Source organism: Thermobia domestica, chromosome 12 (genome assembly GCF_964235325.1).
Source record: "Thermobia domestica chromosome 12, izTheDome1.hap1.1, whole genome shotgun sequence".
NCBI lineage: Eukaryota > Metazoa > Arthropoda > Insecta > Zygentoma > Lepismatidae > Thermobia > Thermobia domestica.
The window spans coordinates 231,593,047-231,725,457 of record NC_137465.1 but is presented as its reverse complement, the minus strand read 5'-3'; the positions used below and the strand labels follow the sequence as shown (position 1 = coordinate 231,725,457).

The 132,411-nt window shown below is 36.4% G+C and overlaps 1 protein-coding gene across 3 annotated transcripts; it reads left to right on the top strand.

The window, feature by feature from the left end:
* The first annotated feature begins 36,671 nt into the window (after positions 1 to 36,671).
* Positions 36,672 to 109,101, top strand: Dip-B (Dipeptidase B). 3 transcript variants are annotated; one of them, XM_081734860.1, is made up of 12 exons: positions 36,672 to 36,827; positions 48,334 to 48,469; positions 53,936 to 54,081; positions 64,619 to 64,727; positions 67,622 to 67,746; positions 68,828 to 69,003; positions 75,963 to 76,153; positions 81,198 to 81,380; positions 83,080 to 83,175; positions 88,594 to 88,720; positions 91,004 to 91,116; positions 108,670 to 109,101. In XM_081734860.1, exons 1-12 carry the CDS (start codon positions 36,706 to 36,708, stop codon positions 108,868 to 108,870), a joined length of 1,725 nt encoding a protein of 574 aa, XP_081590986.1. In that variant the 5' UTR covers positions 36,672 to 36,705; the 3' UTR covers positions 108,871 to 109,101. The 3 variants fall into 3 exon arrangements, with proteins under 3 accessions (XP_081590986.1, XP_081590984.1, XP_081590985.1); XM_081734858.1 differs by lacking the exon at positions 36,672 to 36,827 and adding an exon at positions 37,384 to 38,006; XM_081734859.1 differs by lacking the exons at positions 36,672 to 36,827; positions 108,670 to 109,101 and adding exons at positions 37,384 to 38,006; positions 96,231 to 102,205.
* The last annotated feature ends 23,310 nt before the right edge of the window (positions 109,102 to 132,411 follow it).

Sequence of the window (132,411 nt, the reverse complement as noted above, 5' to 3'; positions counted from 1 at the left end):
GCGCTGCCTACCACAAGATACTGCTGACAATGAACACTGTTTGTTAACGCCTTTTTTACAGGCTGTGTTCAAAAAAACACGTATGAGAAGATGAATAAACGTGAAATTATATATATTTGAAATATTCAAGACACGCTGACTTGATTAACAAATCTCACCCCGAGAATCAAACAAATGATTGTTCGAGCTCAAGCAGTGTACTATAATATTTTCGATGCTTCTGAGTCACAGGGTCTCTTCTGGTCGAGTCTGTCTGGGTGTCTAGGTCTATTCAGGTCACCGAGTATGTCTGGGTGTCCAGGTCTGTTCGGGTCACCGAGACTGTCTGGATGTCCGGGCCTGTTCGAGTCATCGAGACTGTCTGGATGACTGGTCTGTTCGACTCACCGAGTCTGTCTGGGTGTCCAGGTCTGTTCGAGTCACCGAGACTATCTGAGTAATGGACCTGTTCAAGACACCGAGTCTATTTGGGTGTCCGGGTCTGTCCAGGTCGCCGAATGGATGACTCGGACCAAAAACGTGACCCAAGACCCACTTTATCGTTGCATCATAATAGACAGTTTTTACCCTGATATTTGTCCACATACGGACGGACTTTGCCATTCTACAAGACTTCCCGTAGTAATGCATAGAATAATTTGGAAGTCTAATAAACAAAAAGAATAAATCAACATTAATACCTGTTAAACACTAGTCTTTGCCCCGCTGAACGCTATAGATGAAAATCGTGCTTAACTAAAAATCTCCAATTGTTTAAAGCTAACAAAATTTTAATTTATTTTTTTCCTTATTTTAGCTCCCGGCGTAACCATACGGGAGCTTACAGGTTCACTCCAGATTGTCTCTGTATGTTCCTGTATGTGTATGTGGCAGTGGTGCACCCATGGCGGGGTCCACCGGTTCCGGACTCATGCACAAAAAGCTTCCTAACTCTACTAACATTTGTACAGTTTCTTAACATAACTATACTTATTTAACAGAGCAATGATTGATGTAGCCTAAAAATTTGATTTTACATCTCATCTGTATTCTTCCTTTCTTTACAAAAAATAAACTAGTTCTGAAATGAAATCCGATTATGCCTGCTAGGCTAAGGGAGACACATGGTTACGGCAAATAAATAATGATGGAAGAATTATTTGGATTAAGAATATGGAAGGAATCGGGAGTAACCCGTGAAAATCCACGGACACGACGTTGTCTTCCACAAATTTACTGGGACGGGTGACCTTACCAGGGGCCCCAAACACCAGAGATAAGCGCTCTAACGCTGAGTCATCGTGTCCCACCTAATGTGGTTCTATCAAATTTTCTGGGAATATAGATGACAGTAATTAACAGTTACTTATCGTCTTTTCAGATGCAGAATAGCACAGGTTTAATACTACGTAGACACATTGGTACTCCCCAGCCAGAAAAAAAAGTTTGAGTCCTCCCAACAAAAAGTTCTGGTTGCGCGCCTACTATGTTACTTTATTTCTCGGCAACTGCTGGCCGGATCTTAACGAACTGTGATGGGAAAGTAGCTCAAAGTGTAACGAATAAAGACCGCTATGTTTGGTGGCCGAGCTCGGCCAAGGAAGGTTCAGTTTGGCAACAGAGGTTGTGTTCGACTAACAGCTTTGCTTCTCGGGACCTTCTGAGTTCAGTTCACAAATTCTGTTCCCCTTGTTTGTTTTATTTATTTACTGATTTCAGCGACCGCGAAAACTATGAATTCGACACTAATATCGGTCATTTTCTACTACTTTTACATGTCCCGGTAAACGCTCCCCTAAGACCCCCTGGTTCGAATTTTGAAAGAAAAAAAACGTTTAACTCTGGTCTTGAGCCTGGACCAAGGTATTCATGACTAAAATTTGGTAACTCTCGGTCAATTTGTCTGATTCCCAAGCCGGTTCCGGTAAACGCCCCCCCCCCCTGAGACCCCTGATTCGAAATTTGAAAACAGGACTTCGTCTTGATCTGGGACCTGGGCCAAGGTACCCCTGACCAAAATTTGGTAACTCTTGGTCCACTCGTCTGTTCCCAGGCCGCACACAGACAGACAGGCAGACAAACACACAAACAAACTCTTTATTTTATTTATATTATATTAGATTAGATTTATTTATGAATTTGCCTTGTAACCACCGCAAACTCCAGTACTATATTTACGCAATCATTCTCAGATTTCGTTACAGAGCCAAGCGACAGTGCAGATTGTGAGATCTCCTAGCGCCACGCAGCTATTCGATAGCACAACTAGCGACATCTATTATCATGACTTTTGATAACCGGGATTTGCGTGACACAAAAACTGAGATTTTGCCGTTTACTGTTAGAATTTGTAATTATAATTATTTTAATGCATGTCATTATTATCTTTTAAACTACATATCGTAAACGATCGTCTACCATTCGATTCAACGTACATTTCTGCATCTCTCTCCATCCGTCCGTCTGTCTATGCCTGTTTCACAGAATATTCGTCCAACTTATCCGATTTTAACGAAATTATATATGTGCAATGTTAAAAAAAACGGACTTTTTCGGTAAAATATCTGGCAATCGGATACGCCACATTTATACCGGAAATTTTCCAGTAATTTCAAATTGAATAGTTGGCGCGAAAAAAAAAAGGTGTTTCTTATACACAACTTAGCGAGACATTTGCAGTGTCCACCATCATGGCGACCAGATATAAGAATTCCTAACATGTGACTAATTTAAATTTTCTTTTCAAAAATCCTCCTTGTGAGGTATACATAAAACAATTTTATATTTGTAGCCCATTGGAATGTATGTCCGAGGCACCTCTGAGGTCCATAAGTCATGTGAATTTGTGGTACACATCATGATATCTGTGAGGTTCCGCGTGGTTCTCCTACATTATCTTTCACCAATTATTTCATAATCATTTGTTTTAATTAAGCATTCGTTTCTTTTAGTCTAAAGGGCATAACCGTGAAACATTGAATTAAAAATTTCACTTTTATTCCCGTGCTTTGAGGTTGAAATCGATCAAGAAAGCGGAATTAATTTACACCATCTTAAATAAATAAGGCATAATTGCGGATCCATCTTGTCTAACCCACAAACGCTCCTTGTGCCACCAGTGACCCACTTTATGTTTCACTACGTTACATGGGCTATATCATTCATTTAGTCAAAACCCCGTTGTTCCACTTCAGACACACTACCCATTCTCTTGTTGTAAGAGTTTCGTTCAGTTTTCTTCTCAGGTTTTCGATGTAGCACGGTATTGTTCAGGCAGTTGCTAGTGTATGCAAATTTTTGTGACCTAACTGGTCTTGGGCGTTTGTGGGCTAAACTACATGTACAACTTTTAAGGTGTGTAAATGTTTAATTTGTTACATGATACAATAAAAGGTAATATCTTGATGCAGTGTATGAAATGGTTTTTGATGAATCAGTAGCCTTGTAATTGATATATAAATTTATATGAACTGTGGGATTTTGTCGTTTTATAAATTGGTGATTTCCGCCAAGGATTACATTTACCTTATAAAGTCGTTAAACCATGTAGTGTGCAGAACGTGATCTTCTTTCACTAACTACGAAGCAAGCTGTCCTCTGACGTTACTTTATGAATACCTGTCAATTTGTAGGGGAACAAGCGAAGATCCCTCGGATTGACCTCCGACATATTTCTAAGTCGTCAATCATCCTCTTTGTTGATATGATGGTTCTTCGTGTCAAAGCCTGCACGAACTGCTTCAATGTTTCCAAGTGTGCGGACACATGATGGATGCATCGATTTTATTCCAACATAGGGTCAGTAGCTTCAAATCGCTAACACAATGTGTGAATAATCTGTTTGAAAGAAGCTCATCTTGTATCAAAATTTGCACGAAAACATCTTTGTATCGCCACCACTCTCTTCATTTCAGAAAAAAAATACAACTTTCACCTTTTGATCAGCGCTCAACCGACCGTATCTGCCATCTTGTAAAATGCTTTTTTACGCAAGGATGTCCTTGATTTTGCGGCAAATTAAAATTCAATATTGACTTTTCCAGATATCTACCAAATTTTCCATAAAGAAGAGCATGCGAGTACAGGCTTCAACATTCAATACTTAATATTAGAAATTATAGGTATGTGAGGTGATTAAATAGTATGACGTTTATCATGCATCATTCCGTATATATTTCTCAAGGTAAGTTTTACAATTTTCATGAACATTTTTCTGTCCTAAGGATTACACCTTGTTATGTCAGGTTAAAATCAATCAGAAACAATGGTGCATTTACATGTTAGAAAAACATTTCTCACATTTAGACGCTTGTCCACCTGATTGGCATCGATAGTGGCAAGACTAACCTAGGGGCCATACTCTTCATTGGATCAGGATCAGATTTTAAACTTAAGGTCTTCGTAAGATTATCCTAGGAATTTCGAATGTCCTTTCTAACCCCCAAAACAAAGGTAGATTAGTGGATGTGAAAACTTAAAAAAATGTCAACAAAACTTCCAAGGATTCTTTTATCCATGTATAAAAAAATGAAAGTCACTGTGTTTGTGACTTAATAAGTCTTGAAACTCCCAACTGATCTCGATCAAATTTTCAACATAGATGAGGTTCGGGCCTGAGATAGATTTTATCATTTCACTTTGACGGCGCAACTTAGGGAGAGGGAAGATAAAAATGATCGCAAATGACCTATATTAGTGCTGAATATATAGTTTTCGGAGTCGCTGATATGAATAGTGACACTTGCGATGCGATTTAAATCCAAATTCAGCCTCGCATTTTGAGGGAGGGGGAAGGAGGATATATAAATGATTGAAAATGGTCAGCATCAGGGAGCGCTTCAGTTATAGTACAAAGTGACTGATTAACGGAACATATTACTATTTTTTCTTGTTTTGACCCAGCAAAGTGGGTAATTAATGCTAGTATTTTATAAATCAATATTTCATTAAGAACCGTATAATATAGTTTAGGTAATTTTTCTAGAGAAATCCACAGCAGGTAATGGTTCGGTATTAAGTTCTTTAGGGATAATTTTCTCAAAAATGACGCAAATGATTTTGTTCATATTTCATAAATAAATGTTTCATTAATAACTCTACCATCTGGAATACGTCATTTTTCCTGAAAAAGTCCCAAAGGGGTAGTTTCCTCTTGAGTTACTTTTTTTTTTTTTTTTTTTTGAAAATTTTCTAAAAAAAAAACATTAAATTTTGTTCATGTTTCGTAAACAAGTAGTTTATTAATGTAATCGCCCTCCAATAATAATTAATTTCATTAATTAATAACCCTTAATTAGTAATAATATAACATAAAAAATTTCTCATGAAAAATCTACAAAGGGTAGTTTTCATTTGAGGGTGTTTTTTTTTGTTTTTCAGACGAAATTTTTCCAAAACGTCTATTGTAGTTTTGTTTATATTTTATAAATGTTATATTCCACGAATAACTACAGCCAGATTGATTTAATTTTGAAAAAGAAAGATAAGAAAGAGAAAACTTAGTGTGGTGACCCGTACCTTTTAAAGGTGTTAATAATATACAGAGATTTTGTAGAAAACATAAATATTCTGTTTGTTTTACATCATTTACTTAACCTTACCGAGCTAACGTATTAAATAACAGCAATGGTTTTCTCGCCTTATATTGATTAGAAAATTTGCGTGTGATTTCCAGTTGTTCGACTTGGAGAGATTCTTCCCATATTTTTTTTTACACGCGAAATATCAGTTACCACTTCTACTGTCTGTCATGCAAGAAATCAATACTCGTTCCCCCTTTCATTTTTCTTCTTTTATTTCGCATTGGCATATTTCCTCTATTTCACGACGAGTTTCTCTTCTTATCATGAGTTCGATCCCCTTTCAAATCCTCCTGCATTTTCTTCCATTTTTTTTTATTTTTATTTTCAGCACGGAAATACCACAAGGCTAAAAGTCTGTATCGCTTCTTTCATTTCTTCTTATTTGCTACTTCATTTCTTTCTACATTCTTCACGGTTTTCACTTCCTTCCGTTCTTGTTTCCTTTTCTTTTCATTTCCCCTTCTGATCCCTTGCCCAATGGGGTTCTGGCAAAGTCCCATATCCCAAGTACGTGTTGCCAACTCAGGAAGATATCTCTAAAGTTAAGAAGGGAGGAAATCTTGACAGAATCATTAATCGAAGCCGGTACAAAGTTATGAATGAGGTAATGCCCTCTTCGATACATCCTGCAGGAGCAGCTTCAAGCGTGACTTTGGTGGGCCCTGGTCAGTGGCGGATCCAGCTCTGGGCCAGGAGCGCCTAGACGCCCCCCCAAAGCTTCAAGGGTGACTTTGGTGGGCCCTGGTCAGTGGCTGATCTAGTTCGGGGCCAGGAGCGCCTAGACGCCCCCCTTCCAGTTTCTTGACTGATATGATAAAAATAATTGAAGTTATTATTTATATATTTTTGAAAGTTTATAGGAAACTCATGATATACTTATCATACGCTAGGTTCTGACTGCCCCCTTAGTTTTTATCTTTTAAATCCGCCGCTGGCAATGGTTCAGCCAGAAAGTCATAATCAGAGATATGCATTTTCCTTTTAGTCATACTCACTCTCGTCCAACTCCTTCACACTCATTTGAATCCATCCTCAAATATTATTGATGCCCTACCCTCAATCATACTCACCAAATCACCATTTCTTTATCGCTTTCACTCGACTCCATAACACTTATTCGCTCTCATCCTCAACCAAGTCCTCCACACTCATCCAGCTTTCCCCTCAAATGTGATAATACCGGTCACCTTACTCACATGCACCTTCGATAGCCACAATCACATGCCCTCACACTCAAATATTATTCATATTAGTGACACCCTCATCCTTATTCATATTCACCCTTAATTGACTTATTGGCATTCACATTCAAATATTATTGAAGTTCTCACTCTAACTCACACTTGTAAATAATAAAATATCATAACTTAAGAAGAGGTGTCGCCATATAAAACTGTAATTGTGCACTCATGATTACTAAGAAGTATTGTTAATAGTTAAATGTTGTGTACTATGCTTTTTACTTTTATGTGATATCGGACTTCCGAAGATTTCTTTTGATATGAATTAATTGACACACAACGACAACGACTCCGAGTTATGATGTCTTCCAGTTATATTAAAGTAGAAAGACGAAGAAAGGAAAAACCTGAAATTAAGAGGAGGGTAGAGGAGGGAGAGGAAGAAGAAGGGGGAAGGTGAGAGAGAAGAAGAAAGAGTTAAAATGACCTTATCCAAGAAATAATTCGTCTCAAAACAGTAGTAGGTAAAAGGAAGACAATACAGATAAAGGAAGTCGGATAATCTATGGTAAAGATGGAAGAAAGTAAAAGAGGAAGAAGAAGGGGTATACGGGATAATCGCTAAAACATAGTTAAGAACATAAATAACTGTTGTGTGTATATGTTGTATTCCTGTTAAATTTCATGAGAATCAAAGTTAAACCCGTTGCTGCTTAACACATGTGAATCCATACCACTCCGACCTGGACCCAAATAAATACACAAGTCCGAGTTACTCGAATCCAGCCCAGACGGTGAGAAACGATAAATTTAATTACTGTAATTATTTTTTCAATCAAGGTCTATTCATTTATCAAGTGATGCTTTTCACCCAACAGTAAAGTTATTCTTAGAGATTGCAAAAGAAAAAAAAATCAAACTGAAAAGTTGCATTATTTATATTTGAAGTTCTCGAAAATTCTCAAACTAGATGACTACTATCACTAGTTTCATTCCATTGTCCTTGTTTACGCTGTTGAGCCATAGTTGTTTGAACAGAAGATTTACACTCTTCATAACCTAGGTCATGCATCAGTGACAACCACAATTTGTATGAATGTTCATGCAACGCAATAGTTACAAATCTTTTACATTACTGTGTATGTTTCTATACTTACAAGTAGAATCATCCACTCATTCACACACTCAAACCTCATTAAGATGAAATAAGAACATATAAGTTAGGTTAATCATTCGTTTCAAAAAAGCAAATCCGCTAAGTACATTTTATACGATTTATTACGACCAGTAATGAATACGAAGAAAGAAAATACAAGAAAACTAAATCCATTTATAAAATTACAAGGTTATAATTATACATCGAATGATATTAACAAATAGTTATCAATTAAGTTATTTAAATATATTTTGTTCTCCAAAAACGACTCATCAGAATTTCTTATTAAACACAAGTTGAGATTATATTCAACACAACCTTATTATAATGTCAGGCTACTGAGGGTAGCTGGAAATTTAATATTTGACGTTTACATGGAGAAGGCAAATTGTCGTTGTTGTTTACATAAAATGTTAATAAAAGAATTAAATCGAGTCTACCTGGGGTGTGTGTGGTCTATCAATATTTCTTATTTGGGAGAAACAGAAAATCTCCCTAATAACGAGTACAACTCTCTCTCGATCGAAAACGAGTACAACTCTCTCGAAGATTCTGTTACTGTATTTATATAGCATATCTTGTCCACATTTTCACTGGTTTGGTGTCAATGCAAGATTTGAAATTCAATCAATTAGGCATATATTTATTATTTCAACTCTACGAAAATTAACACTTGTACTCGTCCATACTAATAGATAGATAGATAGATAGATAGATAGATAGATAGATAGATAGATAGATAGATAGATAGATAGATAGATAGATAGATAGATAGATACATACATACATACATACATACATACATACATACATACATATATACATACATACATACATACATACATACATACATATATACATATATATAGATAGCACAATAGTCAAACTAGTCATACGACGGATAAACAAATTATCACTGTCACCTTTTGTGATTCTGTTTCAAAATCTGTTAAATATTCAATTAGTTCACGAATAATGGTTAATCTAAACGTAGGTTACCTCTTGACATAATCACTGAAAGCTTTAATCATAATTCCATATAATTTTAAGGAACGAACAGTTGCGTGGTAAGATATGATTCAGCAAGGAAAATGTCACCAATAAAAATGACTCAAGTAGATTTTTAAAATTTTGCAACTGCGTTATTAACTTTGATTCACTACTATGTCATTATCCACTGTTAGCTTCAGCTTGCACACACAAAAAATTGTCACATTGTGGAGATTCCGTGATCACAAAGGAGATGGGGGTTAAATACTTTCGACGAATACAGGTTTTACAGTATAACATTTCGAGTCCATTACAATTAGTGAGTACCTCGCTGTAACCTGCTGACCTACTTTATTTCAAGCATAATTCTGGTAAACTCTATTAGCACAAAATGTAAAGAGAAAACATACGTATAAGTGTATTATCACAAAACTAAAGAAAGAACAACACAAGATTTTCCTTCGTTAATCAGAAAATCTTTAACGGAAATTTTTGCGAGTCCTGTTCAATTTCGCTAGAGGTTTTACTATATGCTTGTACAAGAAATACTTATTTACTTCTCTCAGTATATTTATTCTTTATTTCCGGATACTTAGGGCACCTTAATATATATGCTGTCTGCTCGCGTTGCCTTCTGGCCCGAAATCAAATCATGTGGGACCCATCGACCCAACTTGTAGTGCTTCCCAAGTTGATGGAGGTGCTGCCGAATGGTTTCTCTATTCACACTGAATTGTAGTCCCAGTTCCTCACATATCTGGCCACTGTTCGCCTCAATTGCTGCCTGAAGATCTTCAGCTTGTACATGGTTAGTCTTCCGGCACGTGCGTCTTGGAGTGTTTCATCACCGTCTTTAAACTTGTTAAACAACCACTGCACTGTTCGCGTAGTCACGACTCCCTCACCAAAGGCGTGCTATATCTTCCACCCCACTGCAGCAGCGTTTGACCCCAGTTTGAACTCGTACAGCATACATGCCCTTGTGACTCTCTGTGGAAATCCCATGTTCACTCTGTCCTTACGCAAGCTCACGGTGTAACTGAACTGCCACAACCAGGTAGTATGTTGGATATACCTACACCAACAACTGATCTTCGTCTTATCTCCGTTCGCATTTAACTCACAGTGTGAAGCCCGGTGAAACACATACCTTCACAAAAAGCGACAGAACTTCATTGGTTACCTTTATATACCGTCCGATTATCACCTGTTCCATTCCTTTGACAATTACCTTAGAGTACGCTAGTTCGAACCCCTAGTAGAGTTGCAAAATGCACTTGATACCTTCCTTGCTTCACGCCCCACTACGTTCTACCGCGATTTAATCCATGGCCTTCCAGAACGTTGGCAGAAGGTTGTCGATGCTGATGGGGACTGTTTTTGATATTCCAGGTACGTCCTAGGTGACATATCGATGTTCGAAGATGGTGGGTGAAAAAGCGACAGAACTTTCTTGGTTACGTTTATAGGAGAGGGCTACTAGTATTGTGCAGTCGCCCCTTGTCAGACTGAGAGCTCAGATAATGCACTTATAGATAGCATAATTGGGGATTGGGGATAGCATAATTGGGGGCAGAACTGACAAGTTGCGCCCAGGATTTTGTAACCATTGAATTTGGCAGAACGTAAGGTACGGGATCTGATCTGGGTTGCATGCAAATCAAATCAAACATATGCAAAAAGAGACAGATCGTGATGTCAAAAGGGTTGAAAGGGGTTAGAAGGGAGCAACTTTTAGGACTGGTTAACCTACTTGCACTTACTTGTAAATTTTGGTGTTGCTTTCTTGATGATCCTTCCAGTGGATTGATATCCAACCATCCTTCTGTCTGGTCGGCTGGTCGTTCAAGTAGTTGAGAATTGGGAGTTAGCGAAACCCGGGCAGGACAACCAACGTTGCGAACACAGTAAATCTAATCAAAGTAGAAATTACTCTTTAAAGGACTATTCATCGCAACTGGAAGTTACAACGCTAACTAAAGCGAAGTACTCTCTAAGTTAGAGCAAGGTAAATTTCTTGTAAAAACGAAATCGTGGTTCGTGCTACTACATGTTGATCCGTTTCTCTTGCGATCCGGACTACCTCTCCACAAGTGTCCCAAAGGTTTTTTTGTTCGATGTTCCTTCCGGGTTGATCTCCTCGGTCGTTGACTATGTCTTCTGTCTTGATGAAAAAGTGCGTACTCATAGGTTAACCAAGGTGGGGTGCGTGCTCATAGAAATGCTGACAGGAAAACAATCTGTTGTTTTTATTGATTGAGAAATTACAAGTGTAAGAAAGAAATGACGGACAGCAAGAAAACTTCCTAGTAGGAAAAGAAAATAAACTTAGAAAAAATCGAAAAGTGATTCACAATTAAATGAACGATTATGCTTTTCAGTGTAATGAGTTTTAAAATAAAATGTCCCGTAGTTCGAAACAAAGTGTTTCGTTCTGTGTCCAAATACACATATTTTCACATCCCCCCTGAAATCAAAGTCCCAAATGAAAACATTTCGAACACAAGAAAATACTTTTTAGTTTTTCTATTTAAAAAAAACATGAGCATCTTTGTAGTTCCATTCAGTCTTCATAATAAAAGACACAGCAGCAATTATAGTCTGGAAAGAAATCATATGGAGAGAAATGATGAGTACAGCATAAATTTTCACAACACTAACACAGTTGATAGCAGAACAGTCAGGCCAAATGACGTAAACACAACAACGTCGATGTTGTAAACACAGCATCACTAAGCACAAAATGTAGGTCTGGAAATCACACGTACAATGTCCTTACACATCACATAACTTGAAAAGTTAATTCAGTACAAGTAGATCATAGGAATAGGGTAGACAGGTTTAATAATAGTAACATCACAAAAATTAGGGGATACAGTCAATGACTGCCTAAAACACGTAAGATATGAGAGTAGGGACAATAATTGGATAAAATAATGGAATAAATAAAAATCGACGAAAAATCAGGGAGAAAAACAAAAGAAATAACTAAACCGTAATCCATACCTATATACCTATAAATAAAAACTCCAATTCCAATAAAATTTTAACTCTATAATCAAAATAATCATTACGCGGTAGAAGAAAAATTAATCTAGCTGCCCATAGAAAGAACAGATAAAACAACACAAGAGAATGTTGATTTCAGAATTTTGATTGTAGAAATACGAATTGTGGAGAATTTAGTTACACAATGACCGACGTATTGGCATAGTTATAGCCCTCTGCACTGGCTATTAAAACCTTAAAGAAATCAACATGACAGACTATCACCAAACACATTGCTAAATCCCTAACTAAAATATGCGATAAAAGAGAAAAAATCTTCTTTCTTCTTGTATGAAAGTAAAAGTACGTATACCCACAGGGAAATATTGAATCAAGTCAATTCTTCAAATATACAGAAATACATATCATATAAGCACAAATCTTCTTCATACATAAATTCCAAGTCATCTTCATGATGAAATACACAAATTCACTATATACACTGCAGACAATGAAAAATTGATCAATCAAAAAGTCACTAAAATCACACAACAGGTTATAACAGTGTATATTCCTTTTAAAAGAATACATTGACTGAGTATGTTCCCAATAACTAATAAAAAATCGTAGGATCAAATCAAAATAATCCAGGAAAAGAAAACTATTCTTCTTTTCATCCACATTTGGGTCATAAAATGCATCTTGAAAAATACAAAACAAAAACATAGGAATTGCTTCTTCATTACTATCATAACATAGCATACAAATATCAATTCACAGTTGCGTCTGGCTCCTTTGTTTTCTTCTGCTAAGCATAGTGTATCAATGATATGTTGATTTGGCGCCAAAATACTAACTATTCAGTTTATAAGATGTTGATAAAATAACCAAGAAAAAGAACGTGTTCTACAAAGCTAATCAACAGTTCTAAGTGACTGAAGAAACAATGATGTCTATGAGTACTCCTTTTTCTCCTTCTCTTCGTTGTATTTTTTTATTGCCGGCAAGACTTAGAAACACAAACAAACTAAAACAAATTCCATAATGATATGGCTAGTGTGAAAACAAAATTCGTCACCAACTTCACAGATGTTCCTAATACATCAAATCTTCCTTTGAGAACCGTCTTCTTTTTTCCTTTTTTTTTTTAAAAAAAACTTCATTGCAGAGAAACAGCTTCCGCTTCTTTTCCTTCTTCAAGGGGAAAATACACTGGTAAAAGACGCTGATAAAGATCCCAATTCTCCTTGTCGAAAATACACAATACAATACGGTCTACGTTGTCCAAATGATCCTCTAAAAATTTTCGTGTATTTAACAATGCAATCCTCGCAGCATGTTCCTTATGGAAATGAAATGCACCAGCAGCGATGCAAGGAAAAGTCACAGTTGAAAACTGATTTTTCAACACAAAATCAAAACAATTGTTATAACAATTCTCCAAAGTCTTCTTGTTCGCATCTCTGGGACCACACGTCAACAATACATGATCAGCGGGGAGATTATAGCCTGGAGCAATCTTCACTTGTCCTGGTTTTAAAGAACGTATTTTCTCACAGTCTTTGCGAAATTCTTCTCCTGCAGCTTCTTGGATACTTTTAATGGATACTGCTCCTCCTAGTGGAATAAGTAATTCATTCGTGAGGTTGACAACAGCGTCAGCTTTAATCATAGCGATATCTCCACGAAAAACACTGATTTTCTTGTTGATTGCAGAATTGGCACCAAACTTCGGTTTCAAATCGGAACAATTCTTCCCTATTTCAGCCCAAGTGGGTAATTGGTTGGCAATCACAACTTCACGAAGATTCACAGATTTAATATTTTCTTCTTTTTCTATCATGTTCACCGCAGGGTTAATAACAATTTCACAATGTTCTTCTTCATCCTTTCTCTTCTGTTTCTTTTCCTGTACTTCGGCACAGCAGGCATTCGTAGTGGCATTCTCAACAACGTCTTGTATATCCAAGTCAACGTCATCTTCTTCTCTCTCTTCCTCGTTTTCCTTCTCCTGTCTCTCGTAGTACTTCTTCAATCTCTGTACTGCAATCGAATCAACCTTGAATCTTCCTCGTGCAGTCTTGAACTTAACAAAATAGGAATTTGGGTGGTCAATATCCTGAATGATTCCTGGACCAAAATAACATCCACTAAAAGCTCTGGTGGATCCTTTCTTCATGGTGCTGTCCAAAATCCATACCTTTTCTCCGTCTTTGAAATTGGGTTTCGAATGACGTTTGTCATAAAATTTCGTTGCTGTCTTATGTCTCTGGAACCATTTATCATGGGCTTTGTCTCGTATTTCTCCAAGTTGCTGTAAGCGTTCAGCATTGTCCTGAAATTGACAAGGGGTGTCCAAAATTGCTTCATGTAGCATCCTACATCTGAATCCATGCAAAAGTTCAAAAGGGCTGTATCCAGAGGATAAGTTAACAGTTAAATTGTGGGCTAACACAACCGATGGCAGCAGTTCGACCCATTTTCCTTGATCCTTATTACACAACGCAGATTTCAATCTCTGTTCAATATTTCGGATGGCTATCTCAGCAGTCCCGTTAGCGTAATGTGCTTGAACATTTACAAATCAAATCTTAGCTCCAATCATTGCACACAACTCCTTGAATAGGTTGCTTGTAAAAACATGGACCTTTGTCTGTGACTAATTCTTTAAAAATACCGTATTTCAAAATTACATTTTCATAAAGAAAACTACTTACAGAAGACGCTGTTATATCTGCTAATGAACCACAAATAGTATAACGAGTAGCAGCATCGACAACGACAATCAAATATTTGTGTCTTAAAATATTACTCGGGGAGTATACCCCTCCAATATCTACGAAAATGCAATAGAAGGGTGGCACTTGGGGATACGTTTGCAATGTACCATAAGTGAACCAGGTTTATTTTTGCTTGTCTAACAAATTAAACATTCCTTACATTTCTGATAGATATATTGTTTCATATTAGGGAAATACACAGATTTCACTAAAAGGTCATATGTCTTAGTATGAGCAGCATCAAAAACTTTATAGCGTAATGAAACAGGTACAGCAACTAAAAATTTCATACCACTAGATGTTTTTTGTTTTCTATACAAAATTCCTTCTTTAACCGTGAAATAAAATGCTTGTCTTTCAATTTTAGGATTTTTCTTTTCCTTGTTTTCTAACCAATCAAAAATATCCTTATAAAACGGGTCCTTCATTTGTTCATCTCTGAGAGAAGGCTCGTCACTTAGCATATTGTTACACTCAGTAACAGTGGAACAAAATACTCGAGGATCTTCCTCATTCTGTTGCTCGTCAGAAATGTCCCTGGGGGCACGAGAAAAACGTGAAAGATCGTCAGCCTCTACGTTAGACAACCCAGATACATATGTTCCAGTAAAGTTGTATTGTTCAATAAAACTAAGCCACCTTGCAAATTTACCTAAATTTTTTGTCTGTTTCAGAAACAATAAACTCTTACAATCGGTTTTAAAGAAAAAGTGACATCCTAGTAAAAAAATAACGAAAGGATCGAAATTCATATATAATGCTCAAAAGTTCAAGTTCATGAGGATGTCTAGATTTTTCACTTTTACTTAAGCTACGACTACAATAAGCAATGGGTGCTAACTCTGGGTCATCTGGAGAACATATAGGTTGTTTGAGCACGGCAGCTAGACCGCGAGTTGATGTATCACAGAACAAGTATACAGGGTGTTTCGGATTAAAATGCATTAAATATGGCGATTTTATGATAAGGTCTTTAATTTTCTCAAAAGCATCTTGTTGTTTTTGTGTCCACTTAAACGGTACATATTTTCTGAGAAGCGAGTTCAAAGGCTCCGCGATTTCAGAAAGATTAGGTAAGAATCGTCTTGCAAAGCTAGCTAATCCTAGAAAACTTTTCACATGTTTTTCGTCTTCGGGCGTTCATAATTACTAATGGAGTCAGTTAATTTCTTGGAAATTCGCAAGCCATCGTACGAAATATCGTGTCCCAAAATCGTTAATGAAAAATAAGCCAATTTCGTTTTTTCTGGTGCAAGTTTAAAACCACGTTCTCTAATTCGTTGAAATAACTTCTTGGTGAGATTGATAACATCCTCAAAAGTGTTTCCATCCCAGAAAAAAATCATCAAGGTACCCAAAAATTTGTTCAGATTCTAATCCTTCCAGTGTCATTTTCACTAATCTGTTTAAACCAGCGGAACTAGTGATAAGACCCTGTGGGAGGGCTGTAAAACAAAAAGAGCCAATTCCTGGGATTGAAAAGGCAGTAACATGTTGATATTCCTCAGCGATCTTCACCTGGAAGAAACCGCTGAGTAAATCGGAGCAGCACAGGTAGTGACACTTACTAAGACGGGAAATAATGTCTTCTATCGACGGTACTGGAAAACCGTCTGGTGCAATATGGAGGTTAAGGCCCCTGGCATCCAGAATAAATCTGAAAGATCCAGGCTTCTTTTTCACTAGAAGAATAGGTGAATTATAACTAGATATACACCTCCTAATGACCTTTTGTTTGAGCAAAGTATCAACCTGTTTTTTTTAACTTCTTCTCTTAAGTGGAAGGGAATTGGAAACTGATTGGTGTGAACTGGGACGTCATGTAGCATTTTAATTTCATGTACGTAACCCTTGGCCACTCCGAAATCATCCTCTCACCAAGGAAAAGAATCCCTATACTCCTCTATAATAGAATAAAGCATTTGCTTCTGATCGTCAGGAAGTTGAGGGTTAATGTCCACACGCTTGACGTCAAAACCAGCATTAAAATTAGTGTTGTCTTGTTTACTGGCTAAACCATTATTTTGAACACTATCTGTATCAATTGGGTAATGTGCACCCGGCCTAATGTCAATAGCTGCACCTAAATGAAGGTTTTCCTCTAAGTTTTTGTTGGTTGGGTTGACTACTCTAATGACAGGGTTAACATAATCCATTCTAGACTCATTGACAAAAATTTTAGCTTTAGAACGACTTTCTCATTGGGTTGCAAAATATTCTTAACTCCCACTAAATCATTAATTTTACGAACAGGTACTGAAATGCTGGAATTTGGTGGTAAAGTAACAGATTTCGCCGTTATAAATACGCTTGCATTAAATTCGCTGTTTGTTCGGAAACTGTGCCTATAGCATGACTCTCAGGTAGCGCGTAATCAGTGGGTTTCCCAAACTTAACTATGTGAACTAAATTAATGTCCTGGTTAATAGTAACATGTTGAGGAAGTAACCAATCATTCCCCAATAAAGCAGAAGATGCAAATTTGTCTACAACTCTAAAAGTATGCGTAAATGAATAGCCGTCAATTTTGAACTTCAGCACAGCTAACGTGTTAGTTTCTAGTCCTTTACCCGAGATGCCACGGATGATAGTACGTCTTTTAACAAGTCTAGTGTTAGGAGGAAGAAGCTCCCTAGTGCAAATAGAAATTTGACTACCAGAGTCCAACAACGCTTTATACTCTTTATTTCCAATAGTCATTTTGATACAAGGTAGAATCCTATCCCTAACAATAGGCGTAGTTATCGTGTGGGTCTTAAAAGCAGGTCTCCTACTATTCCCTGAACTATTTCTGCTATTTAAAACATTACAATTATCACTTCCCTTGAATTGTGCCATATTGCACAATAATGTTTTAGCTGAACAATGTATATTATTATTCGCGTAAGACGTACTATGATTCTGTTTGCGCCTGTTCTGTTTGCTCGTAGCAATAACAGAAGCATTCGTTGTAGAGCTCATTCTATTGTGCATATTATTCTTATTCTTGGCACTCTTACATTCAAAGGAACAAAAAGAAGAAAAAGAGTTATATTTCTGTTGATGAAGCGGAATAGAATCTACAGACTGTTGATTACCGCATTCTTTCCCAGCAGATAAGATATCATGATGCAAACCTGCAAGCATTTCTTTTCTCTCCTGTTGTTCTTCGAGATGAAATGAAACATGAGAATTATCGCGCAACGAAACATCAGCTATCTTAGCGATAAATTCCGGTGTACTATACTGCAAGATTAGTTCTTTCGAATTAGCTTTAATAAGCGTCTTATAATTTACAATTAACTCTGCTGACTGTTCTTGTACTAAAAATTCACATAACGCATCAACGGATGAAAACTACTTATTGCATGTGAGCTTAAAGTACTGAGACAATAATCCTTCAACTAGGAAATTGATTTGTTCCTGTATATGCATAGCTTTATCGAAACTAAGTATGAGATCCAGCTTCTCATAAATATATGTCATAATAGGTTCCCCTTTTGATCTCTAGAACGAATGGTGTGTTCCGTAACCTTCTTAACTACAAAACCTCCAAATAATGTAATCATACGTCTCTTTATGTCTACATACGACAAGTTCACAAATTCGTCTGTCCTAGTTAATGCTAAAAACTACGCAAAGGCCCCGTCCCGTAATAGATATGGAAGCAAATGACGCTTCTTCACTGCATTGAACTCATAAATGACGCAGTAAGATTCAAAATACTCAAAAAAACGAATAACGTTTTTCCCATACTTGCCGTGAAAAAATGAGGGGCGCACAATCGAATCTAGAGACGTAAGTCGAGCTTGTGCCATAATACTAGTATTCACCATTTTCTCTAAATATATCTAAATAGTATGGCTAAAAATGTGCATGAAACAAAATAACACAACAAATTGAGAGGGTGGAGGGAGGGTGGTAAAACAAATAGAATTTAAGCAAATTCTAATGGTGGGCTGCGAACAAACTAACGCAAAATAAATTTTAATTATGTTCAGCTAGATGCGAAAAATCGAGGGTTACATATATGTGTGTATTCACACAAGTTAAAACCACATCTCTGCCATATGCAGCACAGAAGATTAAGGGTTATAAATAAGGCGTAAGCCCCACAGAATTCCACCATGGGTAGGTGGGCACATGTAAAATATTTGAAAATATTAGGGTCTTAAAGCATCTACCACCATGTGCACTCGCCCCTTGTCAGTCTGAGAGCTCAGATAATGCACTTATAGATAGCATAATTGGGGATGTCAGAACTGACAAGTTGCGCTCAGGATTTTGTAACCATTGAATTTGGCAGAACGTAAGGTACGGGATCTGACCTGGGTTGCAAGTAAATAAAATCAAACATATGCAAAAAGAGACAGATCGTGTTGTCAAAGGGGTTGAAAGGGGGTGGGAAGGGAGCAACTTTTAGGACTGGTTAACCTACTTGCACTTACTTGTAAATTTTGGTGTTGCTTTCTTTATGATCCTTCCAGTGGATTGATATCCGTCCATCCTTCTGTCTGGTCGGCTAGTCGTTCAAGTAGTTGAGAATTAAGAGTTAGCGAAACCCGGGCAGGAAAACCAACGTTGCGAACACAGTAAATCTAAACAAGGTCGAAATTACTCTTTAACGGACTATTCATCGCAACTGGTAGTTACAACGCTAACTAAAGCGAAGTACTCTCTAAGTTAGAGTAAGGTAAACTTCTTGTAAAAACGAAATCGTGGTTCGTGCTACTACATATTGATCCGTTTCTCTTGCGATCCGGACTACCTCTCCACAAGTGTCCCAAAGGTTTTTTTGTTCGATGTTCCTTCCGGGTTGATCTCCTCGGTCGTTGACTATGTCTTCTGTCTTGATGAAAAAGTGCGTGCTCATAGGTTAACCAAGGTGGGGTGCGTGCTCATAGAAATGCTGACAGGAAAACAATCTGTTATTTTTTTTGATTGAGAAATTACAAGTGTAAGAAAGAAATGAAAAAGGAGATACACACCGCAGAACCGTATATTCCGGAACCCAACCGAATAGAAGTAGAAATCGGTATAAAGAAATTAAAGAAACACAAATCACCGGGTGTAGATGAAATTCCGGCTGAGTTAATTTTAGCTGGAGGCGAAAAATTGTGGAACAAGATACACAAACTCATTCTCCTTATCTGGAACAAGGAAGAATTGCCACAAGAGTGGAAAGAATCAATCATTGTTTCAATTCACAAGAAAGGCAACAAAACTGACTGTAATAATTATCAAGGCATTTTCTTCTGTCAACATCCTATAAAATCCTTTCAAATATGCTACTAACAAGATTGACCCCATACGCAAATGAAATTATTGGAGATTATCAGTGCGGATTTAGACGAAATCGATCAACTATCACCAAATTTTTACCATTCGCCAAATACTCGAAAACAAGTGGGAATTCAATACCGCGGTACATCAATTATTTATTTATTTTATAAAGGCGTACGACTCGGTTAGGAGAGAAACATTATACAATGTTCTTACATAACTTGGAATACCGAGAAAGCTAATTATATTAATTAAGATATGTTTAAATGAATCCCAAAGTAAAGTCCGGGTAGGAAAATTTTAGTTCACGAGCTTTCACATGGAAAATGGCATGAAACAAAGAGATGCATTGTCGTTATTATTATTATTTAACTTTGTGCTGGAATTCGCCATAAGGAAATCAAAGATAGCAACCAGGGCCTAGAGTTGAACGGTATTTACCAGGTTATGGCATATGCTGATGATGAAAATTTAATAGGGGATGATAGGAGAACAATAGAAAGAAATGCAGAGATCTTATTAAACGCTTGCAGGGACATGGGTTTAGAAGTAAATGCAGAGAAAACTAATGCATGGAAGTGCGTCGGGACCGTAATACGGCAAATTGTGAATACGTTAAAATATTAAATAATACTTTTGATAAAGTGGATATTTTCAAATATTTAGGATCGATATTAACAGACGAAAACAATATTCAGGAAGAAATTAAATGTCGACTAAAAGCAGGGAATTCGTGTTACTATTCGGTACAAAATCTCTTGTCGTCGCGAATTCTGTCGAAGAATTTGAAGCTTAAAATATATAAAACGATAATCATGCCTGTTGTTCTGTATGGTTGCGAAACATGGTCGCTTACTCTGATAGAAGAACATAGACTGAAAGTATTTGAGAACAAGATCCTGAGAAGAATATTCGGACCCAAGAGGAACGGGAATGGGGAATGGCGGAAATTTCATAACGACGAACTACATAATTTATACGGTTTACCCAACATTTTTAGAGTCGTCAAATCTAGGAGGTTTAGGTGGGCAGGTCATGTAGCTAGAATGGAAGAAAGTAGAAACGCTTTCAAAGTCTTGACTGGAAGAGCAATCGGAAAACGACCATTAGGAAGACCTGGGCGGAGATGGGAAGACAATATTAAGATGGATCTCGCAGAGATAAAAATACAAAGTAGAAACTGGATCCAATTAGCTAAGGATAGAAGTCAGTGGAGAGGTTTTGTGAACATGGCATTGAACCTCCGGGTTCCATAGGCCATAGAGTTAGTTAAGAAAGAAATGACGGACAGCAAGAAAACTTCCTGGTAGGAAAAGCAAATGAACTTAGAAAAAAAATCGAAAAGTGTTTCAACATTAAATGAACGATTATGCTTTTCACTGTAATGAGTTTTAAAATAAAATGTCCCATAGTTCGAAATAAAACGTTTCGTTATGTGTCCAAATACACATATTTTCACAGTATTTTTTTTAATCGATTCAACATCCCAAGAATAGATTTTATCTGGTAAGTAGCCCTCTATTCAAATCAGAAGTGGTAGAAATTAAGTATTTCCGGTTTTAACGTTGATCTCTTATACCAGATAAACTGTAAAAGATAGTGACAAGCGTTTTTTGGAGGGGGATCGATTCAGGAGCTCAAAAAATGATGTATGTTATTTCCACTCGAACCCCTCTACTAACACTGGAAGTGGTAGATATTTACCAATACTTCCGGTTTCAATATGAATTTCCATAGAGAGCAAAAACAGTAAGAGAGAGCAAGAAACAGTTTTCTGCAATGATTAAGCGTCCAAGGAATGTGTATGATCTCGTCTTTACTTCCCTAATGGAACCGGAAGTTGTGGAAATCTGCAACCACTTCCGGTTTCAATATTAACCTGAACATATCAAAAACTTAATAATTACCAAGAAATGACTTTCTGATGTGTTTTCAGCGCCGTAGTCTAGTGCTTACAGCGTTGGACTAGCGGCGTCCACTCAGTGTCGTGAGGCAAACTGGGGAATCGGCCAATGTGACGGTCACTAGGTGTAAAAGACTGATGATATACCTGTTAAGAGATAGGGCGATGCAGCACATTGACCACGTGTTCGTCGCTAAGCTAGACGTAATTCAGCCTAGAGCTAACAGATGGCGTTGGAGCGGCTTAGGCCGATAAAAAGGCTTGTTAGGTCAAGTGGTTTGGTCTGGATGTGGCTTCAGCGTCCTGGGAATAAACTCTGTCTCTGGACTTATTACCGGTACTGTATCACAAGGGCGCCGATTTCTCTGTAAATTTCGGAAGGGGGGGGCATTCAGATGCAGAAGGTATATATATGTATATATATATATATATATATATATATATATATATATATATATATATATATATATATATATATATATATATACTAGCAGCGTTCACCCCGCTTCGCTGCGGTCACCCCGGAACGCAATAAACTTTGTTACTTAGATAATTTTTACTTTTTCGCTTTCAAATTGCAGTAAATGTTAACATTATAGCGCCTGTCATTTATGTTAACCCGCCGAGTGACACGGTCATGCGGGTTGCATATAAATACGTTTATTTTTACCTATGATGAACTAATAACAAAGGATTTGTACGTATGGACACCTGAATGGTCAATTATCTCAAGACACTGGTAATTGAAAATTAAAGTGATATGATAAAAACCATCTAGGGTCCAAATCCTAACAACCCCCCAAAAATGAAAGAAATTGGTTCAGCCGTATTAGCGTGATGAGGGAACAAAGGATTTGTACGTTCTCTTTTATATATATATATATATATATATATATATATATATATACATATATATATATATATATATATATATATGAAGATTTTAAGACAAATTGCACTCAAAATATGCCAAATATTGAATATTCATAAATACAATAGGGGGGCCACATGAGTTTTGTGAAGGACCGGGCTCCCTCGGCCCCCCAGCATCGGCGCCTTTCCTGTATCACACAGTTTTGGTGTTGATTTCGCATAGTTTCGAAGTCCAGCGTAGATTCATCAGTTTTCAAGACCTCACTTTTGTTCGAAATCAAAAATCATTTTACTCTTAAATATTGAACTAAATTCTTTTGTGCATGGTTGTGAGCAGTGGCGTATTTAAGGGGGAGGCTTCCGGGCTTAAGCCCTCCCCGAAATTGTATGTGCTGTTTGAAAGTAAATGAAATATCTTGCAGAATTTTCACATTTCCAGGAATAAAGTTAGCAAAACCTCCCCCGAAACCAAATCGAAAAATACGCCACTGGTTGTGAGAGTTTGAAGAGGAGCTCAGTCTTTGAAAAAATAAGGGTGTACTTGAAAACTGAAAAAATATTTTCTTTTTCGATCTACAAAATTAGCTTTATAATGTCTAGCTCATTAATCTACTGAAAAAAAATATGGCCTGATACAAAGTATCTCAAAATGGCAAGTCATCTTTGTTTTCTTGATAATATACGTATTTGCATTGTCTTTGATGTATTGTATAAATATACTTCGTTTTCTAGATTACAATGTTGGAATGTTGTAACTAAACAGAACAAAGGTTTCATGTGATAACAGTTTCTGTTTTCTTTCAACTTGTGTCTGATGTATACAAGCCAGAGATTGCCGTCTCGCATGACTCGTCTTCCTATTACAGAGCTGGTATCTTTTGCTACTGATTTAACACACGTGCTCTGTTAAAAAGTTCAGAACCATTTTTTTTTTTTTTTAAGTTTTTGGTTTACCAAAACTCCTCTATACATTTACCCTGTCCGTCCGAGAACAAAATAATCTCAAAAAATACTTCATCAATCCCATCAAAATTGCTCAGTATTTAAAGAGTCAAAAATTAGAAATCGAGTTCGATTTAGAGCCAGTATTCAAACCTGAAGTGATAGAAATTAACCATTTTTTTTTATTTTAATATTGATCGTTATAAAGAGAAACCTTCAAAAGGCAAAAGCAGTCATCTGCAATGGGTTAAACGTCTGAAGAATACATTACATCTCCTTCCTTAATGTTCTACTAAACCAGAAAGTGGTAGAAATTCGTTATAACTTCCGGTTTCAACAGTGATCTACGTAAATCAAAAACGATAACAGATAACGAGAAGTGATATTTTTGGATTCAATTCAGCGTTCTAAGAATATATATTATATCTCCACTTTAGTCTCTCTACTAAAACCCGAAGAGAAATAAATCTACTATCACTTCCGGTTTCAATAATAATTGATAAAATATCACTCTATAGGCTATAAACCAAACTTCTTCACGTGGTGTACACGTGACATTGCTGCTTGTTTATTTATGGACTTTTGAAACAAAGATACAAATTAAAACTCTCTTATTTTTGTTTGCAGTGGTCATAACGATACATGGTTTGATTTAGACAAGTCGTGTATAGTTTATTTCTTTATAGTTATGAAACTAGAGCCAACATCATGGCAGCACGAAGTACATCTGGAGCAATAACTTAAGAGTCTTCATCCCGGCGAAATTAAAATACCGCTAATTTTACAGTAATTATGTGATATCTTCAAATAGATAAAAGATAATAATCCAAATGTGGAACAAGAGCGCCCTAGACAATATTATTTTACATGAGAAACCGTTATCACGACTTACTTATCTGCTTTCGATTTCGAGCCATTTTGAAAATAGGCATTTATTTTCGCGTTTCTAAACAGCTGAAAACCGAAAGCCACTAGGTGACTTGTGATAACGGTTCCTCACGCAAAATAATATTGTCTAGGGCGCTCTTCTTCCATATTTCAATTATCTTTTATCTATTTGAAGATATCACATAATTACTGTAAAATTAGCGGTATTTTAATTTCGCCGGAATGAAGACTCTTAAGACACAGTGATATAATTTATTATTATTAAGTATTCTGCCTTTCGGCAATTCCTGGGACTCAAGAAGCTTTTCTATTGATTGATTTATTTAGGTTTAGGCATGGAAATATTTCTTCCACATTTCTCGATCTTCAGCTTTCTCTTTTACCTCCCAATCAGACTCCCAATACTTTTCTTCTATTTTTTAAATCATCGGTCGGTTTTGTTCTTCTTTCTATTCCTCGCTTTTCTTCCATCGTTCCTTCTATAGTGGTATGAAGAAGACAATTTCTTCCCAAAATGTGCCCAATCCAATTGGTCTTCCTACGAAGAAAGATGTCTAAAAGCGTTCTCTTCTCACCTATCTGTTTTCAAACATCTTCGTTTGTTGCTCTGTCTGTCCATTTTATCTTCTCCAACACTACATCTCGAAGCTCTCTAAATATTTACTCTCTAACTTCCGTAATGTCAAAGTCTCTGATATTTATGTCTGGGGCAATAACTTCATAATTTATGTATATTGTGCGTTCGAAAGGTGGCAGACTGAACTGTAGAGAATACCAAAAGATGTCAAGATTCCTATTCAACGTTCATGGGGTCCCCAAACGATTCAGAAAAAAAAAATCCGGTTTTTCCCGACTTTTCCGGTTCAGGTGTATGACACGGACATGTTAGTGATACCATTGGAAAGGTCCCGTTATACTGAAGAAAATTGTGTTTGAACCATGACTCTAGATCAGATAGTAATGACGCAGAACATTTTTGCAGTATATATGTATATACCCTGATGAAAATGTTTTTGCCTGTACAGGCATTTTGAGCCTGTTGTACCCGTTTAATGCCTGTCTTCCCCTTGTAAATTGGTACAGGTATAAAACAGGAGGTCACAGGGGCCCTGTGCAATAGGGTGGGCCGAAAAAAATTTCAGATATTCAGGATTGAGTAGTTATCAAAAGTTGTGCATTGGTACGAAATGAAGCCATGTCAAATATGTTGATTTTAAAACAATATTTAACCGGGCCCCCGTGGCCCTAAAGTGCCTAATTTTTTGTTCAAATAAAATGATTTTAGGTAATAAGAACATTTTACCAGACAATACTATTAATACATAAAACATGAAATATATGGTTTTAATATACGCAAGTAACTATTGAGACCTTAACTAACTTTCATAACTACCATATTAACACACGAAAAATCTTCGTGTTGAGCCCAGCTCAGAACTCTCAAACTTTAAGAGAATATCACTTTTTTGCATCTGGATGCAAAATGCACAACACTGGCTTTCCGAAGGCGGCGCTTACATTGCTGAATTCAAATAAACTAGAAACGATATGGCTGCGAGCCTCTCTTCCTGTATTGTCTTGCCTTCCAATTAAGGATATGATTTTGAATTATAGCTCAAAATGGAAAACGATCATTAACCCCAATAAGAAACGAGATACCCTCCATTAAGAGCCAAATTAAAGAAATTTAAGAACGGTGCTCAGAAGTTATTTGATATTTTCTCTTGCAAATGCTGCGATAGATTAACCTGTAAGTGAGTTAAATCAAATTAAATACCGCTTTTGGAGCGGGAGCTCATATTAGATCAGAAAAATCAGAGACAAATGACGAGTTGGAGCGTAGTTAAAGCAGAAACCCATAGGCTCAAAAGAAAGCATGACACACAGATCGATTATGATGCTGCGGTACCAATTACAAGAGGGCAGGATTTGAAATACCCGGGCTTTTTTATAAAAGCCCAACCCACCTGGGCCCATATGGGTTTTTTCGGGTATTTTCGGGTTTAATTGTTGTTGTTGTTTTTTTTTTTTTTTTTTTTTTTGTTTAATCGGGTTTTTTCGAAATATTTCAATATCTTTGGGCTAAAAGTGTTAAAATGTGATATATATTTCAAGATTGTCATTGTCACAACTTGCAACAATTTTCTACTCACTGCTGTTTTGAAAAAATTGCCGCCATTTTGAAATTTTACATTCGATTGCCGACAAAATCTGTACAGCAAATTTAGCGTAACTCGTGCTTTTCAAAATTTCAACCCGTCAAAATTTCAACTTAAAAGACTGAAAATTGCGCTTCGTAGCGTGGATATACGCTGTTTTGAAAAAATGGCCGCCAAAATCTATACAGGAAATTTCGAGTGTCTCGTGCTTGTACTGTGAAAATTTTAACTTAAAAGGCCGCAAGTTGTACCCTGTAGTGTGTGTGGTAGAGGCAGACAAACGAGTTGAGTTGGTTTTGTGTTTAACGTTCCTTTCAGCAGCGAGGCTATATGAGACGGGACCTACTGATTAACATGGAACCCGAACCACATGAGCTCCCTCCGGGAAGCACACCTGGGTCTCCCACGCCGAAGACGCGTACACTAACCGCTTAGCCATGAAGGAGCTCGGCAGACAAACGAACAAATGTAGATCAAGTCATCCAGAACCCTGACTGACGTTCGCCAAATATGAATACCAAAAGGGGTCTATTAATTTAAAACAAAGATACAATTCATGTTATATGAAATAAATAAATGTTTCAAAATGTCTTATATGAAATTAACATCTTCCAGCGTAAATAAACTTCCCATATTTTCTCCATGAGAATACGGACACCTCAGACCCCCCCTCAACTTTCCAACAATGCAATGACCTGTAGTCTGGTTATGAACAAAATTATAATAGGCCGCGGTGGCTCAGTGGTAGAGCGTTCACCTCTGGTGCATGGGGTCCCTAGTTCGATCCCAGCTCGCGCCAAGTGAGCTTTGTGGTGGACAAACACCTTGTGCGTGAGTTTTCTAGGAATCTTACGTTTCCTCCCACTTTCTTCATTCCGTCATTTCATTCATTTCTCATCATCACCGTCACCGTGAGCATATCAGGCATAACCGTGAGACTAAAAGATTTCTTTTTTTTTTTTTTTTTTCAAGAATATAATAGGCGAAAGTTCACTAAGCACCAGCTGTTTTTCTCTCTTCGTACCCTGCAATTAATTGTACGGACTGAAGATGCCTAAAAACTTAAGATGTGCTATAAAAATGCTTTACAGGAAAACAAGATGCAAATTACAAGTATTTAAATCAGTGGTAAAATCTACCTACAATATTCTTCGCGCGTTTAGCAATATTTATTTACATGGCTGTATTTGCCAAAATTACGTTCGTCAGTTTAATCTGATGAAAAGCTGATTTTTCTCCTTGTGTCGTGTGTAATTGTCAGGACCATATTTACATTTTTCTAAGACCTGGACCAAAGCACAATTCTGTGCCCTAGCCTCTGAAAAAGATTATAATTCTTGTTAACTTATCTAATGTGTTGCTGGAGAAAAGGTCAGTCACCTTCCCTGTGTTTGTAAATGTAGAAACACTCAAAGCCATCATTTTTTTTTTTTTTTTTTTTTAATGTTCCTGAAAGTATCCGAGTTTCCATAAAGTGCAATGGATAAAGTAGCATTGCAAATTTCGCTCGCTATCAAGTCGAACAGGGTGGTCTAATAACTTCCTCGAAACTGTTACCTGCAACAGCGTACTGTTCATTTACTAATTACAGGATTTCCAGCCAATGTCAGAATTTTTTGTTGTTGTTGTTTCTTTGTTTGTTTTTCACTTTTCGAATAAGCTGATATTGATAGCAGAAATGAAACGGAGTTAAAATACGGGACATTTCCCTGTCACGAGTAAATTTACGGGGACGTGGGACACTCGGGCCAAAAAACGGGACATGTTTTTTTGCGGGACGTATGGCAGGCTTAAGAGTAAAATATATAGTTTTATTGTTGAAGTATTCATTTCCGATCCTTCTGCGTTTAATTTCCCGAGCACTTCTTTTACGGCGAGTACATCAAAACTTCCACTAGTACGGAAATTTGAACTCAGCACTTGAAATAGTAAGCGGTGCATAGTCTTCGGAACCCCGAGCATTAAGCTTCTTAAATTTGACAAGAATTTTTACGCTATTGCTGGTGTTGATTCTACAGAATAATTATTTGAAGAGTAGCAACAAATAACTGAACTAAACTGTTATTGTTAGAGAACCAAATTTTAGTTGAAGAAACTTGTGTTTTACATCAAAGGTAAGAAATAATACTAATAGTTTTACTAATGTATTTACATATGTACTATTAGTACCGGCACCTATGACCTTAAACCCATCAAACGTATAACGTTTCTCGGTGTCACCCAGTCGACGAGCACACCATTCACGGAAAATATTTTCTAAAGTACAAATTGCTTATTTTACTTCAAATAGGCTATCAGCATAATCCATACATTAATTTGTTCTATAACTATCTCAAGCTAAGGTATTTTTTTAATTCATTCAGTGCATTCAGAACTTTACAAAGGTTGTATGTTGAATGTTGTTGTCTACCTTAACATGAAAGCCTCTAATTCGCCCAAGGAAAGTCTAAAATTCTGATGAAAATCACTTACAATGTGATCACCTTAGTTGTACCAATAATATACTAACAAATAGATCAAAAACCCTGGTGGGTTTTAAAGTGTTTTTTTTCAGGTGGGTCCAACCCGAAACAACCCACCGGGTTTTATCGGGCTGGGCCCACTTGGGCAAACCCTGCAAGAGGGTTATAATTGTTAGCCTCAATCCCCCACTTGGAACATACAGTAAGCGCTTCCACCCCGAATTCAGACGATGAAGAGTTTGCATGGAGCTATCATTTAGAGAATAAAATATAAAGTAAACCTAAATAAACAATAGTGAGCTCTAAACAAATGAGTACCGCAAAAGACTTAACAGGTGTCTCGAATAGATCGGCTGCTAAAATTGTATTCGCTGTTTTAGAAGATATGAATTTACTGAACAAAACTAACCAAGACAAGGTAGTAGATAAAAACAAAATCCGTAGGAAACTAGCAAAAAAGAAAAAGAAAAAAGAAACCGTCTACAGTGTACAGCTACTATTTTTAAGGGTCTCTATTTTGATGGCCGAAAATACCAAACTATAGTTCTAATTGACAATTGCAGTAGGCAAAGCACTGAAGAATATGCGGATTATATCGATTTGATCGATTGGTCAGAAATAATAGCAATGAAACGTCCAATTTCGGCTAAGTATCAACAGAAGAAGTAACCGAAATGATTGTGGAAAAGAGGAGGTTCCACAGTTTGTCAAGTTCCCCTTCCACACACAGGTTTTGGAGAGGTGTGTAAAGGTAGTAACAGAATCTTCTTCAGAAGCGTGCGGTAGTGTTGCACGAGACGGTTATATTCGTGCAAAACTGGAAGCACGAAAGTATCTACCAAGCTTGACATAAATCTCAATATTTTGTTCCAAGATTCAACTAAGGAGCTTTAAGTAAGAGGAGGGTGGGTGGGAGGAACTCGCTGTGTAGCCACCTCCACGTGGTGAGTTCTGGGCTGGTTTCGTATTTGTTGGTCAAATTTTTCAACCTTACCTTATATATTTGTGTCCGTACTAATATATCTACTAAACACCAATCAGACGAAGAGCTGCACATCAAATCAGAACATTTAAAATCCTGGGGTCAAGTTAAAGTATTAGGAATCTTAACCAATTGTCTATACATACTTAAAATATATATTTTTAAAAAAACAAAATAACACTTTTCGGACCCGCAGGGCCTGGTGAAATATCTTTATCTGCCTCTGTTTTGGGGAAGAAACATAGCATTACACAACTTTTACACGGTACTCAAACTTAATTTTCTGAAAAATATATTTCAATAATATTTTCACTATTCACAACCATATTTTTTTCAGCATTAACGTTCTTTCGGACTTCCGGGGCCCGGTTAAATATCTTTTTATCCGGCTCTGTTTTGGTGAGGAAACATGACATTATAAATTTTGCACTCAAACTTAACTTTCTAAAAAAATATATTTCAATAATATTTTCACTATTCACAACTATCTTTTTTTCTAAAAAAAATAAATAAATAAACGTTCTTTCGGGCCCCCGAGGCCAGGATAAATAACTTTTATTCCGGCTCTGTTTCTGTGAAGAAACGTAACAATATACAATTTTTGCACGGTACTGAAACTTAACTTTCTAAAAATATATTTTAATAATATTTTCATTGCTGGCTACTTTTTTTAAAAAAAATTAGCGTTCTTTCGGGCTCCCGGGGCCCAGTTAAATATCTGTTTATCCGGCTCTATTTTGGTGAAGAAACATAACATAAAATTATACAACTTTTGCATGGTACTCAAACTTAACTTTCTATATATATATATATATATATATATATATATATATATATATATATATATATATATATATATATATATATATATATATATATATACAGGGATTTATTTGTAGCCAGGGAAGCCTGGGAATTTCCCCCCTTCTAAGTTTTGGTTTCCCTGTCTCTAGCTTTAATTCTATCTTCCCAGCCTGGGAAGATATTTTCCACCTCTCTTAGGCTATACAATTTGTTCTAAGTGCAATAATTCAACTCCATGTTTTAGTAACAATTCTTTACTTTTTAAGTATGTTTGTTGTCGCGAGCTGGTATTGTTTATAGAATTGTTTCCCGAAGAAAAATGTTGCAGCTGATACTACTGATTATCGTACTTCATCTGAGTAGCAGAGTAATAATAATAATAATAATAATAATAATAATAATAATAATAATAATAATAATAATAATAATAATAATAATAATAATAATAATAATAATATTTTTAGTTATTAGTGAGCAGTCACTGCAGTTGTGAATTGGTATTTTCTTCGTTGACAAGCACCTTAAAAAGAGCATAAGGAAATGGATATTAGACTATATTTTAATAAAGGAAAAGCTCCTGACGATTAAAATGCAAGTAATTCCGGTAACAAAGTAAGAAAGTAAGATGCTTTCGTGTTAATTGTGAATGAAATTCGTGTTAAAAAGACAACTGTGATATTTAGAACTACCTATGTTAATGCGCAAAATCATCTGTCGTTTACCGTGCATCTTATTAAATTGTAAGAAATAAATGGAATGAACCTCGAACAAATTCTCCACTCTAATGTTACGTGTTTAAATATTATTGACTTTGTAGCTACAGAAATGAACGAAAACAGTATCTTGCGAATTCCGATGAACCCTTCGCGCTAATGATGGACGAATCCTCCACAGTGTCTCACAAATCTGTTCTCATTGTGTATATCCGTACTGTAGTTAATCAGGTGTGTATCAATATATTTTTAGGTTTATTTGAGTTATAGGTAACAATAGGCAGAAAGGTATGTGATTCCATAGTTAAAATATGTGAAAGTATGAATCTTTCCAAAATGATATTACGGGGAAGACTTATAACAGTTTGTATTGATGGCGCAAATAACATGCAAGGCGAAATAAATGGTGCTGTTTCTTTACTGCAGCAAGAATTAGACACGAATTTGTTGTGTTTCACTGCATGAGTCATAAGCTGGAACTGGCTGTTCACAACGTTGCAAATACGATTTCAGATATGGTTCATTTTCAATACCTTGTAGAGCGATTGCACGGTGTTTACTCAATGTCCCCGAAAACAGAAGAGAAATCAAATTAATATCACGAGAACTAAGTATTCGCTTCTATAATATTACTAAAGTTTTTGATGTACGGTGGTTAGGCTGTTCATACCGTTCAGCAGAATCATTGCGGAAATCCTACCCTGCGCTAGTGGAACACTTTTGACAAGCTTCTACAAATTTGCAGAGAAGCTTTCAGCAGCGTGTAATATTTTCAGCTCTGTACGTAAAACTTACTAAGTGGGACTTTGTTTATGAAATGTCCATGATCCGAGATGCGCTGGAACCTCTACATATCCTTAGCCTGTTTCTACAAGAAAGGTCTGCATCCCTCGTACAGGTAATAAGCAAGATTGAAACACTGTAAATGTTCTGGAAGCGCTGAAAGAAAAAGGGGCATGTCCATGAAACAATTACGTTAGTTTGAAGAAACTGGTCAGTTTTGTGGAGTCTCACTGGCAAAACTCTTAGTCAATTCTCTTAAGAAGTACCAGAAAATAAGATTGCAAGGGTCTAGCAGATAAGATACGCTCGAAACGTTCAGTGGGGCCGAGGTTTTGCTACAATCCAATTGGCGAGAAGAATTGTCTGCAAGAAAGTTAAACGGCGACAAAGAAGTAATGCAAATTTCAAAAATAAAATAAAATAAAATATAAAAATAAAAGAATCAAAATTTTCCTCTGATGATTCAGCCAAAATTCTGCAGGAATTTCGAGAGCATAAGGTGAAACCTAATATTGGACCAAATCTACAAAATCTTAACATGGAAATCAGTGTTCTTTCAGTTTATTCTGCAGAGTGTGAGAGAGGCTTTTCCAGCTTAAACTTCCAACATACTGATACTAGAAACCATTTATCTGTAAAAACCCTAGAATTTTCATAAACGTTAATGGACCAGATATTACCTCGTTCAATGCAGAAAAGTATGCCATCAGCTGGATAAAAAATGGACATCATGGCATCATGCTACTATCAACAAACTAACTGGGAAAAAGATGGTATTCGATGTAAAAGAACCTCGTATTGCTACACTATTCTACGTATTGCTAAAGTGAGGTACGGTGTGAAAGTATTGTTAATTTCTAAAGACGTGTTAGATAATGCCGTAAATCATGCTTCAGCTTAACCCTGTCTTTGTTCAATTCTGGATCCATTTTAATGCCAGCATATTTTGTTGGCCAAAAGTTTACTTTCAGCAGAACATTGATAGGTGCACACACCCCTGAATCTAATTTTATTAAGTACAAGGAGCAAAATGGCATTAAAACTTATTTATGGTAATGAGGAATGTCATTTAGTAGAGTCTTTCCCCTTCTATTTAATAAAATTAGGCTCAAGTATATATATGCACCTTTCACTGTTCTGCCCAAAATAAACTCTTACCTTTTGTTGTATTTATTGTTCGGGCGGGGAATTTGGTCTTTAAGGACCAAATTAGAACAGACTAAAGAATTACTTGTCATAGCAAAACCCTTTTACGTAGGACTGTGACACTTGTTATGACAAGGTGTGCAGATTGCAATGCAACTTTGTCCTCAGCAGTAGGACAAAAAGTAATAAGGTAACTAACGCATGCAATCTAATCTACCTAACCAAATCTTATCTAACGTACCTATTCGTATTTATCATAAAATTGTTTTTCAAAAAGTTTAAAAAATGATGAACTTGGGGGTCTCCTATCATATCCAGTACCATAATTTCAAAGTAGGTAGGTTTAAAAATAACGTTGTCCCAACTCCACTTTAAAGTTGTTATGTTATACGGAACACAATCTTGCATAAATATTCCCCCCTTCTACAAAATCCACAAATAAATCACTGTATATATATATATATTTCAATAATATTTTCACTACTTGCAACTATTTTTTCAAAATTAACGTTCTTTAGGGCCCCCGGGGCCCGGTTAAATATCTTTTAATCCGGCTCTGTTTTGGTAAGGAAACATAATATAACATTTTACAACTTTTGCACGATACTCAATCTTAATTTTCTTTAAAAAAAAATCGGCCGTTTTCGGCTTACCCTACTGTGCTACCATGTTTGGTGCCTGTATCGGCCTGTGCCTCGCCTGTAATGTAAGTGAAAACATTACAGGTAAGGCCCAGGTCTTGTAGCGAGAAACTGTACGCGCTGTGTAATGTGGGAAAGTACACGACATGGCATGTTCATTGGATGTAAGAAGCGTATAGAAGGCACGTATCTGCGCAAACTGGTGACAGACAAAGTACATGGCACGTGTGAAGCACAAACATGGGCTGTGCAGGGAGCATGCTAGTAAATAGTATACATGCGCTGTTACCTTATTGTGTACAGGTTCTGTATAAGGAATGTATTTCGAAAAGAACAGGTAATGTAGGGAGAATCTGTGCACAATCATCTTCAACAAAAGTCAATTCTTGTTATGCTTCAGTACAGTAGCGTACGCAGGAATTTATTTCGGGGGAGTCCAAACTCAATATGTGGGTATTTTATATTAAAATTCCTAAAATTGCCCCTAAAATTAGGCTAAATTTACACAAAAGTCGAAATTTCGGGGGGTAGGACCCCCAGGACCCATCCCCTGCGTACGTCCCTGCTTCAGTATAACATAACTTCTGGAATTAAACTGGTACACAACTTTACATTATTCTTTAATTTTCCTAATCGGAGTTGGTAGTTTACGAATCTCGTCATGAAAATTAATTATAGTTCCAAATTTCCACGTAATTCGAATTTCTTTTCGCATCAAGATTTTAAGAACATAACTCTAATATCATTACTTTCGTCCATAAGTCCTTAACAGATTCCAAGTTGACAGTCTTCGTTACTTGTTACTTTTTCATCTTTCACTGGCACCAAGACAAACATTTCAACAAAAACATCTTTCCGCAGAGGGCTTATCACAACTTCATTCTAAAGTGTATTTTATCTGTATACGTCATTGTAATGTAGGGTTTTTCTGTTTTCTTGATGGTAAGTAACTATTTACAGATGTACTGCTTGAAATGTTTGCTATTTTGCCACTTTCTTCTGTTTCGGAAATGTCCGAAGTATCATTTCTATCACTTATATTCTCTGATTATTGTATCTTCAATGAGGAAACAGTGCTCTTCTTTAATTGATTGAAACGGACAACAAAATAAATGCTCTAATTGAAATGGAACTAATATTTTGAGCATTCTGTCTTTGGGGTTAATATGCTTTCCTGAAAAATGCTGAGTATGTCATTTCGCCTGGAACTGAGCCACATATGAACTACTCTTCTACATATGCCATCTAAATTAAATTGTGGGTTGTTTGATGCACCTATACCGAAATGTGGCCAGTTTTGCAATTGTACTACATAGCACGCCTACCATCTAGATGATACTGAACGAATAAGGGCTGATCCTGTTTAGTCAATTTGCTCCCACTTTTGAAAGTCTGTCGCCCTACAACCCCTAAAGTTTGCTAAAGACTTCCAATAGCAGAGTATTGGGCGTCTGATGAAGAAGTAGACTTCTGGAATGTAATGAGCACTCAATTGAAATACGCCAATTTTATACTATTTAATCACTACCCTGAGTGTGAGACTTAACGGGGGTATGAAAGGAAGTCTCCCATCCCACGATATCTCCTAGATGTTATTTTCTCTGGAGTGCACTTCATCACCTCCGGTACAATGTCCCTTAGTTCGCATTGCTCACCCTTACCATAATTCATTGGTTCTGGCCAGGCCCGTATCAGGTGAGATAGGGGGCCGGGTTTCCCTAAATTTTTACTGGTCCCTCCTGGAAATTTTCGCGGTAGGTTTAAAAGTGAACTATAATATGGTGATGAATTATAATGTGGCCCCCTCTAAATTTTTGGGCTGGCTACGGGCCTGGTTCTGACTGAAGTTTTTGTTTGTTCTTCAGAAATAAACCAATGCAATAGCAATAGTTTGTGTAAGTTTGTATGTGTTCAAAGTAGCATAATTTGCACACATTGTTGGCTGGGTGTATTTGTCTTTTTTGTTGTTGTTATTGTTGTTAAAAATAAAAATCTTCCAGTTTTACAAAATCTTTCAGTTTATGCCGGTTCGGCTAAACGAGACGGTGATGATGATAAATGAATGTAATGGTGGAATTAAGAAATTGGGAGGAAATAAGAGAACACCTTGAAAGGCCACGAACACTGTGTTTCTCCACCACAAAGTTCACTTGGTGCTAGTTGGGATGGAACCAGGTACGGTACCTCACGCACCACCACTAACCACCGCGGCCCGTTGTTAAAAATAAGTGAACGAAAAAGCCTCCCTACAACAGCAGTTAGGATTTCTGATTGAATTCTTTTCTTCTTTTTTTTTTAGGTTGTTTTAAAAACCTTGAAGTTCAATAAGATCTTTCGTTTTCTTCTATTTGCAGATTGTAGAGCACAACAATGCTCTTTGCACAGAGAACTATTATGAATTAACTTTGCCTGCACCATGCTGGATGGCCTGCACTACGCACGCGCAATGCGGAAAGCGCTGCTTTGATGTTCTTCCATGGAGTGATGCTCAATGCGGTTTGCATTTTCGCTCCGCGTTTGTTTGTGGGCAGCGAGAGGACGTGGAACCTTGGTGTTTTGTGGATATAATAATAGTAAGCGTTACATACAGAGCTTAAAGATGCTATCTGATCAGTAAGTATCTATCTATATATATTATCGTACTAAAAATGTCAGCATTCCTACCCTGGGTATCTTTCGATGTATCTTGGGCTAACTGTTAGCGTTGTCCCCTTGGATACGAGAAGATACGAGTTCGTTTCCTGTCAGGGGTATATGTTCGTTTATGTCGTTTTTCACGGAAAACTGGAGCATCGTATCATGTAATATCGGTAGTAGAAAGGAACGTTCAACTCCAACACTTCAGAGCTCCTCCGTGGCTAAGCGGTTAGCGTACGCGCCTTTGGCGTGGGAGACCCGGGTTCGATTCCCGGCGGGAGCTCATGTGGTTCGGATTCCACGTTAATCAGTAGGTCCACGTCTCATATAGCCTCGCTGCTGAAAGGGACGCTAAACTAAAATCAACTCAACTCAACTCCAACACTTCAGTCCATACTGAAGTGAAGTAACATACGCTATTTTTAATGCAGAAAATGCGTTGTGAACAGCATGGCAACAGTTACTCTGTTAATAATTCCCAACCCTGAATCAACCATAAACAAGCTAGAAACCGTGTGCTACGATAGAACTAGCAAGAATTGTCGAAATGGTTCTAACGTCAAATTCTGATTCTGATAACGATTATGGTCCTCCTGCTCCTAAGAAACGTAAAAGTAAGATAAAACCCACCAGAAGGAAACAAAAATATAGACGAGCCTGGGAGACAAAGTCAGAATTTAAAAATTGGTTGTGTTGTGACCCAATCAGTAACTTACGAGCAAAATGTAAAGTGTGTAATATAAGTTTTGTGTCTGATATAAGTACTGTAAAAAAACATGGCTTAAGCATAAATCACATACAAAACATGTTACTTGTAGCGAGAGGTAGTCAACCTAATTTAAATCCATTATTTGAACAAAACATTAGGAGTTTCAGAAAAAATTCACATTCAATCGACAAGAACTTGCAAACTGATACAAGTCTCAAAAAAAGTTCACATCTTGTCAGTAAGATTTCACAAACTGATTTAAGTAACATGGAGACTTCGCATTTAATCAACAAGAATTTACTAAATGATATAAGTGTTAAGAAAACTCCACAATTGATCAGCAAGAACTTGCAAATTACACCAATTGTTAGTCAGTGTAATTTAAGGTCGGTGCTTAAGAAAGAAGACTGTGTCACGAAAACTTCACATTTGATATGTGAGAACAAGTGAGTACCAAGTTCTCTCAGGAATCACATACGTCCTAGTGGATTAAGTTCCGCAAGTGGTTCCCAAAATATCAAAATTTACGGGGAAATTGATAGGATTATACGAAACGTAAACAGATGAACGAGAAGGGTAGTAAAGGTCGTCACTGTACAGTAACTAATTACGGTGAAAAATTGTTTAATCTTGGACTATATGAAGGCGCGTAGCGAGACCATATTAGCTAAACTAACAATAGAGCATAATGTCAGTGTTCCAAACTTACATACCCAACGTAGATAATATGTATGATCATAGAAATATCACAACAGTACGTCACACACAAGGCTGCAAGGGTATTATTTAGTTTTTCCCTCAGATCATTTGGTAGTGACTCTGCTCACTTGGTAGTTATTACGGTTGCTTGTTTGTACCTGAGATTTAGTTATGAGTATAAATACAGAGTGGACGTGTGGCATAAAAACTAACTAACTAACTAACTCTATGGCCTATGGAACCCGGAGGTTCAGTGCCGCGTTCACAAAAGCTCTCCACTGTCTTCTATCCTTAGCTAATTGGATCCAGTTTCTACTTTGTATTCCTATCTCTGCGAGATCCATCTTAATATTATCCTCCCATCTGCGCCTAGGTCTTCCCAATGGTCGTTTTCCTATGGGTCTACCAGTCAAGACTTTGAAAGCGTTTCTACTTTCTTCCATTCTAGCTACATGACCTGCCCACCTAAGCCTCCTAGACTTGACGACCCTAACAATGTTGGGTAAACCGTATAAACTATGTAGTTCCTCGTTATGAAGCTTCCGCCATTCCCCATTCTCGTTCCTCTTGGGTCCGAATATTCTTCTCAGGATCCTGTTCTCAAATAAAAACTGCAGTGCATAAAACACAACCCAACTTGTGGTAGATGGCCACTAAAAAACGCGAATACAATCAGGACAGGAGTGCTAGCGATGGAGTGCTTCTGTAGGAACCGGATGCGTCAGCGATAGTGGGTATTCCTATAAACAAAGTCGTTTACAACGGCTCACTTTACGTTACAGTACAGATTCCGGAGCCGTCGATGGATTTGGGGGAGAGGCTGATATTTAGTATCTCCCCCAATCTCACACATATAAGATTTACAGTGTGTTACTTACTTTACAAAATATAGCTTAGCTAGGGGCAGCTAGCGAAGGAGTTAGAAGCCTCCAGGGCCCTTGTACTTATACCTTTATCACAATTTAGACAAAAACAAGGTACTCTGTTCTGGAACCATAAAACTAGTTGGGGGAGATACTAAATGCCATCCAGCTGCTATATTCTTTAGGCAAGAGCTTAAAAGCCTTAGTGAGTAGTAATCGAAACTGTCTGAACAATCGTATCCTCTTACTAGTGACATTGTAACTTAATGTGTGTCCAGTGACGCTGCCATGATTTTGGTCTGCGTTACGCTTTGATTAATGACATACATGTGAATTCTTTCTATATAGAGAAGGAAGAAATGAACATTGACAAACTTGCCTGCATATATGGGTCGTTCTTCTCAACGGAATATTCTGTTAAAAGAAGGTTGAAAGTGGCAAATAATAAAGCAACACCAGGCACTCGGAGTTTCCAGACTACTTTTGTTTACCAAACATTTAAGGCATTCCATTCCTTACTCATGTGACGGAGAAGATCAGGTTTTACTCACCTTCCCATTCTCGTCAAGAGCTGCCGTCCAGTTCGAATTTTGTTGGCAACACAGAATTTCGGAGAAAATATCTGTTTCACTGCCATGTAGTGGGAGAAGAAGGATGATAGGCAGGGCTTGAAAAATCCACTCGCCTTTGGCGAGTAAAGTCCGATCAATCAAAAACGTGAATTCCAGAATAAAATATAATAATAATAAAGAATTTTATTGTCGTTAAGCTATACATAGCAATAGACAACGTCAAAATTTGATACAACATTGATACGTAAGTATAAATAAATAATGATCTATAACTAAATTAATGATGAAATGACATTACAAAATAAATTACAATAACAATATACATTTTAAATACAAGCTCAACACGAGATTACAAAATACGTTACACTTCTATTGAACAATTAAAATACTCCTGTAAAGAATAAAAGGGCGTTGCAACTAACCAATTGTATAACTTACTTTTAAATCTATCTATATGTTCATCTTTTAGTGATGCAGGCAACTTGTTATACAATTTTATTCCAATTGTCTCATAACTATTTAATGATTTGGACAGTCGTTGATATGGGACATTTATGAATTTACTACTTCTAGTATTATACGAGTGGATGTCTTCCCTGAGTTGTAAATTTTGGTGATTACTTTTTATATAGAGGAGTACTGTGTAAATGTATAGATTGATTATTGTCATAATTTTAAGATTGATAAACAAAGGTCTGCAATGAGCTAATTTGTCTACGTTTGAAATAATTCTGATGGCCTTTTTCTGTATTAAAAGAATGCTATTTACATGATAATTGTTACCCCAAAATAATATATGGTTATACTTGTAAGAGACATGACAATAACCGAAATTAAAAAATGTATTGATATGTTTACTGTGTCGCAAAGTGACTAGTATTTATTTGTATAAACACTGTGACTGCAAAGTGATCTGGCTAATTGATTTTTGGCTGGCGAGTACTTGCAAGCACTATTTTTTTAAGGCTTGCTAATAGGTAAATTTTCTATATGACCCACTAAGACTTTTAATTTCTTGCCTAAAGAGTATCATGTGTTTTTTTAATATCATTCATTTGAGCTATATCACCAGACCACACGAAAAGCGGAAAAAGCGCCAAAATGTATGGCCTATGTTTAGTTAAACGGGTTAAGCCTTATTTTGCAAAGAATGATAGAATTTCGTTTATTTCTGTTAATATTAGATTTGGTTACGTTAGTTTACTTGCATATTTATATATGGGTGATTCCACGAAAAAGGGAAATTTTCTGTCACAGGCATTTCTTCAAACTACTACTAGAAAGAATCACCTCATTTTTATTTTGTTTGGTAGTAACCGTCACAAAGTAGGTATGCCATGTATAACAGTTTGCAAATATAACACGAAACATACGTAAAAAATTAATTATTACCCAATTTCTCAACACCGTGGGCTGTCACAGACTACAGTTGACTGATTTTAATCAATAAATTACAACTGAAGTCGCAAATCAAACATCATTTAATGGTAATTAAATGGAAGAGGACACTTCAATGTTTCGGTTTTGTGGAAAGTAAACCTTTATAACGATTATTTTCGAAAGCTTGACTATGCTTCGTTTCTGTCACCTCTATTTCGTCTCAATTCCATGGCAATAGAAAAAATTATCATTGCTCTCAACAGATAGCATGGTCGTCCACATTGCCAACACCCACAAGAAAAGGCAAACATGTTTGACTGAAGAACAGAAAAAGTTGTGTGCATATGTTAAAAGCTATAGGAAAAGTATTTTTGTGTGTGGAAAGCAGGTGCGTATATTAATTGACACTCAACACCATGGTATTTATTACTGAATGTATTTATATGGTATATACCTTCTTTCCCTTGAGGAACCTACGCCTTAACGTAGAAAATTCGTACACAATTACTCACATGTACTGGTTAAAAAGTAGGCCGGTAAAGATAAATTATATTCGATTTTCTCAACTCCATGTCCATCTGAAAACTAAGGAATCCAGGGTGTTGAGACAAGTTCACGGAGTTGATAATCCTATAGTGTTTGTTATGCTCATGCTCTTCCAAATATTGGTTCTTTCAATATATTGATAAAAATAAAGCTCGTTTATGGTCTAGTGACTTGTACGCTTGCCTTTCGTGCGTGGTTCTGGGTTTGTTTCCCGGTGGAAGCTCAAAAATTAATGGTGTTTACTTCGCACAGTGAGGCAATTGAAAAACTCATTTGAGTAGAGATGTACTGAAACCTGATCGCGCAAACCATCACAACGGCCGTAGGAGCCGACACGCTGACCACGTGTCATTCACACTCAAAGGCCGGCTGGTGGGTTCTAGCCCATTTAAGGAGTGTTTCGCGGAAGTTCAGATTTGGGGCTGTCAGGTAGCCGGAGATAAAACTTCAGTCAAGTCAAGATGGATGGTATCTGTTTTTAACCTATTGACGTCTCAATCTTACGATCAGCTAATTCTTTTCTTTTTAGGGATTGTCGAAGAGTCTGATGGCAATGTACGGACAGTCAATTTTATGACGCGGATCGGGAGGAATTTCTCCTGGCCTACTAAACCTGACGTTTAAAAAGCGTTGGCAGTTGTCATTCTGTGTAGACTAGAACAGCCCTTCCCTGTTTCCTCAAGACATTTCCTTCATTGGAGTGGAAAATGAGGGCTACTTAACAATGAACATCGAATTATTTAAAGAAAACAGAAATGATGAGTGCCTTACACTGTTATTTAGTATGCATTATACAGGGCGTTTCAAAACAATACCGACAACGTTTGGGAGGTGATTCCTAACACCAAGATAAGATAAAAAGTATAGACCATTCTGGGTGTACAAATGCTTCCTTTCGCAGCTATAGGCTGCCGAAAACATGAAAAAAATGAACTTTAAAGGTCCATAGCATAAAACTATGGGACCTACCGTAGTCGGATCAGACTTCACTTAGGAACTAGTATGTGCGCTATCCAAATATCCATGTTTCAGAATCTTGCGGTACTTCCACAACAACTTTTATAGAAGTAGTTGGTGAGTACTTTTGATTATACGCCCGTAGCCAAACTCCCTCTATAAAAATTGCTTCGTTAGTACCTCAGGATTCTGAAACATATTTTTGGATAGTGCACATATTAGTTCCTAAGTGAAGTCGTGACCCGACTACGGCAGGTCTCATAGTTTTGGAGCTATGAACCTTTAAAGTTCATTTTTTTCATGTTTTCGGCAGCATTTGTGCCGAAAGGAAGCATTTGTGCACCCAGGTTGTCTATACTTTTCGTCTTATCTTGGTGTCAGGAATCAGCTCCCAAACGATGTGTGTATTGTTTTGAAACACCTTGTATATATACCAAACATACAAATACCTTACCAAATGTTGAAAAAGTATTGCACTTTTGACGTGTTGACTTGATCACACAGAGAAAACAGACGGTTTACATAAGCTCAGAAAACAAATGAAGTAGACAATAGACAAGTTTAGTGATTACTTCCTTTGTTTCGTAAGCTTACGTGAAACGTCTGTCCTCTCCATATGATAGTCAACATATTGAAAGCGCAGTAATTTTTCAATATTCGATAAGTGTATGTGTATTTCTTTTTTTCTTATTTACGTCACATATTCATATATGTATGTATATATATATGTACGTATATATATATGTACTCAATTTTGGAACCTTCATTTGATATATTTTCATATGTTTGCAGTATTTTCTGGAGTATTTTTGTGTAACGAATTACGTGTCATCTAGTTTGTTAGAATTTTATTCAACATAAGGAGAATAATTCTAACTTACAAAAATTATTGGAAAATTATTTCAATTTTTATGTAAATTATAAGCTTAATCACTTATAAACCAAAACTTATCACCAAGATGTATCACGTTTCTCAACTCCACAGCAATTTTCAACTCCGTGTTAACTAATCTCAACTCCGTGACCTATGGTCTCAACTCCGTGGGTGCTGAAAAGTTTATTATTTTTTATTTACTACACCAATAACGATTCAGCTCTGCTGAACACCTAATTAACATGTACTTAGTAGTAGTAAGTGCATCTGATATTTTTTTCGAAATAGGCGACCATCAACGGAACAAAAATTTTCCAAGTGAAAATTTCCCTTTTTCGTGGAATCACCCATATATATTTCCTTATGTCTGCTTCCGGTAAGTACATATACTCTCACTTCGCATTTTAATTTCTACATGTCGTACGATTCCATTCTTAAATGCAACAGATATCAATTATAATTCCGTTACTGAAAATGATTTACCAGCTCAAGATGAACATTGACCAACTTGCCTCCATATATATAGGTCCAAAGTGTAAGATGGAAGCTGAAAATAATAGGTTGGTGACGGACGATACTAATAAGAATAGTGAAGCATCTCCCCTGAAAATTATTGGGATATTAGAAAACGACATAAGAGTTCTGAAAAATGAGAATGAAGAGTTAAGGAAGAATACAATATGTATATCTCAAGAAAGGAGTGAAAACATGACTGCAGACCAAAAGTCAGTAAACCCTAGACGATAGGAAAGTGCCCCTTACAAAGCCAATAATAATAATAATAATAATAATAATAATAATAATAAACTAAATTTAAGGTTAATAGTGTCATGTTCCCACCCTTAAAAAATATATTTGACCCATTATCAGATTTGCCTCTTAAAGCAGAAGATGATGGAAATATAGTACGACGGCCATCTAGTGAGATAAAGAAGACAAAGTCAAACTGCAAAACTCGACCTATGAAAATCTGTTTATAATCTGATAGCCAGGGAAGAGGTGTTTACTCCGTTATCTTAAAACTAGGTTTTGTTCTATGTATTTATATTACATATGGACAGAAATAAGTTTGTTTCATTTTGGTGTTACTATGCAACAAGCGGGTTATGCTGGAAGGGGTCACATAAGCTTAAAGCGGAGTCTAAACTGTTTCTCGACTTCATCCGAAACAAATTGTGCTCCATTTGAACTCAAAACCGGGACTAATTGGCCACAAATGCGATACGTCTGCCGACTCACACACGAAGGACTCTTGATACGTTATACTGATCTTTACATACTTTTAATATAATTGTCTAATTGTCAAGAGTCGTTTGAGAAGAACAAAAAGATAAACAGTTGCATAAGTAACCATTATACAAAATTACATATGGACAGTTTCAAAATACTGCAGAGTACAGAAGAACTAATTAAGTCCAAGTTAGTTCACTACGACTTATATTAGTCCAAGTTAAAGAAGTATAACGACTTAATTTGCGTATCAGTAAGAAAAGTGAATAAAGATACGAATTATTTGAGTCCACTTTGGCTCTGACCCATTTATATATAAATAGATCAAAGATACTTCTGATTTCAGTAAATGCCTTTCATGGGGTTTGTATGATCCCCCAAAAAGTACGGTATTTCGATGTAGTTTATCAATAGTAAATATTATTAAAACGAAACAATATTTAGAATTTTTCTTTGATTGAAATTGTATAACAATAATGACAAACTATTAAAAAAATCACGAAAGAAACATTCATAAACTTATATAAAAAAGTTGCTTTTGTAGTATAATCTCTGTGAGTAATGAATGGGAAATTTAGGTCTGAATGTAATACGAATAATATGCGGGAGTGACACGCGATAACCCACAAATGTGTGTTCATCAAGATTGTACGAACACTTACATTTTTACGAACATTTTTCGTGTTTTGGTGTAAACTTTTTTTTTTTTTTTTTTTTAACGACTTTGGTTTAAACCAGCCAACCCTGCTTAAAACACAGTCATCATAAAATTGCAAGTATGGTTAAACCTGGTTCTAATTTCTCCGATGTGACAGCAGATGTGTTGGTACAGAATGTAGATATTCCAGTTCTACTTGCAGGAACCAACGATGTTGCTAAAAATGAAACTAAAGGTCTTTGAGAAGGAAATTGTACTGTATGAACTTAGAAATGCCAGGCTAGTGTGTGTCTTTTATGTGCCTCGATGGCACGATTTGCCGTCGTGGTCCATAATCAATAAAGAGGTAGACAAAGCAAATAATGAAATGTGGGGAGAAAATTTCATACTGTCCACGGATTTTATCTTAATAGATTCGGTAAAAGATTTGTTAGTGATAAGATCATAGAGGCGATTAGCAAAATTGCCAAATGTGAATTTGGCCCTATTCCTCTGAATGTTGAAACCAATTCTTTTTAGGATAAATCTAGATCACATTGTAAATTCATTCAGTATGTCTGTACATGTAGAGAGTAGTAATATTAGTAATCAAACTAGGCCTAATGAAGTAGTAACTTTTTCATGGATTATCTAATAAATTCGCTATAGTTGAAGGTTATGTTTCTAATCTGAATGTTGATTTTCTATGTCTTGAGCATTGGCTTCATCCTAATAAAATTAATTTTTACGTCCTCAAGGGATATAAATTGAGTAACAGCTACTGTAGATCCATAAGGAAACATGGGGGATGTGCTATCTTTATTAAAAATACATATGCTTATAGGCCTATCCTTAGTGTAAATACCATGTCTATTGAAATGGTCTTTGAGGTTACAGCATCATACTTGCCTGATATTAACACTATTGTTGTAGCTGTATACAGACCAAATGTTGAATGTAAAGATTTTAAGTTATTTATTGATAGAATGAACAATCTTCTAGAACATTTAAATACTTTTAACTCCAATATTATTGTATGTAGGGATTTTAAGTTAGAGAACAACGGAGAACAACATAGAAAGTATTACGTTAAATAATGTGTTCTCTTCATTCAATCTAGCTATTGTTACTACTGATATTACCAAGCCTAAAATTGGTTAGGTTAGGCTACTTACATTAGGTTGGGTTAGCTCGAGTTACAAGTCCGTTCCTTCAAAACAGAGTCGTGTAAAGTTTTTCAATTTGAAATAGACAGTTACTGTTTGCGTATAAATACGTCGTCCGTATGTATCGCATTAAAATTACAGTGCAAAAACACGAACCAACGTGTGCTAGGTGGCCACTAAACGGCACGATCGCTATCTAAGCGAGTCGAAGTAGGCTGGGCTCACATAGGGTGCGTCTGAAGTGAGCAGGCACGTCAGGTATGGTGGGTAGGTGCGTAAGCGAGGATAGTGAAAAGGGATGGTTTTTGGCAATAATACGAGTTTCAGTAGCACTTGTCGTGGTTTCATGCTAGTAACACTTCACTTGTAAACTTAGAACACAGCTTCTGTACACTGTGCAGAAATACACCGCCGTAGTGACCGCCTAGCAGGTTAGTTTGATTAAGTTACATGCTTGTTATTTTTATATAATTCAATAAAACTCAAACACGATATGTCTTAGTCTTGGCATATATGCGCCATTTCTACACTGCCTTTTCCGTCACTAAATCATAACAACTGTACCTCTCTGCCAAATAGTCCCTTCCGCCTCCACATACAGTGCCGCTTACAGCATCAAAATCACCCTACAACAACCACCTTCAACTATTCTCCTCACCTGACTTTCACTCACTCTTCCGCACAAACCAAAATAAATTCTCTAATTCACCCGGTAAATTTCCTAAAATTGGTCCAGCAATACAGCAATGAACTTTTTTTTTTTCGTTACTACCGTTTATACATACACGTACCATCGCTGATTTGTTAACCCTCCCCCCCCCCATCCCTTCGCTGCGCTTCTGCCTTGAGTCGGTTAGCTTTCGGGCTTTTTAGTGGTCACGTAGACAAGTTGGTTTGTGTTTTTAAGTTGGTTCGTGTTTTATGGGTTTTATTTTTTGACACTTATTCCGAAGTTGGTCACCCGCTTGGTTTTCGGCAAAATCCGTAATAACAGCTACGGAAATTTCAAAATCATCAATTTTTTGGATCACTTTAAAAGGATATAATAGAGTAGGTTAGGGTAGAGTGGAGGAAGGTAGGTATAAGTAGGGTAGAATAAGGTTGGGTTAGTTTTTAGGGAAGTTTGGACCCATTTTGGTAAAATTAATAGAGTATAAGTTCTCGTCTCTGAGTAAGGATACCAGCTGGAATGTTTCTGTACACTTGCAGCAATATTCAGAATACAAATGCTCGTTATTTTCCCACAATGCAAACCTTGCGCAAAGTACAGTAGTTCCCTCCGCTTCCGTAATAATTCCATGATTATATTCGCTAAAAAAAAAAAAAAAAGTTCCGCTCTCTTTTCATATAATCAAACGAGCAAATTACCCATTTCTTCCCGGTAAGTTTTCAAAATTTTGCTAGAAATGAACAACCAACTTCGGAATTTAACTCTATTTTCTAATGTCATATAGCCACTGTTTTCGATATCTTCGAATATGACAGAGTTTGAAACACTGAACATTTGAAAGGTGCTATTTTTGCACTGTAATGCAATATGGGAGCATACGTAGTGAAGGATAAAAGTATTAGGAAATTAACAAATATTTGCGAAGTGCAATTACAACTGAAGTAGGGAAATGAAACTGTAGTAGTAATACTTCAAAAGGAGAACTACCACAGCCCAAATACCTGTAAAATTTCAAAAGAGAACTACCACAGACCAAATTTCAGTCTATATTTCTTTCTTTCTGCAGTCTGTTTTGACAGATTCGGCTGACAAGCTCTCCAATAGCAACTATGAAGTAATTGCTTTTGTTCGTAATTTTTCCATCTGTATAGATCATGTATTTTTTTCTTTCTTTTTCAGGTTACCTTGCATAGTATCGCCAGTGAAAGATCTTAACACTTCAGAACATGACTCAATCATACTTGTATCTACCTCTTACAAAGACTTATTTGGTGCTCCTCAAAGTTTGGCTGAAGCTGTAGCTAGTATAGCTAAGGTAAGATTTACTATTCAACCGGAAAATTTAAGTATGTAACTAGATATTTGTACGTCAAAGCGTATTTCAGTCGCTAATTATTCACAAGATAACTTATAAATGGAACCCCCCAATTTGCCTTAAATTGCTTTGAGTGATTTAAGACGGCCTGCACGCAATTCCATTTTACACACTGAGAGCAAATTGTAAAAATAACTTACGTTAGTGCTCACACTGTTGACAAATAGTCACAACAGAAGTCGAATATATCAATATGAGGTAGGACTGAGATCAATATGAGGATCTATACTGTGTTTATTGTACATCAATAATTTAATGGATAATTCAATTCAGTATATTACATCCTTGGATCTTATACATTGTATTGGATTTGTCAATTAGTAAGCGTAAGTACATGCTCCTACATTCATAATTATAAACTTATAACGAGTTGAAAAACATTAGGAGATATCTTTTAAGTAATTTCTTGAATTTAACTGTATTTTCCTCCTCCTTTATTACAGCAGGTAACATGTATAATCTTTTACCAGTATATTTCTCTTTTATATATACACACTAGCTGAACCTGCGCTCTCTACACAGCGCATCATTCACATATGAGCATGAATGTCCTTGTCATTCCTCACATCATCTGTACACGTCCCTTCACAGACACAAGTGAAAGACGTCTTGATAAAAGAAGGCAAGGGGTACCACCATGAAGGGGAGATTATTTTCAATATTTCGCACCGTTTACAAGATTGAGCGTACTTCCGGTTGGAGTTTCTAATTCATGTATGATCAGTGTTTTCTTTCTTCTTGCATACACTATGTTATAACCAAATACATTACATACACAACTAATTATAATGTCAGTGATATATGGTGTTCATTGGACAAAATATGCCAAGCAATAAAGATTCATCTTAGCCAGGAGAAATGTGGTTATCCTTAGTTTTGCATTATCATTTGGCCATGAAACAAACACCTGAAAGATATACAACCCCTTTACACAATGATGTGGTTTTGGAATGTATAACTCGTAGGATGTTTTACTTTAAAATTTCAGTACTTCCAATGTACCTTTAAAAATGTTAAAGAAATAACGGCCATGCTTTCTAAATATTCAGTTAGAACTGGACAATCTACACAAAGTTTGGAATCGACCAGTGAAAACGGCACGTTTCTAGCACTTATGGTTTTCGAGATCTCATTGTCGAAATGATTGGGGACAAACATATAAACCTAGCATTTTAATATATAGATGTTACTTCTATGGTGATCACTGTAAAAATCATTTCTTCCTGCGCGTATTACGTATAAGTATGTACATTTTTTATTTCATTCGAAATCTTCACAGTTGAGTTTTGTATACACTGTTAAATGATATATAAACTTTGTAGTGGTAAAATACCAAGATCTTTAAACTTTTATTTTTTTCGGCATTAAATCCTGACTTATATTTAACAAAAAAAAAGTAAAAGACTGTAGCGTAATATAAGGCTGTAGCTTAGAGTTGCTAACTGACGGCTTTTTCGCCGGCCTGGCCGCAAATATTGCTGTTATTTGGATTAAAGTTGGTGACGGGTACAAATTTCTTATCAGCCCCTTTTGACCGGTTTTTTCAAATTTGTATCTAGTTCGAAGCAATTTTATCTAGTTCAAAGTATAGATTTTAAAAAGTAACTTTCATTCTGTAAATCCAGAACTATCACCTTTTACCATCTATCAACGATAAAAGTCTGTGTCACCCGAATTGGTGTGTGGCATCAGCCAATAAGCTCGCAGTGCCCTGTTACTAAACCTTCAGAGAGAGATCTAATCATTCATAATTCATTTTCTTCGTATTTGTGGACAATTATGAATGGTTAGATTCCTCCCTGAAGGTTTAGTAACAGCTGACTGCGAGGTTATTGGCTGATGCCACACACCAATTCGGATGACGCGGACTATAATGTATTTTGTCCATCTGTTTAGATAATTTTAAAGAGATGGCAGGGACTGTATCAGGGAAAATTTGAAATTTTCGTGTAAGGAATTTTATACATTTATTGAGACTGTAAAAGGACTTTTTAAAGCAATTTTCTGTAGTTGGAAGTATAAGTTTAAAGAATACATTTCATTTTTCAAATCCAAAATTGTCACGTACAAATTAATATACTTTTATTCATTTGTTTCGATAATTTTAAAGAAGTGGCAGTTAGTGTAAATACAATAAAACGATCAAAGCCGATTTCAATTTCTCATTTATAGCACAATGTATCTATTAAGCTTATTAGTGAATGTACTAAGGATATGCAGAATACAGGAGGTGGTTAACGTTAGTACATTTCCTTCCCATGAATGGGTCCGAACAGAGATACTTCACACTTACTAGGGATGATTCCATACCGGGACCAAGTACCTGGATTAAACCTATATATTATCTGAAAGCTCTTGCCATAAGAAGTGCGAAGACGTTTTCAAATCACGGGCAAACCCTCAACCTGACCCTATGTATGATATATTCGACAGAAGTAAAAATGAATGTTACGATGCATCATGCGTAAGCGCCTGATCCCAACATATTCTTTTTTGGCTCATTGCTAGAATGTGACTCGGGCAAGGGTTTGATAATATCACATTGCACCCAGACATACCCATTTGATCAGTGTTGCCAACGAATTGTAAATGCAGTGTGGCAGATGCTTTCCGTACCATTGGATGTATATCCATGAAACGTGGTATAAACATCATTCGTCACTAGAGAAAATATACTGTTGATGTATTCCTCTCCTAAGGACCCTAGTTTGTCAGTGTTGCCAACCAACTGTAAAAATGAAAAGTTGTAAAACTGGTTCCGTACGTTTATACACCAAGCTCGGCAGAAACATCACACGACACTATAGCAAAATGACGTTGAATGTGACCGTCTCCCATCCATTCTAGGTTATCAGTGTTGCCAACCAAGTGTAAACATTACAGTGTTGCAAATAGCGTGATGAGCAAACTCTAATGACAAATCTTGGTTAGTCCACATTTGCTTTCTATATGTCACAATGGAGCTCCTATGACTCGATGCATGCATATGACTCATCCACCCCTTTACATATGTTCAGCAGCATGTGCATATCATTAGACAATATAAAAATATTACCAAGCTAGAATATTGCTATTAGAACAACTTCCAGGCTAAAGAATAAACGTTACGAATACTGACACACTGGGATGCTTGGGGAATGGTAACAACCACAGTATGTTTACTGTTATGACGAATTATGTGTGTGCCAAGTTTTGTATCTATGGATGCAATAATCAGGCATTTTTTCGAGAAAATGTATTTTAGAATAGTTGGAAAAACAGACAACATGGGTGCTTGTGGGTTCACACTGACATACTAGAAATCTAATGTGGATTACAGTCTAATTATATCCGCCAATGCTGTAGACTTCATGAGAAAATCTTGAAGGTTCGCATTGGTTGGTAACACTGCCAAACTGCAGTGCTAGGGAGACAGGGACACTCTCACTATGTTTTCCATTGTCCAGTTCTGCTTATGTCTTATTTGTTATATATTTGGTCAATGACACGCACGCCATTTGCACCATTATAGTTTACAGTTGTTGCTTGATAACACTGACAACCTAGAACGGTTGGGAGACGGTCACACTCAACTTCTTTCTGTTATAGTGCCGTGTGATGTTACTGCCGAGCTTGTTGTATAAACGTCTCATCGTACGGAACCTGTTTTACAACTTTTCATTTTTACAGTTGGTTGGCAACACTGACAAACTGAGGTCCTTAGGAGAGGAATACATCAACAGTATATTTTCTCTAGTGACGAATGATGTTTATACCACGTTTCATGGTTATACATCTAGTGGTACAGAAACTATCTGCCATTTTGCATTTAAAATTCGTTGGCAACACTGACCAAATGGGTACGTCTGGGTGCAATGTGATATTATCAAACCCTTGCCCGAGTCACATTCTAGCAATGAGCCAAAAAAGAATATGATGGGATCAGGCGTGATGCTTAAGCGTGATGCATCGTAACATTCATTTTTACTTCTGTCGAATATGCCATACATAGGGTCACAAACGCCAACAAACTGTCCACTGAGCCACCGCAGCCCCTAACTGAATAAGCAATCATGGCCAGACGACAAGGAGTGGTCCTCCAGCTTGGGGGTTTTGGTAAGGCTAACAACCTCATCCTGTAAAAAAAGGCACTTGTTCAGAAACATTCACAAAAGCCTCGGACAAGGACTGATAACGTGGCAGGACCTCAGCAAAAGAAAATGGACGTGAGATTTGGAACATGGAATATTAGAAGTCTTTATAGGGCAGGCGCGTTAAAATCCGTAACGACTGAGTTAGAGAAATACAGGATGGACCTAATAGGAGTTCAGAAAGTTAGGTTGAATGAAAGTGGGACTGTGAATTCGGAAAATTTTACGTTCTTTTACGGGAAAGGAAATAAAAATCATCAATTAGGAACAGGGTTTTTCGTCCATAAACGAATAATATCAGCAATTAAGCGGGTTGAATTTGTTTTATTTCACTTTTTATTTTTATTATTATTATTATTACTCTTAAGGGTCAGTGGTGTGATATTACTGTTTTAAATGTACATGCCCCAACAGAAGATAAGGATGACGATATAAAAGACAGTTTTTTACGAAGAAGTGGAACGGATATTTGACCAACTCCCGCCATACCATTTAAAAATTCTATTAGGAGATTTCAATGCGGAGATAGGACGAGAGGATATTTTCAAACCGATTATAGGGAACGAAAGTCTGATAAGGAAAGTAATGACAACGGTGTTAGACTCGTGAACTTTGCAACATCCAAAAACCTAATCGTGAAGAGTACGAAATTCCCACATCGCGACGTTCAAAAATACACTTGGACCTCACCAGACGGAAAAACACATAAATTAATCACGTTTTAGTAGATAGAAGAAAGCAATCTAGCATAATTGATGTCCAGTCGTTTAGAGGGGCTGATGATACCTAAACAGGCTCTGGTGATACTTTCCCAAATCTTTTCCTTTGTTATTGTTGTTGTTAGATATTCAGTATAAAATGGCCTCCGAGCTGTATCTGGTGATTGTTAAATAAATAAATAAACAAACAAATAAAGATGTTTACAATAAGATCAAAAGAAAACGAACAACGGATACACCACGAATTACAACGGATAAACGGAACGGATTACAATTAATACAACATTTAAACAGGTAAATTATTTTATTAGTCTATCTCTCGAGCTTGAATAACCAATATTAAATCTTAGATCCATGAGTATAAGGGCATTGCTGACTATCAAGTTAACAGAAAATCTATCTAAACGTTTCATTGAACAAACCTTACTTTAATAGTAATAAGAATCACTTTATATAGTTATTTACAATTAATAAACTTTGGATTCCGCGCCCCTCCATTTAAATACAGAGTTTATGTATTAGCTGCATTGTTACTGACTGCTATTTCTCGTTGTTAGGTTGACAATAGCATTAATGAGGATGGAATAGTTGTTCCAATTAGTCTTCCTGCTCAGCGTCTGGTATTTTCACCGACAGGATCTGTTACGGGAGATTACGACGATGTTCGTAAATATGGTGAAGCTGCTTCGAAAGGAATATTAAGGTAAGACTCTTAATTTGGTATTTAGTACTTGCTTTGATTTCAATTAAACCACAACTTTTTTTTTTTTTTTTAACTGAAAACCAAAATCAAGGAAGGGTACGGGTATAACCGAACTTGTCCGATCTGGATCAAACTTGGCATGGTGCTAGACTTTGACCTACTTTACAAGTTTATGAGATATGGTGTGTAGGGTCTGGTTCCCGAGTTATAGGCCATCACATTTTCGAAGGAAGAAAAAAATTCTAGGGTTGTTACAAAAGTTCTAAGCCTACTTATGAATGGAGCAGCAGAGAGTTTCTGGATAATGTTACTTTTCAGCATAGTCTCCTGACAAGTCAACACATTTTGCCCATCAGTGTTCAAGTGCGTTAATGCCGCTGGTTAAACGTGATTTGTCTTAAGGCGTGTAAAGTTTTAATCTACGACATTCATGACGTCATCATCAGTGTCAAAGTGAGTGCCTTCCAACTTCCTTTTAAGCTTTGGAAAGAGATGGAGGTCAGGAGGTGCCAAATCAGGCGAATAAGATGGGTGGAGGACCAATTCGTAGCCACGATCGTGAATTGCTACTATTGCGATGACTGACTTGTGGCTAGGGATAGTGTCTTGATGAAGAATCACACTTACTGTCAGTTTCCTCCGATGACTTGTGGCTAGGGATAGTGTCTTGATGAAGAATCACACTTACTGTCAGTTTCCTCCGACGCTTCTGCCGAATATTAACACGCATCTATCGTAGAATACCTGCATAGTACTCCCTACGAGCCTTCCTAATTCAGTGTCATCTTCAGTGGAGGTTCTCCTTCTCTTAAATTGTGCTGCCCTTTCTTCACTGTGGCATATGAAGGGGCACTATCACTTGAAGTAGCAACCATGTCGGCGTGGATACCTGCGGCTTCAAAGCTTTCTTGTGAAGATATTCAATAACAGCTCTCGCCTTCAGTTTTTCCATTTCTCCATTGGTCACTCTTCTGTCTTTCTGGACCTGTAACAACACAATAAAATTCGATATTAATACCAAATTTGGTATGACATCATAGGAAGGTTCCAATAAATTTATCGTAAAAGTATTACATGTCTAGTTCTAATATTTCTTTGTTGGGCTTCGTATTTATGTAGCAACCCTTCGTGTATCAACGAAGCTCATCTGATGTGGGTGAAACTTGGCGTGGTGGTAAACCTTTACTAGATTTACAAGGTTGTGAAATATTATGTGCAGATTTTGTTCCCAAGTTAGGACCATCGGATGTGGATTTGGACTTACGAGGGACGTATCGTGACAGCTAGATATGAAAATTGGTACCCTGACTAATTGTGGATCGCTAATGATCGTGGTGATAGTCACTCGGTGCGGAAATGCCTTGTTTACCACGTGTAATGCATATACCAAGCAGTAACCCGGTGAAGCTGTGCAAGTTACACCTTAAAAACGCCGGGAAAAGGCAGAAAATAAAAAATGTCTACGTAATCTCATACCTACGGGAGAGAGAGACACGTGACCAAGAATATGGCAGTAATGTCACACAAGCAATGTTGCCATCCCAACAAACATTCAAATAGAACGTATGCCATGTTATGGCATAAAACGTAAAAGAAAATAAGCAAATGGTGGTTTTTCAGTGTTGCTAAATAACAGAGATATAAGGCTCTAACGTTGAGAAATTATGGGGTCCGTACAATGAAACTAACAAATTTACAACAACAAGACTGCAGAAGGAACAAATGTACATATAGGGAATAAACCACAGCATCCAGTGACTAACTGATTTGATAGTTGTATTGGTGTATTATGTTAAAATATAATGAAGTCCTATAATTTCTCAACTTTAGAGCTTCATATCTCCGTTATTTGCCAACACTAATACCCACCTTTTACCATTTTCTTTAACGTTTTATGCCAATTGTTTTAATGCCATAAAATGGTATACGTTCTATTTGAAAAACTATAAGTTCTATTGGGATAATAACACTGCTTTTGTGACACTACTGCCATGTTCTTGGTCGCGTCTCCCCCTCCGGTAGGTATCAGCTTACCTACATACGTTTTTCATTTTCTGCCTTTTTCCGGCGTTTTTGAGGTATAACTCTGCACAGCCTCACCGGGTCACTGCTTGGTATATGTGTTGTACGTAGCTGTAAACAAGGCATTTCCGCATCGAGTGACCAGCACCACGATGATTAGCGATCCACAGTTACTGTTTACCCATTCGGCTGAGACCTCTAGTTGGCCGAGTGCCAAGGAGAGTTTATCTTAATGAAAGGATTGGACTGTAAAAGAAAAAGAAAAGAAACTAAGGCGTTGGTTATTCGGGTCGGCGGTAAAGGTATTGTTTGCAGTGTTACCAACCCGGCGCAGTAAATCTAGACCTGATAAGATTTTATAAATAATAATATGAGAATGAAATCAAAGTGGGCCTACAGCACTGAAAGCACGATTACCGATTATTATTGTGTGTAGGGCATGACTGGGGACCTACAGTGCAAGATGAACAAAGAAAAATAAAATTTAAAAAAAGTAGAAGAATCCAAAATTTGGAGGAGGGGATAAACACAATACTTTGCCTTCACTGGTTGACGGTATTATCTCCATCATAATAAAATAACAAAACAATGCGCGTACACACACACGCTCACGCAAGCATAACCACGAAACAGGTAAGAAAAAGAACCAGAAAAATACAGTAAACTGCACAAGCACAAGCGTATGTGTACTATAGAGAAAGACAATAACTGAAGTTCTTCCGCGGGTTGTTGGCACGATCAACCGAATGTCGAAGCCCCTAAAACACAATGCTAGGCTGCATTTAAAATGCGCGCGCTCTGTTCACTACGTGACATCATCACCTGACCATAATGTATTGCTGACCTTGGACCAATTTACGTAGGCTGGCAACTATGTTTAAACTTCCAATCTTCTTTCTCTCGCTCCCAGAAGAGAAAACGAACACATGTTGTCCGTACATACACATACCCATTTTTCGTAATGGACTCTTCTACTTCTGTCATGCGCAGAAGTGTCGAGGGACCTAATATCCGAGGGTTAAACAGTAGTCAGCGTACTAATTTTCATGAATATCTAGCTGTCACGATTCGCATTCGTCCCGTGTTAAATTTTCTCAAAAGAAGCAGCACGAATTCAACTGAGTTCATCCGATTTGGACCAAACTTAGTATATGGTAACCTTTTGACTTACTATACAAGCGTGTGAAATATTGTGGTTTGCAAGCTGTTTGGCTCCTGAGTTGTGAATTATATATTGTGGGATGTAGACTTAGTCAAATTTTCACAGGACACTATTAATGCGTTTAAACAAATAAATGAATGAAGACGCTCGCAATTGGGAAACTTATACTAGTCGGTGTTGCTCTTTTATCTGGAGAGTAACTACGTTGAGAGATAGCAAAATACATTAAAGAGAGAAAGAAAGAACGCACATAGAGCCCCAGGTTTGATTACCAATGAAAGAGCATCGAACGCACTTAACATGTTGTTCCAGGCAGCCTCACAGCTTACAAAGGACGTGAATGCAAATCAAGCCCTTTCAGAAGTGAATTACTTACCAGAAAATAGAGAAAACATAATTAGACGTAGTAAGAAACTGTTCCACTTCAAGAACTTTCGCTACATACTTTATCAGAAAGGACGAAGAAGAAATGTAGGAAAAGACGGAAGAAAAATAGCAGAAAAGCAGCTTGTGAATACCAGAGTTTGTCATTTTGAAATCTGGTATGCACCAGCTCAGGCTCACTAATCACAGTGAGGCTCAGACTCACCTCGCCTCGCACTCGCTCTAATTAACCTCATTGGGCTCGCTTTTCAACTGAGCATACACTTCATCTAAACTTTAACACGAGAGCACTTAGTTGCTCTTATGAGTATCAAGGTCTTCTAGGATTCTCGGCTCTTCGAATATCAAGACTCTTCCTACTTTTCGCAGATTGGGTATGTCAAACCCGCGTCATTGTTGATATCGACTAAGTCGATGGTGCCGAGAAGGTCGACGATGATGTCAATGGTGGCCAAGGAAGTCGACAGTACAAGCTGAGAGGGCACAGAAAATCAGCGGATTTCTCAATATATGGACACTGAATTGTCCTAGCACAGCAGCTAGACTGTGGTAGAAGCCATGTTGTCTGAGAGAAGAGCACAGACTACAGAGTTCAGCAGTGAGAAAGTCTGTGGCTCTTCTGGGTAGCGTAGTGATTGACGCATCAGCATAGTGCTTGAGTTCCCAGGTTCGAATCCCGTCCCAGTCATTTATTTTTCACTCTTTAATGTGTTATTGAATTCGCGCCTATAGACGATCTGGTGTGTAAAATTAAGTTTAAATCAGTTGTTTCCGCCTTTCATTAATAATACAACGAAGGAGTTGTTTTGTTGCAGGCCAATGTGGAAAACAAAGGTCGTTCTTATTAAGCAGACAGGGAAGAATGTAGTAAGGAGAGGAAGTTCATTTCTGATTAGCACCGTCGAGAATGTGGGGAGGGTTAGAAATAAGGTAAATTGTCGGACAAGTTGTTGTTGAAATGGTAGATATTCTGTTGTTATCTTTGAAACAAATGAAGTTTAATAAGGTGATCATTTTGTGGATGTTTTTTATGAATCACTTTGTATAAGTTTTGTAATTGTTTTAGTAGATTTTTCCCTACGTTAAATTTTGATATATGTTTTGTGGCAATAAAAGCTACATATTAAAAAGAAGTGTTCGGAAGTTTCTGAAGGAAGGTTGGATGAATAATTTAGATTCGTATCTATCACACACAAAACAAAGCATCGTACAATACCTGTTGGAGAAAAAAAAATAAAAAAGAAAAATTATTATTTTGTTTCTTCGTAAAATAGTAAATGTCACATTAAAACTATCACACTTTACTTTGTAGACTTAATTTCCGAGTAACCATTCGCACTAATCGGAAACACATACTTGCAATAATCTGAAAGATGTCACTGCATCATTAAAATATCAGCATTCCTCATCTAAAGCGAACCACCACTAAACATTGAAAACTTTTCAATAAACTCAGGCGCTTACGACTCATATTCCTTATAACCACATGAGCTAAATCTGCTCCAAATTCCAAATCAAACCTAATACACACTTTAACATTACATGGTAACGTCTGCTTCAATTGTTCTTATAACTTCTAAACACCTTGTTCGATTATTCTTAAGTAATACCTTGTTCCATAGTTCTAGATAGTTCTAGATAATGTCCAATCTTAACTCAAAAAACTCTAACACTGCCCATTACAGATATCTTTCCTCCTAAAACAATTTTCCATTATTGGTTACTGTTGTTAAAAATTTAGTGTGAAATAGCTAATCTGGCTGTATCTGAAACTAAACAAATAAATAAATTCACTACTACGTTAGAATTTTCATATTATTGACGCCTGAGTTTTATAAAAAGTGCACTCATAGAATTGAAGGCCAATTGGGTTTGGACACATCTTGCGAAGAAATTGTCTTTTTCATACTGCCATAGAAGGAAGGATGGAAGGAAAGCGTGGAATAGGAAGAAAAACACAACTGAAAAATAGAGTGAAAAGTAGAAGTGATTATTATTATTATTATTATTATTATTAATAATAATAGAATAATCATGAAAATAAAGATTTATATACTCGCTATTGTAATGTATGGCATAGCCAAACAGAACATTATTTCGGCGATTTTTTCCTAAGTGCGTAGAAGTAAATTAACTATAATGGTTAGCCTTCCCTTCTGATTTAATGGTTAGCGTATATGCCTTTGGTGCACGTGGTTCCGGGTTCGATTCCCGGTGAGAGAGCAGAAAATTTTAATTTCATAATCATTCACTTTCATTTGTCATTGATATCTAGCCTAAAGGGCGTAACCAAGGGACGTTAAACTAGTTTTTAAAAAACTATAGGGCGTAGCTACTATGAATCAAAATAGCAAGTTTATAAATCGTTGTTTTTCTTGATTAGTCTATAAATGCATTTTTTTACAAGTGATGTGGTGGATAAACACAGTGTGTGAGTTTTATCGGGATTCTCCCATTTCATTCCACTTTCTTTATTCCACCATTTCATTCATCTATCATCATCCCCTCGTTTAGCCTTCACAGTATAACCGTGGGATGTAAAAATAAAAAATTTCATTTCATTTCATTTTACACTTAATGGTTGAAGTTCTTAGGAGCTTTTACAGAGACTTTGAGAAGTTGTCGTCAGTGGAATATCTGTGAGGAAGACATTAAATAAGCAACATGTAACTTCCCGTTCGATTTAAGTTTCAAAAGATGAAATCCTCCGAAGAAGTTTTACAGAAGCAAAAATGAACGAAATAGTAGAATTAAAATAGAACCAGTGGAGAATGCTCGAACGAACTTAAAAAGAATTACTAGTTCTGCGAAATTTATATGAAATTGTATATTAAATTTATTTGATTAAATTCAAAAGATAATACATTTACATATTTGGAATCTGCGTATTAGGGAATCTATTGAATTAGCTATATTGAGCTGTGACTTTTTATCACCGCATATGTACTGAAATTGCAGATATAACCAGTGGCCACCGGTTACTATTTGGTACCGAAATGCTCACCATCCTCTTAGGTATTGAGTAACAGCAATATCATCTCTCTAAGACTTACAGTTCTCGAGATATGGCTATTTAAATCTCCCGAAATCGGAACTTTTTTGGCCAATATTTCGGGAACACTAAGAGTGATGCCAGAAATTCCATAACTTCTTTCAGATAGTTTTTGATGCTCTATCGAATGGAGGGCTTAAAATTGAAGAATTCGCAAATAACAGACAGACACACACACAATCATAAAGAATTCAGTAAGGAACTTTTTAAATTCGTTGAAAACTACGCAAAGGTGCTTAAAATAATTTATTTTTAAATTAACTACTCGTTATAGATATTTGATGAGGTTAGGCATTGTTCGTCAATTTTACATAAAGGTGTGGCCAAATAATTGCCAAAGTAATACTCCCCTACTAAAAGCAGTAGATATAACTACCGGTAATGTTCCTAATCAAAAAGTAGAAGAAGTAAGTGAGTCAAAAAATACCAGTCTCCGAATCCTGCACCACAACGTCCAAGGATTAGGAAATAAAATAATAGAATTAAAAATTATTTTGGAAAATGAATTAAGTAAAATTGATGTCTTGTGTATATCGGAGCACTGGCTGAATAAACAAGAAATAGAAACAATTTCACTCACAGGTTTTAAACTATCTGCGTACTATTGTACGAAAAATATATCCCATGGCGGTATTGCCATATTCGTCAAAGAGGACTTTCGTATCAAAATTCTAAGGAATACCCTTACATTGAACGTTGAGAAAACTTTCGAATCTGTAGCACTTGAATTTTGCGATCATAATTTAATACTTATCTGTCTCTATCGCACGCCAGACAGTAATGTCAATGACTTTTTGAATAAATTAGAAAGGCTTATATCGGAATTCTCGTCCTCTAAAAAGTCGTTAGTAATTTGTGGTGATATTAATATTGATTTTTTACTAAATAATAGCAAAGAAAAAGAAGATCTCATTTCGCTCTGCACATCATTTAATCTGAAACCTATCGTCAATACTCCTACCAGAATAGGCAAAACAAGAATCTCTGCTCTTGACCAAATTATAATTCCACGTGATGATTTCGTATCTCATGTTGATGTACTAAACCTAGGCTATTCTGATCATAATGCTCAACTTCTCTATTTTTACACAGAAATAATTAATAAGAATACAAACGTGGGCGTGGAATGGTCTGAACGGCGTTCATTTACACCCACTAACGTAGCATATTTCAGATACTTGTTGAAAACTGAGTTGTAGGAGGATGTTTATATTGAATGTAATGTTAACGACCAATTTAATTCCTTTTTATGTATATTTACTCATTATTTTAATATTGCTTTTCCTAAACAAAAATTTAAGATAAATAAATCCGTAAATGTCAGTTCGAAGTGGAAGACTTTAGGAATAAAGGTTTCTCTAGAAAAAATGCGCTATTTACATCAACTATCCCGACGGTGCCGTGCTCCCGTGTTTAAACGATACCACAAAATGTACAGACGAGTTTTACATAAGGTCATAAAACAGGCAAAAATGTTAGAGAATGATACTTACATTGGGAAAGCTTCCAATAAAATGAAAGCTACATGGCAAATTATTCGGAAAGAATCTGGGGAAAGAAAACCCTCCTCTAAGATAACTAGCGTTTCTTGTCAAAATAAAATTATTAAAAATCCGACTGAAATTGCAAATGCTTTTAACGATTACTTCACGAATGAAGTGGAAAAGCTTATCACTAATAACGTGAACAATAAACTACCTAGCAAACAATACGTTAGTAGACACAACGATATTTTCGAAAAATCATTGTTCTTGCACCCAGTAACTAGTCAGGAAATCTTAAATACTACACTGAAAATGAAAAATAAGAGTTCTTCAGGATATGATGAAGTTCCTGATAAAATTTTAAAGCAATGCTCCTATGAAATTGCTGATATCTTATGCTTCATAGTAAATAACTCTTTTAGTAGTGGCGTTTTTCCTGAGGCATTGAAGCTAGCAGTTGTTAAGCCCTTATATAAAAGTGGCAAGAAAGATCTTACATCGAACTATAGACCAATATCATGTCTGTCTACTTTCTCTAAACTTTTTGAAAAACTTATATATATAAGACTAGTTAGCTTTCTAAATAATTTTAACTTAATATCTTCTGCTCAAAATGGCTTTAGATCAAATAAGTCTACTGAAACTGCTCTTTACTCCTTTCTCTATTCTGCTTTAAATTCAATAAACGCTAAGAAATATACAACCGGCATATTTCTTGATCTTAGCAAAGCTTTCGATACAATTGATCATCAAATTTTACTTAAAAAATTGCAAGATTATGGTATTAGGGGAAATGCTTATGACTGGTTTAAATCGTATATTTCCAACAGAAGGCAAACTGTTGAAATTAACTGTCAAACTCAGGGAGTAAGCAAATGTTATTCAGATACAAAAGAGTTAAAATTTGGAGTTCCTCAAGGTTCCATCTTAGGCCCTATTCTATTTTTAATATATATAAATGATTTGCCACAATGTTTAGACTCTGCTAAAATTGTTCTGTATGCTGACGATACAAATATATTAGTAACTGGAGAAACTTACGTTGAGTTATGTAATGCAGTAGATTCCACCATGTCTGCCGTCAGTGACTGGATGGATAGAAATAAACTAATACTAAACACAACAAAGTCTTCGTGCATGTGCTTTCACGTAGTAAAAAACGAGATAAGAAAATGCCCTTGTGTAACAATTAACGGCAAAACGTTGAATTACGTCTCGGATATAAAATTTCTTGGTCTTTGGGTGTCAGATACATTAGATTGGAAAATTCACATTCAAAAATTATCTAGTAAATTGGCTCAAACCTGTTACATGTTAAAGCTTTTACGAAATAGTGTCAGTCAGCATGTTCTGCTCACAACTTATTTTGGACTTTTTCATTCTAAATTGAAATATGGTATTATATTCTGGGGATCTACTGCACTGCTAAATTCCATATTCGTTTTACAAAAGAGAGCTTTAAGGTTTATGACCGGAAGTAAACCTCGAACTTCTTGTAAACCTCTATTTAAATTTCTTGAAATCTTACCTCTTCCATGTTTATATATATATGAACTTCTAAAATTTGTAAGAAAAGATATACAGACAGATACAAGCAGCTTCCGGTTGAACTCAGATATTCATATGCATAATACAAGACAAGCGTCTGATCTTCATATAGAGTCCTCACGTTTAAAAGTACATAAGAATAGTACATTTCCTATGGCAGTGAATATTTATAACAAGCTTCCTTCCACTTTAAGAAACAAAACATCTGGTTTCAATAAAGCAGTCAAGTCCTACCTACTCGAGTACTGTTTCTATTCTGTAGAAGAATATCTCGCATGTAGTAAATAAGGTTTAAAGTATATATATTTTGTATATCTATAATGTAAGGTTTTATTAACTGTTATGTTGTTTTATATCGATGTATGTAAATTAGAATAATGAAAAATTGTACCTTTTTTTGTACATAAATTCACACTATTTTAATATTGCATGTAGATCTAAATGTATACATATGTACACATTCAGTGTTCTTATGACGTGTCCAACTCATACGTTCACGTTGTGAACAATTTGTATGAAAAAGGATGAAAATAAATACAATACAATACAATACAATACAATACAATTAATGTGCTATGTGTAACAGCCAGGACTGTATTATTCCCTTATTAGTACGTGAAGAGATGTTATAAATTTTGTGTTGAACGACTCCACAGAAAGAAGGGGGGGAGTGTTGTAGCCTCAAACTAGTTAAACAACCCACCAAGTAGATTTATAGCAAAAATGATTTTTTTTTTTTTTTTTTAATGTATTTTCTGACTCCTTTTTGACACCTGTCAATCCTGTATGTATCTCGAATCCAACTCGAAATTTTACTGTTGCGAACAAAATTTTACGAGTGATTGAATTGCTTACTACTACCTTTTATGTATTTGCTATTTCTAGGGCCATAAAAGCTGGATCAAGATCTCCGTTGCTGATTCTTCCTAAAAACAACACATATAGCTTCGTTGAAGTTGTTACTCTTCTTGGTGCTCTTGAACCATTATATGTGGTAAGTTTATGTGCCTTATATAAACATATTAGTTTAAAGATCAAACTGCACCATGCGATTAAAATGTTTTCGCTTGCGTTCAATCACGTAGTGTAGTTTGACCTTAAATCTCTTTCGTAGAAACTTATGAATCCGGGTATGTAGACAGAAACATACGTAACGGATGGAGAGCAATATGAGGAACTTGGAAGGGTAAATCATCTCTGTTGACTTAGTACTTGAGGCACTACAGGTATTTTCTTCCAATATTCAACAAAATTTAGTCTGATTGAGAAATGTAGAGATCCCCACCTATCATATTCCTGGCGACAGATATAAAACTTTTTTTTTTTAATCTCTAAAGTAAAATTAATAATTATACTACTTTACAAAGTAGGCGACTTTTTTTTTTTTTTTTTTTTTTTTTAATGGTATGAATTAAAATAAGTAGTTGTAAAGGAAAAACACTCCTTATATGCATTCCTCCGCGAATAGATCGATTTCCAATATTTATAATGTTTTGAAGTGCTAGTGGGAAAATATCATGCGTAAACCGATGCCCGTTTGTCTACTGTCGAGTTTCCATAGAAACCTCGACCGAACGCATCGCCGAACCTTGTCGGGTACTTAACCACTGCGGCGCTGATTATGTTTTGGTTAAATAGCGAATTTTGGTTTGGTTGATTAAATATACCACAATAAACTTGCAGGGGCTGAATTTGAATTTAACTGGCATCGGAAATGTCACTGTTCATCTCAGCGACCCCAAAAACTATGGATTCGGCACTAATGTCGGTCATTTTCGATCATATATACAGTGTGTCTGTAAAGTTGCGCAAGCCAAAGTTTGATCCAAGAACAATAAAGACCTGAAACTTGAAACAAATGTAAGCGTGTTATATGTAGATATTTTCGAGCTCATGACCGATGTTGGAATTTATAACATTTTTGTGTAGTAACGAAAGAAAGTATCAAAAGTATAAATTAAAATATGTACAAAATGGACAAAATCAATATTCATTTGCAAAAAACTGATTTTCTGCGGGTGAATTCATGTGTATATGTGCAGTATGCATGAACGTTTATCCATTGGTGCGAAAATGTGACAAAGTTGATGCAGTGTTGCCATGTAAAAAGGCTATTTAATGCAAGTTCGTAAAATAGGTATTTTTGACAGAAATGCGGCCCCTACCAACACTGTTGTAAAATTATTGCAAAATGTGTGTTTTAGGTTAATTAATGATAAGCAATGAGAATTTGCACAGAATTGATAACCTGATTTTTTATGCAAAAATTTGCGATAAAAAATTACACAACTAGAGCTGGAAACCGTAGAATCCTCTTGGAAAGAGAATGGCGCTTTATACAACAAATCCTCGAAGTGGCTGCGGCGTTCTTGTGAACACAAATTTTACACCTTTCACCATGTTTCTTGACATTTTTTTAAAGAGTGTTCCTGATTGATTGAATTTCTGTTTCAATGGTCGTCTTCACTTCCTCAATGGTCCTGAGTTTATTCTTGTACACCATATTTTTTAGGTAATCCGATAAGAGAAAGTAAGAATGCTAAATTCGGAGAAAGGGAGAGCCACAATTTTTTGGAGATGGTGGGGCCACCAAAAAATTCCCCTAACAATTGCTATAAAACGCCCTTCTCTTTCCACGAGAATTCCAGGGTTGCCAGCTCTAGGTGAATATTTTATTATAGCAAATTTTTGCATAAAAGCTCAGGTTGTCAATTATGTACATATTCTCATTGCTCATCATTAATTAACCTAAAACACACCTCTTTCAGTAATTTAACAACAACAGTGTTGGCAGGGGCTGCATTTCTGTAAAATAATAATAATAATAAACATTTTACGGACTCCCTTTTACGTGGCAACAGTGAATCAACTTTGTTACATTTTCGCACCAGTGGATAAATGTTGATGCATACTGCACAATATACACAGGGATTCACCCGCAGAAAATCAGTTTTCCGCAACTGAATATTGACACTCATTTTAGACTTGTTTTACACTTTCGGTACTTTCTTTCATCACTACACAAAAATGTTACAAATTCCAACATTGGTCATGATCTCGAAAATATCTACATATAACACGCTTACATTTGTTTCAAGTCTCAGGTTTTTATCATTCTTAGATCAAAAGATATAAGCATTCAAACTTTACTGACATACTGTAAAGATATATATATATATATATATATACCCTTCCCCATCCCCCAAGTTGTGGGGCTGAAATTGGCTTTAAACGACATCGGAAGTGTCAATGTTCATCTCAGCGACTCCGGGACTCCGGAAACTATGGATTTGACAAATAATATCGGTCATTTTCGATCATTTTTAAATATCTCCCCCCGTCCCCTCCCCAAAATTGCACTATCAAAGTGAAATTATAGAAGCCATTCCAGACCCGAACCTCATCTATGTTGAAAATTTGATCAAGATCGGTCGGGGGGTAAAAGAGTTAAGTCACAGTCAATTTTATTTTTATTTATATAATAGATAGATGGATTAAACTAATTGAATTTGAGTTTGGAATTAGCAGCGTAAAATTTGGCACGTTTTAAAATTCGTAACAAATTAATTAAAACACATGATTTCCATGTATTAACGTAAGGAAAAAAGGAAAGTCAAGCAACATGAAATTAATGGTACAAGTCTTACGTCAGGACGAAGTTCCCTATGGATCATAATATATCAGAGCTAAATACGTAATAAGCGACTTATCAGTGTTACCTGATCTTCAGCATGTAAAGCTCTTACAGAGTCTGCGTTGCTTCATATTTTATTTTTTAAAAAATGTAAATTGAAAAATCATAAAATTAAGAAACTGATAAATGACACTGGTCGTTATAATTATACTGTATTACTTGAGTTGTTTTACTCTTTGTATTATTTCATACAGCCTCTTCAATATCGAGAAGACGTACCAGAAAAAGCAAAGAAGATAGAACGATTGGGAGTGTGGAGTTCCGAAGAAAGTTCACTTAAGGGAGTCCTCAGCCTAGCAACAGCGATAGAAAGTGGGCGGTAAGTTTGGTTGAAATGCAGCCTGAAGGACACATATCTATAATATCTAATGTCTACCTTGCCAAAGCTTTCCTCCCTTAAACAGAAACTTTTCTCTGATTTAGATAATTAAAGTTGAGAATTGTTCCAGAGAATTTGAATAATTAAGCACTTGGGTTCGATTTCCGGTGGGAGCTCATGTGATTCGCATCCCGATTAAGCTGTAATGCGTCGAGCGATCGAGCGTTTCGAGAGATCGCGGATCCTGGCAATCTTCGAGGCTTTCCTCAACTCGAATTGTTAGTGGTGGTGGCGGTTTTTTGTTTTTAAATGTAAAATAATGATTTTCGTAGAATAGATATATAAAAGTTTATTGGTTAAATTGAAAACGAGTACAAGGCCACTCTCGCTTTAATTATAAGTATAAGAACACTATACTTCTGGATCGTATAAGTAATAATTTCACGAGTTAAAGAGTTTTGTCTAAGTTGTCATAGTGAAAAGTTCACTTATACGAATGAGATGCAAGAGCTAATGTCCACAGAGTATAAAATTGAAACTTCAGTTCGTAAACTAAAGTGAGTCGAACACACCGATAGAGCAATGAATAGAATTTGGAACTGGAGACCGAAAAAGAATGAAGTCAGAAACTTTCTAAGTTCGAATGAAGAACACACACGCAAACACGCGGTACTACAACGTTGGATTGAAGACGTCGACTGACTCTTGGAGAGCGTCTTTGCAACGTGTTGGCTATCCAACCCCGGATTCCTTCTTACGGAGAGGATGAGAGAGATGAACTAACATAGCAGCTGGTTTGATGGGAAGCAAGGGGAAAGAAAAGGGAGACGTGTTATTTCTGTTTCGTCTCTCCTGTTTCCCTGCGACATTCAAAAGAAAAAGAAAATTTTCATATCGAAAATTCGTGTATCTTACAAAGCCATAGGTCCATGTATCCAACGTGTGTTGCGAGTTAGATACCTCTATTGTCATGTGTTAAATCAGAATCAGGGAAAGCTAAATTATGTTCTATTTTATTTTCTTCCAACATCTTTCTTATGTTCTGTTCTTTTAGAAGTATTCTTATCTCTTCTCATTTCAGATTTGTGGCACGTGACATAGGAGGAGGTGATCCTGAAAGAATGGCGCCACCTAATGTAGAGCAGTATGTACGGAGTGTATTTGCAAATAAACATATCAAGATAGATGTTATCAGTGATGAGAGTGTCTTCTTAAAAGAATATCCCTTATTTGCAGCAGTCAACAGAGCTGCTAGTGGTAAGTACACGTGGTCATATCCAATTGTCATTGTGCAGTTTAGGACTGCTGAAAGTGACAGCAAGGAAACTACTTGAGTATTAGGCCTAATTTACTTAAATTTAGAAGTAGTGTAAGTGTTCGCCTTTTTTCCAGTGGAATTGATGAACAGATTGAAAAGAGCCGAAGAGCCCTATTTATAAAAACTGGGTATTTGGGCATTAAAAACATGGAAAATAGGCATATAATAGGGCTATAGGATGCATATTTACAGATTAACACGTACCACCATTGGGTCACCGTTTCTGTAGTTTTATGTGGTACTTTAATTTTCACCGGCCTGTAAAATGTAATTTTTCAGTCTTCTCAGTTTGGTTTCCGAATTAAACAAGTATTTCTTTATTCATCTTAACATGGCCCATGAATGCAGTTCACCTTTATGTATCGGCAGGCCAACGTATTAAAATGAACACCGACCTTGTATCTAGAGAGATCTATTTCTTCGTTTTATATGATTTTGATTTTCTTTGGAGTTTTTCTTAATCCATGTACAGGACATTCTTGAAAGATTAAAACTCAGAATCTGCCGAAAATTTTTAATGTTACTTAATCAGTTTTGTAAATCTTAATCAATGGACATTTACTCTTCAAAATTAAATTTTAAGCCGCTTATATGGTATAGAAAAGCTACAAAAGTATGGAACTAATAAAGATAAGAAACTGTTCCCATGTGTTTGAACATGTAGTGTCTTCTAAGACTTTAGATTTCTTAAGATATGTAAGAATTTAATTTTGTTTTAAAAAAGTAACTGAACTAGTAATATGATATTTTAGTTGGATATACTGTAAGTTACGAGAATAATCCAACCAGGCAGTCGGAGAGGTACACTACCACTCAAAAGCTTTCGAACACCCCAGATTTTCGTAAGCATCTACTGTGATCATATTAATTTGACAAGAGAACTTTACCACCCTGCGTCAAAGGTACTCCGGCCTGTATAAAATTTGACCACAGTTGAATCTAGGTCTGAGAGATACTGCAGATAGGTTAAATTATAATTCTTAAAACTGAAGCCAAAATGGACATTTTATGTAGATATTACATAGAATAAACAAAACTGTGGGAGGTGAGGCTACATATTATTATTATTATTATTATTATTATTATTATTATTATTATTATTATTATTATTATTATTATTATTATTATCATTATTATTATTATTTTAAGTGTAGACATAGATGTGAATGCAGTGACAGAAATTTTAAAGAAAAAAGTAGTTTTTAAAACTTCAGTTCTTTATAACTTGTTAGTATGCTAACGTTTAAAACGCCAAAAATACCATGCTTTGAAAAGCATTTACGACGGTCAATATACATAATTTTCTAGTCAACTATTGCTCAGTGGAAGCGTATATGTAATACTCGGTGTTACTATTTCTAGAAGCAACAATGGAGCATACAAAACCATAATAAACCCTTTTCAAAGCATGGTATTTTTGGCGTTTTAAACGTTAGCATATCAACAAGCTATAAGGAACTGCAAAATTTGGCAAACTACTTTTTCGTTAAAATTTCTGTCACTGCATTCATCCTCTATAGGGTCTATGCTTTCCAAATAAAACTATCTTGCTTCACCTCCACACCTCTGATTCTACTACCCAATATCTGTGTCATATTGTCTTTCTTGGTTTCAGTTTTAAGAAATATACCTAGGTAGTTTGACATATCATCTGCTGTACCTCTCGGATCTCGTTTTTATTTTTTATTTTTTTAATCATCATTTCATTTCATTTCATAGGCAGGAGTACCTCTGATACGCAGCAGCAAAGTTCTCGTGCCAAAGTAATATTGTCACAGTAGATGCATACAAAAATCCAGGATGTTCGAAAACTTTTGAGCGGTAGTATATGTATGGCGAGAAGGATGCTCGTGTTAATGTGTCAATTAGTGTACCTAATAAGAACAAAATATACTTATTATACATATTCTAGGCTATATTATATTGATATGCATTAACATATCAACCCGTTCATGAGAACTTTTGTCATACCGCGCGGACAAGATGGACAGTGCGGCATCTCGTTAAAATAGAAGGCATGGGACAATGCAAACAAGTATTTTAACATAGAATTTTTAAATTTTAATTTCCAAGACTAATAGAGCGTAATAATAAAATTTCACAGATGATATATGTATTTTTTTCAGGGAACTGAGTGTGAATATGTGGGAAAATTTCCTATATAAATAAGACACTCTCTGCGCCGTTGTATTGGAAGAATATGTTTGTTCAAACGTATGTGAATAATTTCTTATCTTTATTAATAAGATAGGAGTCTAAATAGTTTTTCTGTCCGTATTAGTGGCTTAAAATTCAGTTTTCATGAATAGAAGTTCATATGTGAAGATACGTGAGGATCTACAAGTAATACTAAAAATTCATTAGATCTTTGGCAGATTCTGTATTTCTGATATATCAAGAATGTCCTCTACGTGAATCAATAATTAAGAAAAAATATATCAGTAAGAGAGCAGCTAGGACACCTCAGAGAGAATCAAAATTACATCAAGAAGAAATAATCTCTCTGGATTCAAGGTCAGGGCATATTTTGAATCCAATGGAAAATAGACATTTATAATTCATAAAATAAGGTCTAAAATCTAATACAAAATAATCAAGATAATTGCCCATTGAAATTAAGCTGTGCGTAGGGCTCAAGTAATTTATAAACATTTTGTTGTTCGTAGGGAACATCTTATTCTAAAGCAAGAAGCATGAAATCTCTTGTTGTGTATCTAATAAATAATTTGCAGCATTTTATTAGTTCACACACTATTCTCAAGTTTTACAGCACATTGTAAGCAACATTCCCAAGAACATTTTCGTAATCCATCATAAGGAATCATTAATTGCTATTTCACATGATAGCAAAGTATATTTTTTCAAGTTGTCAGTTATTAGTTGAGTGGCACTGGGGGAATATATTTGTAAGTGCCACTTCCGGTGAAAATCAGTTATTAGGTGGAATGGGTTGGAATCGAATTACAGAACAGTCTGTACGTAGTTTAATTTCGGAATGTACTTGCAGATAATAGAGGGAGCTTGTTTTGTATATGTCTTTGCATTGAATTGCATAGGAAGTTGAAATTTCTTGTCCAGTTTAACGTAACTGACCTGTAAATATGTGGTTTGAATTTGTATAAACAGATAAGTACTGTTTACCGACTGAAGACGAACAATCGTGGGTAAAACACAAAGCTCTTTTCTCAGATTGCATTGCTTCAGTTGTTCAAGCGATGATGATAAGTTAGTATACTGGTCTTGTGGAGCTTTTAAGTTCTGTTCTCTAAGGTCTTTTAATGTCATTAACAGATCAAAGTACTATCATTAAGTATGTGGAACATCTCAAAGCTCTTGTCTAGGCCTTAATAGAAGAATTGTTTCCGGATATGGATGGAAATTACTAACACGACAGGAAGCTATCAGAGCATCTGGAATGGTGTGTTAAATTACCGGTATTCGATTGAGAATCTTTAGCGTAAAATAGAACTCCAGTTAGTACTTCTTGACTAGATGCTCTGGAACCTTACCAAACGCAATATACCATTCATTAGGTAATGATTGAATATCTCTGTTGACAGATGACATAACCTGGTAACTTCACTTCCAGATTACTCTTAAATGATCTAGCAATAAGTGAAGGCATTTGACATGCAACTATAGTTGTGAAAAGTCAGGTATTTAAAATTAAGAACATACCTGTTGATTCAAATGGTTAATATGCGTGTTTCTGGTAAGAGCGTAGAATTTTCGATGTTTACCTAGCACCGTGAAGCAAATCGCTAGATTTTTAAATTTAGATAATCAGGATTGGCTGGTTTAAACCAGCTTTTTTTCATGAACTTCGTGATGACGTTTCCACATATCAAACCATCTGCATTGGTTTTATCTCCTGTTCACCTTTTAATCGAGTCGTCGCATGTTCAATTCTCGGTGGAACCACAGCCCTTCTTTCAAGTGTAAACCAAGTAGCGGTTCGGATGTCACTTTAAGCGAAAATCTTATCTCGGTATTACATAAGGATGTTAAGCCTAAACATACGAAACGAAACCAAATTGTATGCCTAAATGCCTGTTGTTTTATAAAGAAGCCAAGGTTACGTAAATATATTGATAAAAATTGGCAAAAATTTATCGACTGACTATGTGGCTTCCAACATTAGCTTGGATTGGACTTTCAGTTTTAATTTAATTGAATGATATCTACATATTAAATTTGTAATTTAATACCTCAGTTTTAGCGTACTGATTACGATACGTTGACTATAAATGTTTACATGGTAAGCAATAAAGGAATTTTTCCGTCATTGCTTTGCATTTAAAGTAATAACAGGATTTTCCCAATAAGGCGGGAGTTTCCCGATTTATGTATAATTTTGTGTAATGGTTTCGTTTCTGCAACTGTTTATCTTTTTGTCCTTCTGAAATGACTCTTGACAATCATATTAACAAGTATGTAAAGATCAATACAACGTATTTTTTATCAGGAGTCCTTTGTGAATGAATCGGCAGACTCATCGCATTTGTGGCCAATTAGTCCCGGTTTCGAGTCCAAATGGAGAACAATTTGTCTCGTATCTACGTCGAGAAGCGGTTTGGATTCCGCTTTAAGCTTGCGACCCCTTCCAGCATAACCCCGTTGTTGCATAATAACACCAAGGCGAAAACAAAAATTATTTCTGTCCATATGTAATATAAATACATAGAGCAAATTATTTAAACCACAAAAACTTGGTTTAAACAAAAAAAAAAAAGGTTTAAACAAAAAACTTTTTTTTAAAATAAAAACCACGGTTTTTGCCAGTCCTGTAGATAATAGATGAACTCAAGTCTACAAAGTCAGAAATAGTGGCTTTCTAGACCGTGAAATCCATAGAAGCCGGTAAGCTAAATTATTAGAGAGAAAATATTGGGCTATAGTGTTAAAGAATTTAGAACATATCTAGCGAGGTTGCTGGTTGGCATGTTCATTCTGTAATGTTGATAGTTGATTCTTGAAAGTTCGTAAAAGAGTATGAAAGTGAAGACTTCTTTGTTATAGTAGAAGTTGCAAAATTTAGCCTTTAAATGTTATAACCATAGAACGAGAGAAATTTATAATATTTTATAGTAAGAGGTAGTATAGATATAGAATAACTGAAGAAAGATGTCCGCTGTAAGAGGGTTCATTGATTAGACTTCTATGTAGAGGAAGTTATTAGATGTTTATGAAGAGCTTCTTTTTATAGTGTTCCTTACTAAAGAAAGGGGTGGCTTCTTTTGGGTAATACACACACAGTGGCGTATTTAGGGGGGCTATCAGGCTCAAGCCCCCCGAAATAATTTTGTTAGTTTTCGCATTCCACGCATAACAATAATTATTCTTACCATTTCGAAGAATTTCATTGATTTTCCATTGTCTTATGCTCTTTGTACAGAAATAATACTGTATTTGTCAATTTTCATTCCATGTAAGAACTTTGTTCTTTTTTTCTTTCTTTCGTCCATTCTATTCTTGTTTCTTTTTCTTAATTTGTTACTTTCTTTCGTTTCTCCTATCATACTTTCGGCCGTTGTTAGTTATTATTCAAGTCGGCCGTCGTCAGAAAACCAAAACCAAGAGGACCTGATTAATGAAATTAGTGTTCCACACTAACTTGCACGGATATCAACATAACGGGACTATAGTTATTATAGCAAAGGAATATTTATATCGTTTAGTTATAAAGAAAGGTAAATGTTTGAATTAAAGAAAATCCAGGGGGGCGGGGGCAAATAAGTAGCCCGGGAAAGTAGTTGCGTGGATTTTGAGTTTAACATCCCGTTCAGCAGCGAGGCTATATGAGACGTGGACCTACTGATTAACGTGAAATCCGAACCACATGAGCAATCCGGGAATTGAACATGGATCTCCCACGCCAAAGGCGCGTACGCTAACCGCTTAGCCACAAAAGAACTCTCCCGGGAAATTAGGTAGGCCAAGAGGATGCTTCCTTTTTCTTCTATATATAGAATAAGAGGTTAGATCCATTGCTAAATTGTTGTGTGTATCGTATCATATAAGATCTACCAGTCTGCGATTCTTGCCATTAAAACTTCAATTTATGCACAAATTAAAATATATTTAATTCTCAAACTCAGGTGGCCAATTGCTCCCATTGCTTCCCGTGTTGTGCATAGCCTCCCTCCCCGAAATAAAATCCTAAATACGGCATTGCATACCCACACATATTGTAAGGATCCCCACATCACGACAAGAGCACATGTCAACACAACACGTGCAATTGATTGTAAACAGCCTAGCAGACAAGAAGCCGGCACGAAAGATACCGAGGAACGCCGAAAGAAGACGGACCTCACGGAAGAATCCGAAGGGGACAGATAAAAGGCGGACCACCGAGGGACCCAGCATCAGTCGTCCAACTGATCAAATCACCTACACCGCCCTGAGGTCGCACTGGACGAGGGGTCCTTACTACAACCAAGCCTCGCGAAGCTGCCTTGAGAGAAGGGGCACCGTGCAAAACACCTATTTCCTCTCATCTGGATAATAACAAGATAGACACTATTTTACTCTTTGTAATCAAAGACGTTTTGTATTTAACAAGTTTTATAATAAATTGGTGAAGGGGATAAATCTCGGTCCATTATTGACTCTACCAAAGTCATTACAATATATATATATAGTTGAAATCCTAACCTGAGATTGAAATAATAGACCAATAATAATGATACAATTTCGTTTTAGAGACCACACTAACCTTGTATCATAGAGTTGAACACATTATCTGCATCTAGGTTTGTCATCTGTAGACATTTCGTGAGCTTTAATATCAGTCAGTTTACTTTTTTAGTTCATTCAGTTTTAAGAAGTGTTAATTGTAATTCTTATGATAGAAGAGTATTGTAAATATTTTTTTTCTTTCTTTTTTTCCGTTTAGTTATTGAACGCCATAAGGGTCGTATAATATTTTTGGAGTACCAAGGTGAAGGACCTATTACACAAACTTTGATGCTTGTTGGAAAGGGCATTACTTACGATACTGGTGGTGCTGATATCAAAGCAGGAGGAGTAATGGCTGGTATGTCCCGAGATAAGTGTGGAGCTGCAGCTGTAGCAGGATTTTTTCAGGTAAATACATTTTTTCATTCTATTCACGGATCGGCTTAATGGAGATTGTCACATCTGGTAAGAAGGTTCTGGTAAGGCTATGTGTAAATACAGGATCATGTTTACATGTTGCTGGTAAACAATAATCGTAGCTGCTGTATTGTATATGATGATACATAAGAAAAAAAGAGAAAAAAAGATAAAGAAAAAAGCAGGAATTTTTCACTTTCTAAGGGAACTGATACCCTTCTGTGAAATTGTTTAGAATAGGACTTTAATACAAGTCCTTACAAACATGAGAATGTCCGATATGTAGTTAAGGGGATATAGTCTATGCAAATAAGATTCAGAATTATGATGGATCTATAACTTGATGTTTACGATACAAATGATTATGAAGATATTGTGGATATTAAGTATGTAATAGCTGTGAAATGAGAAAGATGAATTGTGACAAGTAAAGAGTGCACTGGGCACACATTAATAATAAAGATGGATTGAAGAACGCAAGTATTTATTGTACGTACAATAAGATTGAATATAGTTGATAAGAGGATTATATATATATGTATATATATATTCTTCCACCCTTTGGAGCAGCAGTAATAAACATTTCAAGTATTAACATAATCATCATCATAGGCATTCTGCTATCATTGACAGGCCACTTGTTGCAAACTAAAATATCTGTGCACCGTGGCTTCAGTTGATTTCTTCATCTTCACGTAGAATTTTTTCCATCTAATACCGTTCATCAATTATAGCACTTTTTACCTCTCTTGTTCCCACCATAGCTTCTAGCACGTCCCTCATAAATACAGTTCCTTCTCAGCTAATGTCCCTATTACTTTTTCTTCCTCTTCTCAACTATATCTAAAATTATATTCCCCCTTACTTTTATAACACTTCTTGATCCCTTTTCTGTTCTAACCGATCACTATTAGATATATTAGTTTCTTTCTTTCTTTTTTCTTCTTATTATTCTTGAAGTCTTAACATTACAGCTATATTAACAAATTCTACTTTTACTACCTTCTCTTTTAGGCACTTACGTAGAATTACTTTTACATCACTACGATCACGATTTTCATTACTTCAGCAAAACATTCTCTCTTTCGCTCCTTAATACCCAATACGTGGGGGGAGGAGGGATGCACAGTAGCGAGTGATAGATCACTTGCCTGTAGTACATGGGGTCCCGGTTCGATCTCCGGCCAAGGGCCGCGGTGGCTCAGTAGTAGAGCGTTCACCTCTGGTACATGGGGTCCTGGGTTCGATCCCAGCTCGCGCCAAGTGAACTTTGTGGTGGACAAACACCGTGTGCGTGGGTTTTCCCGGGTTTCTCCCGTTTCCTCCCACTTTCTTCATTCCACCATTACATTCATTTCTCATCATCACAGTCTCCTTTAGCCTAGTCGGCATAATCGTGGGACATAAAACATAAAGATTTCATTTTTTTCGATCTCCGGCCAAGTTTGTGATGGACAACATCGTGTCCGTGGGCTTTCTCGGGTACTCCCGTTTTCTGCCACATTGCCATTCCACCAATTCTCCCATCATTCCCCTGCCTTCATCATCCGTCTCCCTTAGCCTAACAGATATATAATTGTGGGACATTAAACTGAAAAATTTCATTCATTTCATTTTTAATTCCCATTACCTTTTCATGTAATTTCACAAAATTCTACCTAGCTTAACTTATTTTGTTTCATTTCTTCTTGAAGACTTTTTCATTTCCTTTCCTGTAACATGGTACGTACGTCCAGTAGTCTTTCTCAAGACATTTCCTTCTCAGAGATCCGAATGAGGGAATATATTATTTTCTGTAACTATATTTTACTATGTGTAAGACAAGTGTACACACGTTCTCTTTCTGCTGACGGCAAACTGGGGAGGAAATAATGCTGATTTCCCGTTGTCTTTCACCCTGCAGCATCCCAGCCATGAAAGTTACTCTGATCACGCCAGGGACTAATTTAATGTCAAAGTTGCCGCACCAATCAATATGATTTCCGCCTGTTTTATTACTGGAAGAACTACTGCCCCCTCCCAAGGCATTCTTCGTCTGACTGCACCATGTAGACCAATTTGGTAGACATGATTATTCTTGTGGGAGTCTAATAATGGTTAATAAGTGGTGCGTGTATGTTTCAAGTTCTCAGTACATCGTGTGGTCCCGCGTAACATAGTCGCTAACGCTCTCGCCTTTGTGCGAGCAGTTCCGAGTTCGATTCCGGGTGGGGATACTCGATCGAAAAAGTTTAACAGCTTTTTCAGCCTAGCCATTTTGAGTAATGTTTTCCTGGGTTTTCATCATTCACACGGGGCAAATGACGGGATGGTATCGAACACAATAATCCCCGGCCGTTTCCCTCCTTTCCCACTCCTTTCTTCTTCCCCAATTCCCCGGGCAGTGTGTTCGCCGAGGGATGCCATCTCTCGTGCGTGACCGGCTAACATGGCCATAGTTGCCGAAAGCCCAGAAATCTAATTCCTAAACCTCAAAATACGTTATATCATAGCCATAGCATCAGCTATTAAGTGCTTTAGATGTGGATTTCCTGTCGGTTCCAGTCTATTATTGTTGTAGAGGCATCCAAGCAGGGGCGGATGCAGGAGGGGGAGGGCGATCGCCCCCAGAATTCCGTCCTGGATCCGCCCCTGCCTCCAAGTGTGGCTGTTTAAGATGCTGTAGTATTCTTAGTTTCTAACACTGAATGATTAATTTGGTATTGTTTTTTATTTAACATGTATATCTTAAATATGTAATTTGACGTATCATTTGAAGAAATGCAACTTTCTGGCTGATTAGCAACACTGTTAATATGGTGGCATTGCGAAGTATGTCAAACAATTTCCCCTTCAAAAATTGATATTTGTATCGTTCAAAAGTTGTTTTGGTTTTTGTAGTAGTTTAAAAGTTACAGAAATGTTTGTATTAGTTTAAAAGTTAACGTTATACATTCTGTTATACAGAAAAATATATATGATTCCATATTGCAATGTATATCAAAGTCGCAGACATGTTCATACACGCTAGTAGTTATAAATTTTGAGATTTATTATGTAACTAGAGAACTCACCTTTAATGTGTGGTGTCCCTGATTCGATGCCAGGTTGACTTTATAACAAAATACTTTGGATAGGTTAATAATTACCTGTACCTTGGGCAGAAAGTGCTCATACATATGCACTATGCTTCATAGAATGTTAATTTAATAATAACAGAAGAAGAATGTTTTTAAGATATGTAAGATATTATTATGGGATAGTAGTTGCTATGTACATGTTTATGGATACCGAGTCAGCAAGTTTGTGTGCTTGACAGTGTTAAGGAAAATATATTATAAAGTATATCAACTAATAAACCATTTTAACACTGTTTATCGACGTTATCATTCTGATCGAAAAGGTGAGAATAAATAGTCTATAATTATTAAAGATTATTACCACTCGAGATTTGTATATCTTACTTAGCCGAACCAGGTTGACGACTACTCTTAGTAAGTCGTTATAACTTTGAGGTGAATAAACACCGTGTGGATGGAATTTCTCTGTTCTCCGACTTTCTTTGATTGGTATCTTTATTTGGTGCAGTAAGTACAAAATAAACTATTTTCAATAATGGACATATTTGTCTTTTGCGTATATCAGTAGGAGGTACTATCTTTTAAATTGTGGACGTCACTAACGTTTTATTAAAAGTTTCAGAATGATCTGTTCCAATTCTGGACGAAACAAGCCTAAAATTCGAATGTGTTTATGGAAATTCAGAAATCCGTGAGGGAGAAATCCGATACTGTTAAATTCTGGACAACAGCGTTAACATTTTTTTCTTACTTTCCAGTTTAACCAATAAAGATAGACAAATGTCCATTTTAACTTAGAAACGTTTTTATGTGGGGAATGTATTTAGTCTTCAAGCAAGAACAAGCATAAATAATAACAATGCTGTACCGCTGTGAGCACTTACCTATGAGCGTATGATGTGATCTGCAGGATTTGTAAGCTGAAGATCACAGTGACTTATAAGGAAAAGAAAGGAAAAAAAATGTTAACAGTTTAAGTTACCAATAGAGTGAGTGAAGTACTAGACCTGACTAATATCAATCAAAATAACTATTTTAGGATCAGTATCTTTTCTGTATTACTAGTAGCAAATATAAAGCAGAACTCGATATCTATTCGTAAGACGTTTAGTTTTTTATTACTTCTTATTGTGTTTAAGGAGAATTAAGGTCAGAGTTCAAAGTAGAGCTCAAAAGTACTTATTTACCTTTACGTCGAACAAGAGCTCGTTCAGCAGAGTCCTAGTGATGTTAGTTGATTTGTTGGAATTAGTTTTGTCGCTTCGAATCTGAACGATAAGAGCTCACACTAGGAATCAAGCCTGGATCTCTCGTACAGTTGAGTTGAGTTGATTTTGAGTTTAACGTCCCGTTCAGCAGTGAGGCTGTATGAGACGTGGACCTACTGATTAACGTGGAATCCGAACCACTTGAGCTCCCGCTGCGAATCGAACCCGGGTCTCTCTCGTACAGAAGGGAGACTTCATTATTCAGCTGCGAGGGAACCGCGAGAGTCCTGGATACAGGAAAGACGGTAGGAAAGATATAAAACTCCTAGGAAGGGAGATGAGCTGAAAAAAGGAAAACTGCATGGTTGTAGGGATGCATCAATGGCGATCCAATCGAGAAAAAGTCCAATATATGACAAATATTTGCCAGAGATAAAACTATGCATGCTTTACTTTACAGCTGTTGATAGCGCAAAACACTTGATATTCGACAATTTCTTTTGTATTCATACCACCTCAGTCATTCAGTTGGCTAGCGTGAGAAAGAAAAAAAAAATCCGACCGGCACAAATATTCCGTATGTTTTATTAATTGCCTAAAACAGATTTGTTTTGTGAGATGGTATCTGTGTATCCTCATGCTTCACTGCTTCTTTTTTCCCTGATGAGTGCTTTATTTTTATTGCTGCATTCAGTTATTACTTGTTATAATATAGATAGACACAACAATGCTTATTGTGTTCCATAACATTCTAATGCAATTTTTCAGGTTTTGGCTACATTGAAGCCGAAAGGCATAAAAGTACTGGGCGCAATGTGTATGGCTAGGAACAGTGTTGGAGAAAACTGTTACGTGGCCGATGAGGTCATTACTGCAAGATCTCGAGCAAGAGTCCGTGTTGGAAATACTGACGCTGAAGGAAGAATGGTTATGGCTGATGTGTTGTGCAGGGTAAGTGTAATGTTAATTTCTGATGACCTATGCAGAGTGGCTGTAAATACATTATAGATATATTTCTTTTTACTACCGCTCTGCAGGGGAGAAGGATAGCGCGAGCAGTCAGATCCACGGAAATCTCTATATACAAAAGAATAAGTCTTGACTGATTACTGATCAACGTCTAGACGAAACTGCTTAAGCTAGAATCTTGAATTCTACGTACAGATTTCTGTAATTCCTAACTAATCTTTTTAATTTCCGAGCTTTCGACTCTCCTCTGGAGTCCTCACGGATAATAAAAACAGGAAGAAGAATAAAAACATGAAAGAATAAAATGGAACGGACTTACCAGGGGAAGGGCTGTGTTGGACAGAAACACGGTGTCAAGTATGTCAGTAATATTGGATAAGGGACGGTTAAGTGACAAATGGAAGCGGTAATTAGAAAATTGGCATAACAACAAAAATAACAATATCAGCTGGCAACCTTCCAACAAGGAACAAAAGAGCGCACAAATCGATTCCACCATATTGCAGTTTGCATAATCACCATTTGAAGATTACTTACGCACTGGACAACGTGTTTCTGTCCAACACTCCTCTTCCCTTGGTAAGTCCGTTCCATTTTATTCTTTGATATTTTTATTCTTCTTGTTTTTATCCTCCGTGACCAAGACTCCAGCGGAGAGTCGAAAGCTTGAAAGTTTAAAGAATAGTCAGGAATTACAGTGATTTGTGAGTAGAATGATTGAATTCCTGAGCGTTGTTTTACATTGTTAAAAACTTGAAGTTTAGACAGTACATAAATTTGTAAAGTAAGGTTTCTCACTGAGAAAGAACTTTTGGAATTCGACGTGGAAGGGAGTGAAATGAGAGTTGCAGTTAATATAGGAAGATGTTTATATCTCGAAATCTCGTAGAAAGATTAGATACATGAAATTTGGTATTTAAAACTTTTCATTCAAGATTATTAAATGTGTTTCAGCGTGTTTTGATATTTAACCTAGAAGGGAAGAAAATTGGGTGTGGTAGTTTACTACGATACTCACACGAAATGTTCGAACTTTATGAAAGACTTAAAGTTCAGACGAATCTTTTATAAAAGACGCCGAAGGAGAAACGCAAAATAATGCCTGCAGTAACACTTATGATCATAAATTTATAATCACGCAAGATCGTGCGCAAAGTGTTGGCTGTAATGTTGGAACATGCGTCCACAATTCGTCCCTTGAGATACTTAACATCCCTGATTTTTTCACGGCATATACAGCAGATTTCACATGGATCCACAGGTAGTAGTCCAAAAGAGCTAAGATGAAATCTGTTCTTATGAGCTGAATCCGCATCAAGAAGCCAGTTTTCGCTGTCTCTTACTGTCTTTACTCTGTGGATATCAATATTGAAACAGAAATATTACTGCATTTCTACCACTTCTGGTTGCAGTACGGGTAGAGGCATAGAGTTGAAGATGAAACCTATTCATACGGTACTGAACCCATTATCAAAAAGCTGCCATTTCTGCTCTGACACTTATCAATAGACAAAAGGATGGGCATAGCCATTCTATAAGAGTTACAAGAGTTTCCACGCTTACGTATAGCATGATTTGCAAGTCTAAAATAAGTACTGCGTTGCTAATAGTTTTCAACTTATATTCCTGACACCCTCTCTCTCTCTCTGTGTAGTTAAAAATGTATTCTTTTTTCTTCCAGATGAAAGAACTGGCTGTGAAGGAATTTAATCCACATTTAATGACAATAGCTACACTGACAGGTCACGCTTGCTTAACAGTTGGTGAAGGATATTCGGTGAGTTGTTAAAATTTGTTTCTTATTGTGTACCACTTTGTAGAGAAGTATTTTTTTTTAAATATATAAATTAAGTTCACTTTTAGAACAAAATATTCGAACTCAACAATAAATAAATAAATAAATGGTTTGAGGAGTCTTGTTCTTTCAACTGTAAGTACAGTGCTTTAACTCAAATTTGTAATAGTCTGAAACTAGAAAGGTATATATTTATATCTTGTTTTAATTAATGATACGCCAAAGTGTGAAGATAAATAACATGAAATAATCTTTGGAAGCCAATGTTCTTCAGTTAATATTTGGTACATTATGGCAACGTAATTAGTTGCTGAAATAACACCAGAATAGTAATCATCAGAATAAGATGCTCAGGAATAACAAGGTTCAGTATTTTCATTGATAGATAATTTTAACAAGACTGCGCCACACCTTATCTGTGTCAGAATTTGTTTTTAATGTCGAATTGTTGCCTCAATTCTAAAACTATCATTTAGAGCAGTGATGGTCAAAATGTTGTTTCGCGAGTGTTAAATCTGGCTTTTATATATATATATATATATAATATATAGGGTGACTGGTAATTTGATGCATTCCTTGCAAGGAAATATTCTACAATTACTTTGGAACATTTTCACCTATATGAACCGGGGGTCGCAAATCAAGTTTCTGAGTAATTTGCACATGTGTGATTTCTTTGAAATTTGCCGGCTAACAAGAGGTGTGCGAGAAAGGTTCATCCTGACCCACTTTCACATATTACACATGAAATTTTACATGTGTAATTCTGCCTACCTATGTAGGTCATGTGGTAGCGTACGGCTCATAACTCGCCACCATTGCTGTTAGAGATCCGAACGTGAAGTAAGGTGTAGTGGTCTAAAATCCATTACTGCACCTCAGTAAACAACATGGCAACATCGCAGAAGTACTTTCCCCTAGGAAATGAGAACATGGTTGGGAAGAGGTGGAATGAAGATGGTCTACGGTCAAGAGAAAACTCGAACTATGATGGATTTCATACCCAGGGTCGTGCATCTCTCTGGCCAACATTCGAACAGGGAACTGGCTCCAGAAGTTTGTTCCTTCTTTATCATCATTTTGATAGTACATTGAGAATTATAAAGCGATTATTTGACCTAAAAACAGAAATGTTTACACATAAACAACATTAGCTGACTTTTGAAGCTGTTAGGACTACTTTAAACTTTACATTATACATGGATAATCCTCTCACCCATTCATTCGAACTTAATTTTGAGTAATTTTGAAGATCAAATTTTTAAGCTTGAAAAGTTACGTTATGCACATTATTTAGCCATAGAGGGAGTACAAGTTAGTATTTTAAACTTTTTTTTTTTTTTTATCTTCTGTACCTCCAACAATGAAAGTTAAAAAAGGAAATGGTAATCATTTCAATATTCTGGAGTAATTATTTACACAAACTGTAATAACTTAGAACAAGGTATACCCTTAGAAGCCTACAGCGGATATATATATGAGGAGTCAAAAAGTGTGTGCTGTTATCTGGAAGAAAACAACTGTGCATACCTTTGAGGCCATGATGGCATTAGTCCTTCTCTACGCAGCCGCCGTGCTTTATTACACGTTTTTGCCATCGCAGCCGTCCTTCACTTTGTGTAATCTGTTTTTATATGTCTGCATTTTGAGCTTGAAACCACATTTCTACTTCAAAAGTTACGTCATATTTGCTGTCAAAATGACGTCCTTTGTTCGGATGGTTCATTTCTGGGAAAGGAAAGAAATCGCTTGGTGCTAGAGCTAGTAAATATAAAGGATGGGGTAATATTTCCTATCGTAACTGCACTTCCTTCACTATGGATGCATTGGGTGGATGAGCTGGTGCATTGTCTACTAACATCAGCACCCCTTTGCTAAGCATTTCTCGACGTTTGCTCTTCAATTTCTCTCGTAACCGAGCTAGGAGATAAAAAAATAATATTGACTAGCAATAGTTTGACCTCCTGGTACTCTGTCATGATGATCCCGTCACAATCCCAGAGTACGGAAAGCTCCACTTTGGCTGCAGACTTTTGCAACTTCGCCTTTTCAGGGATGGGGAGAAGGGATGTTTTCACGATTTGCTCATTTCTTCCTTGTGTTCACAAAAATATACTCAACTTTTATTCATTGTGTCTAGTCTACCGTAAAGTTACTGTTTATTACGCTTACAGCAATTCAACATTTCTCTTAACACTTCCTCTTGAATTCACTTCCGGACACTTTCTGAAGATGCAGCTGGTTTTGAATTATATTCCAGACAGATTTATAAATAACACTTTCATTGATTATTCTCCTGCCGTCGAGTATGATCTCCATTTTCTCCGTCATGATAGCATCATCTGTGAAAGATGGTCTCTGAGATCTGCGGGCATCCAAAATGGTCTAGTTTAAAATTTTCATTTCTACTTGGATACATTATATAAGATGGACTTTTATTCTTATGAACTGCTTCATCTCTTCGTGAATTTGTTACGCTGATTTTCTCTGGAGATGCAGAAACTTGATAATTACTTCAAGACAGATACAGTAAGTTGCACTGTTGATTAAACAACAAGAAACAGAATATAATAGACAATAAGGAAGAAATTAGGAACAAAATTTGGATACCGGTACATATTCCTAATTGCTACAATTCTACTTAATAATTACAGACGCTTTAGTATTAATAGAGAGTGTAAACCCAGGAGGAATATAGAAAGAACGTTTAACTTACTATAAAAGCTTTTTAGGGACTGTACACAGCATTACATAGTTTAGAAGATCGCCTATAACGTTTACTCCACAGGATGGTAATCCAAATAGAGCAAACATTACATTAGATAGTCGTAGATAGGATGTTTGCTCGAGCGTTGACGATGAAACAAGTTATAAGTAATAGCTCCTTTCAACGCCAACTACACATAAGCAAAGATTCTAAATACAACCTTTAAAAACACCAAAAATTCAGCATCATATTTTCGAAAGATAATAAACACCTCAAACGATAAGTAAAAATTATTTCCAGTACCATGCCCATAAATTAATTAGCACGAGGATCGAGGACACGACACAAATCACAATCAATACTCACAAATAGACTTAAAATTTTAATAGTAAACCATACTTACATAGCTTTATACTAGGTAGTGGGTAATACACTAGAATTAGTTATCGATGCTTTGTATATAATGAAATGTGACTTGATACAATTGTAGGTTACATTATTTAAAAAAAAAGAAAGAAAAAAGTGCAGCAGGGTTTCTTAAGCTGTCCTCTTGCTCCTTTCTTCGCGCCGAATAGTGCTGCCCACCGCCAAATCTCTCTAGTTCTCGCTGTTCGCGTGAGTTTCTCGTGTTAGGTGACGTAAGAGCGAACAGAGCGGTGATTGGCCGGAGAAGCGCTGGCCAAGGTCAAGCGTCGTCTGCACCTTTGAGTGAGAGAACGCACACATAGAAACGTCGTCTGCTTGTAAGTGACAGTCCTTTTAAATAAAAAGAGAATTAAACTGCTTGAACCGCATACAGTCAAAATAATGCACAAACGAGTTTATGACACGCCTGTATATGATTATAGTAAAATTTATAAATATTGACCCATGAAAAAATATGAGGATTAAATGTAAAGTACGTAAGATTCTAGTCTCAGGCCTGTGAAAATACTTGAAACAAAAATCAGAATAATATATTATTGTGATAACATTGGAAATAGTTAGAGGAGTGTTTAAAAGCTTCTTTGGGTGTTCGTGTTATTTATCGTGTGGCCTCTTACAATTGTACTTGTGTTCTGTGGGGGCACAATGGATCAGTGGTAGAGTGCTTACCTCTGGTGTGTGGGGTCCCTGGTTCGATCCTCGATCAAGTGTGGAGGACAACATCGTGTCCGTGAGTTTTCTCGGGATACTCCCATTTCCCCCTCCCCACTTTCTCATTCCATCATTCACTTGCCTTAATCATAGTCTCCCTTAGCCTAAAGAGCGTAACTGTGGGACATTAAATTGATTTTTTTTTCACCTGTGTGCCATATTGTTATTCTTTTTACCACATTTTTTGTCCTATGAGAAAGGGTCTCATCAAGACCTGGAACAATTCGTACATACACATGTAGGTGAGCACTATTTTTGTTATTCTTTTTGGATAGATCTAGTTTGAAAATGCAAAGTAGTAGTTCTAAATTCTTGTTTCAATCTCAGTATAGATTGTCCGTTCTCTTCTTAACCATATGGAGAGTCCCGCCCACCGAAGATCACATAATGGTATCAAGTAGCAACTTGAAGACAGGGCCCGTGTGTCTGGGTTTCCTCGGGGTTCTCCCATTTCCTCCCACTTTCTTCATTGCACCGTTTCCTTCATTTCTCATCATTGCCGTCTCCTTTAGGCTAGCCAGCATAATCATGGGACCTAAAACTCAAAAATGTTCCATTTCTTTTACATATCACTAGATGGAGAATAAGGATAGCACATGAAGGCTTGTGTTCGAGATAAGCTGTGCAGAAAGTTTATTCTATATATATACAGGGTGTCCGAGAAGTCCTTCCCTGATTACAGAAATTGATAACTCAGGCTAGAAATAAGATAGAAATATGAAACTGGTGTTGAATTGTTTACAAACTATAAAAGTTTTTGTCTGTGTTAGGTTTGTTCTGTTCTGCACCACCTCATTGGGGTTTGGACGTCAGTGCCTATCTCGATAGGACATTTCCTGGGCGATGGATTGGTCGTGATGGACCAACAGCTTGGCCTCCACGCTCTCCTGACATAACCCCATTAGACTTCTTTTTATGGGGTTATGTCAAGGATGAGGTCTACCGAACACGTGTACCAGATCTTGAAACCCTGCAGCAACGAATAACCACAGTCGTTGCATCGATCCCTCCAGTGATGTTGGGTAATGTGTGGATGGAAATTGAATATCGCCTAGATGTGCTACGTGCCACCAAGGGTGCTCATGTGGAAGTGTACTGATGTGACCAAAACTTTTATAGTTTGTAAACAATTCAACACCAGTTTCATATTTCTATCTTATTTCTAGCCTGAGTTATCAATTTCTGTAATCAGGGAAGGACTTCTCGGACACCCTGTATATATATATATATATATATATATATATATATATATATATATATATATATATATATATATATATATATATATATATATATATATATATATATATAAACTACATGAATTATTAAAATAATATTAACCAGAAAGAAAGTGGAAACTACTCAGCCTCTGTTATAACTTCCCAAACTGTCAGGTAATCATAATTTCACTTTCATATCCTTTCTGTAGTTTCTGCAATTCAAAAAATGTTATAATACACTGCTCAATTTTTGTTACTTTCGTAAAACTCACGTATACGCCGATATAGATAAGGATTTGATTTGGTTACTTCAATGTTGTTTGTTTTTCATTTTAGATTGTGATGGATAATGGCGCTGCTCGAAAAGAAGGCAGTGCTCAAAAACTTCAAGCTGCCGGAGATGCCATTGGAGATCCTTTTGAAATCAGTACAATAAGAAGAGAAGATATTGCTTTCCATAAAGGTAGTTACATAATCAATGTCGATACTACCTTTGCGCATTTTCCTTATTTTGTAGGACAATAATTTCGCGTCTATGTAATTTCTAGAACCTTTGTCAAGTCCTTTTCCCTTGTAATCGAAGAACAAGTTTTACCTACATCTTGAGTTGTTTATTTTCATATTTTCAAGTACTGTATTCCAGTATTTATCTATACTGCTGCAATATTTACGCATTAACTTGTTAAGAAATGGGCAATGTCTAGTATGGGATGTCACTTGTGTTGATACTTTTGCAGCTTCTCATATCGTATCAACATCTAAGGAAGCTGGAAGTGCGGCAGAAACAGCGTGCAGACGAAAACATTTAAAATATAAATGCTTAAAAGACCATTTTTTCATTCCCTTTGCTGTTGAAACAATGGGTGTTTTCAGCAAAGAGGCAAAGAATGTAGTGAAACAAATAGTTCACAGCTGGTTGTGAAAACAGGGAATCTGCGGAGCAAACAATTTTTAATACAGAGACTCAGTTTAGCTATTCAGCGGGGAAACGCAGCTTGCATTTTTAAATCATTCCCCTCTGCTCCTATTATGGAAGAAGTTTTTTATCTTAAATAGTTAATCCGTTCCACGCTAGCCACATCTACCGTCAAGTACTGTTATATGAAGGTTCAATTATATCACATTGCACAGCACAGTGTTGCCTGGAATTTCGTATATTATGTAATGCATTGATTCTTTGTACATCATTTTGTATATTTCGGTTAACTTTTTATCTATGACAGGTTGAGGATATTTCTTTTAATGTTTTGCATGTCTAATTTATTTTATGTTCTTTGGTTTGTCATTTAATTTACATTTTTATATTATGTATGTCCGTTTATAACTTAATGCAACTTTGTGTACTGGAAATTGTAAGTGGACAGATTGTCTGTTTCCTGATAAAAAGAAAGGTTTTATACTTTTAAAAAATATTATTAACGTAAGATTGAAAAAATAAAAGATAAAATGTAGACCAATTAAAGAAAGAAAAAAGAAATTATACAGAGGTTGTTTCCGATCTATGGTGACGAAATTACACACCTTGTGCAGCACCACGAAGGGAGAAGAGAAGGAAGCTGCCGGTCCTGTGGGCATCTTGGACCATTGACTGTGCGTGACAGGTGTGGTAAGTGCATATCGGGACAAATGACGCCGAAAATAAGTGCTTATTGGAAGGGCTACATAATTACTGCCCTTTCCGACGTGAACTACAGTTATAGTGCCGTTATCAAACTGTGCAAGGAGCGTGGATTCACTGTGTGTAAAAATGGCATATCACGGGTGTCGAAAGGGGCAGGTAAGGCGAGGTATGGGATGATTCCTGTGGGACAGAAACAGACCAACCTCCGGCCTCCCACTAGCCACGCACGAGCTAGAATTCGGGAAATGGAGGCTCTGGTCACCAGGGAGGATCCACCCATACAGAGGAGTATCGCGAACCGGCTACAGACATCACTGAAGACAATGTAAACCATCATTCACAGCTATTTGAGGTTGGTAAAGCGACGGAAGGGACGTGTTCACAAGCTTTGGCTAAAACATCCAGGAACGTCGTACCAACTTTCGAAATCTTTCTGACCGGTGAAAAGTGGAAGTTTGTTGTAACATTGGACGAAGCATATGTTTATCTGGATGACTGTCACAAACCATGTGCAATTTTCTATCGATCGACAGGTGCGAGGAACTTCCAAAGATGGTTTACAGAATGCAAGAAAAGTTTTGGCACAGGCTTCATGATCATTGCTGGATACTCGTACCAGGGTAAGCTGATCATACATCGTGTAGCCAAAAATACGAGGGTGAATACGGAATATTATCAGGTTAAGTCCTGACACTCGTTTATCGCCATGACATTTATATTAGTGCCGAATCCATAGTTTTCGGGGTCGCTGAGATGAACAGTGACACTTTCGATGCTGCTTAAATCCAAATTCAATCCGCAACTTGGGAAAGGGGGATGGACAGACATAAAAATGGTCGAAAATGACCGATATTAATGTCGAATCCGCAGTTTTCGAGGTCGCAAAGATGAACAGTGACTCTTCCGATGCAGTTTAAATCCAAAATCAGCTCTTAATGTCTAAAATGAAACGTATTCTCCCCATGCGAAGAACAGGTATTTTACTAGTATTTTATATACAATAAAGGCTGTTATACAAAATAGCTTTCGTTTTGTAATTGTATCATGTAGAGCTTCTAAGTGATTATTTCCAATATGAGATGATATTTCTATAACATACTTATGTTGTAATATTGTAAATTACAGGTAAAGTTGAGGGAGAAGACATTCTGCAGTGCAACAATCTTCCGTCGTCCCGTACGCCTCGGGGACACCAAGGGCCGTCCGCTTTTCTTATTCTTGCATCTGGTTTAGATAAAGTAAGTACCACAGTCGTTCTTCTTTTAACTTCAGAGTAATGTTTATTATTTTAAAGAAGGTAATATCTGTGTCAAACTTATTAACTATTATGATAACATGCTGATGATGATATAACAAGTTTCACATTTGATGAGTACATATTATTTATTTAGTTGCCTTTATTACCTTTCACTTATTTCGCATTTGACAACAGGAAATCATATTTATCTATATAAAACTGCATGGCGCTTAAATTACCTTTTCGTAATTGTGTAGTCGCTACTTAATCTCACTATAATTGGACTGTTAAATGTGCAATGAAGAATACTGACCCAAATATCATTAATTTCTGTAGCTCTTTGTGTTTACTTAAGCGAATTTGAGCTATTTCTTAGTATATGATGTTAAGCAGGAAATTATCTTGCGGGCACTTGTTAACGATATTAGTAATGTCTGGTGATGTTATAAGATATTATTTCATAGTGATAAATTAGTCCTGTGTAATTACCCTTACTTTTATTTATTTTTACGAGCATTAATTGAGACGTCTAACGTGTAATGGGTAATGGAGGATTATGTAGTACTACTAATATGTAATTCCATTGACCTACTTCTACGTACCAATCCACTTTAAATGATACCTCATATATTATCAGATATCTATATGATACTGCAATATGTCGTTTGTCTGAAAACAGCTACATCCATTTTTTCATCCCTTTCTAATCAAAATTGCCGGCAGCAGCTTCCTGAAAGATGTAGCACCAACAAGAGGAGAGTTATTTTCACACCAGCAATACAGTTAATGTCAAAGAACTTTATATTTGTTTACAGCAACTTAGTTTTTCACTTGAAAACTTAATACACGACATACGAGGGGCTATCGTAAAGTTTTAATTATCATAGTTTAAAAAAAAAAAAAAAAAAAACAGGATACAGAAATTGTGATTTATAGTTGTTAACCCCTCTCTATGTAGTTGCCACCCAGATTTATACATTTCTCTCAGCGTTCCTTCACTTTACGAATACCATCATTGTTGAAAGTCTCATATTGTGCTTTAAACCATTCTTCCATCTCATGAATGACGTCATCTTTTGTTGTTAAAATGGCGACCAGGGAACGGATTCTTCATTTCGGGAAACAAGAAAAAGTCACTGGGTGCGAATTCGGGAGAATAAGGGATGTTGCATTACCTGAAAGCCACACGCTCTTACTTTGTCGACAGCAACGTGAGATGAATGAGTTGGTGCTTCTGAAAAGATGTCAGCAAACGAGGAACCCAGTGCACAGATACCTTAAGACATGTGAAGTCCTTAATGGATAATTTTCCACACACTACCATAACTGAGACCAGTCTCATTCATAATCGTTTGGATAGTTAAACGTTTGTCTTCGAGGATTAAACACTCCACTTTCTTTACAGTGGCCGCATCGACCGTCAGGGATGGTATTCCAGGTCTTGGGTCCTCTGTGAGGTACATATGAGCAGTTTGGAATTTCCTTTTCCATTTTACCATGATGTCATAAGATGGACAATCATCGCCATACACAACCTTCATCTCATCATGAATTTTTCTTGCATTATTACCCTTCAAATACAGGAACTTTATCACACAGTGAGCCTCAATCTTATCCATTTTGCACTATGGTCACTTTTGCCACAACCTGTAAAAATAATAATTAACAAAAATCATTAGAAGCTAATTTCCTTAACATCATGTTCACTCATGTCCAGAATTATTGTCGCATGTCTATAAATATGTTGTTCTAGGCATATAATTTGATAACGAATGCGTCCGGTATTTCTTATAATGTTAGTATGTGTGTAATCGGCAAAGACGTGTATATGGCAAATTTGATGTCAAAAGAGTAGTAAATAAGAACATTAAAACGAAAATAAAATTTTCTTGACCATTTAGCACATTTTCTTTTACTCATTCTAATTTTCGTATTTATAATTCTTTTCCTATGAAATTTAACACAAATATACATTTCCCGAGTATACACATAGTATCAATATTAAAAGTACCCTGCAAAATCATTATCAAATTATATTCTTACAAGAAGACAGTTATAGATATGCGACAATAATTTTGGACATGAGTGTACATAAGAAACAAACATAACTCTGACAAAATTCCATAATCATATTTTAATAACTTTCTGGTAATAATTAAAACTTTACGGTATCCCCTCGTATTGGAGTATCAATGACGATATTTGTATCCCAATTTAGTAGTAGAGTTCCCTCCTTTAGAACCTTGCTGTTACGTAGGAACATAAAGGATGATTTCGTTACATTATAAGATTATTTGTAATCTTGATTTTATGCGATATAAAAGGAAATAGGTGAATCGATATACAATATACAATATCGACGTACGATATGTCTTCTCCCGTGGCTAAATGGTTACTTTCAGTCTTTTAGTGCGGATGACACGGGTTCAGTTTCCGGAGGGAGCAAATGTGATTCAGCTCTTAATATGAACTGTAAGCACACGTGTTTATATAACCTCTCTGATGAAAAGGGACATTAAACTCCAAGCAGAAAATAAAAGTATAAAAATGAATTCAGTTGTAGGAAAATTCCTTCTTTTTTTGAGAACATGTATTTTGACCGAGTCTAGGTGTCGCAGTGAAAATATGTCAGAATCGTTAAATAAGTAAAATGTAAAGTGAGTGCTCGTTTATACTTCACTTACACTAGAAGGTCTTATATTTAGTTATATAGTGGAAAATATCTTTCTAAAATCCTAGAAACAGATAAATCACACAAAAATTCCAATTCACACATGAATGTTTTGATTGGCTTACCTCACTTCAGCACCCTATTAAATCTTTGTATCACATACTAGCTTATTTTATAAGTTAAGGTATTAACTGTAATATTAATACCGTACAGAACTTAATTATTTCTGTTGTAGTATCAACATGTAGATTTATATGCTCCGACATACTATGCAAAATTTTGAATCATCTACCTTATTTATTTATTTTTTATTTTAATTATTTTTTAAACTTTAGCGTGAAGTTACGGTCTTCTTCAATCATACTTGTACAAAGTAAATATATTTGTATACATAATTTAGGATTCATCATTAATCGGAGGATTTCTGTCTCATTTTCAACGATAGCTTTAAATATAAAATTTATCAAAATAAATATTGAAACTGTGTTTGGTGTGACAGGTTATCATCGCTTTCAAAGGTTAATCGGGAAATAATGGTAAACTATAAACCAGTTACTATGAAGTAAGTGATTTTGTTACGTCACGTTTGCCTCAACTTGTTTATGAAGGGTTATTTGAATTATTTACTATATGAAGGTTAATCGTGTATCCTGCCCTTTAGGTATTTACCACTTGTATCCATGGGTTTATTCATGTTAGTATAGTTGAACATAACTAATAAACTTAAAGCTTTTTTTTTCATGAACATTATATACATTAATAAACATTCTCAGATGCACCGAGTAGTGGAGTTACCTATTTGGATGATGATGATGATGGTGATGGTGATATTATTATTCAACAATATTCTCAGCGGCTTTTGAAGTCTCGGTGACAAAATTGGCGAATTCTTACAGTGTGTTTTTTTTTCTTCTTTTTAGAAATGTTGATATTTTCATATAGCCTCGCTGTTGAAAGGGACGTTAAACTCAAATTATCCAAATTCAAATGTTGATATCATTTGCTTAGCGATTGTCTCGAGATCGGTGAATAAAATGAACGTAAATCATATGAGTGCCACTGGGCATAATTCGGGAATAACCCGTGTGGTTCATGATATCGCCAGCTGAAATCACCTTGTATGACAAGTTCGAGAATTCTCCGGCGTCTCATAACAACTGACAGAACAACTACTTGGCAGCACTGTTTCTTGTTACGGTAGTGGTGCGTGAGTGATTATTGCACATTTATTTTCCAAATATTAATAGGAGAACGAACTAGAGCATGACTGTGTACTGCACAGTGCTTTGTAATTTATAAATAGAAGTGACTAACATGATCGATGTGCGCGGTTTATATTGTCTCTAAAAAGTGTCATGTTCTTTAAGCATGAGCAAACCCCAATACCAACAGCATTAACATGATTATGTTCACGTGTACATATTTACCTTATGTTGTTTCGCGAACAGAATTTTTTTAGGCGTAAATTCAACAAATACTTTTTTTTAGCGACTTTAAAAGCTGAATTCAGCAACATTTTGCCAATAAGAGTTGAAAGCAGTGATAGTAGTAGTTCGTATTTTATTTCTTAGAACGAATAGAAGTACAGCATGATCGTTCAAGGAGCTCCGATTTAGAGAGAAAAATATAAAATTGAACCACTGCCTTAGATAATAGGAATGTTTAATTTCATAATATACTTAATGGAGTAATGGGATGCATATTAAATAATTAAAAATCAAATCTACACTCACGAAAGCACTCAATTGGCAAACTGTTGTTCGACGAAATGTTTCAATGACCTGTTGTTCAGCTTTCTCATGCGTGTTTCTCAACAAATCACACAGCTTGTAGAACTAAACATTTTGATCAGTCTCCACTGTAAAGGAAATGCTAATGTCCCTTGTTTCACTGCTGTTGAAACGTTGTCAAAAATCACTTCTTCCCTAAAACAAGCAAGCAATCATACAGTGTAAATATTAATTGTTAATAAAACATGGTTGCACGTTATTTTCTGAATATTTTCAAACTGCTGTTTCATTCCTCTTGAGTGCTTTTCTTTTTGAATTTGTATTCAAAATAGATGCTTGTTAGATGCCTATATAGAGCCAACCAACTGATGAGAAAAGAAAGTAGTGGTTTTTGACAAAGGATTTTAACAGTAGTGGTTTTTGACAAAGGATTTTAACAGCAGTGATTCAAGCAACATTAACAAGTCCTCTACAGTGGAGGAGGCCGATTAAAATGTGTAGCTCTACAAGCAGCGTGAAACACTCATGAGGTAGATGACATTTGATCATTGAAACGTTGTCAGCTTATCGTTTGTCATTTGGATACTTGCGTAAGTCCAGATTTGATTTTTAATTTTCTTCATAGCTTCTCCCTTTTCCTAAAACCCGAAGTACCTTGCATAAGAGAAAATGTTAAGTGTATATAAGCTTTAATTCCATCATTTCTTATTTCAGCACGGTGTAGACTCGGAAAAGCCCTTGAAGTACTCTCATTTAGACATCGCTGCGTCTGCTGGCGAATGTCCAAAATCACCAACAGGTGCACCCGTTGCTGCTTTAGTTATTAACTATCTTCAGGGTAAATTCTAATATACACTGTCACAGATAGTGAATGTTACGTATTTAAATAGAATATTATCGAGGATTTTTTGGGTACTAAGAATTACGTATTGTTGACGGTTTAATTCAAGCTTAATTGTTATTGTTAATGACTGTGAAATGCCAGTGTAATGGATTAGTGTGCAAATTATGAGCTCTATATCCTAATGGTGAATGAGGTATTTCTCAAAACTATAAAACAGTTATTATGGCGTAAATGATTTTGTTATTTCGCGTTATTTTTATCTCAAGCAGTTTATAAAGGTTTATTTCAGTTAGTTACTGTATGAAAGTTACGTCTTTTGTGTGATTTCATTATCATGACATAGAATGAATTACTTATTGATGATATCAAAGAAATTAACTATTTTCTAGTATTTTTTCTATGATTAGTGAAATGTTTGAACTGTGATAGGGCATTGTACTTATATTTGTTGTCAACATCGGTGATTTTATTTGATTCTTGGTTCGATATCTGTGATTTTGTAGTTTTTGTTGCTGTATGCAGTTACAACTTATACTGGATTTTTGAAGCTGTGTTCTGTAATATGCAGTTTAAGTGTGTTTTTTTAGATGAAGAGAGATGCTTGGTGCAACATGGTATTGTTACATATCATGACAATTTGAATTTTACATATTAAAGTAATCGGTTAAGTTTGGTCCTTTCAGCGTTACTTAATTCTCGAAATTATTTATTTTAGAAAGAGTATGGTCCACTCTAAAGCTGAGAAAATATAGCTCTTAGTAGCCTAAGTAATACTTCTTATATTAAAAATCGCTTATCTTTACGTAACTGTAAGATTATAAAGAACGGAGTGTAGTACCCGAACCACTATTTGAGCTTGTACTCTCAGCAGGATTTAAACCTGCGGCTATAGAGCTCCAAAAAACGAGGCAAGAAGCTACTTAGAAACCATGTTCCTTACATTGTAATGTAAAGATGTGCAATATACACGTGTATATTCAGAAAGAGTACCCTCCACATATTTAGAGAATGCCGTTATAGCTGTACGCTGGTTCCGAGTCCATTATTCACATATACATCTTTTGTTGTTTATGCTGTCATAATATTCAGGTGTAGAAGTACTCAAAAGTTCGAGTACCTTAATAATACGAATTATTTTAAGAAATCGTATGTTGTAAACCAGAAAAATGCTAGTACTGTTTGATTTCTGTAGTACGTTGGACCTATTCAGAATGTTCCACTCATTGCTCCTTTTTATACAAAGTTGTATAGGTGGTATCTGTATTTGTTGAGTAACTCTAAAATATTCCAATAATTCAGTTCGGAGTACATTAAGGGATATAGCTTAATTATTCACGTAAATAGTTTATGCATCAATTGTGCAATAATTCTACTAGGCTACATTAAGAAGAGTATAGCTGAAATTATTCCTGTGAGTGATTTAAAATATTGAAATAATTTTATTAGGTATATATTAACCCTCGGATGACCAACGGGGAGGGGGGTTTGTGCCCACCTCAGTACATTTTTTTTGTAATTAGTCTTCTAATCGTTTCTTTAAAATTTTAAGAAAGTATGTTATTGCTCAACATATTTCGCTAAAGCGTATACCTTACGGTAATTCAAATTGAACGATACTGTGTCTCATATAATTTGCTTTTTTACGTTGGTGATCACAAAGTACCCCCCTTCGTTGGTAGAAGATGTAACTAAAATTTAGAAGTGTCACTCCTAGATGGCAGTATAATATATTAGTCTTATAGCTATATATAGCTGTTCACTTCAGGCCCTGTAGATTTTTGTGAGAGTTTCTCTAATTTGTTTCTTTTGAGAGATGTATTTCATCGTAACAGGTGGGCACAAAATAACCCCCCCCCTTCCCCTCCTGGTAGTCCGCGTTACAAAAAATACCTAGGTAATGCGAGGGTTAATGGGATATAAAATGAAATGAATGAATGGCTGAAATTATTCCTGATGCACGTTTTCAAACACATTTTGTCCTTAATGTGAGCCAAGAGTAATGTAGAATGTTAATAAGATAAACAGTGTGTCACTGCCAAATATCGATAAATAATTAATTATTTTTGATACGTGATATACATATATCATAGACTGGTTTTAAAGAAAATGTAGTTTCTAATTAGAGAACATGAATTCTAAGTAGGTACTAAAATATTAAAATTAGTAATGCGCCGCGTGACACATAATGTATACATATTGTATTACGTACTTTTTTTAATTTGTTTAATCATTTGTGTATTTCAAGAGTTTGAAGGGTAGAAAGGGAATAATAAAAGTATGTTGTACAAAACTTTAAAGCTCTGAAGATCAGAAAAATGTATTACGTGAAATATATGATAGAAAAGTGTTCGCAGGATAAGATAAGATAAATTATACAATATATACTAAAATAATGACACATAGAATACAAATTCTTTATTAGGTGATTCCAAGCGTTTGAAAACGATTCACGTAATCCCTAATAATGCTTCTTAAATACAGATTAAGTTTGTTTAAAAAGTACTGTAAGTTGAAACTAAATAAGAAAAAAAGTGAAAAGAGGCCAGATTCATTTTGGAAGAGAAAAGCTGTGTTATGAATTGGAATGCAGGACTTAAAATTATTAGAAAGACTTAATTTGTAGCTGAGTTTTCTACCGCCACCAGGGAGGGAAATGGATTTGTGGTGTTTAGTTTCACTTTTGTCAACTCTTGTTATAATTGACTGAATCCGTTTTGATCAGCCAATCAGCGTTCAGAACCTTTTTCCGGGATCCTGTTATATTTAGTTACTTATTGAAAATAAAACAGAATTCGTTAAAATTCCTTATTACTTTTGATGTTGAAGGATTTCTATGTTACATTTGTGTTATTGTTTAGTTGTATGGTAATGTGTGTTGTGAATGGCTCGAAATAGTGTGTTTGTATCACTCAAAAGAATGTTTACGGTTACTGTAATTGTTGTAAAAAAATAAAATCCTGAGTAATGAAAGACTGAAACAACTAACTGCAAAATATTGATCTTGCCCTTTTTATGTTTGTGTTTATAAAATGTGTGTGTTTACTTTTGCTGGTGCACAATTATGTTTTCATAAATCTTCTAGTCGGTTAAGTTCTTTACTGGATAACGGGGAAGAAAAGAGTGTTACTTGCAGTTTCTAGAGCTTGCAATAAAAGATAGCAGATCGCATAGTTATAGTATTCATTCCGCTTCGCCTCATTATTCTCGTGTTCTATTCTATTATATTTGTGTCTGGGTTTTATAATGATGTTACCTTCTTTGGTTCCACACGTTTGGCAATGCAATAATATTTTTCATTCTATTTAAACATTATTTAATAGTAAGTTACAGTTTAACAAATTCTGTAAACTTATTCATAAATGTGATACCAAAAATAATTAGCATAGGGATCCCACATTTTACAAACGTAAAAGGAATCCATTTTAGAAGATAAACTATGAGACGTGTGCACACTGTAAACGACATTTCGGTCTACCACATACAAGACAGAGTTTGTTTCCTCCTTAGAACCGTGAGTTCGAGTTTTCTTGTGCGTTTTGCATCCTTACCGAGGTTACGAAGGATAGGAGCTGCTATTAACGTGGGCTGCGAACTACAATCCATTGTAGTTGGTAGTGCACAAACCACCATGCAAGATAATTTTCATAGAGGAGCGTTCCCCACCACAGTATCTGAGAAGTGGGAACTGTATTTTACAGACTCGTAAACTGTTTAAAATCTTTCGACTTTTCAAGAGAAAATTTGAGAAATCCGGTGCTTTGTCATTAAAGTGATATTTTACCCCTTTTACAGCTTCGAGCCAGTCGATATACTCGTGTGTACATAACCATATAATAAAAAAGTAAATAAAAATTTTATTGTTGTGCCTATTTTTATTATTTTTGGCGGGCTTACTCTTGCACCTAGAAAATGGAAATTTTGCATACACATTCATTGTACCCCTTAGTATTTTTCAGATCTTTGCGTTAACACAGGGAGTCCAGAGGGGCATAAAGGTAAAAGAAAAAAATTAATATTTTTTAACAAAAAATCCCTTTTTTCGCGATTTTCCCGCTTCAGATACATGATACAGATGTGAATGGTACCGTTTGAAAGGCTGTTCTATTCTGAAGAGAATGAGGTACGAACCATGATCGTAGGATAAATAGGGAATGCTGTAGCTGTTTGACTGAAAGTCTATAATTTACCTAAAAAAAATAAATAAATAAAAAAGACACAATTTAAAGAAGTTAAAAAAAAATATCAATATAGATCCCGTGAGAAACTGAGTTTATATGCTAAAGAGCCATAATCTTAGTTTAAAGTCTTATTTTTATTGCATAGTGAAATTTTAGTAGATTTTCTGAAATTTTGCGAGAATATCGTACACTTACGTAATCAATAAAAGAAAATAATATAAGCAAAATAGCGTTATTAATTCCAGTACCATATTTAGAAATTTTTTAACGAAAATAGAGCATTAAGTTATTCTTATAAACTTGTTTGTTTTTGGACAGAAAGAGAGTATTTTGTCGTTTAATTTTATTATTATTATTATTATTATTATTATTATTATTATTATTATTATTATTATTATTATTATTATTATTATTATTATTACAAAAATACATTTGTTTTGGTATATTTTGTATCCTCAGAAACTTTTGAAAAACAAATGTAATGTAGATCGCTATTCATTGGAGAATTGACTGTTATGAAAATCATTATATACTTTTCCACTATTATTTCTATCTCGTTACTTTCGTTTTCAGTTCTAATTTACTGTACATTTTATTAAATTAGAAAATTAATCAACGCAAATATTGTATATCTGTTATCAAAGTAATGCTTCCTGAAATATTGTAGTTCTGGTTCCGTGTTTTTTTTCTTCTTCTTCTTCTTGGTGAAAAACAAACGTTTCTGAATACGTTGCCTCACATGTGAAATTTGGTCATTTAAATATATGTAAGTAGCGAATCTTATTTTCAATGTGTGGGTTTTCTCATTTTATAATTTATTGCATTATCAATACGCTTCTGTTAAATAACATTTTTATGGTTTGATATATTATTGGAAAATATTTAAGAAGTAAACAGCTTAAAAAAAGGGCATTCCACCAAATATTGCGTCACATCCTTTAAATAGCGGAAGGTCAAACTGCAGGTGACAACACAACGCGAATAGTTAAAAACTGTTATACAAGAATTCCTATTTTGTTGTGATTACATTTTCCATATTTTAATATCAATGATCCGTTCAAACCTTTTTCTGTAAGTGCCAGGATAAATACATTTTGAAAAGACTTAATTCTTCCTCACTAATTGTTAGAATTATTGTGTAAAATGTGTTGGAAATTTATAATTTAGACAAAAAGTCATATAGAGTTTATCTATCTAATATGTGAACAGATTTTTTGAAAGTGAAGTACTCGTGTATAAACATACAGAAACTGTTATATATAAACAAAAAACCTTTATGTTGATGATAGATTTATGTGTTTGTAGGATGTAAGTTGTAAAAAAAGTGAAAAACAAATACTAACTCAATGAAATTTTAAAAAATGCCGTTCTATTATCCAGGGAAAACTGTTTTTAAACATGTAGATTTCGTTTCTCTCAAATCCCTTCACGTGCTTCCTTTGTTATTTTTATGTAAATTTGTTTTAAGTTGATCCATATCGTAAATCTCTTATATGATAATGTTTTAGAACGAATGTATTGTACTTAAATGAATATGTTGGCATCATAACTGATAATATTTTTGTTTCGTTATTAATATCTAGCCGCTTTTGTTGGTGGTGAAAACTTTATGCAAAGTTACTATTTTAATTTAGCTTAGAGAAAATATATATGTTATTTGATAGATATTTTGTATTATTATTTTGCATTGGTTAGTTTCACGATTACCTGATACCATAATTACGTAGTTGTATGCTACAGTGGATCATGTAAAATCAGCAGTACTTTGGGGAAGTCAGGGAGATTTATTATATCATTATTTTTTTTCTTCTTACATGTATGAATCCATGCGTTGAATCGTTTAACCCTTCAGTCCCGACCTATCTGCGTGTAATAGCCTCTCTTTCTTCACATTCTTCTGACTCACGTATCTACGTGGTAGTGATCTCCCCTTCTTCACATTCTTATGACGTACCTATGTGGTACTGATTTCTTCACATTCTTCCGCCCTCCCTAGTGATAGTGACAATCTCCTGCCCATGCTTCCGACGTATTTACATAGTAGTGACTTCTTCAGATTCTTCCGTCTTACCTACGTTGTAGTGACAGTCTCCTTCTTCAAATGCTTCCGACCTACGTACCTACATGGTAGTGATCTCCCCTTCTTCACATTGTTACGACGTACCTACGTGGTAGTGATTTCTCTATATTCTTCCGTATGTGGTAGTGATAATCCCCTTCTTTACATGCTTCCGACGTATCTACGTGGTAGTGACAATTTTCTCTCCATGCTTCCGACGTATTAACAGGGTAGTGACTTTTTCACATTCCTCCATCCTACCTACGTGGTACTGAGAGGCTCCTTCTTCACATTCTTACGACGTACCTACGTGGTAGTGACCTCTTCACATGCTTCCGACGTCCTACGTGGTAGTAAATTCTCCACATTCTTCCGTTGTACCTACGTGGTAGTGGCAATCCCTTCTTTACATGCTTGCAATGTATCTAGAACAATCCCCCTCTCCACATTCTTTTATCCTACCTACGATGCTTCAGACTTCACTATGTCGTACAGTAGTGACTTTTGCAGTGCGATGTTTGAAATGGTATAACTTCTAAATTATTTATCATATTTGGGTCGCAGTTTTATCTTGAACAAGATGCTTTGAGAATATGAATTAGAGATATAAAATTTACTCTTTCGTCTATGTGGTCAAGTTGCTATTTAAATTCCCATGTTATTGAGGGATTAAGATTAATTTTGTAAAAATATTTTAGCACTTCGTTTGACCTAGGTTTTGTCATGTCATTTTGATTAAAATACGTATCCTAAGGGGGGAATTTAAAAAAAAAAAAAGTACCAAAATGGAATATCTCAGGAGTCTCAGAAATTAAGCACATAAAACTTTGTATATAAACTCCCTGTTAAAAATAATTAGACATGTGTACCAATGGTTTCGAAAATTAGGATCCTAGAGGGAGAAAGAAAGGGGAGGGTCAGTATCTATGAATTTTTTTGGTGTCGAAAGTGGGGAAACGGACAACCGTGTAAAATGAATTTTTAAATATAGTTAGCACTTGAGTTCATTTAGGTTTATGTCATTACTTTGATTGAAATATGTGTTCTAAGTAGGGGAAATGGTATTCAAAATTTTCACTAAATAGCCGTAGCACTGCTTGATAAGAGTTTTTAAACATGGTTAGCACTTGGCTAGAGTTGGATTTTATCATTCCATTTCGATTCAAATTCGCATCCTAAAGGGGTTCACACCTTTCAAATATTTTTCTCTAAACCTATTCTTCCGGTGAAAAAATCGGATATTTCAACAAGTTATGTTATAAATGGATCATATCGCCGCATGAGAACCAGAGGAATGTAACTCTATTTTCGTAGCTTTGCAGGTGAGACGACAAAAATATTACTTTCTTAGAAAGATGTGTTTTTAATAAGATGGTAATTGAGCTACATTACAACAGATAATCGACATACACCGAGTGGGATTTTCGAAATTGTGTCCAAAAATGAAGAAAACGAAAACCGCATTTTTGGAGTTACGTTCGTCTGGTTCTCATGCGACGATATGTACTGTATAAGAAAGACAAAGGTGAGTGGAATTAACGTAATTAACATAGACAAGTTTTCACTGATAAGTTTACCACCATATAATGAGCTTTGTTGTTTGAACATTGAGAAATTCCAAATATACTACAGATACTTTTATCACTCCATTAGTGCCAACGATATTTACTTGAAAGGGAAAGTATAAAGAACATTTCCCCAAATATTCTTATTATAATTTATGAGTAGAAAGTAGGGGAGCACTATCCAATATTGAGCAAATGGAAGTTTTCAGGAACAGAGGAAGCAATCTTAAATCCTCACATGTAGTTTTGAGGAAAGTTAAGAAAGTTTTGCACATGAAAGTCGATGGTATACGAGAACCACACCATCTATTAAGATGGCAGAGATTAAAAATATATCCCATCTATTCTTTCATGAACAACAACGTATATATATATATATAAAGATATCACGAGATGCAAATGTTATAATAATCGGACACATGCGGAAAAACAACTCTAGAAAATTATCTTTCCTGCTCGCAACCTTATGATCTTGTAATTACAACAAGCTTTGAAATTCAGACAGAAATACTGTGGCACCTTGCTGTACGTCTTTTATCCGTTCCAGAGTCTTGGGCTAAACACTAAACATTACGTATATCAAACGAATTTTCTCTATAAGAAATAAAAGGAAGGAAAATTATTAATCCGTTCTCATGAAAAAAAGAGTCATTTTGTTATTGCCATATTATATACATTGATAGGATTGAATAATTAACTCACACTATGGCCTAAGGAACCCGGCGGTTCACAAAAGATCTCCACTAACTTGTATTCTTAGCCAACTGGATCCAATTTCTATTTTGCATTCCTATTTCTGCAAGATCCATCTTAATATTGTCCTCCCATCTGCGTTTAGGTCTTCCTAATGGTTGTTTTCCGATTAGATTTCCAGCTAAACCTTTGAAAGCTTACCTACTTTGAAAGCTACATAACGTACCCACCTGAGCCTCCTAGACTTGATGAACAATGTTTGGTAAACGGTATAAATTATGCAGTTCCTCGTTATGAAGTTTGCGCCATTCCCCATTCCCGTTCCTCTTGGGTCTGAATATTTATCTCAGGATTTTATTTTCAAAAATTTTCAGTCTGCGTTCTTCCCTTACAGTAACCGACTATGTTTGGCAGCCATACAGAACAACAGGCATGATTATCGTTTTATATATAGGGCTATTTAAAGCTTCAAATTCCTCGACAGAATTAACGATGACAAAAATCTTGAACTGGGTAATAACTCCAGCTTGGGGGTTTGGCGGGAGGCTAACAGGCTCATCCTGTAAAAAAAAAAAAGAAAAAAAGAAAAAAAATCAAACATTCACAGGATTGAGGTAAAATACATTTAAACAATGCTTAATGCTAAAATACCTAAATGCCAAAGCAATTATCAGGCTTTCCAATGCTCCTATATTTCCTATTTTTCGTATATATTAGCGTCTCTTCCTATAAACTCTTACATTTTAGCGAGACCTCCTATATTTTTGTGGCATTGCTACTTCTACTTGTGAAAAGAACAAGGAAATAAAGTGTGGATGGTTGGAGGGCCTTTTCCACAGTAGAGTGGCTGAATGTATTTCGTTCTTTCGTGCTTGTTGCCTAAAGATGATTACACCAAGCAATATACAGTTAGCGAGCCTTGTCCAGTCAGTATTGGATTTAGAAAGCCACTTCTTTCTGCGTCATGTTCGAAACCGATGGTTAACTTTATCTTCTGTGTGCAAACGCATCGCGGAACAACTTCCAGGGCTGCATAAGTACTTTCTGAAGAATCTGCCAGCACAAGATAAAATCATGAAAATAATCGTTACAGAAGGATTAAACAATTTGTGAAAGACAAATTGTTGGAAGCCAAAAACTGCATTTCATCATTTGTACATCAGGTTTATATATATAAATTTGCGTTTCTTTTAACGAAAAGACCCGCTAATTCATTTACGGCTCAGAGCTAGTCAGAATGCTGCTATTGAGGTTTGTGAAGCCAGGTGTGTTGGGGGAGAAGGAGGGTACTGATTTATCTGCAATTGATTTCAAGAACTATCTGCGGCAACCTGGAGTGAAAGCGCAAACTGTAATAGCTAACTGCTCAGAGCTTCAAAAGAGGGAATTCAGGGAGGATGTGAGGCGATTCTACATTTATGTGGTTTCAAAACTGCTTAAGAAATAGCCAATATTGAAGCCATTGTTGAAGTAGCTGCAATGTCTACATCCACTATTCACAAAGGAGATAATTTGCATGGAATTTCGCAAAAGAAATGAAGCATTTGCAAATTATAACAACATCAATGTCTTCATGGACGAGTGGAAACTCTATTCTATGGAGCCACTTATCGAAGATTCTTGGTTTATGGAAAATCCTGAGTGTGATGATGTCAGATACTTGTCCATGGATCAATACTGGGCAAGAGTATGTGATATAAGAAATTCATGTGGAACAATTAAATATCCAGTGATGTCTAAAGTGGTCAAAGCTTACCTGTCAGTATTTCATGATAGTGCTAATGTGGAATGTGGTTTCTCAGAGAACAAACATATTTTAGGAAGTGATCGATCCCATCTTGTATAAAGACTCTGAGGACTGTAAAGGACAGCATTAGAATTTATGGAGGAAAAGTTGAAAACATACCTGTTACAAAGCAGTTAATAGATGCTATGCAGAACACCTGGAGAAAGTATAAAGATTACTGAGAAGAGTACAGATCCAAAGAGTCCACAGGGGCAAAGATTTTCAGAGAAGAAAGTGCGTTATGAAAAGCGAAGCAAGAAGCATTATCAAAGGAAGTTTCAGAATGAATCGTCTCTCTCTGAAGAAATTAAATTAAATGGACGAAATAGTACAGAAGGAAATGGAAGTAGCTACTAGACTGATGATAGATGCTCAGACAAGATTATCTTCTGCGCTGTCAAAATAGGACATGGCTGACAGTGTTGCCCAGGCAATGATCCACACCGCATCCTTGAAGATGACTGAACTACAGAAAATTCAAGACTAGCAGAACAAAGAGAATCGGAAGGTGGCAAATAAGCATATTCAGGCACTGAAGAAAACGAAAGTGTAACTGATATTTTTACTGTTGGATATATTTCCTTAGATGCACTAAGTTCTGTGTGCAATTGTGTATTTAGATACTTAACAAACCAACTCTTTATATCATGTGTTTTGCGATTTTTTTTTTTTTTTTTTTTTTTTTTATTATGAATTGTGTATTGATTTTTACAACTTACGTATATTATTAAAAAAAAATGATGATTAACATGAAAATGATAGGATCTTGCCAGTGATGAAATTATTCACATCTTGGAGACGTATACTTACAAACACTAATTTTCTGATGCAGATCCTTTATACACTTTCATTATGGTCGTTGCTTAGTACTAGTGAGCTACATACAAAAACTCTTAAGAAACTCGTATAAAATTTTGCAACGAGATAATTACCCATTTAGTTCTATTTAGAGTGGAATGTATGTTCTTATAACAATTGGTGTAATTTCCATTTATTTTTCTACCTATTGGATAATTGAAATGTTCCTTTTTCACAACTTCACAAAACCTTCTATATTTTTTCGTTGTGATTTCCTATATTTTTTCCATTAGCATTTGAAAGTTATACGAAATAAATGAAAATTTAACCTTACTTAGCCTTACTGAGAAGAGTCGAGTGTCTACTAGAATGATACTGAGAAGGGAGAGATGGTATTGTTTGGAAGGAGAGTCTGCTTCCAATAAAACTTCAGGATATAAAATTCTGATTCTCAGCAAAGTAGTGGCGTTTATCGGGTTGAGTGTCAATGTGACAGACCACAACAGCCGAGCACATTCTCGCATCGAAATGTCGTAGCTTAAAGAAAATAACCATAGCACTGCTAATTTATGTCTGATAGAGAAAGCAGAAACGGTAACTGAACGAAAAATTAAAGAAACCTATACTCAATTTAGATAAAGGAGATATAAATGTGATTTGAAGCATCTTTTTATTGCATATTTTCCCACAAGAAATAAACCAAGGTGTTTGCTACAGAAGGTAGTGAAAAAGCATGAACAACAGTGAACAGTGATGACTGAGTTATCGTTTGCATGTGTTAATTTTTGACAGAAGACTTGTGCTTCACATATTTTAAATCCTTTTGACCATTGTTTACCTATCCACATTTCTCTCCCATGTTCTAAATCCTCTTCGAATTTGTTCTAGGTTGAAGATAGAAGCAGGGTCTTCTAAAAGCGCTACTTATAAGAATACTTTTTTTTTTCGGTGAGTACTAGTCTTTTTTTTTTACATTTCCGTATAAAATTCTGGTGTTCGTTTCAATAAATTTTGACTCGTGTTTCATTATGCGAGTCGTATTCCAAACAGATTGTATACCAAGCAAAATTGTTCATGTCCGAACAGAACGTATACCAATTGGACTTATTCCAAATGAGACGTATACAGAGGTACCATTGTAACTTAACTTTCATATTAAGTAGATTCTATCATTTTATGGCTTAATAATTATAATATGACTACTTTATTTATATTCAATCTTTCTTACAGCATTCTTTAGATTCTTCTGCGCCTTTAAAATTTTCACACATAGACATTGCATCCTCCGCTGGTGAGTACCCGGATCCTCCAACAGGTAGTCCGGTTGCTGGACTTGCAGTGCGTTTTCTGTCTGGTGTGTTTGAATCCATGTGCAAAGATAAATGCCATACTGTGGGTTTCAAATGCGAATGTAACCAACCTCAATCATAAGTAGAATTAATGTATTGTAATTGAATTGTGATTTCTTATAAATATTATTATTATTATTATTATGAATAATTAATTCACGAAATAATAATAAAACAATTATATCATTGTTGGATTTATTGTATCCTTGTTGTAACTTTTAATTCAAAACTTCCTTTTAATGGAGAAAAAGTTCAGTATGTTGTACCGGTTGTAATCTCTAGTGAAATATATTTTAAAATTTGTATATCTCAATGACAGCTTTCTTCTTTCTTTCAATACAGTTTCAGCGTAAAATATAGGCGCAGATGCTACGACAACAATTTTCTTAGACATATATCTGGTTGGTTAACGGTATACTGTCTCATTCAGATGAAATTTTGTTTTTCTAATGAAATCGTAGACTTCTTTTTCTTTCAGAGTTCTCACTGACCTGGGAAAGTCAGGGAATTCAGTTTACTTGTAAAACGTCATGGAAAAATCAGAAAAGTCAGTTTTCTCGTAGAACGTCGTGAAAAAGTCAGGGATTTCAGTTTATTCATAAAACGTTCTGGAAAATCAGGGAATTCAGTTTACTCGTAAAACATCCTGGAAAAGTCAGGGAGTTTAGTTTATTCGTAAAACGTCCTGGAAAAATCAGGAAAGTCAGTTTACTCATAAAACGTTCTGAAAATGTTAGGGAATTCAGTTTATTCGTAAAACGTCCTGGAAAAATCAGGAAAGTCAGTTTACTCATAAAACGTCGTGGATAAGTCAGGAAATTGAATTTATTCCTAAAACGTCCTCAAAAAATCAGGAAAGTCAGTTTACTCGTAAAACGTTCTGAAAAAGTCTGGGAATTCAGTTTACTTGTAAAACGTCGTGGAAAAATCAGAAAAGTCAGTTTACTTATAAAACGTTCTGAAAATGTTAGGGAATTCAATTTATTCCTAAAACGTCCTCAAAAAATCAGGAAAGTCAGTTTACTCGTAAAACGTTCTGAAAAAGTCTGGGAATTCAGTTTACTCGTAAAACGTCGTGGAAAAATCAGAAAAGTCAGTTTACTTATAAAACGTTCTGAAAATGTTAGGGAATTCAATTTATTCCTAAAACGTCCTCAAAAAATCAGGAAAGTCAGTTTACTCGTAAAACGTTCTGAAAAAGTCTGGGAATTCAGTTTACTCGTAAAACGTCCTGGGAAAGTCAGGGAATTTTTAAGTACAAATTTTTACCTCAGAACTTTTTGTTGTTGGTGGTGGTGGTGCTACTGCAGCTGCCTTACCCAGCCAAGGTAAAGAATATTTTATAAAATAAATTTGTTTGTTTTGCAAAACTTATCTACCTATACGCAAATCATATACATATATATAGAACTCCCTGGTAGGGAAAAGTATTGTTTCTTTTTTACATTATATATAGGCCTGGAAAACCCGGAAAAGTCAGGGAATTTGTGATTGCCAAATAAGTAGAAATCCTGTCTTGGAATGAAATTAAGGTTACGGGTTGTTAAAAGAAATTGTGTGAAATTGTACCCAATCGTTGAATTTGGCAGTAAAACATCAAAAGATTCAGTCAAAAGAATTTCTTTATTAATAAAACAGACACCCTAGATGCTGTGTCTTTCTCCCAACGAGATGTTAGTGCATTAATTTCGCTCTCTGAAAGTTATGCGTTCTGAACTGAAGATGACAACTCAGCTGCAATTTAATGGGATTTTAAAAGAGCCCTAATAACCAATTCATGGTAGCACGCTTTCCCTATCTTTTAGAGACCAATGATATTCAGAATAATTCGATTAAATTCAGAGAGAAGGAATTCAAACATAGGTCAAAAATAAATTGAATCTCGTTGTTGGGAATATGTTTCTGAAAAGTAAAATTAAGTGCTCTCAACTAACCCTGTGGCCTATGGAACCCGGAGGTTCAATCCCGAGTTCACTAAAGCTCACCATTGACTTCTACCTTTAGTTCCAATTTCTACTTCGTATTATTTCAGCGATTCCCATCTTAATATTGTCGTTCCATCTGCACTAAGGTCTTCCTTATGGTCTTTTTCCGATTGGGTTTCCAGTTATAATTTTGAGATTGTTCCTTTTTTTTTTTTTTTTTTTTTTTCATTTTGTCTACATGACCTGTTTACCTGAGCCTCCCAGACTTAATGACCCTAACAATGGTAGGTAAACGGTATAAATTATGCAATCTCTCGTTATGAAGTTTCCGCCATTCCCCGTTGCCGTTCCTCTTGGTTTGATTATTCGCCTCAGGATTTTATTTTCAAATACTTTCAATCTGCGTTTTCCCCTTAAAAGTAAGTGATCATGTTTCGCAATCATATAGCACATAAGCATGATTATCATTTTATGTACAGAGTGGGTCATTTAAAGTGACGCTTCTTTCTAAGTTCTAATCTAATTGGAAGATAATGTATTTTGGTGCCAAGTAAATAGTAAGGGAGGGTAGTAGTTTGACATTCGCTAATACCACCAAATTAACAGTGCTACCAACCAACATAACATTGTGCTTTTTCAAATGTCACTATGTCAGGTTATTACATATCTCAAATTGCATGTAAAACGAAAACTCAATACTACATTTAATATTCACAGATAATATTAAGATAGAGCTCACAGAAATAGGGGTACAAAGGGGAAACTGGATCTGATTGGCTAAGGATAGAAGTCAATGGAGAGCTTTTGTGAACGCGGCATTGAACTTCCGGGTTTCATCGTATAGTGTTAGTTTGTTAGTTAGTTAAGACCATCCAGAGTGTCTATCGATCACGAAAGTCATGAAAAAGTCACGAAATCAGAAAACGGTCATGAAAGTCAAGAAATTTAGCTTTTGGGTCACGAATGTTTTGTTATTTGTACAAATATAAGTAAAGACTGGAAAAATGTTGCTCTGTAAAACGTCAAGATTCACCGCCAAAAATGTCTGTGGTCGGCTTTAGACGCTACCAAATCGCAAGCAAAGCATGGTTCTATCGCATGCATGAAAACTCTTCCTAATTCGCACCCAAATTCACTCTTGAGATTGTCCTTCTGCGTGCATCATTGAGCAGTAGCGATGCAAATCGCATCGCATTGCCGAAACCACCTACGCATCTAACCAGTTTATTCAACTGTGAGAAGACACCAAGTTTTTATCGCTCCAGGAACAGCCTTTGAAAGTAGAGATAACATAAATAAGTGCTAAAGAATATAGGTACTGTTATTAGTTTTTAAATATTTCAAAATTTTATGGATTGGTAAAGAAAAGATCACGAAAAAGTCACGAAATTTCATTTTGGAATTTTAGTAGACACCCTGCCATCCTTTTTATTACCTGAGTTAAACAGTCTATATCTTTCACTTTTCAATTCTTTTCCGTCTAACTTCATAAACTCCTACTTCGTTTAATTTCTTTAAGATTTTTTAAACTTCCCTCTTTGTAACATGGTACAGTCCGCAGCAAAAAACCTGCAACATGTTAGGCGTAGTTTCACAGAAACTACGCCTAATAGCTCAGGGAATCAACATAATACCTAAGTGGCACACCTCGGCGTCCTCCCTTGCACACTTATTTTGGAGGAAACGACTTCGTCGTTTCACAATAAACTTACATGCTCATGTTGCAGGTTTTTTGCTGCGGACTGTACGTACGTTCCATGTCCCTAACCTAAACCTTTTGATGTTGCTTCTCTTCTTTTGTTTAACTATCTTCCCCATTTGTTACCCTCTCTTTCAGTAGTCCTTCCCAAGACATCCCCTTCCCGGAGATCCGAATGGGGGAATGTTTTACCTTTGGAACTACATTTTCACCTGCTAAAGACCATTGTATATACCTTAGAAAATACAAATATTTGATGATATCTCATGAACATAATCTCTGGAACATGTTTACTCATAGTTCTCCGAAATGTACGCATATTACCTAAAATACAATAGTAATACGAAATGAAATGTCAGGGTCAAATTATTGTATTGACATGTTTATAGAATGTGGAACGGAAATTTGTCTGGTATAAACTAGTTTGTATATGTGGTAAACTTAAGAAATTCTTGAAATAATACTTCTTTTTTTAATTATCTTCTGTTTATCAACGGATATATGTACTTCCTCTTTTTAATAGTTCCTTCCACTACGAAGTATTTTTGAATATCATATATGCTGTAGAAATACATATATACAACAGATAAGCTACAGGATGTGGTAAACGAATGATGTAAAGAATTGTCGTGATTCTGTCTCAGTTCCTGAATCATTGTCTGGAAGACAGGAAGTATAAGCCACACGCGTCCGTCGCAAGGAGACAGAAATATTCGGAAATCTATTGTCTACGAAGTCTTAATTAACCCATTTTTTCGGCTTGATTTTAAATTTTATATTTATAATTAAATAATTCTTAAATATTATCCTAGTAGCTCATGTCTGCCGCTTGCATGAGATCACCACCGAAATCAAAGTGCTGAACCTGGTCAGCACTTAGTGGTGATGACGGTTGGAGAAAATTAGCTGGCATTTGTAATGCGAAGTTTACTCATCGTTCTAATGATAATTGGGGAGCGTGATTGACTTAAGTACTGGTAACCATTTGATTTACTCTTTGTCGTGCTCAGTTGTAATGTGATACTAGCCCTCTTTGACTTGCATTCTATCTTATTACAGCTACTGCGCTCACCTTTGGTGCATGGGGTTGTGAGTTCGATTTCTGGTGAGAGAGCCTTGACGAATGCATTACGGTGGTTCGGATTTCACCTTACTTCTATCTCCGTTTCAAACAGCCTCGATACTGAAAACGGGCTTTAATTTTCAACCAATCAATCTATCCATCCTATTTATAAAAACAAAAATAACCACTGGTGTGACTGCTCTTTGGGGGCTTGAGCCTGCTCGGCGCAACTACATCCAGTCAAGTGATGAACACGCGGGTATCACGTTATGTCGCTCTGTCTCTAACAGACCAACACAACACAGATTGTACAAAAAGACTTTACACGGCACACTGTTTAGACTCAGGAGCATCATTTATATTATAAACAAATTTTACAGACTCGCTTCATGAAATTTTGACCATTCCTCACCAGAAAAACGCGTTTATTCTGTGATAGACCTCGCAGTTATTTTTTAGCGCAATGTTTCGACACATTTAGATGGACATAAGAAAGAATGAAAATTATAGATTTAGTGAGAAGAGAGGGAGGGAGAGCTACAGAGAAGATGATATTATTATTATTATTATGTTAACAGTTTCACACATACTTTTCATGTGTATAACGATGTTTCGTTGTCACCGGTCACACCGAGTCTAGGTTGGTCACCAGTCTACGTCACAAAGTTTGTGACCTATTCTACCACTGCTCAACTTATCTCACTTCTATTATCATATCCTACTCGCATAATTCTAACTCAGTACAAGAAGACCTGTACTGATTTAAATTGCTGCGAAATGGTATGTGTCAAATTGAACAAATCTACATCATCGTATTGGTAAGAATGTTTTTAGCTTTCATTTACAGGATAAATTATTTATTAACCTAGTAGTTTCAGATACAGCTGATAAAGCCGTTTTACATCAAGAATGGATGATTAGAAGAATATTTTGGAACAATTTGTGCAGATTACATTCTGATTACTATAAACTTTCCTCTTTCGTTATTAGTTAACTAAGCCTAATGAGATCTTTATACATCAGAATTGAAAAAGACAAGGGTTTTACCAGCTACAGGAAATGATAAATCATTATTCGCTGTTTTCAAAGCTTCTTGCTTGACAACCGCGGATAGCTTTTGTGTTTTGAAGTAATTTTATGTCCTTTTTTTTCTTTTAATTATAAATCGGGTTAAGTTAGAGATGAATTGAAGTTGTATCGAGAAGCTAGCCGCAGGAAGATATAATTTAAAATAATTTACAAGTTCCCAATTATTTCACCACAGTGTGTAATGTATATCTCGATAACGTCAAAAAAGTACAGTAAAAAAAAAAACTATTATTTTTTTTCCTTAATTTTAAATTTGTTATTTCCAATGAGATCTAATTGTGAAAAATGGATCTTATAAATCGGACAACGCCCTTGCGGTGCCGTCTACCGTCTAAATGAAATATCTGGTCAATACTTAGATGCGTACTAGTCAATGACGTTGCGGGGTGCATCCAGCGTCGTGAAGATATTTAGGGACGCATCTGAAAGAAAAGTAGTGGGAATCACATTTCCCCTACTTCGAAATCATCGGCTGGAGATTTAAGCCTTTGGGTTGGGGTCAGAGATGGAGTGGGTCGTGGATCAAGTGGATCAAGATTTATGAGTGGGTCATGTGTCAACAGGGCGTGACCCACTACGACCCACCCACCCACTCTCCTTAGTGCATTAGAGACAGCATTTTCTGAAAACTGGTGAATTTGTCTACGTTTTAGTTTCAAGGCCTCCGTTTTTCTTCCCTTTTCATTTGTTTCTCTTTACTTACCTGAGATGAGTATACCTAAATGAAGAAAGAACTTCAGGTACTTTTGGATATTGATATTTGTAATTGTAATAGCGGTAGGTCCTACTATTTAGTTTTCTAGACGTAGTTGAATTTTACACTTTGTTTTCGTTGGCCTACTTTACTTTGATTTGAAACTTTCATCCTATTTTTCAGTGAAAAGTGCCTGTAATTCAACAAGGAAATAATTATAAGTGATAATTAAATGTAAATTAATCGTAATATGGCCCATGTCAAACACAACTATTTTATATCGTAAAGGTCAGATCAACCGGTATTGTAACAGAGCGATGTTTGAGCGATTATCGGTAAACATTCAAACTCCGATTAGTGGTAATTTCACAACCCGGTTTTATTATAAGTGTAAACTCTTTACTCAATAGAGAGGAGGCCGTGGATCATGGGTCAGAATTGATGATAATGGGTTTTCGTGGGTCGAAGTGGGTCACAGTGGATCAGTGTGTGCCGTGGTGGATGGTGAGTCAGACTGAGTCGTGAATCATGAGTCAGGTTTTCATTGACTCATGCCATCTTTGGTCGGGACCAAGATTACTTACAGATCTTATGAATCTTGAGTTTCATTCAGGCTTAGTATCCTGAATCTTTTCAAATATGGTCAAATGTTGATCATAAAACAAGTTTTGTTTAAAGTCTTAGTCTAGTGGCTAGCGCGCGAACGCATTTTGGTGCACAAGAATCCCAGGCGTGATTCCTGATGAGAGAGCATTGCAATTTGAATACGCTATAGTATACGGATTCCAGTTTAAATTGTAAATCCACGTTCTGTATAGCCTCAGTGGTGGAAAGGAACGCTAAATTTCAACAAACATGGTAGAACTACCAGCTCTAAAACCACTTCTGTGTTAAAGTATTATGGCCGATTAGATAGATTGTATTGGGTGATACATGGTCAGCACGTTGACAAAAAGGCACATTTGTCTCTTAAGAGCAGAGTTTGGTATAGTATATTCACTCAATAGAAATGCAGTTTGGCAAATGTCTTTGAAGTGTCCATGCTGAATTTTACAACAGTATCCCTTCTTCCCTCCATCCCTCTTTCGATCACATTTGTACGGTTGCAAGGTCTTAACTAGTGGTGGGCACAAAAATCGGTTTTTCGGTTTACGGTTTTTAGAAAAACCGAAACCGGTTTTTGAAAATTTTCAAACCGGTTCGGTTTTCTACAAAACCGGTTCGGTTTTTCACCTGATCCGGTTTAGGTTTTCTTCAAAACCGATTCCGTTTTTTTTAATTTGTTCTATTTCTGACCAGAATGGTGTTTCGTTGGTCTCCGGAAACCGAATCCATTTCTACAGAAATAGTTTTATGTGTTTTGAAAAGTTTTTGTTTCGGTAAAAACCGAACCGGTTTTGGAGAAAACCGAAATGTCGGTTTTTATAGAAACCGGTTTTCGGTTTTTATAAAAACCGGTTTTGCCCATCCCTAGTCTTAACACACACTATGTCTGTTCCTTCTTCCCAAACTGATATCAGGCAATGTAAGAAGAAGGTAACTGGTCTTGGGAACAGGGAATCGAATACTGATTTAAAGGACAACATTTGGAACTGTGCAAACTAAGACTCGACGTGAATTTGACAAGCGATTGTCAATTCTTTGAAATGAGGGTTCTGGTTGTCCATTTAGTTATCGGGGCGGAGGTGTTTTCCTCAAGATCTCTCGGACGATGACTTATTTATGGCTTGAAGGCAGCATTCTTTATATACAAACTGCACTCGGGTTGAAGAAACATACTATACCTCTTAATTCCACTACCTTCCAACACGCAATGTCAACACTTAAAACTATGACCGAGAATCCTAAAATCCCGCGCCCTAACCGACAATAAGCTATTGAAGAATGTTATTTTATCAACTACCAAAAGTTTTTAAGAGGTCAGGGGTGACCAAAATAAGGCAGGTATGTTGCACGTGTATTCTTCCTAAAATATACGCAAAATGTCGGAAATAGAATATCAAGAACAATAGTTCAAAGTTCTTAAGTGACAGTTTTCATACTCCGCACATAAAGAGTGGCACGGATTACCCATCTTTGGTTTAGATCTAACATTTTAATTTTCCTTTTTTCCCACAATGTTCGAAACACGACAACCTCGCATTCGTCAAAATCAGTGGCCAATAGATCTGACGCACGAAGTTTAATATAAATGTTGGATGAGCTCAAAGTCCAACCTAAAAAAAAAAAAAGCATATAATTCTGTGCCAGTTAATTGCTTATTAACTAATTAATTAACTCTATGGCCTATGCAACCCATCTATGGAGATTCATCTTATGGCCTATAGCCTATGGAGATCCATTTTAATATTGTCCTCCCATCTGCACCTAGGCCTTCACAATGGACGTTTTCCGATTGGATTTTCAGTTTAAACTTTAAAAGCTTTCCTATTTTCTTGAATTCTGGCTACATGGCCTGTCCACCTGAGCCTTCCATGCTTAGTGACCCTAAGAATGTTTGGTAAACGGTATAAATTATGCAGTTCCTCGTTATGAAGTTTCCGTCATTTCCTATTCCCTATGCACTTCCCCGTTATGAAGTTTCCGTCATTCCCCATTGCCTATGCAGTTCCTCGTTATGAAGTTTCCGTCATTCCCTATGCAGTTCCTCGTCATGAAGATTCCGTCATTCCCCATTCCCCATGCACTTCCTCGTTATGAAGTTTCCGTCATTCCCCATTCCCCATGCACTTCCTCGTTATGAAGTTTCCGTCATTTCCCATTCCCTATGCACTTCCCCGTTATGAAGTTTCCGTCATTTCCCATTCCCTATGCACTTCCCCGTTATGAAGTTTCCGTCATTCCCCATTGCCTATGCAGTTCCTCGTTATGAAGTTTCCGTCATTCCCTATGCAGTTCCTCGTCATGAAGTTTCCGTCATTCCCCATGCACTTCCTCGTTATGAAGTTTCCGTCATTTCCCATTCCCTCTGCACTTCCCCGTTATGAAGTTTCCGTCATTTCCCATTCCCTATGCACTTCCCCGTTATGAAGTTTCCGTCATTCCCCATTCCCTATGCAGTTCCTCGTTATGAAGTTTCCGTCATTCCCCATTCCCCATGCACTTCCTCGTTATGAAGTTTCCGTCATTCCCCATTGCTTATGCAGTTCCTCGTTATGAAGTTTCCGTCATTACCATTCCCTATGCAGTTCCTCGTCATGAAGATTCCGTCATTCCCCATTCCCTATGCAGTTCTTCGTTATGAAGATTCCGTCATTCCCATTCCCTATGCAGTTCCTCGTTATGAAGTTTCCGTCATTCCCATTCCCTATGCAGTTCCTCGTTATGAAGTTTCCGTCATTCCCCCTTGCCTATGCAGTTCCTCGTTATGAAGTTTCCGTCGTTCCCCATTGCCTATGCAGTTTCTCTTTATGAAGTTTCCGTCATTCCCCATTGCCTATGCAATTCCTCGTTATGAAGTTTTCGTCATTCCCCATTCCCTATGCAGTTCCTCGTTATGAAGTTTCCGTCATTCCCCATTGCCTATGCAGTTCCTCGTTATGAAGTTTCCGTCATTCCCCATTCCCTATGCAGTTCCTCGTTATGAAGTTTCCGTCATTCCCCATTGCTTATGCAGTTCCTCGTTATGAAGTTTCCGTCATTACCATTCCCTATGCAGTTCCTCGTCATGAAGATTCCGTCATTCCCCATTCCCTATGCAGTTCTTCGTTATGAAGATTCCGTCATTCCCATTCCCTATGCAGTTCCTCGTTATGAAGTTTCCGTCATTCCCCATTGCTTATGCAGTTCCTCGTTATGAAGTTTCCGTCATTACCATTCCCTATGCAGTTCCTCGTTATGAAGTTTCCGTCATTTCCCCTTGCCTATGCAGTTCCTCGTTATGAAGTTTCCGTCGTTCCCCATTGCCTATGCAGTTTCTCTTTATGAAGTTTCCGTCATTCCCCATTGCCTATGCAATTCCTCGTTATGAAGTTTTCGTCATTCCCCATTCCCTATGCAGTTCCTCGTTATGAAGTTTCCGTCATTCCCCCTTGCCTATGCAGTTCCTCGTTATGAAGTTTCCGTCGTTCCCCATTGCCTATGCAGTTTCTCTTTATGAAGTTTCCGTCATTCCCCATTGCCTATGCAGTTCCTCGTTATGAAGTTTCCGTCATTCCCCATTCCCTATGCAGTTCCTCGTTATGAAGTTTCCGTCATTCCCAATTGCCTATGCAATTCCTCGCTATGAAGTTTCCGTCATTCCCCATTGCCTATGCAATTCCTCGTTATGAAGTTTCCGTTATTCCCCATTGCCTATGCAATTCCTCGTTATGAAGTTTTCGTCATTCCCCATTCCCTATGCAGTTCCTCGTTATGAAGTTTCCGTCATTCCCCATTGCTTATGCAGTTCCTCGTTATGAAGTTTCCGTCATTCCCCATTGCTTATGCAGTTCCTCGTTATGAAGTTTCCGTCATTCCCATTCCCTATGCAGTTCCTCGTTATGAAGTTTCCGTCATTCCCTATGCAGTTCCTCGTCATGAAGATTCCGTCATTCCCCATTCCCTATGCAGTTCCTCGTTATGAAGTTTCCGTCATTCCCATTCCCTATGCAGTTCCTCGTTATGAAGTTTCCGTCATTCCCCATTGCCTATGCAGTTCCTCGTTATGAAGTTTCCGTCATTCCCCATTGCCTATGCAGTTCCTCGTTATGAAGTTTCCGTCATTCCCCATTCCCTATGCAGTTCCTCGTTATGAAGTTTCCGTCATTCCCCATTCCCTATGCAGTTCCTCGTTATGAAGTTTCCGTCATTCCCCATTGCTTATGCAGTTCCTCGTTATGAAGTTTCCGTCATTACCATTCCCTATGCAGTTCCTCGTCATGAAGATTCCGTCATTCCCAATTGCCTATGCAATTCCTCGCTATGAAGTTTCCGTCATTCCCCATTGCCTATGCAATTCCTCGTTATGAAGTTTTCGTCATTCCCCATTGCCTATGCAGTTCCTCGTTATGAAGTTTTCGTCGTTCCCCATTGCCTATGCAATTCCTCGTTATGAAGTTTCCGTCATTCCCCATTGCCTATGCAGTTCCTCGTTATGAAGTTTCCGTCATTCCCCATTGCCTATGCAATTCCTCGTTATAAAGTTTCCGTCATTACCATTCCCTATGCAGTTCCTCGTCATGAAGATTCCGTCATTCCCAATTGCCTATGCAATTCCTCGCTATGAAGTTTCCGTCATTCCCCATTGCCTATGCAATTCCTCGTTATGAAGTTTCCGTTATTCCCCATTGCCTATGCAATTCCTCGTTATGAAGTTTTCGTCATTCCCCATTGCCTATGCAGTTCCTCGTTATGAAATTTCCGTCATTCCCCATTGCCTATGCAATTCCTCGTTATGAAGTTTCCGTCATTCCCCATTGCCTATGCAGTTCCTCGTTATGAAGTTTCCGTCATTCCCCATTGCCTATGCAATTCCTCGTTATGAAGTTTCCGTCATTCCCCATTGCCTATGCAATTCCTCGTTATGAAGTTTCCGTCATTCCCCATTGCCTATGCAATTCCTCGTTATGAAGCTTTCGTCATTCCCCATTGCCTATGCAGTTCCTCGTTATGAAGTTTTCGTCGTTCCCCATTGCCTATGCAGTTCCTCGTTATGAAGTTTCCGTCATTCCCCATTGCCTATGCAATTCCTCGTTATGAAGTTTCCGTCATTCCTCATTGCCTATGCAATTCCTCGCTATGAAGTTTCCGTCATTCCCCATTGCCTATGCAGTTTCTCGTTATGAAGTTTCCGTCATTCCCCATTGCCTATGCAGTTCCTCGTTATGAAGTTTCCGTCATTCCCCATTGTCTATGCAGTTCCTCGTTATGAAATTTCCGTCATTCCCCATTGCCTATGCAGTTCCTCGTTATGAAGTTTCCGTCATTCCCCATTCCGTATGCAGTTCCTCATTATGAAGTTTCCGTCATTCCCCATTCCTCATGCAGTTCCTTGTTATGAAGTTTCCGTCATTCCCCATTCCCCATGCACTTCCTCGTTATGAAGTTTCCGTCATTTCCCATTCCCTATGCACTTCCCCGTTATGAAGTTTCCGTCATTTCCCGTTCCCTATGCACTTCCCCGTTATGAAGTTTCCGTCATTTCCCATTCCCTATGTAGTTCCTCGTTATTTAAGTTTCCGTCATTCCCCATTCCCGTTCCTCTTGGATCGGAATATTTGCCTCAGGATTTTATTATCAAATAACTGCTTATTAACAGTAACATGAAAGCTTTGGAGACTTTTCTTGATAATTAAGTGGTTTGCAGTGTTGCTTTTGATGCGAGAAGTTCGGATTCGATTCTCAGTGGAAGTATTCCACGTGATCTCTGTGAATCCCACGTTAAGTTATGTGCCCATGTTTTTTTTTATATTTCCAGCGCTAGAGAGTAACGTCAAATCCCTATCTCAAAGAAATAAGAAAAAGAAATCGGATGATATTCTAAGCAATTGTATTCAAATTTTATATATATGCCGCAGAGGATCTCATAATATTCCAGGAAAGTATTTGTACTTTTCTGAGGTACGTATTGCAGTGTATAAAATATAGCTGAAAAGTTGTGAAAAATGAAATTTTTGAGTTTTACGTCCCTCGCTTATGCCGGCTAGGCTAAAGGAGACGGTGATTATGAGAAATAAATGAAATGGTAGAATGAAGAAAGTGGGAGGAAACGGAAGAACCCTGAGGAAGCTCACGCACACGGTGTTTGTCCACCACAAAGTTCACTTGGCGGGAGCAGGGTGTGAACGGAAAACCATGCACCAGAGGTGAACGCTATACCACTGAGCCACCGCGACCCCTAGCTGAAATGTTGTGTATTAAGCTCGAATAAGTTGAGAAACAAAAACAAAGAGGAAACTTATCTTAAGACGTTGAATTCACATCAAAAAGTAGCTCTTGCTTTCGCTTACAACGTCGCCAGGACGGGTGGGCGGACGGTCATAGCCGTTCTATTTGTAAGCCTTATATGAATGCAACCAACCTTACATTAGTGTATATATGGTTGCATAATACATGATATTCATCTACATCGCAACGCTCTTTAAATTGTCGGTAAATAGAAGTGGTATTAGCAGCAGATAGAGCAACTTGTGCGTTGTTAAAACAGTGGCAGAAAGCAAATAAGAACTTTGATAGGGGAGTCCATGATAATTAAACATTCTTATGAGTACTCGCACACTGACAATGCTTTGTTGTTTCCTGTGCTTGGTTACTACTAATTTTCAAAATGATTCCTCTAAAGTAATATGATTCCTTATTATAAAACAAATACGTCTCAAACTGTCAGTCAAGCTCCTAATAATTATTTCTAACTGCGCTGCACCCTACCTGGCTACCATCCAGGGATGAACTCTAGTAAAGATAATAAAGAGGATCACACGAAATATTTCAATGTACGGGATATGGATAGCCACCGTGAAAGTCACCTATTCCTATAAAATGGGTCACCCTACGAATCATACTTGAAGAAATGTGTAATAATTAATTATCAAATTTATTGAAATATATATATATAGGTAAGATCCTTCCTTGGAAATAGTCCATTACATTAGTAACAACCGCATCAAAATATCACCTAGTATTAAAAAAAAAAAGATAGCCTTTTGCACATGAGATGCCGTTAGTGTTTCAAATCACAGGGCATACATATGGGCGGATCCAGCCTAACATCGTTTGCGAAAAATGTTAGAATTCTTAGGATCAGAGGTAAAGTATTTCTTCGTTGAATATCAGTGACTTTTCCGCAAAACAGATATACATTTCACAACTTCATTTTGAGAAAGGGGCAAATGCTGCGCACGCCCATGAAGAAATTTGTACTGTTTATGGGAAAGATATATCAACAAAAGCAACATCCAAAAGAAGGTTCATTCGCTTTCGTCTGGAAATAACGATGTCCCAAGATGCTCCATGCAGTGGGCGAATAATTATAGAAAAATTGGATGATGTTCTGGTATAAATGGGGAAAGATCGGCAGATAAATAGTTATGATATCGCCAATGACTAGAACATTCATTACCGAACAGTTTTAAACCATCCACATCCGGTGGAAGTTGGTTACTAAGATATGTTTACTTCTTTGTTATATGCAATTCATCTAACTGTTTTGAATTTCTTGTGTAGCATACTTTGGGACAAATTCTCTTAGCCGTTGCAGGAATTATTTGATTAAAAAAATGATCAGGTATTTTATAACACTTTTTTGATAATAGATTATTCGATCAGCGAAAATCACATCGAAATATAACCAAAATTTCTCAATATAATCGCAAACAACGCTACAATCATACGTACATAATATACAGGTGAAACTGAGGCACTATTTTTTCAGTTGATTAAAAACGGTAATAGATAGCGAGAAGCGATCTTCTGTAATCAATTAAGCGTCTTAAGAATATGTTTCATCTTTAAAAACCGTAATAGAAAGGGAAAAGCGGTTTTCCGTAATGAATTAAGCACTCCAAGAATATATTCCATCTTTTCTCTAATCTCTGTCCACTTATTTTGTGTTTGGTTGTTTTAACTATTATCTTTACTTAAGTAGCATATTCATTTTTTATATGGTTAAAATCCTTTCCTTTTGCAATTATATTTGTTGTCATATCGTGTATTTATGTTTTCTTTTTTTTTAATGTATCCATGTGGTTAAGTGCTCAGAGAAGGTTGCGGAGCCTTAACTTCGCCACTTAAAAGAAGTTATAAATAAATAAATAAATAAATAAAACAGAAAGTGGTTGAAATCTGGGGACTCCGTAGTCAAGTGGTTAGAGTATTGGATTCACGTCCACGTGGTCCCGGGTTCGATTCCTGGACGGTGCTTCTTCAATTTTCGGCGTCCACCTACCGTCGTGAGGCAAACTGGGGAGTCACGAGAGTGAAAGACGTGGTGGCCACTAGTGACAGGTCGACGCCGACCCCTGACCACGTGACGTGCTCGTCACTAGGGTAACTACGTCCAGCCAGTCACTGACAGATGGCGTCAGAGTGGCTCAGGTCCTCAAATGGGCTGATATGCCAAGTGGTTTTAGTGGTAGAAATCTACTACCACTTCCGGTTTCAATATTAATTGAGAAAATATCACACCATAGAAACCAAACTACTTAACGTGGTGTACATGTGACAGTGTTACTTGTTTTAATGATATATTCAACTCAGAATATAACTGATCAGCTTCACTTGATGAATATATCACTTAACTTTTTTAATAGCTATTATAAACTCAAATTTCATAACAAAATTATCATTAAAACTAATGTTATGTATATAAACAAGAGAGAATCAAGACCATGAACGTGTTGTTGGATTTCTACATGCGTGACAATTTCATTAAGCTATGACCATAATCAATGAACCATGCAGTTATCGTGCACGAACGAAAATGACTGTGAAAGCATGAACGAGAAATACCGTTGGTTCCGTTGCGTACTATATTGGTATACCTTACCACCGTTCCACAACATGATGCGTGCGTAAAACGGTACCACTGGGTGGCAAGAAATGCATATATAAATTTGCAAATCTCCCATCTGAAACTGACAATATAGCACTTAGTAGTTCTAGCAATTAGAACATTCAATGTCAACTTACAACTAACTAAGGTAGTAACAGAGAAGATTTAAAATGTGAATGGAAATTAAATACAAAGTTAGGGATGACAGAAAGAAAGTTTAACATCCTATGATTACGTCGTTTAGGCTAAAGAAAACGGGAGATTAATTACGAGGTGTCATCAAGAAATACTGTGAATAATTTTATTAGAAATAAAGTATTAAACTTACATGGAATTTGATTTGGCCTCCTTCAAAGTGCTGTCCTTGGCTATCAATGTACTTATCCTAACGTTGAATCCATAACTGAAAGCATTTCTGGAAGGTTTCTTTTGGAAGGCGTTCAACTGTTCTGTCCTGGCCCTCTCAGTGTCAAAACGCTTTCCTTTAAGCACGGATTTAATTTCGGGGAAGAGCAAGCAGTCGCATGGTACTAAATCTGGTGAGTAAGGCGGATGTGGACAGACAGTTAACACTTTTTCCTGCCAAAAGGCAAAGTGTGGCACGGCACGTTTCGTGGTGAACAAGGAAGCTATTTGCCCATTTAATTGGCGGTTACAATGCTTTACACGAACCCATACAACATGTTTAACTCTTCGGAAACCTCTCAACTAGTCATTCGCCTATTTGAACAAATTATTTGTGCCACTTTTTCCACGTTTTCAACTGTTTTTGACATCGAAGGATGTCTCGATCATTGCTCGTTTTTAACCGACTCCTTTCCGCTTTCGGATCGCTCATACCAGTTGTAAGGAGTCTTCAATGCCACCGCTCATCGCCAAACACTGATTTTGACATTTTGTGAGCGTCTTTGGCACTTCTTTTTTTTTTTTTTTTTTTTTTTTTTTTTTTGCAGCTTAGAACAAAAGTTAATGTTGGCGCGCATAGATAAAAGATAATGAAAATGTGAAACAAGAGCGCAATAGACAATATTATTTTGCATGAGATACCGTTATCTCCAATCACCTAGTACCTTTCCGTTTACAGCCATTTAGAAACGCGAAAATATATGTCGATTTTCTAAATGGTTGGAAATCAAAAGCAGATAAGTGAGGCGTGATAGCGGTATCTCATATTAAATAAAATTGTCTAGCGAGCTCTTGTTCCACTTTTCGATTATCTTTTATCTATTTGAAGGTATCACATAATTGCTGTAAAATTAGCGGTATTTTAATTTCGCCGTCGGCCTCTGGAAGCCAACTATCATGTCACAACTCGTTCAAACTCTTCACTGACTGTGCCAAAGGTGTAGCATTTCCGCTTAAGCACGCTAGGCACGTGCCTAGGGCGCAAAAAAATTTGGGAGCGCAAAAAATTGGAGGGCCAAAAAAGAGAAAAAATAAAATACGCTGGTGCACAAAACGTCATTTCCGGTCCGGTTGAGCCACCTGGTTACAAAAAACAAACTAAATCTCGGCGGCTAATGTAAATGTGATACGTATAGTTTTACTTTTGTTAATTGAAAATAGAGATTTATATTACTTGATAAATAAGAAAACTTAAGAAAAGTGTCTGGGGATAACTGAGGGATGTAAGCAAACTATTAACTGTACTAATATTTAAAAAAATACGTATTTTGTGCTATTAGCAGGCAAAAGCCGAGACTGTAGAAATCATTCCTTGTGCACTTTTTAATTATAATAATTTACAAGAGACATGATGCTCCATCCATTTTAAAACTAATAGCTTGTTACTCAATGTGATAAACTGAACATCAACATGATGAAAGAATAAAAAAAGAAAAGAAAAGAAAATTATAATATACTACCAAACCATGTCACTACCCTTTCCTTACGGCTGCCGGTTGCTAGTCCGAGACACGGTGGGTCCATAGGTGGTAGATAATGGGAAGATTCTTCAAAGAGTAAAAACAAGTAAAGGCAAAAAGTAAGAGAATTAATGAAAAATTCCTCCTGAACCAAAACTGGCAAGGTAATAACTGAAGGAGGGGGTGCTCTGGAAATAGCGTGGGGGAAGGGCGTAAGAATTTGAAGTGCCTAGGGCGCCGGGGAGGTTAAAAACAGCCCTGGGTGTAGGCTACCGTTCTTACTAGTTGAAATAGATACAACGTCGATAGATAACACTGTACTTATTAATCATACCTTGTAAAGTGTTTGATTATGAAAGAATTGGGGGAATGAGAATGGGCGAGGAAACGGGAAAATAACTCCGAAAGCCCACCCTAAGATTAAATCACAAAACCGTCGTGCTAAAGGTGAGCAGTCTATCACTGAGCCATCGTCTCCTCCTCTGATAGCTACAGATCAAATCATTTTCTGTAAAAGAAAAAGCTGTCATCTCAACTATAGTAAACATTTGAGTTATTATCTAATTATAGCTCAGTGGTAGAGTGCTTACCTGCAAGGTGACCAGACGTCCCGTTTTAGCCAGGACAGTCCCTTATTTTCAACCGTTGTCTCGTTTTTTTCTGATCCTCAAACGGGACGCTTAAATGTCCCGTTTTTAAGTAAACATGACCCAGGTGTCCCGTAATTATTATTCAAAATATAAATGGTCAATGCTAATTCTACACTCTTCCGTACCAACACTCATTGGGAAGGTTCAGCCGTGCCTAGAACTCAAATGAGAATTGAGTGTTCTGTGGTTCAAGTGGGAATTCAGTGGGAATTCTGAGTTTTGAAGTAATTAAAAGTATTTTTGGGTAGTACTTAAGTTAGAAACGCTGTGTTATCATTCTTACTTGTGTATTTTGTAAATTGAAAACACTGCTGAGTCCCAAAATGCAATGTGGAAGTCACCCCACCCCACTCCCGTCGTCGATTCGTATGCGTCCCGTTTTTTAAAGTAAAAGTTCTAGTCACCTTGCACCTCCGGTGTGTGGGTCGCTGGTTTAATCCCTAGGTAAGTTTGTGGTGGACAACATCGTGTCAGTGGGTTTTCTCGGGGTACTGCCGTTTCCTCCTACATTCTCATTCCACCAAATCTTCCGTTAATCATCCGTCTCCCTTAGTCTAAAGGACATAATCGTGGGACGTTAAACTGAAACGTTTTCGTTATGTAACTATTAATTAAATAAACAAGAATAAGATATTTTGTTTATGCTGGTTCATTCTATATTTGTTTCATGGGTTTTCTCGGGGTTCTCCCGTTTCCTTCCACTTTCTTCATTCCACCATTTCATTCATTACTCATCATCACCGTCTCCTTTAGCCTAACCGGCATAACCGTGGGACGTAAAACTTAAAGATTTCATTCCATTTTTTATTTTTGTTCATTTTAATTAGAGCAGGGTTTCTCAACCTGGAGATCGCGATCCCTACGAGTTTCATGGGGATCGCGAAGATAAGCGGAAGAAATAAATATAATTAGAACCTAATACCGAAAAATGTTTTAAAATATTATTTTGAATTTTGTTCTGATAGCCATATTTTTATTTTTTATACATACTGTTGTTCTTTGCAAAATTGTACACGTAGACTATGTGTGTGAGCGATTAGTCTTTTCTTCAGCGAGCTGGCCACAATGAAAGTAGATTTTTAGTATGTGATTTTATTTGTTTCCTAAATTTTAAATGTAAAGAAGTTGCGTTCAACAGTTTTCGGTGATACTGAACATATTGACAACAATGTACCAAATTCAGAACAATATGAGGTAACTCAAAAGTGGCGACCTCTCAAAATTAAAATACTCAATAACTTTTTTAACAACTGTCCAAGTTTCTTTTTTAACTAAAATTAGAAATCACTTTTTCTTTTAATCGTATGACTCAAAATTAAGGGAGTTATGAAATGTTAAGATTCTCAAACGTACTCCACTTTCATAACAGTATGACGGATCAAATTCGATATTTGTAATATGAATGAAGTGACCAAATTTCGTTTTAATCCATTCGCTTTTAGGGAAGTTAGTATATCCACTATATACAAGAAATGGTTACTACTATTATAGAAATAAATGGATATCGTGAAATCTTCGCAATAAGTACAGTATATTAAAAATCCCGCACAACCTTATTACAAATTAGAAATTATAAAGAGGTTGCTGCCAAGAGAATGTGATAAAGTGGGGATCGTAATAGGAATTAGGTTGAGAACCATTGAATTAGAAATGAAATCTTTAAGTTCAACGTCCCACGATTATGCCGGTTAGGCTAAAGGAGACGGTGATAAGGAGAAATGAGTGAAATGATGGAATGAAGAAAGTAGGAGGAAACGGGAGAACCTCGAGAAAACCCACGAGCACGGTGTTTGTCCACCACAAAGTCCAAACGGCGCGAGCTGGGATCGAACCAGGACCCCAAGCACCGGAGGTGAACGCTCTACCACTGAGCCATCGCACCCCCACCATTGAATTAGAGTAATCTGTTTTAATGATAAGTGTGTATTGTAAGTATGTAGGCTTTCCTGGAACAATATTTGATTTGAGAAAGGAATTAAAAGTTTTGCTGATTGTTAAGGCTGTTCATACACCGTAGGAGTCACTAAGTGCGATGGCTTAGCTTTTTCTTTGAGAATTATCCAGGGAATAGGGAAGTTGATTGTGGAAAGGTACGGATATGTACACGTGCTCGCCAAAAACAAGGAAAATATTAAAAGAATCCAATTCTTGCAATCTCACAAGTGGTTTTTCCATTTGTATTTATTTTTTTCTTTCTATGCACTCTTTCATGTGAGTGCCATTTTTGGCATTGACCTTTCACGACAATAGTTGTATAGCGAACGTGAGATGGGTGAATTTGAGTTTATATTAATAGACACAGTAAACTTTAATACGTATACATATAAGAACAACATGCTATTTTAGGCGATCAACATGAATTGGATATTTTAATATTTGAACTGAAGAACAACTTTGTTATAATGAAGCTAAATTTCAAGATATGAAGATGGAAAATTTGGAAAGTAATAAATAATATCGTGAAGTTTGGCTAAGCATGGAGAAGGTAGAGCAGTCACACGGGGGAATCGTTTTCTCCCACTACCAGTTTTATTTTTTTTAATCGTGTTAAAACAGTACGATACAATTTCAATTTAAAAAGTATAAAATTCTGTAATACCTAGGACCAAATAGGTGTCCAAAGGCTCAAACAGTCAAGGAAACAATCCCCACAGAGTTCCACGGAAATTAAATGGGGTGAATTTAGGATCCTCAATGTTCCGCGCAAGCAGAGCGAGAGATTAGGAATCCCATAATGCTCCAAGCAAGCAGAGTTTAGTGGATTAGGAGGCTTTAGAACTCCATGCAAGCTAATAGACTTTGGTTAGGTATCTCTCAAATCTCGAGGCAAGCTAGAAGACTTTGGTTAGGTACCTCTCAAAGCTCCAGGCAAGCTAGAAGACCTTGGTTAGGTACCTCTCAAAGCTCCAGGCAAGCTGAGAGAGTAGAGTTTGACTAGCCAAAGATTGATTCCAGATGTGGAGGTTCTCCTGGTTTTATAACTGTTCTAATGTGGAGGTGGCGCTGATGGTCTTTCTGTGTCACAACACTAATGGGGGCGGTGATGTTCCTATCGTTTGCCACTGTAGTAGTTTGTAGTAGGACGCACATGGTATTGTTTATAAATACAAGTAGTGTTGATTGTTTGTAAACAGAGACATGTGGTGGGTATTACAACATATAGTTTACGGATAAAATAAGGCTACGTTAGGCGAGTGGCCAAGTTACAGAGGTAGCCATAATAATTGTATTTGAATAAATTATGTCTGATACAATTATTGATTTGATTAATTAATTTGTATTAACAACCTTAATCAGCAGCGAGGCTATATAGGACAACATCTATAGCTTAAATGTATTAGAATGATGCGAATGAAATGTCTGTTTTGACATCTGGTGGGTAACTCAACAAATAAATAAAGCATCACAAACTCAGTACAAGTCCAACAAACAGGTTTTAGTACCCAAACAATCAGGAAGACAGTGCGTTGTTGTGTACGGTGGTATGACAGTATAACTTGTACAACACACACATACGAGTTTTTTTTTTTTTTTTTTTACGAATTAAACTGGAATATTCTACATTGTGCACACTAAGCCGAAAAAAACTGAAACAGTTCATTTGAGCCAGAAATATCGAATGAGCACACCATTCGCCGTTAGTTTGCCAAATTTCGTTTTGTTGGCACAGAATTACAAAATGAGCTACATGGACACCGACTAACATTATATTCGGATGAGCTTCTCAGAAACACCCGTGAAAACAGATCTTCGGAAAAGTGTTCGTGCCATTGCAGACCAGTTACGTATTCATCTTTCCAATGTTGTTCGGTAGCTTCTGTAATTGATACGGTTAAAATGTTGGATTGATGGATGCTACACGATTTGACACCGAGCAAACAAAAACAGCTGCCTGGAGGTGAGCAGTTCTATGAATGTAAGGAGTTAATTGGAGTGGTTAAAATATTGGACTGATGGATGCTACATGAGTTGACTCTGACCAACAAGAATCGTTGCCTCGAGGTGAGCAGTTCTCTAAATGGAAGAAGTTAATTTGTATGATTAAAATATTGGACTGATGGATGCTATATGAGTTGACCCCGATCAACAAGAATCGCTGCCTGGAGGTGAGCAGTTCTATGAATGTAAGGAGTTAATTGGAGTGGTTAAAATATTGGAGTGATGGATGCTACATGAGTTGACTCTGACCAACAAGAATCGCTGCCTGGAGGTGACTTGTTCTCTGAATGTAAGGAGTTAATTGAAGTGGTTAAAATATTGGACTGATGGATGCTACATGAGTTGACTCTCACCAACAAGAATCGCTGCCTGCAAGTGAGCTGTTCTCTGAATGTAAGGAGTTATTTGGAGTGGTTAAAATAATGAACTGATGGATGCTACATGAGTTGACTCCGATCAACAAGAATCGCTGCCTGGAGGTGAGTTGTTCTCTGAATGCAAGGAGTTAATTGGAGTGGTTAAAATATTGGACTGATGGATGCTACATGAGTTGACTCTCACCAACAAGAATCGCTGCCTGGAGTTGAGTTGTTCTCTGAATGTAAGGAGTTAATTGGACTGGTTAAAATATAGGACTGATGGATGCTACATGAGTTGACTCTGACCAACAAGAATCGTTGCCTGGAGGTGAGCAGTTCTCTAAATGGAAGAAGTTAATTTGTATGATTAAAATATTGGACTGATGGATGCTCCATGAGTTGACCCCGATCAACAAGAATCGCTGCCTGGAGGTGAGCAGTTCTATGAATGTAAGGAGTTAATTGGAGTGGTTAAAATATTGGACTGATGGATGCTACATGAGTTGACTCTGACCAACAAGAATCGTTGCCTCGAGGTGAGCAGTTCTCTAAATGGAAGAAGTTAATTTGTATGATTAAAATATTGGACTGATGGATGCTCCATGATTTGACCCCGATCAACAAGAATCGCTGCCTGGAGGTGAGCAGTTCTATGAATGTAAGGAGTTAATTGGAGTGGTTAAAATATTGGACTGATGGATGCTCCATGAGTTGACCCCGATCAACAAGAATCGCTGCCTGGAGGTGAGCAGTTCTATGAATGTAAGGAGTTAATTGGAGTGGTTAAAATATTGGACTGATGGATGCTACATGAGTTGACTCTGACCAACAAGAATCGTTGCCTGGAGGTGAGCAGTTCTCTAAATGGAAG

What these genes read in the sequence shown, in the direction of transcription:
- Dip-B (XM_081734858.1), top strand. Translation starts at nt 37,399, where the DNA reads ATGGTTCTAACGTCAAATTCTGATTCTGATAACGATTATGGTCCTCCT. An exon ending in AGTCAACAGAGCTGCTAGTG is followed by an intron (nt 69,004 to 75,962) that starts GTAAGTACACGT and finishes TTTTCCGTTTAG; the next exon opens with TTATTGAACGCCATAAGGGT. An exon ending in TTGCATCTGGTTTAGATAAA is followed by an intron (nt 91,117 to 108,669) that starts GTAAGTACCACA and finishes TCTTTCTTACAG; the next exon opens with CATTCTTTAGATTCTTCTGC.